The 143,152-nt window shown below is 49.0% G+C and overlaps 6 protein-coding genes and 1 pseudogene across 6 annotated transcripts; 4 read left to right on the top strand and 3 right to left on the bottom strand.

The window, feature by feature from the left end:
* Positions 1 to 20,336: 20,336 nt before the first annotated feature.
* LOC146021136 (cyclin-dependent kinase 5 activator 1-like) lies at positions 20,337 to 21,570 on the bottom strand. The gene has a single exon (XM_083154936.1). The coding sequence runs from the start codon at positions 21,568 to 21,570 to the stop codon at positions 20,590 to 20,592; it is 981 nt and encodes a 326-aa protein (XP_083011062.1). The 3' UTR covers positions 20,337 to 20,589.
* Positions 21,571 to 23,006: 1,436 nt separating this feature from the next.
* Positions 23,007 to 38,075, top strand: LOC146020002 (uncharacterized). Its single transcript, XM_083152737.1, has 2 exons — positions 23,007 to 37,588; positions 37,735 to 38,075. The coding sequence occupies exon 1, from the start codon at positions 28,974 to 28,976 to the stop codon at positions 32,316 to 32,318; it is 3,345 nt and encodes a 1,114-aa protein (XP_083008863.1). The 5' UTR covers positions 23,007 to 28,973; the 3' UTR covers positions 32,319 to 37,588; positions 37,735 to 38,075.
* Positions 38,076 to 50,420: 12,345 nt separating this feature from the next.
* LOC146020003 (WD repeat-containing protein 90-like) lies at positions 50,421 to 60,208 on the top strand. Its single transcript, XM_083152739.1, has 6 exons — positions 50,421 to 50,593; positions 50,859 to 51,450; positions 51,580 to 51,723; positions 51,948 to 52,067; positions 55,750 to 55,834; positions 58,744 to 60,208. Exons 2-6 carry the CDS (start codon positions 51,355 to 51,357, stop codon positions 58,899 to 58,901), a joined length of 603 nt encoding a protein of 200 aa, XP_083008865.1. The 5' UTR covers positions 50,421 to 50,593; positions 50,859 to 51,354; the 3' UTR covers positions 58,902 to 60,208.
* Positions 60,209 to 75,017: 14,809 nt separating this feature from the next.
* On the bottom strand, positions 75,018 to 75,998 carry LOC146021137 (cyclin-dependent kinase 5 activator 1-like). Its single transcript, XM_083154937.1, has one exon. It carries the CDS (start codon positions 75,996 to 75,998, stop codon positions 75,018 to 75,020), a length of 981 nt encoding a protein of 326 aa, XP_083011063.1.
* A 14,839-nt stretch (positions 75,999 to 90,837) lies between these two features.
* LOC146021138 (WD repeat-containing protein 90-like) lies at positions 90,838 to 92,239 on the top strand. Its single transcript, XM_083154938.1, has 4 exons — positions 90,838 to 91,448; positions 91,578 to 91,721; positions 91,951 to 92,070; positions 92,186 to 92,239. The coding sequence occupies exons 1-4, from the start codon at positions 91,353 to 91,355 to the stop codon at positions 92,237 to 92,239; spliced, it is 414 nt and encodes a 137-aa protein (XP_083011064.1). The 5' UTR covers positions 90,838 to 91,352.
* Positions 92,240 to 127,319: 35,080 nt separating this feature from the next.
* On the bottom strand, positions 127,320 to 128,553 carry LOC146021139 (cyclin-dependent kinase 5 activator 1-like). The gene has a single exon (XM_083154939.1). It carries the CDS (start codon positions 128,551 to 128,553, stop codon positions 127,573 to 127,575), a length of 981 nt encoding a protein of 326 aa, XP_083011065.1. The 3' UTR covers positions 127,320 to 127,572.
* A 1,568-nt stretch (positions 128,554 to 130,121) lies between these two features.
* LOC146021140 (WD repeat-containing protein 90-like) lies at positions 130,122 to 138,683 on the top strand (annotated as a pseudogene).
* Positions 138,684 to 143,152: the final 4,469 nt, after the last annotated feature.

The following is a 143,152-nucleotide window of genomic DNA, read 5'->3' on the forward strand; positions in this document are numbered from 1 at the left end:
AACATCTAAAGTAACAACATCCAAATCGTCGGAAGAAGAACCAGAAGGAAAAAAAGCTGAGACAACAATCTCCCGGATACTACTTTAGGAAGATAGTCCAAACGAGTACGGAGTACCGCCCGGTGTCTTAACTGAAAAGGTGTCTTAACTGATAAAGCACCTATGTCCGAAACCCTCCGAGCCGAAGCCATGGCCAGGAGAAAAACCGTCTTCCACGTTAACCAATGCAAAAGCGGCCTCCGCCAAAGGCTCAAACGGAGCCTTCTGTAAAGCCTCGAGACTAATAATCAAATCCAGGGGCGGGCTGGGCCGGGGGGCAGGGTGCCATATGCCCCCCAGGTCGCTCTACCAGTAGTCTTGCAGGCCGCCTGTTCCTCCTGATTACTGCCCATGACAGATGCTGTGTGGGGACGTCAGGACGCTGACGCCGCCCACCCAGGCATCTGTAGAGGATCTGGCGGATGGAGGACAGGCTGAGGTGTTCAGCCTGTGGCTGCGGCACAAGGAGGGAACAGAATCGGGAAGCTGCAAACATGGCCGCTGCTTCAGAAACATGGCGGCCGGCCTCCAGGGCTACGTGGAGGAGGGCCCGGCGGCCTGTTCCTCCTGATTACTGCCCATGACAGATGCTGTGTGGGGACGTCAGGACGCTGACGCCGCCCACCCAGGCATCTGTAGAGGATCTGGCGGATGGAGGACAGGCTGAGGTGTTCAGCCTGTGGCTGCGGCACAAGGAGGGAACAGAATCGGGAAGCTGCAAACATGGCCGCTGCTTCAGAAACATGGCGGCCGGCCTCCAGGGCTACGTGGAGGAGGGCCCGGCGGCCTGTTCCTCCTGATTACTGCCCATGACAGATGCTGTGTGGGGACGTCAGGACGCTGATGCCGCCCACCCAGGCGTCTGTAGAGGATCTGGCGAATGGAGGACAGGCTGAGGTGTTCAGCCTGTGGCTGCGGCACAAGGAGGGAACAGAATCGGGAAGCTGCAAACATGGCCGCTGCTTCAGAAACATGGCGGCCGGCCTCCAGGGCTACGTGGAGGAGGGCCCGGCGGCCTGTTCCTCCTGATTACTGCCCATGACAGATGCTGTGTGGGGACGTCAGGACGCTGACGCCGCCCACCCAGGCGTCTGTAGAGGATCTGGCGAATGGAGGACAGGCTGAGGTGTTCAGCCTGTGGCTGCGGCACATGGAAGGAAGAGAATCGGGGAGCCACAGCAGGAACGGGGGGAGAAACTTCAAAGGCAAAAGCAGCTTAAGCAGGTGAGCATCTAACTCAGGGCTGGGCAATTGCGGCCCTCCAGATGTTGTGGAACTACACATCCCAGGATGCTTTGCATTAGTTTTGCTATGTGGCCATGCTGAAACTGATGCAAGGCATGCTGGGATGTGTAGTTCCTCAACATCTGGAGGGCTGCAATTGCCCAGCCCTGATCTAACTAAAAAAAATGTATTTCTGCTGTCCTCCTGTTATTTTGCAGGGGGAGCAGCCTGTGGAGTCCTGATGTTGTTGTGCAGGGGAAGCAGCCTGTGGAGTCCTGATGTTGTTGTGCAGGGGGAGCAGCCTGTGGAGTCCTGATGTTGTTGTGCAGGGGGAGCAGCCTGTGGAGTCCTGATGTTGTTGTGCAGGGGGAGCATCCTGTGGAGTCCTGATGTTGTTGTGCAGGGGGAGCAGCCTGTGGAGTCCTGATGTTGTTGTGCAGGGGGAGCAGCCTGTGGAGTCCTGATGTTGTTGTGCAGGGGGAGCAGCCTGTGGAGTCCTGATGTTGTTGTTGTTGTGCCCTGTTATGATTATACAGGAGGAGCAGCCTGTCGTGTCCTGCTATTATTATACATGTGGAGCAGGGGTTTTTCCCAGCCCTCAGGAACCCACCCCCTCTCTAATGGAGTGTTTTAATTTTTTATTTTTTTGTCTGATTGTGGGTCGCAATCGTAGCTCCGCCCTCTTACGGAATTATTCACCCATTTGCGGCAATATTTCTCCCGGAATCGATGATGCGCTGTTAATTATGGGCCAGTGCTTATGGGCCAGTGCTCTGGACTTACCCCCCAGGCTAAAATTTGCCAGCCAGCCCCTGATCAAATCCCAAGGGTGAACTGGAGGAAACATAAGGAGGCTGCAAGTGTAAAACACCCTGCAGGAAAGTCTTAAGAAGTAAATAAGAAATAAAACAGACAAGGCGGATACCTGGACCTTTAAGGATGCCAGACGCAATCCTGTATTCAGTCCCTCTTGTAAAAAGTCAATAACCTTGACAAAAAATATTGCCTAGGCAAATGACGCGTTAAACACCACGCAAAATAAGTCCGCCACACCCTGTGGTAAACGCTAACTGTAGACGGTTTACGAGCAGAAATCATAGTATAAATAATTTGGTCTGAAAAACCTCTACCCTTTATGACCGACCGCTCAACCGCCATGCCATCAAATTCAGACGGGAAAGGTCTGGGTGAAGACAAAGGCCTTGCATGAGTAAGTCTGGCTGTAGAGGTAGACGCCACGGGGCTGCACTGGAGAGATCCTTGAGATCTGCGAACCACGCTCGCTTCGGCCAGTTGGGTGCAACCAGAATGGCTATTACCCTTTCCACCTGAATCTTTTGAAGAACCCACTGAAGCAGGGCAATCGGAGGAAAGAGATACACTGTTTGAAATGGCCACGGAACCGCCAGTGCGCCTATTAGAAATGCACCGGGTCTCTTGTGGATGCTCCGTAACAAAGAACCTTGTGGTTTTGCTGTGAGGCAAACAGGTCGATCTGAGGCCAAACCCACCGCACCACCAACTGGTGAAATACCTCTGAATGGAGGGAAGGCACATGCAAGGTGAATGGAGATGGTCCTTAGATATAGGAACATCCGCACTAAGTCCTGAACAGACTCTCTGTTGTCCTGGAGAGGAAAACCTGTTGCGACGAGGTATCCAGAAGGGTACCCAGGAGAATCATATGCTGGGAGGGAATCATGCTGGACTTACGCCAGTTGATGAACCATCCGTATCCCTGTAAAATTGTTACTGTCAGATTGACATGTTCCTGAAGACTGGCCTGAGAGTTTGCCATTGGAGAATATCGTCTAGTTACTGTACGTCAGGATTCAAATCCCTTGCAGTAGCAAGTGGGCTGTTATCACTGCCATCTCCCTTGTGATCACACAAATTGCAATGAAGTGACCAAAAAGGCAAGACTCGGAACTGGAAGAGATTTCTCTGAACAGTGCACCTGAGGAATTTGTCAATCCTGTGGCTGTGGACCTAGACATTGTCTATCTGTTATACCGTAGCCCTTGCTGTTGTCATAGTGGGAGGAGTTTCAGAGTCTCCCTGTGATTAGTGTCCACCAGCCTCTGCAGTGGCGCTCTCTCTGTAGCTGGATATATGGTCCTCTCACCCAGTCTTCTGAGGACGGTGACCATACCGCACTGTCACACTATCCAATTACAACTGTTGCCCTGTGCCAAAGGGATGTGGATTATAAATCGATGATGTATAGGTCGAATTGACAAAAGGTGGACGTGCACGCGGTCAACTTTGACAATTGTTTTCTAATTTTTCATACGTTTCCAACTACGTGGACTTGGAAAGGTAAAGAGTTCTGGACACTACTCTAATAAGGGGGGCCGCATGTTCACTTGACATTGGCCCCAAACAAACACAAACCTTTTCCACTTCGTTCTTTTTGTCAGATTTGACAGGAAGCAGGTAAGTTGTTACTTCGGTGATCATTAGCGTTTGTGTATTTCACACCTTGGCTTAAGTACAAATCTAAGCTGTTTGTGTTGGTGTAGGAGAATGGGTGTTACCGGTGCCTGAGGAAGGTAGACGTGTAGGAGAATAGGTGTTACCGGTGCCTGAGGAAGGTAGACGTGTAGGAGAATGGGTGTTACCGGTGCCTGAGGATGGTAGACTTGTAGGAGAATGGGTGTTACTGGTGCCTGAGGAAGGTAGACGTGTTGGAGAATGGGTGTTACCGGTGCCTGAGGAAGGTAGACGTGTAGGAGAATGGGTGTTACCGGGGCCTGAGGAAGGTAGACGTGTAGGAGAATGGGTGTTACCGGTGACTGAGGAAGGTAGACGTGTAGGAGAATGGGTGACACGGTGCCTGAGGAAGGTAGACATGTCGGAGAATGGGTGTTACCGGTGCCTGAGGAAGGTAGACGTGTTGGAGAATGGGTGTTACCGGTGCCTGAAGAAGGTAGACGTGTAGGAGAATGGGTGTTACCGGTGCCTGAGGAAGGTAGACGTGTAGGAGAATGGTTGTTACCATTGGCCGAGGAAGGTAGTCGTGTAGGAGACTGGGTGTTACCGGTGGCCGAGGAAGGTAGACGTGTAGGAGAATGGGTGTTACCGGTGCCTGAGGAAGGTAGATGTGTAGGAGAATGGGTGTTACCGGTGGCTGAGGAAGGTAGATGTTTAGGAGAATGGGTGTTACCGGTGCCTATGGAAGGTAGACGTGTAGGAGAATGGGTGTTACTGGTGCCTGAGGAAGGTAGACGTGTAGGAGAATGGGTGTTACCGGTTACCGAGAAAGGTAGACGTAAAGGATAATGGGTGTTACCGGTGCCTGAGGAAGGTAGACGTGTAGGAGAATGGGTGTTACCGGTGCCTAAGGAAGGTAGACGTGTAGGAGAATGGGTGTTACCGGTGCCTGAGGAAGGTAGATGTGTAGGGGAATCGATGCTACCGGTGCCTGAGGAAGGTAGACGTGTAGGAGAATGGGTGACACAGTGCCTGAGGAAGGTAGACGTGTAGGAGAATGGGTGTTACCGGTGGCTGAGGAAGGTAGATGTGTAGGAGAATGGGTGTTACCGGTGCCTGAGGAAGGTAGACGTGTAGGAGAATGGGTGTTACCGGTGCCTGAGGAAGGTAGATGTGTAGGAGAATGGGTGTTACAGGTGCCTGAGGAAGGTAGATGCGTAGGAGAATGGGTGTTACAGGTGCCTGAGGAAGGTAGATGTGTAGGAGAATGGGTGTAACCGGTGCCTGAGGAAGGTAGATGTGTAGGAGAATGGGTGTTACCGGTGCCTGAGGAAGGTAGATGTTTAGGAGAATGGGGGTTACCGGTGCCTGAGGAAGGTAGACGTGTAGGAGAATGGGTGTTACCGGTGCCTGAGGAAGGTAGACGTGTAGGAGAATGGGTGTTACTGGTGCCTGAGGAAGGTAGACGTGTAGGAGAATGGGTGTAACCGGTGCCTGAGGAAGGTAGATGTGTAGGAGAATGGGTGTTACCGGTGCCTGAGGAAGGTAGACGTGTAGGAGAATGGGTGTTACCGGTGCCTGAGGAAGGTAGACGTGTAGGAGAATGGGTGACACGGTGCCTGAGGAAGGTAGACATGTCGGAGAATGGGTGTTACCGGTGCCTGAGGAAGGTAGACGTGTCGGAGAATGGGTGTTACCGGTGCCTGAGGAAGGTAGACGTGTAGGAGAATGGGTGTTACCGGTGCCTGAGGAAGGTAGACGTGTAGGAGAATGGTTGTTACCATTGGCCGAGGAAGGTAGTCGTGTAGGAGACTGGGTGTTACCGGTGGCCGAGGAAGGTAGACGTGTAGGAGAATGGGTGTTACCGGTGCCTGAGGAAGGTAGATGTGTAGGAGAATGGGTGTTACCGGTGGCTGAGGAAGGTAGATGTTTAGGAGAATGGGTGTTACCGGTGCCTATGGAAGGTAGACGTGTAGGAGAATGGGTGTTACTGGTGCCTGAGGAAGGTAGACGTGTAGGAGAATGGGTGTTACCGGTTACCGAGAAAGGTAGACGTAAAGGATAATGGGTGTTACCGGTGCCTGAGGAAGGTAGACGTGTAGGAGAATGGGTGTTACCGGTGCCTAAGGAAGGTAGACGTGTAGGAGAATGGGTGTTACCGGTGCCTGAGGAAGGTAGATGTGTAGGGGAATCGATGCTACCGGTGCCTGAGGAAGGTAGACGTGTAGGAGAATGGGTGACACAGTGCCTGAGGAAGGTAGACGTGTAGGAGAATGGGTGTTACCGGTGGCTGAGGAAGGTAGATGTGTAGGAGAATGGGTGTTACCGGTGCCTGAGGAAGGTAGACGTGTAGGAGAATGGGTGTTACCGTTGCCTGAGGAAGGTAGATGTGTAGGAGAATGGGTGTTACAGGTGCCTGAGGAAGGTAGATGCGTAGGAGAATGGGTGTTACAGGTGCCTGAGGAAGGTAGATGTGTAGGAGAATGGGTGTAACCGGTGCCTGAGGAAGGTAGATGTGTAGGAGAATGGGTGTTACCGGTGCCTGAGGAAGGTAGATGTGTAGGGGAATCGATGCTACCGGTGCCTGAGGAAGGTAGACGTGTAGGAGAATGGGTGACACAGTGCCTGAGGAAGGTAGACGTGTAGGAGAATGGGTGTTACCGGTGGCTGAGGAAGGTAGATGTGTAGGAGAATGGGTGTTACCGGTGCCTGAGGAAGGTAGACGTGTAGGAGAATGGGTGTTACCGGTGCCTGAGGAAGGTAGATGTGTAGGAGAATGGGTGTTACAGGTGCCTGAGGAAGGTAGATGCGTAGGAGAATGGGTGTTACAGGTGCCTGAGGAAGGTAGATGTGTAGGAGAATGGGTGTAACCGGTGCCTGAGGAAGGTAGATGTGTAGGAGAATGGGTGTTACCGGTGCCTGAGGAAGGTAGATGTTTAGGAGAATGGGGGTTACCGGTGCCTGAGGAAGGTAGACGTGTAGGAGAATGGGTGTTACCGGTGCCTGAGGAAGGTAGACGTGTAGGAGAATGGGTGTTACTGGTGCCTGAGGAAGGTAGACGTGTAGGAGAATGGGTGTAACCGGTGCCTGAGGAAGGTAGATGTGTAGGAGAATGGGTGTTACCGGTGCCTGAGGAAGGTAGACGTGTAGGAGAATGGGTGTTACCGGTGCCTGAGGAAGGTAGACGTGTAGGAGAATGGGTGACACGGTGCCTGAGGAAGGTAGACATGTCGGAGAATGGGTGTTACCGGTGCCTGAGGAAGGTAGACGTGTTGGAGAATGGGTGTTACCGGTGCCTGAGGAAGGTAGACGTGTAGGAGAATGGGTGTTACCGGTGCCTGAGGAAGGTAGACGTGTAGGAGAATGGTTGTTACCATTGGCCGAGGAAGGTAGTCGTGTAGGAGACTGGGTGTTACCGGTGGCCGAGGAAGGTAGACGTGTAGGAGAATGGGTGTTACCGGTGCCTGAGGAAGGTAGATGTGTAGGAGAATGGGTGTTACCGGTGGCTGAGGAAGGTAGATGTTTAGGAGAATGGGTGTTACCGGTGCCTATGGAAGGTAGACGTGTAGGAGAATGGGTGTTACTGGTGCCTGAGGAAGGTAGACGTGTAGGAGAATGGGTGTTACCGGTTACCGAGAAAGGTAGACGTAAAGGATAATGGGTGTTACCGGTGCCTGAGGAAGGTAGACGTGTAGGAGAATGGGTGTTACCGGTGCCTAAGGAAGGTAGACGTGTAGGAGAATGGGTGTTACCGGTGCCTGAGGAAGGTAGATGTGTAGGGGAATCGATGCTACCGGTGCCTGAGGAAGGTAGACGTGTAGGAGAATGGGTGACACAGTGCCTGAGGAAGGTAGACGTGTAGGAGAATGGGTGTTACCGGTGGCTGAGGAAGGTAGATGTGTAGGAGAATGGGTGTTACCGGTGCCTGAGGAAGGTAGACGTGTAGGAGAATGGGTGTTACCGGTGCCTGAGGAAGGTAGATGTGTAGGAGAATGGGTGTTACAGGTGCCTGAGGAAGGTAGATGCGTAGGAGAATGGGTGTTACAGGTGCCTGAGGAAGGTAGATGTGTAGGAGAATGGGTGTAACCGGTGCCTGAGGAAGGTAGATGTGTAGGAGAATGGGTGTTACCGGTGCCTGAGGAAGGTAGATGTTTAGGAGAATGGGGGTTACCGGTGCCTGAGGAAGGTAGACGTGTAGGAGAATGGGTGTTACTGGTGCCTGAGGAAGGTAGACGTGTAGGAGAATGGGTGTAACCGGTGCCTGAGGAAGGTAGATGTGTAGGAGAATGGGTGTTACCGGTGCCTGAGGAAGGTAGACGTGTAGGAGAATGGGTGTTACCGGTGCCTGGGGAAGGTAGATGTGTAGGAGAATGGGTGTTACCGGTGCCTGAGGAAGGTAGACGTGTAGGAGAATGGGTGTAACCGGTGCCTGAGGAAGGTAGATGTGTAGGAGAATGGGTGTTACCGGTGCCTGAGGAAGGTAGACGTGTAGGAGAATGGGTGTAACCGGTGCCTGAGGAAGGTAGATGTGTAGGAGAATGGGTGTTACCGGTGCCTGAGGAAGGTAGACGTGTAGGAGAATGGGTGTAACCAATGCCTGAGGAAGGTAGATGTGTAGGAGAATTGGTGTTACCGGTGCCTGAGGAAGGTAGATGTGTAGGAGAATGGGTGTAACCGGTGCCTGAGGAAGGTAGACGTGTAGGAGAATGGGTGTTACCGGTGCCTGGGGAAGGCAGACGTGTAGGAGAATGGGTGTTACCGGTGCCTGAGGAAGGTAGACGTGTAGGAGAATGGGTGTAACCGGTGCCTGAGGAAGGTAGATGTGTAGGAGAATGGATGTTACCGGTGCCTGAGGAAGGTAGATATGTAGGAGAATGGGTGTTACCGGTGCCTGAGGAAAGTAGATGTGTAGGAGAATGGGTGTTACCGGTGGCTGAGCAAGGTAGATGTGTAGGAGAATGGGTGTTACCGGTGCCTGAGGAAGGTAGACGTGTAGGAGAATGGGTGTAACCGGTGCCTGAGGAAGGTAGATGTGTAGGAGAATGGGTGTTACTGGTGGCTGAGGAAGGTAGATATGTAGGAGAATGGGTGTTACTGGTGGCTGAGGAAGGTAGACCTGATAAGTGTGTAACAGTCTTTGCTCTTCCACTGCAGAACACGAGGGTCCGGTGAGCTGCGTGTGCATCAGTCCAGAAGGTCTGCGCGTCCTATCCTGCACTAGAAGCGGAGAGCTGGGGGTTCTGGATGTGCCCTCCCGGGGTTACCAGACTCTAATGCGCTCACATACAGACTCTCTTCTAGCCTTCTCCACCCACCCATCTCAGCCTCAGCTGGCCACTGTGTCCAAGGACAACACGATCCGAATCTGGGACCTGTGTTCTCTGCAGCAGGTAATGTGGCACCATGCACAGGTCTCTTATGTTGTGTCGCAGGCTTCTGTATAAACATTGACTCTTAGCAAGAAGTGTACCCGATCGCATAACAGGCCTGTGCAACAGTGATGCCAATCTCACCAACTTGTACCCTTGTGGTGAGGTTATATGTAACTTCTGAAGCTGACATCATTGCTGTGTAACGTGATCCCTGTGATCTCACAGCCAGCAGAGGTTCTCATTGCTGAGCTTCCCATGTGTAATAATGTGACATCCCTATAAATCAGCATCTAGTGTCCGTAACCTGCGTGACAATGGCTCACAACATTCAACCGTCTGCAGTATGATTCAGTGCTCATTGGTGGGTCCCATCCCACAGTCCAGCGGCAGCGGTGGGTGCACCCTTGCGTTCAGCAGCGCAGGCTGAGCAGTACCAGGCAGGAGCTGTCCTGTTCCCTATTGCAGGTGTTAGCAGGGCTCCTGGGCATAGGCAAATCTAGAAATATGGTAATGAGTGGTCCCAGATCTAGACCTATGAGAAAGTGGACCTTTGCGCGGCGTAGTGGCATAATGGGAAGGAGGCGTGGCCCCATGGGAAGGAGGTGTGGCATCACAAAAAGGGGTGTGGTATTACAGTTTAGACCATACACAGTAATGCCCATTACACATTTTAGCAAACTCTGTAATACCCATTACACATAAAGCCACACATCGTAATGCCAATTACACATAAGGCCACACACCATAATGCCCAGTACACATTGTGCCACACATCATGATGCCCATTACATACTATATAACAAACCGTAATACCCATTACATATTTGCCACATAAGTGCTGCTTACCTACGTGCTCATTGCTAGGGGGTTCTTGCTTGGTGGCACCATAGTACCCATTACACATGATGCAGCACACATAATGCCCCTTACACATGATGCTGCACACATAATGCCCCTTACACATGATGCTGCACACATAATGCCCCTTAAACATGATGCTGCACACCGTAATGCCCCTTACGCATTAAGCTGCACATTATGCGTAATGCCCCCATATACCGCCACTTGTAGCCCCCCCTAAGCAATGCCCACAAAAGTGCCACTTACTGTACATTTTTATCAGCGGTGTAGCTAGGTGCCATGGTGCCCGGAGCAAGGTCATATTTCGCGCCCCCCCCCCCCCCCCGGGTAATGAATTCGGGGTGTGGCTAACATGCGTTGGCATGTTACTTTTGAAATATATGACACTGTGGCAGAATCTGCTGTGCAATATAAGACGCTGTAACGGAATTTGCTGCGCCATATAAGACCCTGTAATAGAATCTGCTGCGCTATATAAGACCCTGTAACGGAATCTGCTGCGCTATATAAGACCCTGTAATGGAATCTGCTGCGCTATAGAAGACCCTGTAACGGAATCTGCTGCGCTATATAAGACCCTGTAACGGAATCTGCTGCGCTATATAAGACGCTGTAACGGAATCTGCTGTGCTATATAAGACACTGTAACGGAATCTGCTGCTATATAAGACGCTGTAACGGAATCTGCTGCGCTATATAAGATGCTGTAACGGAATCTGCTGCGCTATATAAGACGCTGTAACGGAATATGCTGCTCTATATAAGACGCTGTAACGGAATCTCCTGCGTTATATAAGACGCTGTAACAGAATCTGCTGCTATATAAGATGCTGTAACAGAATCTGCTGCTATATAAGACGCTGTAACGGAATCTGCTGCGCTATATAAGACGCTGTAACGGAATCTGCTGCGCTATATAAGACGCTGTAACGGAATATGCTGCTCTATATAAGACGCTGTAACGGAATCTCCTGCGCTATATAAGACGCTGTAACAGAATCTGCTGCTATATAAGACGCTGTAACGGAATCTGCTGCTCTATATAAGACGCTGTAACGGAATCTGCTGCGCTATATGAGACACTGTAACGGAATCTGCTGCGCTATATGAGACACTGTAACGGAATCTGCTGCGCTATATAAGACGCTGTAACGGAATCTGCTGCGCTATATAAGACGCTGTAACGGAATCTGCTGCGCTATTTAAGACACTAACGGAATCTGCTGCGCTATATAAGGCCCTGTAACGGAATCTGCTGCGCTATATAAGACACTGTAACGGAATCTGCTGCGCTATATATGTAGCTGTAATGGAATCTGCTGCTTATATAAGAACCTGTAACGGAATCTGCCGCGCTATATAAGACACTGTAACGGAATCTGCCACGCTATATAAGACACTGTAACGGAATCTGCTGCACTAGATAAGACACTGTAACGGAATCTGCTGCGCTATATAAGACGCTGTAACGGAATCTGCTGCGCTATATAAGACACTGTAACAGAATCTGCTGCGCTATATAAGACACTGTAACGGAATCTGCTGCGCTATATAAGACACTGTAACGGAATCTGCTGCGCTATTTAAGACACTGTAACGGAATCTGCTGCGCTATATAAGACGCTGTAACGGAATCTGCTGCGCTATATAAGACGCTGTAACGGAATCTGCTGCGCTATATAAGACGCTGTAACGGAATCTGCTGCGCTATATAAGACGCTGTAACGGAATCTGCTGCGCTATATAAGACACTGTAACGGAATCTGCTGCGCTATATAAGACCCTGTAACGGAATCTGCTGCGCTATATAAGACACTGTAACGGAATCTGTTGCGCTATATAAGACGCCGTAACGGAATCTGCTGCGCTATATAAGACGCTGTAACGGAATCTGCTGAGCTATATAAGACACTGTAACGGAATTTGCTGTGCTATATAAGACACTGTAACGGAATCTGCTGTGCTATATAAGACACTGTAACAGAGGCCTTTATTCAGATCTGATTGCAGTACAAATTTGTTCTCAAAATGGGCAAAACCATGTGCACTGCAGGTGGAGCAGATGTAACATGTGCAGAGAGAGTTACATTTGGGTGGGGTGTTTTGAAACTGAAATCTAAATTGCAGTGTAAAATTAATGCAGCCAGTATTTACCCTGCACAGAAACAAAATAACTCACACAAATCTAACTCTCTCTGCACATGTTAAATCTGCCCCACCTGTAGGGCACATGGTTTTGCCCATTTTGAGAACAAATTTGTACTGCGATTAGATCTGAATAAGGGCCAGAATCTGCTGTGCTATATAAGACACTGTAACGGAATCTGCTGCGCTATATAAGACCCTGTAACGGAATCTGCTGCGCTATATAAGACACTGTAACGGAATCTGCTGCGCTATATAAGACACTGTAACGGAATCTGCTGCGCTATATAAGACACTGTAACGGAATCTGCTGCGCTATATAAGACACTGTAACGGAATCTGCTGTGCTATATAAGACACTAACAGAATCTGCTGTGCTATATAAGACGCTGTAACGGAATCTGCTGTGCTATATAAGACGCTGTAACGGAATCTGCTGCGCTATATAAGACACTGTAACGGAATCTGCTGCGCTATATAAGACACTGTAACGGAATCTGCTGCGCTATATAAGACACTGTAACGGAATCTGCTGCGCTATATAAGACCCTGTAACGGAATCTGCTGCGCTATATAAGACCCTGTAACGGAATCTGCTGCGCTATATAAGACCCTGTAACGGAATCTGCTGCGCTATATAAGACACTGTAACAGAATCTGTTGCGCCATATAAGACACTGTAACGGAATCTGCTGCGCCATATAAGACACTGTAACGGAATCTGCTGTGTTATATAAGACACTGTAACGGAATCTGCTGCGCTATATAAGACGCTGTAACAGAATCTGCTGCGCTATATAAGACACTGTAACCAGGGGCGTAACTACACTAAGGCAGCCACCGCCACCGCTTGGGGGAGCGAGTGGCAGCGCTGTCTGTGTGGGCGCCGGCATCCAGCACGGAAAATCTTGCGCACCCACCGCCCGTCGAGTCAGCTGGTGGCTGGCTCAGCCCACCCATATCAATGCTGTGGCCGGCTCACGATGTGACGTGCTGGCGTCACACCATGCTCTCCCCCGCCCTGCGCTGTACTCCTCCTGAGTCAGTACAGCGCAGGGCGGGGGAGAGCGCGGTGTGACGCCAGCACGTCACATCCCGAGCCGGCAGAGTACAGGAGGCAGGAGAAGATGCAGCCGGGACACTACGAAAGTGAGTTGGGCATAAATACGGAGCAACTACTAGTTGCTAATGAAAGGCCCACCGGCGCCGCTCCCCTATCTGTCCCTGTCGCCGCACAGAGGTGATCTTCTCCTGTCCCCCAGCTCCGCAGCCGCATTGCACCAGAAGTAGGCGCCGTCTCCAGGCACCGCTGCCAGGTATAGCTCATAAGCAGCTGTTCCAGGGCCAGTGCAAGTTATGAATGCTTCTCACCAGTCCACTCCAGCAGCTTGTCAGCAGACAGGCAGCCCAGCACGGAGGTATTCTGTTTTGAAAGGGAGGGGGAATGCACATGCCCCAACACTATGTGTGCCCATGCAATATGTGTGTCAGTGTGCCCCTGCAATGTATATGTGTGTCAGTGTGCCCCTAGTGCCCAAGCAATGTGTCCTTGTGTGTCAATGTGCCCCTGGTGCCAATGCAATATGTGTGTCAGTGTGCCCCTGCAATGTATATGTGTGTCAATGTGCCCCTAGTGCCCAAGCAATGTGTCCTTGTGTGTCAATGTGCCCCTGGTGCCAATGCAATATGTGTGTCAGTGTGCCCCTGCAATGTATATCTGTGTCAGTGTGCCCCTAGTGCCCAAGCAATGTGTCCTTGTGTGTCAATGTGCCCCTGGTGCCCCATCTCTCTCGGCTGTCTTTATCTCTCTCTCGGCTGTCTTTATCTCTCTCTCTCTGCTGTCCTTATCTCTCTCTCTCTCTCTGCTGTCCTTATCTCTCTCTCTCTCTCTCTGCTGTCCTTATCTCTCTCTCTGCTGTCCTTATCTCTCTCTCTCTCTCTCTCCGCTCTTTCTGCTGTCCCGCTCTCCCATGTCTTTTCTGTTTCTGTTGTCCTTTTGTCTCTCTCCACTCTTAGTGAGTACATGCATCCTGGCAAAATATATATATATATATATATATATATATATATATATATATATATATATATATATATTTGTGTGTGGGAGGGGGGGGGGGGGGCGCCACAATTTTTTTAGCAGGGGGGAGCAAAATTTATAGTTACGCCACTGACTGTAATGGAATCTGCTGTGCTATATAAGACACTGTAACAGAATCTGCTGTGCTATATAAGACACATATAAGAAAGATTCACACCCCCCCCCCCACAAATCCCCCAAACCCCATGATTATCCCCATAATTATTTATCTTTAGTAAAAAACTAAAATCCACCTTGAGAAGAGCAGGGTGGCAGCAGAAACCAGAGAGATCCCCCCCTCCCCGGACCCCACCAAACCCCATGATTATTCCCTCAATTCTTAATTAAAAAAAAATAAATAAATAAATAAATCTACCTTGAGGAGCACAGCACAGACATTCTGTGTAGAGGCAGGGGAGGAGTCTTCCTTTTTTCTGCTGCTCAGCGCTGCCCGGGAGCCGGCCCGAGCAGCAGCAGCAGCTTGGATAGGGACTGGACTGGACTGGAGCAGTGAGTCACGTGACGTGACCTCATTGTTTTCGCGCTGGCAGGCCGGGACCAGGTGAGCAGGGCAGACGGGGGTAGGCGCCGGGCAGGGCAGCCACTGGCGCACACTGCCCTGCGTGTGTGAAATTAATTATTGCAGGGCAGCAGGACTTCACCTCATTTGCGGAGGGGGGGCAGCGTCCTGCGCCCCAACTGCGCCCGGAGCGTGTGCTACGCCTCTGATTTTTATATGAGCCTTCGCTGCTGCTGCAGGGAGAGATGGAGAGCGCAGCACAGAGCACAGCTCCCACTCGCCTCCTGGTGTCCCCTCTAGCCGAGTGGACATTTGAAATAAAATATTGTGCGTACTGTTGTTGTGCGTGACGTCGGGGGAGCACGCCGGGCGCCGGCACCACATGATTAAAGGGAGGGCGGGCTGAGGTGAAAGCAGGGAGAAGAATTGGAGCAGAAGCTGCAGGGGTGACAGTCATTGACAGCTGGGCAGAGAACAGGGGGCTGCCCGGCTGTATTCAGAGCACTGCAGGCAGTGGCGTAACTAGATACATGTGGGCCCCATAGCAAAAGTTTGTAAGGGCCCCTATTTATTACCTTATGCTGAAAAATGTATACAGCACATGATACTTTGACAGGCAAAGTGGGCCCCTCTCAGCTCTGGGCCCCATAGCAGCTGCACCCCATGCACCTATGGTAGTTACGCCCTTGACTGCAGGTCACGGCTATTTGAAATAATACCCCTTTCACAACAGAAAATGCAGGGATTTACCCGGGAATATGGTCCCAGGATCATTTAGGGACATTCCCAGGCTGACCCCTTATACACCAGCCTAGTCCCTGCATTTTCTGGTGTGAGGGGGAGAGACAACCACTCCCCTCTCCCTACCCCTTTTTAACCAACCAGCTATATCTTCGGAACCAACTGACCCATTTACATGAGACCAGTATCATATTGAAGAACTTTTGAGTTGGCTTTGAATGATTTTGGTCCCGTGAAACTGGGCTGTTTGGTTCCAGAGAAACAGTCATGAAATTACATTTAAGAAATGAAAAAAAAAAACGGTTTAACCTCAATATCCTTGGAACTAATTAACTCATATGGATCCAGCCTGGTATCAGATTGAAGGCCCAGCGATTTAGGTTCGACTAAGATCAACCTCGAGCTTCAGTGATGCCGAAGGGGGAACTGGCAGCCGTTGAACTGGGTGGGGGTCGGAATTAGCGGGTCCCATGTTATCCTAAAGGGAAAACATTCCAGATTTGCCTGGCAGTATCTCCGGTTCCCAAGGGGCTAGAGACATGGGGCTGGGCTCGTTGGAAAGCCCACTTCCTTAGCTACAAAATGGGTGCACCCCCGGACCACCCCCTAGATTCGCCTATGCTCCTGGGACAGAGCTGAGTAACTGTGCAGCAGCAGAGGGTGCGTTACAAAGCTCCATTGGAAGAGCAGGATCCCACTGTGAACCAGCAGGTGCCCCTCTAGGAGCCCGGAGGCAGGAGTCTCCATTCCCTCTGGGAGTTACACCCCTGGTGTGACTTCTGAAGCTTGGTTAATGGGCCAGGGATGTGGCTGGGCCTCAAGGCTGAGCTTACAGTAAATCTGTTTGGGACTCTGCTTCTGTAATATCTGGTTGCTAGATCTACAGTGTCTAGATAGACAGTCAATAGGTCTACCATAAAAGGTCGACATGAATTAAAAATCCCTGTCTGCATAGGAGGAGAATATTATAGCGAGCCCAGCGAGCATACGCATTACTCATGTCGATCTTTTTACGTGTCTACCTTTTTCATGTTGACCTATTGAATGTCGACCTTTTGAGGTCGACCTATTCTCTGTCTATCTAGACACTGTCTGTAGTGATCCCTGCAGGATTACAGGAGGGCACGGCGCTGGGGGATAGGGGGCCCCGGGCTGGGCCCAATGACATCACTAATGTGGGCAGGCCCTCCTGCTAACTTCTCTATTGGGGCATTCCTCGCCAACACAGCCTCACACTGCCAACACGGCCTCACCCTGCCAACACAGCCTCACCCTGCTAACACAGCCCCAACACAGCCTCACCCTGCCAACACAGCCTCACCCTGCCAACACCGCCTCACCCTGCCAACACAGCCTCACCCTGCCAACACAGCCTCACCCTGCCAACACAGCCTCACCCTGCCAACACCGCCTCACCCTGCCAACACCGCCTCACCCTGCTAACACAGCCCCAACACAGCCTCACCCTGCTAACACAGCCCCAACACAGCCTCACCCTCCAACACGGCCTCACCCTGCCAACACGGCCTCACCCTGCCAACACGGCCTCACCCTGCCAACACCGCCTCACCCTGCCAACACAGCCTCACCCTGCCAACACAGCCTCACCCTGCCAACACAGCCTCACCCTGCCAACACAGCCCCAACACGGCCTCACCCTGCCAACACAGCCTCACCCTGCTAACACAGCCCCAACACAGCCTAACCCTGCCAACACATCCTCACCCTGCTAACACCGCCTCACCCTATCCATCCTCCTAACCTCTTTTGATCCTCCTATCCTGCCTCCGTTCCCCTCCGTTCCTACTTATCCTATTGTATTTCGTTTGTCCACCCACCTATTTTTAGTATGTTAACTCTTATGAGTAGGGTCCTCCTGCCTCACGTACTCACCCTACCTCTTTACCTCACCTGTGCTTCTGTCCTGTTCTTCCCTTCCTCTACTTCATCTTCGGTCTCCTCGACAACTTTGACACCTACTTCTGAACTGATGCTGATTTTAGTTCTACCAGCTATACCCCTATTTATACCGTATTTTTCAACACACTCTCTACGTTACCTTGTAATTTGTTTTTTTGTTTGCTATGTACGGCGCAGCGGACACTTTGCGGCGCCTTATAAATAAACGTACTACTACTACCCTGCCAACACAGCCTCACCCTGCCAACACCGCCTCACCCTACCAACACCGCCTCACCCTGCCCACCCTGCCAACACAGCCTCACCCTGCTAACACAGCCTCACCCTACCAACACTACCTCACCCTGCCAACACGGCCTCACCCTGCCAACACGGCCTCACCCTGCCAACACGGCCTCACCCTGCCAACATCGCCTCAGCCTGTTAACACCGCCTCACCCTGCCAACTCGGCCTCACCCTGCCAACACAGCCTCACCCTGCCAACACAGCCTCACCCTGCCAACACAGCCTCACCCTGCTAACACAGCCTCACCCTGCCAACACCGCTTACCCAACCAACACAGCCTCACCCTGCCAACACCGCCTCACCCTGCCAACACCGCCTCACCCTGCCAACTCGGCCTCACCCTGCCAACACCGCCTCACCCTGCCCACCCTGCCAACACGGCCTCACCCTGCCAACACGGCCTCACCCTGCCAACACAGCCTCACCCTGCCAACACAGCCGAGATTGAACACTATTGCATACCCTTCCCCATAGTTGTGGTTCTAGCTATCCACTCATTTAATAATAGGCAAAACCGGTGTTAGTGGCTGCCAATCAGTGTGACCATAAATCATTTGTTTTGGTCATTGCCATGTGCCTGGAGGCACCCCAGGGTGCCTAGGAACAGATTGGGTACAACTGCACTAAGTGACACACCAAGCACAGGCATGCAATGGCTACGTATGGGGCAGGCAGGATAGGTACCGAGACCTGGGGTGGCGTGAATGTTTTTTTCCTGCAGAAACACTGTCTGGATGTTGTCAAATCCTGTTTTAGTGCATTGTTCAATGTTAGTGGAGATATGTGTCATTGTTTTGTTGTATGTAGAGACCTTGTGCTTGTAATAGAGGAGCGGATTATGGGCCTGATTCCGCTTCATTTGTACTTTTGGGACGCCCTCCCCACAATGCAATAGCAGAAATGTAGCAAATACATCGCTATAATGCGAGTGCTGTGCCAGGTAGCGAAGCGCTTGCATAATACCAGTAAATAGCGATTTAAAAATAAAATGTTTGCATATCTGCGCTCACTGCTGATCTAGGTCCTATATGAGAGGGCACAGCCACACTATTGGTTATATCATCCAGCCCTAATAAATAGGCAGAACTTTTACCTCCATCTATTTTACTTTCCTAAAGCTAGAATTGCAATCCCATTCCTGTTCTCCTGTGTGTAACTGGGCTTGTTGCATTGTCTGACTTCCCTTCTGCATCTCCGTTTGCCTGATCTCCTGCCCCACTGCTCAGCCATGAAGGTTGCAGTATGCAGCGGGCTACAGTACATTTCTTATAGAAGCCGTATTAGATCAGCTTGCACAATGCAGGGGAAAGTAGAATACGCTTTTCGTGTTGCTCTTTGAGTGTCGTGCACTTACCTTTAATTTTAGAGTTTCCCAATAAAGCGATCTTCTTCCCGCTAATTGTGTTTGTGTATTATATACCGGGACTCCCATCAATTACATGTAGGTAGAAGCCAGTTCGTAAAGTATGCGGTCATCAGTTTGTGGTGTTGTTGTTAACGACCCGCGTGTATTACTTGGTGTGTATGCTGCCTATTGTCTAGTGTGTACACACTATATTACTTGGTGTGTATGCTGCCTATTGTCTAGTGTGTACACACTATATTGTTAATGGTGCGCGCTCCCGCAGGTTGTTAGTGACCCCAATGTCCTCTATCCATGCAGCTCAATCCTGGCTCTATGGCAGGAATGGCCAAACTGTGGCCTCCAGCTGTTGTGAAACTACACATCCCAGCATGCCTTGCCATAGTTGTAGCGGTCCCTAATAGCAAAGCTATGGAGGGACTTGTAGTTTCACAACAGCTGGATGGCCATAGTTTGGACATGCCTGCTCTATGGTCAGTTACAGTATACTCCTGGATGTGGCCACTTAAGTTACCTTAGAAGATTTTATTTTTTGTTTCTCCAAGATATCGTTTGTCAGTGAGTTCATGGGAATCATGAGCGACACTATCGCTGGAATATTGTCTAGTGTGTACCCAGCATTAGACTTCTTAAAAAAATATTGCGTTGGTCCATGGTGGCTGTGCCACTACCAATTCTTACAGAACTGGTAACCCCATCGCCAAGGGGCCACGCCCGATAGCCATGCAATAACAGCCACGGGTGGGGAGGGGGAAAGGGGAAGGGGAAGGGGAGGGGTGTGGGTGTCTTTGTCTCAGGTTCCCAAGCCTGTATGTGGGTCTCTTTGTCTTCGGTTCCCAAGCCTGTATGTGGGTCTCTTTGTCTTCGGTTCCCAAGCCTGTATTTGGGTCTCTTTTTGGTTCCCAAGCCTGTATGTGGGTCTCTTTGTCTTTGGTTCCCAAGCCTGTATGTGGGTCTCTTTGTCTTTGGTTCCCAAGCCTGTGTGTGGGTCTCTTTGTCTTCGGTTCCCAAGCCTGTATGTGGGTCTCTTTGTCTTCGGTTCCCAAGCCTGTATGTGGGTCTCTTTGTCTTCGGTTCCCAAGCCTGTATGTGGGTCTCTTTGTCTTCGGTTCCCAAGCCTGTATTTGGGTCTCTTTGTCTTCGGTTCCCAAGCCTGTATGTGGGTCTCTTTTTGGTTCCCAAGCCTGTATGTGGGTCTCTTTGTCTTCGGTTCCCAAGCCTGTATGTGGGTCTCTTTTTGGTTCCCAAGCCATTATGTGGGTCTCCTTGTCTTTGGTTGCCAAGCCTGTATGTGGGTCTCTTTGTCTTCGGTTCCCAAGCCTGTAGGTGGGTCTCTTTGTCTTCGGTTCCCAAGCCTGTATGTGGGTCTCTTTTTGGTTCCCAAGCCTGTATGTGGGTCTCTTTGTCTTCGGTTCCCAAGCCTGTAGGTGGGTCTCTTTGTCTTTGGTTCCCAAGCCTGTATGTGGGTCTCTTTGTCTTTGGTTCCCAAGCCTGTACGTGGGTCTCTTTGTCTTCGGTTCCCAAGCCTGTATGTGGGTCTCTTTGTCTTCGGTTCCCAAGCCTGTATGTGGGTCTCTTTTTGGTTCCCAAGCCAGAGCTGTACTGTCTTAAACTGATTGTATGAGCAGCTCTCCACCTTCACCTTTAAGATCCTCCAAGATCTGGATGAAATATTTGGGATCCATATGGAAGCGAAGCATTTTTGCACTCATTAGGTTGAGAATAGAGAGGACACGGTTCCAGAAGGCTTCCCTCGAGCTGTCAATTATGAAATTGCTCATTGGGCAGTTTAGTTCACTGCCCATGTATGAATATGAGATGTACAGACAGGTTGACAGTGTTTCCATTAGTTCCCGCTTGGTGTCCAGCTCTGATGCAATCACTTCACGGCAGAGCATGTACAGAAACATTAAATTGGTCGGTGTGAGGAAGCCAAAGGGCTGCCAGGTTCCAGTGAGAGATTTGTCTACAGACACCATCCATTCAGCAATGCGTATTGGTGACACCCGCTGCTTGCACCTGCGACAGAGGAACACCGAAAGACAGGCCAGCAGCTCGCCGGTGGATGCTTGCACCTTCTTGCATTCTGGTGGTGATAACTCTTGCTTTTCTTCAGCAGGCTCACAGTCAGGCTTCTTGCATTCTGGTGGTGATAACTCTTGCTTTTCTTCAGCAGGCTCACAGTCAGGCTTCTTGCATTCCTGTGGTGATAACTCTTGCTTTTCTTCAGCAGGCTCACAGTCAGGCTTCTTGCATTCTGGTGGTGATAACTCTTGCTTTTCTTCTGCAGGCTCACAGACAGGCTTCTTGGCAATAGTATCTTGTGAGTCCTGTGTGTAGATTGATAAGTCAACACAGGAGATGGATTTCTTTAGGCTCTCATTGACAAGATGGGTAACATCAACCTGGCCATTTATGCGCGGCCTTCTTTTAGTCATAAATCGCCTCATTCGGCCGAAGAGCGACTGTCTCTTGGCAGATCTTCCTATCTCACTGTTCTCGATAGCCGTGGGCTTGGCCCCACTTGATGTGTCTTCACCAGGGGTGCTTGCCTTGTGGCAGCATGGGAATGTCAAGCAATTCCACATTCTTATTCAGTGTAATGTTCTTTATAGCACTGATTGTGGTCTGTGGTGGCTCTGATTGCTGAATATACTCCAATAATAAGGGTCTGTTTCCAGCACGTTGTATATGATGCTTCCTGGTTCAGTCCAAGGCAGCAAATGAGTCCAGCAGATTGTAGCCAGAGGTGTTCTCTGCTTACACTGGGCATTGTGACATCACAGGCTGATTGTGACATCACAGGCTGATTGTTATGTGTTATTTATGCCACTGATGATATCTAGGTAATTTCAAACAGTGATTAAAATTAGTGCAATATAGAATGTATTATCACCCTATTTAGAGCCCTATAAGGAAGATAATCCTTTTAAAAGATAGAAAATTAGATTGGACATTTGAATAATCTGAGATCTAATTAGTTGAAATTCACCAAATAAAAAAAACTATTTCCCGTCAGCATACCTTCCAACATGACCCATTTCAGGAGGGACAAAATGCTCTGTTCCTGGACTTCCTTGCCAGCTGCAGATGTGCAGCTGCAGCACGGTCCAAAATTCTATAGGGGAGCAAGATCAACTGTCACTCCAAACACTGACTACAGCCAGGGACTCACTGACAGTTGGTGTGCCACCCCTCTTGGCACTTTGGGCTGTGCTGTGGCTGCAACTGTCGCTGGCTAGGAAGTCCAGATACAGAGCATTTTGTACCTCCTGGAATGGGTCATTTTGGGAGGTATGAGTCAGTAATGAACCTAGCCTTCTCCTCCTATTTATTTAGAATTGTTTCCCCTTTTATTATGAGATAGCAGCAGATCATTCATGTCTGTGGATGAAACGCTGAGATAATAGCGACTCAATGGCTATTTCCACTGGCATTGTAGTAACAGAAACTGAAGGTGCACTGACTGAGTATTGGGTGTTTGGCGGACACATGTGTGCTTATGGACAGCGCCCGTGTGCTTATGGACAGCGCCTGTGTGCTTATGGGCCGCGCCCGTGTGCTTATGGGCAGCGCCCGTGTGCTTATGGACAGCGCCTGTGTGCTTATGGACAGCGCCTGTGTGCTTATGGACAGCGCCTGTGTGCTTATGGACCGCGCCCGTGTGCTTATGGACAGCGCCTGTGTGCTTATGGACAGCGCCTGTGTGCTTATGGACCGCGCCCGTGTGCTTATGGGCAGCGCCTGTGTGCTTATGGACAGCGCCTGTGTGCTTATGGACCGCGCCCGTGTGCTTATGGGCAGCGCCTGTGTGCTTATGGACCGCGCCCGTGTGCTTATGGGCAGCGCCCGTGTGCTTATGGGCAGCGCCCGTGGGCTTATGGGCAGCGCCCGTGTGCTTATGGGCAGCGCCCGTGGGCTTATGGGCAGCGCCTGTGTGCTTATGGGCAGCCCCCGTGTGCTTATGGGCAGCCCCCGTGTGCTTATGGGCCGTGCCCATGTGTTTATGGGCCGCGCCCGTGTGCTTATGGGCAGCGCCTGTTTTCTCATATAATATAGTATTAGTAATAACTGACTGTAGGTAATTGTACAGTGGGTCACATGACTGTATCTTTCTAATGCCAAATACACCAATTCGGTTGCTACAGTGCCTTGCAAAAGTGTTCACGCCCCTGGAATTTTTTAAAATATTTTTGTTGCTTCACAACCTGGAATTAAAATGGATTGTGTGACGGTTTGTATCATTGCGCTCACAGAACATGCCGGCAACTTTGTAGATGGTATTTGTGAAAAGCCCATGTGGTCCTAGACACTGTCGGTCTTATGCTTGTGTCAACCTTCCATCCATGACCTTTAGTGGTGGACCCAATGTATGTTGCCCTAATATTATGCTAGTAAAATGTGCTGTTACACTGAAAGAAAGCAGGTTCTCCACCCAAATAGCACAATCCTATTGGTTAAAGTGACAATGCCCTGGAGAAAGCGTTCTACCCCTTGGTCCATTGTCTCTGATAAAAGGTCTCTCTTATGTATCCGCAAAGTGTACAATTTATTCTCTGCTCTTGTGTGTGTTTGCAGCTGTATGACTTCACAGCCAATGAGGAGACTCCGTGCGCTGTGACCTTTCACCCTGCCCGGCAGGCCCTGGCCTGCGGCTTCAGCAGCGGGGTGGTGAGATACTTTGATGTGACGGCTACCACTATGCAGCAGGAACACAAGTAAGTGCGGCTTTCTCACTCCTGGTCGGGGTGTAGCTGTGCTGGATGGAAGAGACAACGGGGTGGATGTAAGAAGGCTCGTTATGGGGGGGACGCGGTATCCGCACCATTATGTGCACTGATACTGCTTCTACCCCATGTATGAAGAAGTGTGGCTCCTGGTACAATGGGCCCCATTAAGGTTGGCTTGGTAAGCTGCAAACTTGCGAGCTTGCATACAGCTCGGCGACTATGTAAGTCACCGAATCCATCCGCAAAGGGGGCGGCACATGCGCATAATAGACCAAGCACAAGCGCGGTCCCCAGAGCACCGGGACGGGGCCGAACTCGCACAATTGGGAGTAAACCAGAATCATCCCCAATATTTGTCCTATGTTTAATAGAAATGTACTTTCCCGAAAAGACCCCGTACTGTCACTGGTGCTCAGCGGGAGACCCTTCATTACATCCTGAGCAGATGACGGGCGGCTGTCAGTCACTCCCATCATGACAGTATTTTCTATTGATCTGTTTGTACACCAGGCAGCACCGAGGTGCCATTACTGGCCTTCTCTTCTCTCCTGATGGCGGGCTGATGTACAGTGCCTGCACTGCGGGATCTCTGGCTCTCTACAGCATCGGACACCAGGAACAGCATGTTCTGCGGGTGCTTGGTGAGTGATGACATAGAAACATAGAATTTGACGGCAGATAAGAACCATTTGGCCCATCTAGTCTGCCCCTTTTTTACCCTTCAGGTAAACTCAACCCTTTTTAATCCTTATTTCTTTGTAAGGATATTCATGTGCCTATCCCAAGCATGTTAAAATTGTTCTACTGTCTTAGCCTCTACCACCTCTGATGGGAGGCTATTCCACTTATCCACTACCCTTTCTGTGAAGTAATTCTTTCTAACATTTCCCCTGAACCTACCTCCCTCCAGTTTCAGTGCATGTCCTCGTGTTTTATTACTTGTTTTCCTTTGAAGAAAATTTCCCACCTGTACTATGTTAAAACCCTTGATATATTTGAAGATTTCTATCATGTCCCCCCTTTCCCTTCTCTGCTCCAAACTATACATGTTAAGATCTTTTAGTCTATCTAGGTAAGTTTTGTGATGTAGGCCATGAACTATTTTAGTTGCCCTTCTTTGTACACTCTCCAATGTATTTATATCCTTCTGAAGATATGGTCTCCAGAACTGGACACAATACTCTGGATGAGGTCGTACCAATGACCTATAAAGTGGCATTATTACGTCTTTTTTTCTGCTACTGATTCCTCTCACTATGCAACCAAGCATCTGACTAGCCTTCCTCATTGCTTTGTTACATTGCCTCCCTGCCTTTAAGTCACTTGAAATAGTGACTCCTAGATCTCTTTCCTCCTCAGTAGTTTCCATTATAGTACCCTTGATACTATATTAAGCCTTTGGGTTTTTGAGTCCCAAGTGCATAATTTTGCATTTTTTAGCATTAAACTGTAGTTGCCATTCTCTTGACCAATTCTCAAGTTTACTTAGATCATCAGTCATTTGATTTACCCCTCCTGGTGTGTCTACTCTGTTGCATATCTTTGTATCATCTGCAAAAAGACATACTTTCCCTTCAATACCATTTGCAATGTCACTAACAAAGATATTAAAGAGCACTGGTCCAAGTACAGATCCCTGGGGTACTCCACTGGTAACATGTCCCTCCATAGAATGCACTCCATTTACGACAACTTTTTCCTATCCTGCAACCAGGTTCTTATCCATTTAATTGTTTTATAATCCAATCCCACACTTTCAAGTTTATTTAGCAGCCTGCGATGTGGGACAGTGTCAAATGCCTTACTAAAGTCTAGATATGCCACATCTACAGCCCCCATTTCATCTAGTATTTTGGTCACGGAGTCAAAAAAGTCAATAAGACTTGTTTGGCACGATCTCCCTGCAGTAAAAACATGCTGTTTTGGATCCTGTAAATTGTTTAATTTAAGATATTCCACTATTCTTTCTTTTAATAGTGTTTCCATTATTTTCCCTACTACTGATGTAAGGCTCACTGGTCTGTAGTTACTTGCTTCTTCTTTGCTTCCGCTTTTGTGCAGTGGAACTACATTTGCTTTTCTCCAGTCCTCTGGAACTGCACCTGTATCTAGTTACTGGTTGAATAAATCTGTTAATGGCGCTACCAACACATCTTTTAGTTCTTTTAGTATCCTTGGATGCACTCCGTCTGGCCCCATTGATTTATCCACTTTCAGTCTTGAAAGTTCTGTTAGGACTTTCTCCCTAGTAAATGTACCTCCATCTACCTTATTTTTCTGAATGTCCTTGCAACTTAACTGTGGTCCCTTCCCTTCTCCTTCTATAGTGAATACAGAGCAAAAGTAATTATTTAGATGATCTGCAATTGCCTTGTCTCCCTCCACCAAATTCTCAGTGTCGGTCCGCAGTCTTATTATACCTCCATTTGATTTTCTCCTTTCACTTATATACTTAAAAAAAGTTTTGTTTCCTTTATCTACCGACTGAGCCATTTTCTCCTCAGCTTGTGCCTTGGCACGCCTGATCACTTTCTTAGCCTCTTTGCATCTGGCAAGATACACTTCTTTGTCATTATTATTTTGAGTCTGCTTGTATGTCCCAAAGGCCATCTTTTTTGCTTTTACACTAGTTGATACCTCTTTTGTAAACCACACTGGCTTCCTTTTCCTGGTACTTTTCTTAACCCTTTTGATACAAAGGTCCGTTGCCTTTAGTATTGCACTTTTTAATTTTTTCCACCTCTCCTGCACTCCTTTCACGTTCCTCCAATCTGCTAATGAGTCGCTTAAACATCTCCCCATTTTTGCAAAGTCAGCCTTCCTAAAATCCAACACCTTAGTTTTTGTGTGACTGGAGTTGGACCCTGCCTTGATACTAAACCATACTGCTTGATGATCACTGGATCCCAGGTTCTCACCCACATATATGTCTGATATCCTGTCACCATTTGTGAGTATTAAATCTAATATTGAGTCTTTGCGAGTAGGCTCCCTCACCAATTGCTTGAGAGAGGCTCCCTGTAGGGAATTTAGAAATTTGCCACTTGTAGATGATCTTGCAAAAGACTCCTCCCAATTCACATCAGGTAGATTAAAGTCTCCCATGATTATGACTTCTCCCTTTAAAGCCATTTTAGTGACATCAAGCAATAGGCTCCTGTCCAAATCCTGCCCCTGGCCTGGTGGCCTATAGATGACCCCAGTACGACTAATGTCCTTCTCCCCCATTTCTATGGTCACCCAAAGGGCCTCAGTTTTTTCTTCAATGTTTTGTATTAAAGTAGCATTTATGTTTTTCTTTACATACATTGCTACCCCTCCTCCGATTCTTCCCATTCTGTCCTTCCTAAATAAATTGTATCCTGGTATAGCTACGTCCCAGCCATTGTTCTCATTCCACCATGTCTCTGTGATAGCCACAATGTCTAGGTCATCCCTTGTCATTATTGCAATTAGATCAGGAATTTTGTCTCCTAGACTTCTAGCGTTTGTGTGACACCCCAGACCCTGTGTGTACTCTGGGGTGCTGCCCCAAGACATGGCCATGTAGTACCCCACAGAAGAGTTGCTAGGCAACCGTATCCCAGGCAGTCACATTACAGCAGGGCCTCACAGGGTTAATCCTGCAGCTGAAGCAGGGCGCGAAAGGAAGAGGGGAGGAGATGCCCCATGATTGGAGTAACCGGGAGCGAGAGGAGAGAGGGGTGTTCCTTGGCCCCAGCACGCAAAAAGAGCGAGGGAAGGAAGCACTGACCTGGGCAGCGTGCGTGCGGGAGCTGCCTAGAGAGAAGTCAGAGGGCAGCGTGTGAAGCGAGCAGAAGTCCGGCAGAGACGAGAGAGGCTGAGCCGGGCACGTGTGACGGACGGCGGGAGCCAGGAGGAGACCCGACGGCGCGAGAGACCAGCCGCAGCATCGAGCCGCGTCATCAAGGAGCCCCCGGCAGCAGCCAGAGAGAGAGGCGCACGATCCCCACAGCCGCCGCACAGTGACCTGAGGCCCGGCGGTGATGGACAGATTGCCCGGCGCCGACCCCACCGCAGCAACCGCAGTGACAAGCGGACCAGGGTCCCAGCAGCTGGCGGGACGCTCCGGGGCCCCGCACCGCAGCACTGATAGTGCAGGAGGCCCCAGGAGGAATCCCCTTGCACCCACACGAGCCCAGCAGTTATCCGGGATGGCAGGTGCCGCATCCAAACAGTAAGTGCCACGCATATGCACCCTGATCCTCCAAGGCCCGCGCAGGCAAGCACACCAGATACTGCCTCCCCATACTCTTGACCACAAGTCTTGGCTGCACCCCCTTCACAGGTCAGCACAGTGACTCACAGACCCAGATAGTATAGTGTGGGAGCGGAGGGACAGCGACAGAGATCCTCAGCCACTGAGAACCCCTTACAAGGACCTGACCCCTGTACTGTAAAAACCAGGCACCCCACTAAGCAGAGTACTGCCATTTTCTTAATAGAGACCCTACAGCGCCATCTTGTGGCTCAAATCAGGAACTTCCCTTGCCAATCCTCAAGCAGAGACTTAAGTGCTTTCTGGATTTAGGACATTTTTCCTTCCGTGTCACCTGTATCCAACCAGGGAGACTGTTTTAGGTTCTAACGGACTGCGCAGTAGCGGAATAGAGGCCTCTAACAGACTTCAACACTAGGCCTGTGCACAGGCCTGCCTCAGAGGCAGTGGTTAAAGACACACTCATTGGGTACCCAGTCACGTGACACTGTTGTGGGATTAATGTTGAAGTGATTTATATTGTCTGCAATATTTATGTGGTTTAATGTTAACGTGATTTAGATTGCAAGGTATATTGAAGTGCAATTGTGTTGAGTATTCTCGTGACTTTTAGCGAGAGAAGTGTTAGAGTATTCCTCAAGTTGTCTGGCTGATTCACATCCGAGCGTAGATTTGGGTTTGCCCACGTGAAATAGTACCTGTGCCGCTTGCACGTAACATAACAGCGCTAAGGCAAAACGAAGGCTGCATAAGCCAGAGTGCAGTTAAGAGCCCGGGGATTTAGGGGTTAAACGCAGATACACATGCAGCATCAGAGCTGTGTGTAATTCTTAGACAGGTTAGCATGGGGTGCTTATGGGCCAATCAGCACCCAGAGGGGAGGTAGCTTAAGGGGGGTATATAGGGTCCAGCTTGGGGGAGGAACTTCCTCTTGGAATCCGGATTTCACACAGTGCAGCACGCGAAGCTAAGTACCTTTTAACTTGTTTTTAGGCCTGTTTTCACTCGCGCAGCTGCAAGTATGTCCGGCCGCCCCAAGAGATCTGCCCCACCACCTAGGTGGTTGGCAGACGCAGCCCGCCCGCTGGTGACTGTACCAGCGCGCGGGGGAGGCAGGGGAGGCAGCAGGACGGCCGCAACCGCGTCATCGCGGGTGAGCGCGCCGTCTCCTGCGCGTTCTACCTCTGGGGGACAGGGGTCCCTACCGCAGGGAAGCGTCTCCCCAGCTCAGCAGGGCTCTGCTGGGAGCGGGGAGCGCGCTGCGCCAGCAGCACATGGTGAGCACCCAGCAGTGAGTAGCGCTGCTGGGGACAGCGCTCTGGCGCCATCTGCTGGCGTTTCAACGCCAGTGCGGGGTAGACAGACCCCTATGGGTACCCCGCGTGCCTCAGGCAGCGGGGTGAGCGCTGGGAGGGTGTCACTCAGCGGGGGAGATGGGGAGGTGCCCCTCAGGGCTAGCACCCCACTAGTGCAGGGTCCAGGGAGTCCTCTGCAGGTCATAACAGGGGGCCCCACATGGAGCCCCCTGCGGATGAATGCAAGTGGGCAGCGCAGTGCGGATCAGGGCCCTCTGGCTTCCCTGACAAACATACTGGCCACGGGGAGAGGCTCTCTCATCCCCCTGGGCTGGGACGGTGGCCGTGGGGACGCTTTCGTCGGCGGCCGGATGGATGGCGGTGCCCCCCCCTTCCAGGGTTGGCAGGCCCCGCAGCAGCAATGGCATCAAGGCCAGCAGCCTTTACCCGCGGCCTCTCAGGGCTTCGCCGGGGCCCCGGCGGGGCAGGGGGGACACCAGGGGTTTGGCCACGCGGGTTTTGGTGCGGGTCAACACGCATACATGCAGCCCCCCGTGCAGCAGCAACAGCAGTGGGCTTTTCCCGGTCCGAATACGGGGGGTTACCCGGGGTACCCCATGCCCAACCCACAATACGGGCCCTATACAGGGTCCCAGCAGCCCCCTTTCCCGTACTTTCCCCAAACAGCGGGGGCAGGTGGAGGGTTTCCCGGGGGGTATTTCGGGGGAGCATGGCAGGGTGCTGGTGCACCACAACAGCAGGGCCCCGGGGTGCCGCAGCAGGCTTTTCAGGGGGCGGCTTACACGCACCCAAACATGTATGCCCAGGCTCAACAGGTCAACCAGGTTTATGCGACTGGGGGCCTGGGGAGCTCTGGTACAGCAGCGGGAGGGTCTGTGAGGGTGACGGGCTCAGGATATGGTCCTAACACTGCACCTTTATCTCCCGAGGTATCCTCTGTCGGAGGCAGGAGTGGCATGTTCAGGGGATCGTCCCAGGAAGAGGACGCAGAAAGGTCCAGGAGGGCCCCGGAATCCAGACCGCCAACACCGGTGACGGCTCCAGCCATACCCAGGGTCCTGGCTCCGGCCCCCAGGTCGACCGAGACCCCTGCATCCACGTCAAGGGCAGAAGCATCCACTTCCGCAGGGACAGGGGCCACGGCACAGGCGGATCCCGTGGTCCAAGGCGAAGCTTCTGGAGATGGTGAGAATGACAATACTTCAGAGTGTGCATCCTCTTCCTCTCACTCCTCAGCCAGTAGTGACGAGTCTGGGTCCCCCAAGCGCCCGCGCAAGTTTGCTAAAATGGTTGCACGCGCGGTTGCGAAAAAAGTGGGTGGCACTAAGCGGGCTAGGAAAGAGGCGGATCCTGAAGTAGCTGCCGCAGCGGGCGATATGGTCCATTGCACCAACACCGCCATGGCCAGGGGCCTGCGTAAGGGTGTAAAGGACAAAATAAAAAGGGGAAAGTTTGTCGACTTCTTTACACTGACAGTCGACATGAAAAAAGACTTTGAGGCAGCCAAGAAAGCGGGAAGTGGTAGCGAGGCGGCCTTTAAAGGCTTCCACAATTGGCTGAAGGGCTTTTTAATATTCTCCTCTTGTTACCTGAGCACAAGGCCTGGGGAGCACGTGAACGTCTTACGCTACCTGTTCCTTGTGAACGAGACGTACACAGATTATAAGGGGCTGGCGTGGCGGAACTACGACGAGAAGTTCCGCCTCGCCCACGCCGGGTCAAGGGTCATGCCCATGGGCTGCAAGCACGTGGAGATATGGCTCGAGGTCATAGGCAAAGGGCAGCATAGCTCAGATACATCGGGTAGGAAGCCATTTCCTGCGGCCAAACCCGGGTCTAAAGCCGGCGGCAAAGGGAAGTGCTTTGCGTACAATGAGGGCAAATGTGACAGGGGCCAAAGTGCCGCTTCCGTCACGACTGCAGTAACTGCGGGGGGGCGGGGCACCCCTCCAAATCCTGCAGGTCAGCAGCCAAAGGTGGGGATCACGGGGACGCCGGCACTGGCGGAAAGTAGGGCCCCTTCCCCAATTGTGGTAGACGCCCTGGCCCGTAGGTTGATGGCGTACCCTAACAGGGCTGACGCTAGGTTTTTATTGGACGGGTTTAGTTTTGGTTTTCCCCTCCCCATCCCTGACGGAATCAGAGTTTCCTGCATTAGGAACCTCAAGTCGGCCAGGGATTTTCCAGAGGTGGTCCGCCAGAAGGTCCAGGCTGAAGTGGCCCTGGGCAGGATGGCGGGCCCCTTCCAAGGGAACCCCCTCCCTGATATGTGTTTTTCCCCTCTCGGGGTGGTCCCTAAGAAGACCCCGGGTAAATACAGGTTGATTCAGCACCTGTCACACCCCCACGGGGCGTCTATAAACGACGCCATCCCGGATGAGTTCTGTAGTGTGCAGTACCAGCTATTTGACGAGGTGCTGGGCATAGTCCGGGGTTTCGGCCAGGGAGCACTTATGGCCAAACTGGATATTGAATCCGCGTTTAGGCTCCTCCCGTTACACCCTAAGTCCTTCAGGTTCATGGGCTTTAGGCTAGATGGAGGCTGTTACATAGACAAGTGCTTACCGATGGGCTGTTCTGTCTCCTGCTCTTACTTCGAGAAATTCAGCACGTTCCTGCACTGGTGCATACAGAGCAGTACAGGCTGTGCGGGCGTAGCCCACTACCTGGATGACTTTCTCTTTGTGGGACCAGGAGACGACGGCACGTGCGCCCATATATTATCCCGGGCGGTTTCCCTGCTAGAGGAGCTGGGGGTCCCTATAGCTGCGGATAAGACGGAGGGACCCACCAGGGTCCTGTCTTACCTGGGCATAGAAATAGACTCGGCTGCGGGTTGCTGCCGCTTGCCCGAGGATAAGGTGACAAAGCTTCAAGGGTTAATAAGTGAGTGCTTGCAGAAGAAGAGGATACAGCTGAGACTATTACAGTCCCTGCTGGGGTCCTTTAATTTTGCTTGCCGCATCATTCCCATGGGGCGGGTATTCTGCCGCAAGCTCGAGAGGGCCACGGCGGGGGTTCGGGACCCCCACCACACGGTCAGGCTGTAACGGGAAATGCGAGACGACATGGAAGTGTGGTCCACATTCCTGGGGCAATTTAATAGGGAGCTTATATGGCCCACGGAGCCCGAATCCAGCAAGGAACTGCAGCTCTTCACAGATGCTGCTGGCTCCACGGGATTTGGGGCTTATTTCCAAGGGGAATGGTGCGTCTCACGGTGGCCACAGTCTTGGATTGACAGGGGTTTCACGGTCAATCTTTTGCTGCTGGAACTGTTCCCCATCATAGTATCAGTGCAGCTGTGGGCAGCGGAATTGGCAAATCGGAACATAGTGTTCTGGTGTGACAACTTGGGGGTGGTACACGCAATTAACAATCAGAGGGCGGCTTCCCCTGAGGCCCTCAGGTTGCTGCGTTACCTGGTGCTTCATTGTCTGAGGTACAATATACATTTTAGGGCTAGACATGTCCCAGGCATAGAAAACACTGTAGCTGACGCCCTGTCTAGGTTTCAGTTTACAAAGTTTCGGGAGCTTGCTCCTGAAGCGTCACCCCTGGGGCTTAGGTGTCCAAATCTTGTATGGCAGATCATAGAATCGGCATGAAGGGTTTGGCACTGCTGTCACTGGCGCCCTCAACCCGCAGGGCTTACGAGGCGGCCTGGAGGGATTGGGAAGATTTTCAGTCTGCGCCTGACAATAGCGGTAAGTCGGTCGAGGACCGGTTACTCGCATTCGTATGGGGCCATTATGTAAGAGGCAGATCAAAGTCGGCTATGACGGCGGCTTTGGCGGGTATAGCTTTCCACAGCAGGCTGAGAGGGGAGCAAGATCCCACAGCCTCTTTTGTATTAAGTAAGGCTTTGAGGGGCTGGGCTAAGCAGCGGCCAGTGCCTCCTGACACTCGGCGGCCTATAGACGAGCGCATGCTGGGGGAGCTAGTGGCAAATCTGGATAAGGTGGCTGATAACCCTTTCGAGGCTGCGCTCCTGAAGGTGGCCTTTACATTCGCCTTTTTCGGGGCATTCAGGATTGGGGAACTGGTAGCTGCGAGCAAGAAGGCCCAGTCTGGTCTCAGGTCGGAGGACGTGGTTCTCCATGAGGACCACGTCCTGTGCAGGATACAGAGATCCAAAACAGACCAGTTGGGAAAGGGTAGTTGGGCCACCCTGCGATCCAGTGTGAACCAAGCCATTTGTCCTGTAGCATCGTGCAGGGACTACATGTCTCTTAGGCCGGTTGGAGCCATACAGTTTTTGGTGCACACAGATGGTGTGCCCCTCACCCGTTTTCAGTTCGGGGCTGTGTTTAGACGGTGCTTGACCGGCATAGGCCTGAGGGCTCAGGATTATGGGACACACTCCTTTCGCATAGGGGCCGCAACATGCGCAGCGGCGGCGGGGCTTCCACCCTCTGCCATACAGAAGGTAGGGAGGTGGAAGTCATCGGCTTATAGGAAATATATAAGAGTAGATAAGTTAGATAAAGTAGATAAGTTAGATAAAGTAGATAAGTTGTAGAATGCGCCTGTTGCGCCAGCCCAAAAACGTAAGTTTACAATCGGTTCTGGAACGGCTAGCGTTCGGGAATCGACGGTGTGGAGTGAATTTTTTACTTTTTCCTCCGAGATAGAACTAATTCAATTCGGCTGTCACCAAAGTTCACCGGAGGTTTTTTAAGTTTTTCACCTTCACTTGGGCTGTTTACTGTATTCTGGTTGTGTTACAGTGTATAATATATGATGTTAACGTTAGGTTCTTTCTTTTTCAGCCTTTTCCCTTTCCTCATCACATCAGGGGAGAGTTTGGGTAGTGGGCCACTCATATATTTTTTGGGCGGCCAGGCATCCCATGGCCTCCAGAGCTTTAGGCTTGCTACGAGCTGACTCAGTGCAGTGGTTTGGGGTTAGGGGACTTCAGTGGGGTGGGCTTTTTAGCCTGCTGGTTTCCAAGGCCCGCAGTTCAGGTCCCCCCAACACATTGATTATACATCTAGGGGGCAACGACCTGGTTAAAAATACGGGGCTCTCACTCATGTGTAGCATAACGGCTGACCTGGAGCGCATTGCGGCCCTTTGGCCAGGAGTGCGGTTAGTGTGGTCTGATATCGTCCCCCGGCTTCAGTGGCGGGGCTGCAGGAATGCAGTTGCCATAGATAGGGCAAGGCGAAAGGTGAACCACGCGGTTTCCAGGAGGGTGAGCGCCATGGGGGGTAGGGCAGTGCGGCACCCCACGATAGTTAGGGAGTCGGCCCACCTTTATAGGTCAGACGGGGTCCACCTGTCTGACGCGGGCATGGAAATTTTCCTGGGCGACATCTTTTCTGGCGTGACTCGGCAATAGGAAGGCATTAGGTCTAGTTAAGGGGTGGCGGGCCTGGTCCCGGGCGACCTTGTTAGGTCTGGGGAGCCTTGGCAGTGGCGAGAAGGCGCTCTCGACCAGCAGTCGGGTGAGGTGTCAGGTGGTCACCGTGCGGTATTACCCCCCCCTTGCCAGGACGGTGGGCGAGTCCCGAAATGAGCGGGGACGGTGGGCACTTCCTTGAGGTGTCCGCGCCTTACCTTAGAGGGGGCGGGGAGCAGTCACGGTGCAGGCTGTACCTTACGTAAGGGGTGTGTTTGTTAGATTGGAGCGAAGCAGTCGCTGCCATTGACATACACCTCTGACTGGTGCTGGTCTCAAGTGCTGTCTTGGCCATCCCTTTGATAGACTAACAAGGGTCATACCACCTAAATAAATAACTTGACCATTTTAAACTTATGCCATGGTTGTCTGAGTCTTATTTTTAGATAAGGTGTCCGCGTGAATTATTTCTAGGAGAGTATTGTAAAGGTAACAACAAAGGGCAACCAATATAATCCCTTGGGCGCCTTAGGCAAAACGAAGGCTGCATAAGCCAGAGTGCAGTTAAGAGCCCGGGGATTTAGGGGTTAAACGCAGATACACATGCAGCATCAGAGCTGTGTGTAATTCTTAGACAGGTTAGCATGTGGTGCTTATGGGCCAATCAGCACCCAGAGGGGAGGTAGCTTAAGGGGGGTATATAGGGTCCAGCTTGGGGGAGGAACTTCCTCTTGGAATCCGGATTCCCACCCTCCCATCCCTTCTTTTCTTTCCTCTCTCTGGTGCTCATTGCCTTCGGGCTGTCCAAACAATTCGGTTAAATTTAATTTAGTTTAAAAAATCGGCGAGAAGGCGCTCTCGACCAGCAGTCGGGTGAGGTGTCAGGTGGTCACCGTGCGGTATTACCCCCCCCTTGCCAGGACGGTGGGCGAGTCCCGAAATGAGCGGGGACGGTGGGCACTTCCTTGAGGTGTCCGCGCCTTACCTTAGAGGGGGCGGGGAGCAGTCACGGTGCAGGCTGTACCTTACGTAAGGGGTGTGTTTGTTAGATTGGAGCGAAGCAGTCGCTGCCATTGACATACACCTCTGACTGGTGCTGGTCTCAAGTGCTGTCTTGGCCATCCCTTTGATAGACTAACAAGGGTCATACCACCTAAATAAATAACTTGACCATTTTAAACTTATGCCATGGTTGTCTGAGTCTTATTTTTAGATAAGGTGTCCGCGTGAATTATTTCTAGGAGAGTATTGTAAAGGTAACAACAAAGGGCAACCAATATAATCCCTTGGGCGCCTTATGTGGATCAGTCACGGCGAGAGGACCTTTAATTAAGTACCGGAGTCTAACCTAAGTATTGGAGTATAATTATACGGGTTTACCTAACTGTTAGCAAGTGCCCGGTTGCATACGCACTTTATTTGAGGCGATACTGACATTGTTAATGTTTGCCAAATATATGCTGTTACATTGTTGTGAGTGTTTTACCTGTGACAAGTAAGTTGGTTACCTACCTCAGACTACGGGTATTCCGGTTAATAAACACCCTTGAAGCATACCCTCAGCCTGTTTATTGTCTCAGCCGCCAAGAAGAAAGAAGACATCTGTCCAGCTCCAGTATCAAGGTAATACAGAGGGTTACTGGCCGACCTTTCCGGTGCACCACATTTGCACACATAGTTTTAAAAATTTTGCCTGTGCATCTGTTATTCCTAGCCATGTTCATACAGTACAAATTCGAAATCTAAAGTTGAAATTACCTGTTTGATGATGTTGTTCAATGTCTGTTTTTATTTTTTACTGTTCAGAAAAGCTGCAGGTCACTAATTCTAAGAATATATGAGTCTGTTCAGGTCAGGCTACACCTGAACACTAACGGCCAAATGGTCAAAGGAGATAATTTGCACTGTGTTTGAGTAGACATCAGGCAGAATGCAACACTAAACTATGCTTCACTGAACAACGTCCCCAAACAAGTAATAACAATTACAATCAATTCATTACATCAGAACTTTTCAAATCATACAAGAGTTTGCATAACACAGAAATAAAGAGAGCATATTGGAGATGAATTACATACTCTTGAGGTATCAATGCAGTCCATGTGTGTTTTTGTTGATTTGTAGTAGTTTGCCTTCAGTTTTCCTTCGGTGCAACGCAGGTATAACGCTCGTAGTTATGACTCTGTTTTCCCACTTTAAAACGGTCCCATTCAATACAGGGCCACAGCTAAACTATGGCCACAGCCGTATGCAATGAGAACTAAGATACTCTAACAATGCCTTCTTCCCAATTTCCAATAATTGGAATCTACACCCTCAGTCCCCACCCCCTGCTATACAGAGCAATAAAAGTGGCTTACAAAAACAGTTCTGGCATTCCAGGATACTATATCTCTTTTAGAATAAAAAATACATGCCTCACTACACACAGGCAAGGTACTGTTGTTATTTACATAGATCAGATATTTGGTTGAATGTACCTATAAGACAATCCCACACACAAGGGATGCAATGTTCTGCAGTGAAGACACTTGCTTGCAAATGTACCCAGTAGAGTTCAAAAGCATGTGGATGTTACAGCAGAGAGAGATAGTCTGCACGTATGCCTGTGACAAAGTTGAATTTACCTATAAGACAATCCCACACACAAGGGATGCTAGATGGACGCTCACATATTACACAGCGCAATACATGTGACCCGTCACATTGCCCCAGTGCTGTGAAGCCGGAATCCTTCTTGATCATCCAAATGCTTCTCTTCACCCCTCTCCTTGACGTACCCTATATCCTCTGTTCCCTTCTCTTCTGTCAGGCCGCAAAGGTCTAAACACTGTCTAATGCGCAGGTAACGTGGTGTACAAGAACTCCGAGCAGGGGCCCCAGTCTCTGTCGCTGAGCATGGACGGATGTCTCCTGGCGTTCGTCGGACCTATCGAGTACACCGTGACTGTCATGCACGGCCGGTCATTAGATGAGGTACCTCAAGAACATTGGCCTAAAGCCCAGTTTAGTGTCTGCCCTCTGACCCCAGTACACCTCGTCCTCCTCTTCTGTAGCAGGAGCTCTCTTGGAAGAGCCGGTTCTCTCTGCCTCCTCGTCACTTGTTGTTCTTGTTATTTCAGCTCCTGCGCATTGATGTCAGCATCCTGGATCTAGGCAGCACTAAGCTGGACTGTGCCCTGAGCCTCGCATTCAGCCCGCTTCGCCCCTATCACTTGCTGGTCTCCACTTCCGGCAACAAGATCTTGTGGCTGGATCCTAAGACCGGACGTCTCACCAGAGAGGTGAGGGTTCTAGACCATAAAACACCAGATTTAGCACTTTGGTCTACATAAACACTGCAGCAGGTTACGCGTTTTGCCAGGAGACCAACGGTAAATGATCGTAATAAATACACATTTACATTTTGGATATCTCAGAAGCAGCAGACTCAGGTGGTACATCTGTCTATCCGCATGTCAGTGTTGGGTAAATAAAGAACCAGATTTACAGGTGTTTGGTAAAACCGTTGTTGTTGTGGTGATGTCCCACATGTAGGTGACACCTCTGATCTTCCTCAGGTGACACAAGTACATAAACAGCACTGCTACACCCTGGCAGTGAGTGACGACAACTGCTGACTGCTGGGGACCGAATTATCAAAGTCTGGAACTATAGTCTGGCTGGAATCACCCGCCCACAGGTAACGTGACCAAATAACGCTGTCTGGTTTCTCCTCTTTGTGGTGTCATTCTGTGGTTGCTATGGTTTATCGTCCTCCCATGATGCATCTGTGCATTCACGTCCCTGTATCTTGGCTCCTCCCCCCTTTCAGGTGTTCATCGGACACTCGGAACCTGTGCAGCAAGCGGACTTCTCCCCAGATCAGCAGAGTGTGATCACTGCTGGGGACGCCATTTTTATTTTGGACTTCGAAGCGGCCCCCGATGTTCCAGTTAGAAGGTAATATTTTTTTATTTTTTTTATTTATGTGCTCCTTTTATTTTATATGTGTGTTTTTGGTAACTTTTAATTGTTATTAGCCTGCTAGTTTTTCTTTACTTATATACTAAAAGACAATTTTTATTTTATTTTCCTAGCTTCATCCCTGGTGGAGGTTCAACGTTTTCCCGCCAGTCGAGTGTAAATGGTCCTTTACCCTCTGCCATCCATTCCAGCACTGGTAAGTGGATCCGTAGAGTGGTCATTACTGGCTGCAGGTGATTTGGCCGCACCCCATGAACCTAATCTGGTTCTCCCGTAACAGGTCCCATAGATCAGAGGAGAGATTCCACATTCATCTCTAGCGGAGTGCCAAGGGGCACAGCTCCTCGTCCTTGTATCTCCTCCCCTCCGCGCCTGGATATCAGCCCAGTGCAGCATACAGGTTATGCAGGTGAGAGGAACTATCGCTGTAATATGGTATGGTGCGGTATAGAACACCCCTGTGAGATATCATCTTTGCACTCTTTCATTGCTGTCCTCCTATCTCGCTGCTTGCAGGGCTCCTTTCAGAGTCCGATGATGGGGACGCGGTGGCGGCCGGAGCTGCGCACGCAGAATCTGTGGTGGAAGAGGTGGAATTGCGAGATCCACTGGAAAGTGATGGGCAGTCATCTCTGATCATTATAGAGAGCCAGCCCAATAGGTCCAAGCTGCCCTGGGGTTCTAGGACCATCAGCAGCAGTCAGGGAGAAGGTAATGATGAACCCAACATTGTCAGACAGAATCACCGTAACCCAGGGGTTCCCAATCTTTTTTCATTCACGGCACCCTAGAGCATCAGAATTTTTTTCACGGCACCCTTAGGTCCCAAAAAAATTAACTAGATTGGGTTTATATTCGATTCTTAGCAGCAGTTATGTGGTAAAGGGCAGGATTTGCTTCTGTTTGTACACATTCTATGATTGGCAGCCACCAGCACTGGTTTTGCTCATAAATAATTAACCATTAATAATTTGAGTTGGTCCTAGACCACCAAGCCGCGGCACCCCTGCATGTGTCCCGAGGCACCCCAGGGAGCCACGGCACACAGTTTGGGAACCACTGCCGTAACCCAACGGTGCTGATGTGCAGAGCAATGCATGCTCCCTGTATGCGGAGATGAGTGCGCGCTAAGCACCTGTCAGAGACGGCTGATTGCTGAGCAGACTATGGACGTCCTTGTCCTCTATACTCCCCAGTTTGTGCGCACATTCAATATAATCTTATCTCCTGTGTTCCTTCATTAGATGTGAGGCAGGAGACGCCCCGTCCTGATGCTTACACTCATTTCAACCCTCGTTTCAAAGACCCCTGCTTGGCAAAGGTAAGAAGCTCACAGTGGGGCAGATGTATTACGCCTGGTGCAGGGATAAAGTGGAGACAGAGTAGGAGGTGGTAATGCACCAGCTAATCAGCTAAGTTTGAAAAATGACAGGCGTTGATTGGCTGGTGAATTGATGTCATTGCACCTTGTGTATTGTACAGGGAATGTGCCCACCTCCGCCCGGCCAGGAAATGTTGCAGCTGAAAGCAGTCATTGGGTACAATGGTAACGGCAGAGGGAACATGGCGTGGAACCCAGATACAGGTACATGATATATACATAGCCTCGGCTCCACATGTCTTATACTGTACGCTGCAGCCACTGTGTGACAGTGTATATGAAAGGCTGCGTTACTGGGATATACTGTATAATATGCATGCTTCCTGTTACTGCCCCATGGCAGAGAGACGTGCGCCACACTCACTGACTGACAGCTTGCTGGACTTGCAATGCAGAAATGCTCCATGGTTGCTCCATACACCTGGGCTGTGCTTCTCCAATCCAGTCCTCAGGACAAACTGACAGTACATGTTTTCCATATATCCATGTCGAGGCACAGGTGTATTCATTGCTGACTGACACATTTTATAAGATCCACAGGTGGTGCTGATTATTTTACTTGCGATTCTGTGAGACCTGGCCAACATGCACTGCTAGTGTGTCCCGAGGCTTTGCAAAGACACTCACTAGTTTAAGCATAGTGATGTCACAGTAGCTCAAATGACTGCAGTCTCCTCTTTTTTAAATTAAAATTTCTGCTTTCTTTCCACCGTGGCATGCTGAGCTTTGACATTTCATATGTAGAGGCAGCTTTGGGAATATTGCCATGGTCCTATGTCCCCCATGAGAGAGAAAATGGGATCCTTATATTGTATCCTTCTCCGAACCCATTGGGGAACACCGAGTGCCCATCCAGTTTTGCTCTAGTTAAAAGTACACTAACATTTTAACCCCTTTGAGTGAATTTGTCAACATCGTGGGAAATTTGCCAAGCGCACATTTGTATCCATCATAATGACCGGTAATGTTACCTTATACAGGAAATTTCAGGCCTTATTTTGGTTCACTCTTTCTGACAAAATCCTTCTTAGATGGACAAAACCATGTGCACTGCAGGGGGGCAGATGTAAAATGTGCAGAGAGAATTAGATTTGGGTGAGTTATTTTGTTTCCTTGCAGGGTAAATACTGACTGCTTTATTTTTACACTGCAATATAGATCTCACTTTGAAGTAAAACCCCACCCAAATCTAATTCTCTCTGCACAAGTAACATCTGCCCCACCTGCAGTGCATATGGTTTTGTCCATCTAAGAAGGATTTTGTCAGAGAGTGAACCAAAATAAGGCCCATAATCTTTTTTTACACCACATTTTTATTTGCATTTATATAACAAATGAGAGCGACGCTGGCATTATTAGCGGATATATTGCACATCTCTCACAGAGATAGAATCTGATTGGTTGCTACGGGCAACATTCCATCTTCAATAGAACTCCCATCTTAGTAAATTTACTACCCCTCCGTGTCCCATTCAGAGAAAAGGATATGATGCAAGAATAACATTTCCATTGTGATGCTGTCCTAAGAATATGGAGGGGTCCGACTGTCCGTAGGGGTGCGAGGGTGTGATCATTGTTAATGGCGGTGATAGGACGTGAATGGGATTGTCAGTGATTGCCGTGTACTGTGCAGGGTTCTTTGCGTACACGTGCGGCTGTGTGATTGTGGTGGAGGATCTGCATTCTGGGATGCAGCGACACTGGTTGGGACACCCCGAGGAGATCTCTACCCTGGCACTGACTCATGATGCCATGGTGAGTATGGCCCAACTGTTCCCTTCTTGTCATTTATGTGCATCAGTAAATCTCACAAGATTTCTTTCACACCATTATATTGCCTCACTCTTACTTCTATTGCCCCAACCAGCCCCGTTCTAGCCACATAACTCCCATTCTCTACTCCCTCCACTGACTTTACCTGGACAAATCATCTTCAAGATAAACCTACTGAGTTTCAAAGCCCAACATGAGCAAGGCCCGAGGTACCTGCAGCAGCTTCTGATCCCATACTGTCCCACCCGATTACTGCGATCTGTAGATGAAGGACTTTTAGCAGTATCTAGAATCTCCCATAATTCACCTGCTTTTCCTCTACCTCCCCCATGGCAGCCCTCACTCATGGGTTTCTCCCCTCTGGGTAGTGCCTTGGAAAGGAAGAAAAGACACCAGCCCCTATAGAAGGGCCCCTCCTCTTTCCTTCTGTGTCTTTTTTTCCTTTCCGGGTAAGTGCAAGTGAGGTGGCAGGTGGACACTGGCTTACCCTACATGGGGAAACGTCCCTGCCGCGGCCCAGGCCCCTTGCAGAGGATGTGGGATCCAGTCAAAGAGACCCGGTGGATCTGTTCATGAGGCCGCATGCGGACCCCCCTGGGGGCAGCTACAGGCGGTGGCGTCCGCAGGAGTGATTGCTATGGCGGCACGGGATAGCGACTGCCGCGTCACTACCTGGCCCGCGTGCGTCTGCACAGGGCGGACGTCGACGGCAGTGCGCGGCGCCGGCGAGTGACGCGCTTCCGCCGCGAGCGGAAGCGTACTTAGCCGGCGTCGGTATCTGAGCAGCGCTGTACTGGATAGTCAGCGTCTGGGGTCGCCAGCGTGTCTGAGGTCTTCAGTACAAGCCGGGTAAGGTGCCTATCGGGCAACTGGTTTTTGGCTCTTTTTTGCTGCGTTAACGCTGGAGGCTAATTAGTGTCGTGCATCAGGAGAGTTTTTTCTTGTTCTTAGCAGAGTATAGGTGCGCACTGCTGTCATGGAGGACGATGGTCGTGCTGTGAAAAAGTCAGGGTAAGCCACATTGTTTATGGGTGTCCACCTTAGCCTATACGCTTATATAAGTGATTATTATGGTTCTATTATAAATCAGAGACCAGACCTCATTTAGACAAATGTGCAGCCTGTGAGAAAGTGTTACCTGAGAAACACGTGGGCATCTTATGTGAAAGTTGTGAAGGTGGCCATACATCAGAAAGATATTGTACCCAATCATACAATCTCAATTGATTGTAAGATGGATTGTATGCAGATTGTGCGCACATCTTGTGTACACAAATCATACAATCAATCATCAGATGGATTGTATGACTGATTGTATAATGGATTGTATGCAGATTGTGTGCACATCTTGTATACACAATCATACAGCAGATGGATTGTATGACTGATTGTAAGATGGATTGTGTGTAGATTGTGTGTCCAAAAACCACCAAGGACTGCCGGGGATTTCAAGGGAAATTGTACACAATCATGAGCGCAATCGATCTTAAGATCGGTCTTTCTGATGTATGCCCAGCTTAAGGCCCCTCAACAGTTGCCGCCAGCACAAATGTCGAGTCTAGTGGAAATGCTGACAGCAGCGTTGGCAGAGAAATTTGTGGCCAAGGAGGATTTGGAGAAAAGGTCCACTAAAAGGAAACATGTCATCCTTAGTGAGGACTCAGATGATTCTGTCCATCAGTCAACTAGTGTGGTTATGCCGGAGTTTGACTTGGATCAGATAGAGGATATGCCCAGTCAGGATAAGTTAGAGACTGAGGTGAATCCGGATATGATTGATAATCTGCTGAACCTGATCTACAAATCTCTGAATATTGATGATCCACAGGAGGACTTGAGCCTCCAAGAAATGTTATTTAAGGATAAGAAACGTAAAGGTAAAGTGTTCCCTCTGTCCAATACTCTGAAAGAAGTAATTTCAGAAGAATGGAAACACCCAGACAAACGGGGGGTTATCTCAAACAGGATCAATAAGATGTATCCATTTGACAAAGAGCAGGTTTCCTCCTGGGAGGCAGCACTGAAAATAGATGCAGCAGTGGCAAGACTATCTAGAAAGACCACTTTGCCCCTAGAGGAGGCCAATATATTTAAAGACCCTATGGCAGGGGTTCCCAATCTTTTTTCATTCACGGCACCCTAGAGCATCAGAATTTTTTTCACGGCACCCTTAGGTCCCAAAAAAATTAACTAGATTGGGTTTATATTCGATTCTTAGCAGCAGTTATGTGGTAAAGGGCAGGATTTGCTTCTGTTTGTACACATTCTATGATTGGCAGCCACCAGCACTGGTTTTGCTCATAAATAATTAACCATTAATAATTTGAGTTGGTCCTAGACCACCAAGCCGCGGCACCCCTGCATGTGTCCCGAGGCACCCCAAGGAGCCACGGCACACAGTTTGGGAACCACTGCCCTATGGAGAGAAAAATCGAGTTGGGTCTTAGGAAGCTGCAGTTGGTGGCAGGTGCGGCGTTGAAACCAGCAGCGGCTATGGCTGTTACCTCCAGAGTACTGTGGGGCTGGTGCCAGCAGCTGGAGAGCGATTTACTGGATGGAATCAAAAGATCTGAGCTAGTCAGGATGGTGCAGGATGTGCAACTTGTGGTGGAGTTCGTGTGTGAGGCCTCATTGGACTCAGTGCGCCTAGCGGCGAGAGCTGGAGCAGCGGCAGCGGCCACTAGGAGAGCCTTCTGGCTAAAGCCTTGGGCAGCAGAAGTGCAGTCTAAAAACAGACTACTTTCCATGCCCTTTCAGGGTGATTACCTTTTTGGCAAACAATTGGATGACTTCGTTTCTAAAATTTCTGGAGGTAAATCCGTGTGGTTACCTCAGGATAATGTAGCTAAGAAGACTCCCCCGCCAAGGTTTAATAGATACCAGCAGCAAGAATTTAGGGAATCAAGGGCTTATAGGCCTGGGAGACCGTACAGAAGGGGATCATGGATTTCCAGGGCCAATTTTCGTGGCCAAGGGAACAAGGAGAGTAGATTCTCTTCTAAAAAAGACTCCCAATGACGCCAACCCACAAGGGGTAGGAGCCAGGCTGCTGAAGTTTCAAAGCGCTTGGCAGAGATCCACTTCAGACGAGTGGGTTCTAGAAGTGGTTCGTTCGGGCTACAAAATAGACTTTGTGAAAAAACCAGGGGAACTCCTGGTGAAGTCCCCTATTCCAGAAGACATGGAAGAAAGGGGAGCATTATTGTCCAGTCTAAAATAAATGCTAGATCAAAATGTGGTCAGCATAGTGACAAAGTCACAAGAGTTTCGGGGATGGTTTTCCCGATTCTTCGTGGTGAGGAAGGCCGCGGGCGGTTTTCGAACCATCTTAGATCTGCGCAGGTTTAACAAGTTTATAAGAATAAAATCTTTCAGGATGGAATCAATAAAGTCTATCATTGCGGACCTAAATCAAGACGACTTCATGTCCTCGATAGACCTCAAGGACGCTTATCTACATGTTCCAATTTTCGAAGGGCATCGGAAATTCCTGAGGTTCCGGGTCCAAGGGGTCACTTATCAGTTCAACGCGCTCCCTTTTGGCCTGGCAACTTTTCCCAGGACTTTTACAAAAATACTAGTGGTAGTAATCGCCTGGCTGAGACGAAGAGGAATAAGACTATATCCCTACCTGGACGACATCCTGATCGTGGCAGAATCAGAGGCTCAGCTGGTATTGCATACGGCAGAGGTAGTGGAATGCCTAAGGACAATGGATGGTTAATAAACGAGAAAAAGAGTCGTCTTGTTCCAACACGAGAAATACAGTATCTGGGCGTGATCATAAATACCCAGAACCTGAATGTGTCCTTAACAATAGCCAGAAGAGAGAAACTGCTCAAGAAAATAATATGGATGCTGAAGAGAACGATGGTATCCTCTCGAGACTGCATGGAAACTTTGGGCCTCATGTCGGCAGCGCTAGAAACGATCCCATGGTCTTGTTTTCACATGAGAAAGCTTCAAACATGCTTTTTAATGCAGTGGGACAAAAACAGCAGGGGACTAAATCATCGAATAACTGTCAAAAGCGGCGAAAAAAGATTTGGACTGGTGGTCAGACGCGGAACGTCTGGCAACAGGGAGAAGTTTTGCAATAGAAAAACAAATAGTAATTACTACAGACGCCAGTCAGTACGGCTGGGGGGCAACATGTGCCAGCCAGGTGGCTCAAGGACGTTGGTCAACAGAATGGCAAACAGCCCATTCCAATCTGAGAGAGATAGAAGCAGTATATCGGGCTTGCGTTCACTTCCAAAGCCTAATACGAGGCAGGGAATTGATTATAAGATTCGACAACCAGGCGGTGGTGTCTTTTATATAAACCACCAGGGGGGCACAAGGAGCAGGGCTCTGTTAGAAGAGACATCCAAGCTATTCGAGTGGGCAGAAGCTCGCGTGGTAAATATCTCAGCAGTGTTCCTCGCGGGGAAGGACAATGTGGTCGCGCATCAGCTAAGCAGAGAAGATTGTCTACCGGGAGAATGGTCTCTCAACAGTATAGTGTTCGACTTGTTGGTAAAGAAGTGGGGTGTACCTCAAGTAGACTTGATGGCGACAGAAAGAAACAGAGTACTTTTCAAGATTTCGGGACCCTCAGGCGGCTCAAGTAGATGCTCTGACAGCTGTGTGGAACATGGAAATGGCTTATGTGTTTCCTCCAATTCCCATAATCCCAAGACTACTGAAGAAGATCCAGAGAGAGAATGTGAAAGTCATAGCAGTGTTACCACATTGGCCAAGGAGGGCGTGGTTCAGTACAGTATGCAGGCTGGCAGTGGACAAACCATGGAGGTTGCCATCGACTCAGGATCTGCTGTCGCAGGGACGAGTGACAAGGGCGCAGCCCCCGTCCTGGAACCTGACGGCTTGGTTGCTGAGACCAAGGCGCTAACAGCAAAGGGGTTTGACAAGGAGGTCATTGTGACGCTACTTAAAGCCAGAAAAAGCTCCACAGTAAAGACATATTACAGAATATGGAAAAGATATGTGTATTGGTCAAAAAGTGAGCATAAGGATCCGAAGACTGTAGCCACGATATTGAGCTTCCTACAACAGGGTCTCCAGATGGGTCTCTCGGTGAGTACCTTGAAGGTACAAGTATCAGCGCTTGCTTCCATGTTAGACTGGGATGTGGCAAACAACAGAGACGTACGCAGGTTTATGCAAGCAGTAAAAAGGCTGAAACCAAGAATTAGAAGTCCATTACCACCCTGGGACTTAAATTTAGTACTAGGGGTGCTCATGGAAGCGCCATTTAAACCTATGCATGAAGTATCACTGAAATTGTTATCATGGAAAGTCCTATTTTTGGTAGCAATAACGTCGGCCCGTAGAGTTTCAGAGTTACAGGCATTGTGGGTAGATGAGCCCTATCTAAACTTCTACGAAGATAAGGTAACCTTAAGGACGAACCCGTTGTTTGTCCCAAAAGTAGCATCGGAATTCCACATAAACCAAGAAATTGTACTCCCGTCCTTCTGTTCCAATCCATCCAATAGTAAGGAGGAACGTTTGCATACATTGGATGTCGTCAGGGCCCTAACTATTTACAAACAAAGAACTGCAGAATTTCGCCAAGCCAAAAATCTGTTCATACTAACAGTAGGAAATAAAAGAGGACAAATGGCGTCCAAACAGACTTTGTCAAGATGGATCAGAGAGTGCATCCTGAAGGCATACCAAATAAGGCGGAAGGAGCCGCCAGAAGGGCTTAGGGCTCACTCCACAAGATCGGTGGCCGCATCCTGGGCGGAGAAGGAATCCGTCTCGGTCTTAGAATTGTGTAAGGCAGCAGGATGGTCATCGGTCCATACCTTCACGAGGCATTACAGAGTTGATGTATTGTCATCATCAGACGCCAAGTTTGGGAGAAGAATCCTTAGCACGGCAGTATTGTGGAAAAAAAAAAGAATATTTTCTTTTGTTGTTATAGCCGAGCTGGCTTATGTTTCTGTTTACGTGAGTATTACCCCCCTCTGGATTTATGTACTGCTTGGGTATGACCCATGAGTGAGGGCTGCCATGGGGGAGGTAGAGGAAACACCGGGTTATTACCTGGTAATGGGTTTTCCTCTACTCCACCATGGCAGCATATATTCCCGACCCTCACTCGTTTTTAATGTGTTGTGTACTAATCTGTTATGTTTTTAAGCTGGAGAATGCAAAGACACAGAAGGAAGGAGGAGGGGCCCTTTTATAGGGGCTGGTGTCTTTTCTTCCTTTCCAAGGCACTACCCAGAGGGGAGAAACCCATGAGTGAGGGCTGCCATGGTGGAGTAGAGGAAAACCCATTACCAGGTAATAACCCGGTGTTTAGCCATGTGGCTCTGACTCTATGGAACTCACTTCCCCGCACAGTTAGAGAGGCCCCCACTCTAGATCCTTTCACAAAACAGATTCAAGACTTTCCTGTTTACTCAAGCATTTACTTAATTCCCTTAAGAATCTCCATGCTCTCTAGAGTTTATGAAAATATTTTCTGAACTTTATTGTTCCTGTACTGTACTACATTCATTCGATCTGTTAAGTGCCTTGAGCCCCATTGGAGAAAGAGCTCTATATAAATAACATTATTATTATGTTCCGAGCACTGTAGCCTTGTGTATTATTTCTGCCTAGATTCTGGCGTCCTCATCGGGCTCGGGAGATGGGTGTTCTCTGTGCCAGATTAGAATCTGGGACACACAAGAAGGCGTCTGTAAGAAAATCCTGCAGTATCACCAGGCGGAGGTGCAGGCCATGAGCTTCTCCCGGGATGACCGGCTTCTCGTCACTGTCGGTCAGTATGCAGCTCATCGGAGATTAGTCATTGGTCATCCAGCTGTCACATGTTTCTTAATGGGTGCACACAAGGTGCGATTGCCTTGCTATTCGATCCCGATCCCATCTGGATCGACTCGCACAGCAAGGCAATCACATTGGATTTGGACTATATCGGACAGATCTGTACTATATAGGTTTGCCTGCACAGGTTATTTTTCTATTTGATATCGATGTCGCGGGGCCGCACATCGGAATCGCATGTGTTTTGATTTCCGTTCGATTACGATTCGGTTTTGCTTATATAAGCAGAATAAAATCGAAAAATAGACCACATGGAACCGTGTGTATGAGGCATTACGTTCTTACTGAACCATAAGTACTATATATATTGTTTAGACTCCCACCATTGTCAGCACTAAAACTGCGGAAGGGAAGATGGCGTTTATTCTCTGTGATCTGGATCCGCAGCATTTCCTGAAATCTACTATTGACCTCTGGGTTCCATATAAATGTGACAGGCCGGCATTACCGCCACATGGATGTTTTTGTTCAGCGTACTAGATTTATACGCCAAACACACTCGCAGTTCTGATTGACTTTTATTACCGAAGGGGGGGAGGAATCTTCCGATCAGGTGGCGCTGACCTGGTCACTAGGCTGTGAGGGAACCCAGCCTAGCGATCAGATTTGAATTAGGCCTTTAATGGTTGCTCTTTCGCCTTTTATTTGAAGTCCCTTCAAATAAACATACATGCAATAAAATAAAATGACTTTCCCTCCTTTGTTTCTGGCCGGTCCATCAATGGCGGTGGCGGTCTGGGCAGCATTTGTTGGCACTTGGTGGAGTTCTCCCGTAAATCAGTGTTTTTGTCTGGCAGGAGATTTCCGGGATGGGAAGCTTGCACTGTGGAGCACCAGGACCTACGAGCTGTTGGCCAGTAGTAAGATGATCCAGCCTGTGCACGCCGTCGCCTTTAACCCGACACATGCCAATTCTTTGGCTTGTGTGGGCACCGCTGCTGTAAATTTCTGTCGCCTAGAGGAAAATGGGACATCATCTCAGCTGAAGGTAAGCAAGCTTTCCCATTGGACAGCAAAAGCTACAGAATATGTGATTGGTGAAGTCCTGCTGTCTACTCTAGTAAGGGCCTCTGTAATGAACTCTCTTACTTGTGTCTGCTCACTGTGGAACTGGGAGATCGTGTCGGTCCCAAGTGTAGCCACAGACCCATTGATGCATCCATGTCCCCCTCCCTGTCTTATCTCAGTTATACAGAGCCGCGGTACCGGATGAGGTTGGTTCAGCAGAACTGACGTCCCTCACCTATAACCCCACCTCTCTGCTGTATACGGGCTGCAGCACAGGGCAGGTGTGCGTGTGGGATGCCCAGACTCACCGATGCTTTATGACGTGGGAAGCGGACCAGGGGGAGATCGGTGAGTGCCAGCTCCTTCAGCTGTCCGGCAAGAACTGAGTTCATTTCACAACAGGATAATTATTTTATTTCTATCTGCCCCAAGGTGTTCTGCTGTGCAGAGGCAACAGGCTGGTGACTGGTAGTAACACTCGCAGGATAAGGCTGTGGTCCGTGGCTGCCGTGCAGGAGCTGAGAGAGAAGGGGTCCGAGGCCAGGTACGGGAGTTAGGTTTATTGTGTGACTCCGACGCGCCACCAACCGCAGCGATGGAAGGCTTGGAGCATGCAGGACAGGGCAATGAACTGGATCTCTCTGTAGGAATTTACTGTGACTCTTAGGAGAGTAACTGCTGCCGCTATGTAATGGTGATGGGTGCACTTTGCACACCAGTGATCCCCCCCACGTGAATGGTACAATCTGCCGTGCTATACGCCTGGTTGCTTTGTGCGAGGAAATGTTTTTCATTATTTCTGGTTGGACTGTGATTTATTGCTTCTCCTCTGTAGCTCCTCGTCTGTCCTAATGGAACAAGAGATGACGCTAGATGGCGCCGTTGTCAGTGCGACCTTTGACGATGCCCTGGAGATGGGTATCGTGGGTACCACAGCTAGCACGTTATGGTACATCAACTGGGTGGAGAATAGCAGCATCCGACTCATCAGTGGTCATAGGAACAAGGTACAGACACATTATTCTGGGAGAGCAAATTCATCCATAGGGGCTCATTTATCAACCAGTGATCAGACTCATTGTGTTCCAGCCAATCAGCTCCTAACTGTTATGTGGTTGAAAAATTACATTTGTGAGCTGATTGGCTGGAGCCCCATTTATGATACGCACGGTGTTCTGTACACAGCGGGTTTTATCACTCGTTGATAAATGGCCCCATAGTTTGGTAACTACTTGGTCCCTTCTTAGAACAGAGAATTTTCTGTCTCTGTAGGTGACGGATTTGGTGGTGGGTCCGGGGGAGACGCACTGTGCGACATGCGGGGAAGATGGCAGCGTCCGGGTCTGGTCCCTCCATAGCTGCGAGCTGCTTCTTCAGTTCCAAGTCCTCAACCAGGTACCACCAGCCCCATTGTACATCTCCTGCTCGGGGATCTGCCGTGCCCGGTGTAAGGTTACTGCTATTACAGCATGGTATACTCCTTATGCCACAGAGCTGCTTGTGTCTGGACTGGAGCCGCCATGCCAGCACCGGGCAGAGGATCGCCGCCGGTTACAGCGATGGGACAATCCGTATCTTCAGTGTGTCTAAGACGGAGATGGAGATGAAGATTCATCCTCACCCTTGTGCCGTGACTGCCATTGCCTTCTCCCGGACTGGTTAGTGACTGCTGGGCCCATCCACGTGTCTCTGGCTATGGTTCTTGTGTCAGTGACAGCCATACTTTTATACAGGTGACGTACTGCTGTCCGGCGGGAAGGATGGACTGATGGCCATCAGCAGCCCGCGTACAGGAATGACTATCCGGATACTGAGTGACCACAAGGGTTCCCCCATCACCACCATCCAGTGCTCACCTAGAAAGGTACCAAGTGGGCTGTCAGACTGCAACCTGTACTGTGTTTGCACCCTTGTATTACCTGAAGCACATCTCAGATGTTACAGCTAGGGGGCGATGGAATATGACAGTTACTTATGTTTCTGTCTTTTAAAGCCGGATGAACTAGGCCTGCAGGGAGGAGAGATCTGGTTGGCAGCCAGTTTGGACAGGCGTGTAAGTGTCTGGGCCTCTGATTGGCTAAAAGACAAGTGCGAACTCTTGGATTGGTTGAGTTTCCCAGCTCCAGACAGTGAAAAGGTGAGTGGTGAGACTGCGGCTGGAGACCGCATTGCATGGTATATATACACCTGGTGCAGTTACACATGTACGATCAGGCTGCTGTATTATACACATGGCCTGTAGCGTTACGTGCTGATGTCACGCAAGTCGCCTGTACGTCTCATTATCTGATACATGTTACTGTTTGTAGTCCTGAGTCCTTACATCTGATGCAGTTTCCTAAAGTTTGTTTTGTCACACAGGAAGCGGAGACCCCCATTCCCACCCTGGCAGCGTTTTGCCCGTGGCAGCTGGGCACGGTGGTGTACACAGGATTTGGAATACAGAAGGAGGTTCTGTTCTATAGCCTGGCACAGAAGCAGGTACTGCTATACTGGGATGGCATCGGCTGTTTCTCGTAACTCTGCCTCCGTTCTCCCAGCTCCTGCCCTCCGCTACTCCTGTAGTCTCATGCTTTCATCCCTGTTCTTCCTCCAGGTGTTCCTGAAAACTTGTCATGCTGTATCTGTTCTTGTAGCCTTTGCCAGCTGACCAGTCAGCGATTTAGCCAGGGTATTAACTATGCCCGGGCCTAGACTGAAAAACCTAACTAGAAGTAATGAAAGGTGCTCTCATGCTGAGACTTGTAGTGCCACACACGGAAGCACATTACTAATTAGATATGTAATCATTTAGCAAGTCCCTGCATTTTCTGGTGTGTGAAGGAGGCGGGCAGGCGGCAAGTACTTGCCCTGGTTGCTGGTCCTTGGTGCAGGCCGGGGATCCACACAGGCGGCGGGCGCAGATGACGCAGCTGTCTGGCGGCAGTGAGGGTGCCAGAGAGCTGCATCATCCTCATCCGTCGCTGTCATGTCATTTGCGCCCGCCGCCAGTGTGGATCCCCGGCCTGACAGCACATAGAGGACCTGCAACGTGGGTAAGTACCCCCTAGCCCTTTTGCCGGGATTTTGGCTGGTGTGAAAGGGGTATAAGTGGGAGCAGTTACTGTGGTAGGTAAGGGAGTGTTAGATCAGTGGCAGCAGTTACTGTGGTAGGTTAGGGAGTGTTAGAGCAGTTGCTGTGGTAGGTTAGAGAGTGTCAGATCAGTGGCAGCTGTTACTGTGGTAGGTTAGGGAGTGTTAGATCAGTGGCAGCAGTTACTGTGGTAGGTTAGGGACGGTTAGATCAGTGGCAGCAGTTTCTGTGGTAGGTTAGGGAGTATTAGATAAGTGGGAGCAGTTACTGTGGTAGGTTAGGGAGTGTTAGATCAGTGGCAGCAGTTACTGTGGTAGGTTAGGGAGTGTTAGATCAGTGGCAGCAGTTACTGTGGTATGTTAGGGCGTGTTAGATCAGTGGCAGAAGTTACTGTGGCAGGTTAGGGAGTGCCAGATCAGTGGCAGCAGTTACTGTGGTAGGCTAGGGAGGGTTAGATCAGTGTCAGCAGTTACTGTGGTAGGTTAGGGAGTGTTAGATAAGTGGGAGCAGTTACTGTGGTAGGTTAGGGAGGGCTAGATCAGTGGCAGCAGTTACTGTGGTAGGTTAGGGAGTGTTAGATAAGTGGGAGCAGTTACTGTGGTAGGTTACGGAGGGCTAGATCAGTGGCAGCAGTTACTGTGGTAGGTTAGGTAGTGTTAGATCAGTGGCAGCAGTTACTGTGGTAGGTTAGGGAGTGTTAGATCAGTGGCAGCAGTTACTGTGGTAGGTTAGAGAGTGTTGTATCAGTGGCAGCAGTTACTGTGGTAGGTTAGGGAGTGTTAGATCAGTGGGAGCAGTTTCTGTGGTAGGTTAGGGAGTGTTAGATAAGTGGGAGCAGTTACTTTGGTAGGTTAGGGAGTGTTAGATCAGTGGAGGCAGTTACTGTGGTAGGTTAGGGAGTGTTAGATCAGTGGCAGCAGTTACTGTGGTAGGTTAGGGAGGGTTAGATCAGTGGCAGCAGTTACTGTGGTAGGTTAGGGAGGGTTAGATCAGTGGCAGCAGTTACTGTGGTAGGTTAGGGAGTGTTAGATCAGTGGGAGCAGTTACTGTGGTAGGTTAGGGATTGTTAGAACAGTGGGAGCAGTTTCTGTGGTAGGTTAGGGAGTGTTAGATAAGTGGGAGCAGTTACTGTGGTAGGTTAGGGAGGGTTAGATCAGTGACAGCAGTTACTGTGGTAGGTTTGGGAGGGTTAGATCAGTGGCAGCAGTTACTGTGGTAGGTTAGGGAGTGTTAGATAAGTGGCAGCAGTTACTGTGGTAGGTTAGGGAGTGTTAGATAAGTGGCAGCAGTTACTGTGGTAGGTTAGGGAGTGTTAGATAAGTGGGAGCAGTTACTGTGGTAGGTTAGGGAGGGTTAGATCAGTGGGAGCAGTTTCTGTGGTAGGTTAGGGAGTGTTAGATAAGTGGGAGCAGTTTCTGTGGTAGGTTAGGGAGGGTTAGATCAGTGGGAGCAGTTACTGTGGTAGGTTAGGGAGGGTTAGATCAGTGGGAGCAGTTCCTGTGGTAGGTTAGGGAGTGTTAGATCAGTGGCAGAAGTTACTGTGGTAGGTTAGGGAGTGTTAGATCAGTGTGAGCAGTTACTGTGGTGGGGGCTATAAAGTGCTACAATAAGTGTGTTACACTGTGATGCTCTGACCATTACAATTCTCATTAGATCTGTTGGGCGAGTGCACCTACTTTTCTTTCTATGGGTCTAGTTCCGACCTGATTGCAATGCTGCTTTCTTAGCAAATGGAGAAAACCATGCTGCACTGCAGGTGGGGCAGATGTAACATGCGCTTTTGTCTGTGCGGGTAAGACCATTAAGGTGTTGTGTGTCCTACTGTATATGGCCTCCTCTGCTGATCTCTCCGCATTGGCCAGGTGGGGGGGATTAACCAGTACACAGAGAAGCTGAGTGTGGGGTAGAACAGCGAGGGTGTCTCTGCCTGCTGTTAGATTACAAGGTACTCTTTACTTAGTTGGGCGCCCACGATCTCCATCGTGGGCGTCGTGGGTAAAGAAATCGCGGTGATCGCGGGCATCGCGGCCAGTACATTAACGGCCGCGACGCGATGCCCGCGATCACCGCGATTTCCCATAGGGTTCAATGTTAAATTTAGTGCTGCCCGCGATTTTACATTCAATGCTTCAATGGCCGCGATTTGGCCATAGGAATCAATGTTAAATGGGCTACAGAGCCCAAATAGGCACAATTAAAACTTAAATGTCCCCCCAAATTTGTTACGCCACCCCACGATCCACGCCAACCCGAAGCGTGGCGAGCGGCTGCGGTACGCGTCCTCCGACCTTTTCATACCCCCACTATCCACGTCGGCGTGGAGTTGAGAATAGAATAGTGTGGCGAGCGCAGCGAGCCACCGAGCCCGAAGCGTGGCGAGGGGACGCGGATACCTTCACAGGTAAACGTGGCCCTACGCGGGCTTCACAGGTATCCACGTCCCCTCGCGGGGCTCGCTGCGCTCGCCATGCTTCGGGCTCGGTGGCTCGCTGCGCTCGCCACACTATTCTATTCTCAACTCCACGCCGACGTGGATAGTGGGGGTATGAAAAGGTCGGAGGACGCGTCACGCCGCCCCTCGCGGGCTCGCTGCGCTCGTCACACTTCGGGTTGGCGTGGATCGTGGGGTGGCGTTACAAATTTGGGGGGACATTTAAGTGTTAATTGTGCCTATTTGGGCTCTGTAGCCCATTTAACATTGATTCCTATGGCCAAATCGCGGCCATTGAAGCATTGAATGTAAAATCGCGGGCAGCACTAAATTTAACATTGAACCCTATGGGAAATCGCGGTGATCGCGGGCATCGTGTCGCGGCCGTTAATGTACTGCCCGCGATGCCCGCGATCACCCCGATGGGCGCCCAACTAAGTAAAGAGTACCGATTACAAAAACAAATGGAGGAATAACCGAGCTACAACTGGGAGCGGAGGACATGTCAGGTTGCTGCACAGTTACCGCCTGGACTCTCTATGCCACTGACTCCTTTCCTGCTATTTTATACATATGTTTGTAATATTCACTACACAAAACAGCCAGTGGACATCCCCACCCTGACATTGCCTCTCTCTCTTCACATCTCTCTCCTACAGGTCCTGTTGAGTATCCCACTGTCGCATTTCGCCACATCTCTCTCCATGTCACCAGCAGCCTCACTCCTAGCCCTGGGCAGCAACGGTAAGTCCCCAGATATTAGTATTCAAGTTGGAATAAGCAGCCAAAATTACACCCCCCCCCCCTGTTGCTTCTGCCCGCCTCCCCATCACCTCCACTCTGTCAATCATGCGCCGGAGCTCCCCAGACCCCGGGGATTTTCGGGGGGACTCTGGAGCGCTCAGGAGTTCAGGCTCTCCAGCCGCCGCGAACATCCTCGAGTCTGCCGCCTGTGGTCACTGCTGTGACTGGCGGCGGTGGCAGGGGAGCTCATCCGGAGCGAAGGTGAGGCGGGGGCTCCTACGTTCTGTGGTAGGCTTTGCTGGGGCAGGACAAATTTGCCCTGGTAGGTTTGTCCTGCCCCAGCATAACCCACCACTCAAGGGGTTAATGTCTCTTCTAATGGATTCTAATGACAATGTAATTGCACAATAGATATCTTTTTGTCCCCATTAATTATTTGTCTAAAATAATTAATTAACACTGCTCCTCAGTGTTGTGTGCACCCGTGGCCACTAGATGGCGCCCAGCAGAACAAGTCCAGTGCTGCTCCGTTCGGTCATTTTGACGCGCGCCGATAACTATTTACTAGTTTATAATCAGATCAAATGTCGTCAGTGAGCAATTATTTTAGAAATCTCACAATATATTATAGTAAGGTCATTATAAGGGGGGTATTCCATGTGTAGGTCATGACCCTGTCCCGTCCTCGGTCAGCTCGACTGAGAACATGCAGGCGGGATTCAATGTCCCACCTGCCGGGGAGGGAGAAGGGGGCGTGGCCGGGAAGTGACGAGCTGCAGCCGACAGCTTGTGAGGTCGGGCTCGTTCTGCCGAGAAACCCTGCTCAATGCTGTCTGGAAAGACAGCATTGAATAGGGCCCGGCGACCATCTCCCCCATGGGCGATTGAAGACCCCCCTAAGACTTACTACAGGTTGTAGCAGGATGTTATCTGGACATTGAGGCTAATTCAGTCCTGATTGCACGGCTGTGAATTTGCAGAGGCCAGCGTTCAGTTACGCAGCTGCCCCTCTCGAGGGAAATCCCGACATGCAAATTAACCATGGAATGATTGTTACACTGGGAACCGAGGCTCAGAGTAACCAGGGACTTATTCAGCGGCTGCAATGGAGAAAGGGTTATCCGGCCTGGCGCTGGCGTCGCACACCCTCCCCTAGCCGGTTACCGCCCACAGACGCCTATTTCCTGTCAATCACCTTACGAACGGCTTGCGAATATATAAATGAGCAGGATTTGATTGCAGCGCGGCCGCGGGCATGCATACTACGGGCTGTACGTATGTGCAGTCTGTCACTGATTAGGTTCTTCAGGGGTTTATAAGCTGCTGTGTATTTGGGACGGGTGATGGGCGATACAGTCTGATGCTGCCCATAATTATACACGATTATCCTTATACGTCTAACATCAGCCAGCGCTATCACATAAGCCATTCAATGGATTACTTCCATTCTACACCTTTGGAGAGTGGTACCTTCATTTATAGTAAGGAAATTATCCAGGACATTCACCATCTACTAATAATTGCAAATTAGAATTGATTAATAAAGTGGCTCCAAAAAAGTGGCTCACCTTTCCCGTTTCAAGCTACTTCGTGCTCAAAATCCCCTAGTGTGTATGGGCGGACTATGAGCGGTGAGACTGGTAATCGCTGACAATCACCCTGGAAATCGCTGGGCCAGTGTGAAAATTGCCCAGTTTGTATGCACTAAGGCAAAGGTTCCCAAACTTTTTTGAATCACGGCACCCTAGAGTATCAGAATATTTTTCAGGGCAGCCCTAGGCCAAAGTTTGTCACCAAAAAAAAAAAAAAAAATTTAAATGAAATAAGTTGTGCTTAAATGCCATAATTAGGTCCAGTTATATGGTGAGGAACACGATTCACTTCTGTTTCACCACATATTTTATAATTGGAAGGCCCAAGCACTGATTTTGCCTGTTTCAGTGGCCATAAATAATTTGAATTGGTTCTGGGCCACCAACCTGGGGCACCCCTGCAAGTGCTCCGAGGCACCCCAGGGAGCCTAGGCGCACAGTTTGGGAACCACTGCACTAAGGGATTTATTGGCCAAAAACATTCATGGGCAAAAACGCTCAGTGTATGTACGCACCTTCAGGATGACATCACCCAGTGTGTGTACGCACCTTCAGGATGACATCACCCAGTGTGTGTGCGCGCACCTTCAGGATGACATCACCCAGTGTGTGTACGCACCTTCAGGATGACATCACCCAGTGTATGTACGCACCTTCAGGATGACATCACCCAGTGTGTGTACGCACCTTCAGGATGACATCACCCAGTGTGTGTGCGCACCTTCAGGATGACATCACCCAGTGTGTGTACGCACCTTCAGGATGACATCACCCAGTGTGTGTGCGCACCTTCAGGATGACATCACCCAGTGTGTGTGCGCACCTTCAGGATGACATCACCCAGTGTGTGTGTGCGCACCTTCAGGATGACATCACCCAGTGTGTGTGTGCGCACCTTCAGGATGACATCACCCAGTGTGTGTGTGCGCACCTTCAGGATGACATCACCCAGTGTGTGTGTGCGCACCTTCAGGATGACATCACCCAGTGTGTGTGCGCACCTTCAGGATGACATCACCCAGTGTGTGTACGCACCTTCAGGATGACCTATAAACACAATTTACTCCATTTAATATTTTATTTCTAAATTTCTCAATTACAAAATTTTGGGAACCACTGGATTAAAATGTGCATATAACCTAAATGTTGTATTGTGTCAATCCTAATCTCTAGCAAAAAAAATGATAAGAATCCATCTAATTAAAACTATTTATTAATGTACTATAGGAATAAGTTTTCTTAAATTTGTTTACACAATATTTCGCTTTTTATGCTCCTTGGTTTCCCGCCATGGTAACCTGCGTTACTTCTCCACAGAGCGACTCCTGCGCGTCATTGACTCGTCCACGGGCACACAACAAGACTTTTCAGCTCACGACGACTGCGTACATCTCTGCCGAGTATCTCCTTCAGGCAACCTTCTCTTCACCGCGTCCTATAACCAAGTGCTTGTCTGGGACATACAGAATTCATAATGCACCGTGTAACTCTGGGGGTCCTGTAGCTAATCCCACCACTGTCCGGACAGTCGCCCCAATTACTGCTCTCCAATACTAGGAGCTAGATAAGAAAGTGCCTTTTGTATATACACCTTGTAAATATTTGTCACCTTTGCCATAATGTAATGTTTTATTAGAATTTTTTAATTGAAATAAAAAAAACTAAAACGGTATAACGCAGGGGGGTTATGGGTCGGCATTGTGAAGGTCTACATACATTAAATCGACAATGGGAAGGTAGACCGTCAAACGGTCGACATTAGTTTTTTACAGTTTTTTTTTTTTTGTCCCGAATTTCAAAGAATATGGACATGACACCATATGAATGTGGAAAGGGTGTATTTGAGTCTCAGGTCCTGCGCTCCTTCTCAGGCAGCCTTCTTAGTTATCACTTGTTAGGTCTCCCTCAGACCTTGTATGGATACTTGGATGTGGGTAGGTGTGATAATTTTGACAGGCGCCCAGAATACAAGTAAAATTCAATTTATTGATAGGTAAATATTCAATGAAAAACAATCAATAAAAAACAATAAAATGTAGAAAAAAAAGGATATGGATGTTTATAATATAAAAAAAGGTAAAAATTCTTATTTCTTGTAGGAACAGATAAAGGTGAATTCTTACCCCTAGGGGTATTTGGAGCCAGCAAGGGATGGAATATGGCAGGGATGCAGTCCGGAAGTGCACCCTGCTGTGGCCCCAAATACCTAAGCACTGTGGTAGGTACACCTGGAATCCGTCAGTCCGTTAGTCACTTGTGCCGACGCGTTTCGAGCCTCTAGTGCTCTTCTTCCAAGGCAGTGTGACTACAATCTCCATAAGAAGGGTTTTTATGCCTGAAAAAGGCGGCAAAAATGTCCGTGACCGGAAGTGATCACCGCGACCGGAAGTGCGCGGCCGTGACTTCCGGTTTCGTATATGTATTTAGTTCCTATGAATTCTTATGAATGTACCGCGTCCCCTGGCATGAGTCACTGCCCTCGCCATGCTTCGGGCGCGGTGACTCGTTTCTCTGGGCACACTATTATATTCTCCCTCTACGCCCCAGTGGATGTAGGGTATGAAATAGCTCAAATAAACATGAAAAACCTCATGTTGACCTTTTCACTGCCGACCTTCCCATTGTTGACCTAATGCTTGTGTTGACCTTTAGTTGTTGATGTAATGTCGACCTAGCGATTGTATTCCCGCAGGAGCTACTGGAAGCTGCTTTTATGTTTTGTACATTTAAAAAAAAAAAAAATGTTGTTTAGTGATGTTTTTATTGCATTTTTGATAAATATTTGAACAGATGGATTTTTCACGTTTTTCTTCTCAGTAAGTTTTGGCGTTTGCGCGCTGTGCATTACTATTGTGTGTAAGACGCCGATCGCTACTGGCGTTCCAGGTTTGTGTGAAGGTTCCAGGTTTGTGTGAAGGGTCATATAGTGATAAAGGGGTTAGACAAATGCTTAGAAGAACAAGTATCCCGGGATATAACCATTAATTATAATGTACAGATGGAGCTCATCTCAGTATTTCTGGGAATCGCCGGCGGAGAGACGCTCAATCCGACAGGGATGCGTGGGCGTCTCACACGTACGCGCGTCCCCTGCATTTGGTGGTGGGCGGCAGAATCCCTGCCCGTCTCCGCTTCAGAGAGACAGGCAGGGTTAGGGGGAGCTGGGGGCAGCTGAAGTGGGCGTCGGAGGGCTCCGTCGGAATGGGGCACGAGAGTGTCGTCTCGTGCGCACGCCCCCCCCCCTTTCCGGTGGATGGCGGGGGCTGGCATTTGGCAATTCTATTGCCAGACCCCAGCTAAAAGAGAAGTGCTCTATCTGTTCTTATTCCTTTCTGGTCTAATATACAATTTTGGGTATCGGTAGATAGATAGTGAATTCATTTGGGTCTATTATAAAATTCTATTCAAAATTAAATCTAATCTGTGCAGAGCAGTAATTCAAGAATAGGTTGAATTTGATGGACTAATGTATTTTTTCAACCTCATCAACCATGTTTCTAGTCCAAAGGTGTCTTAATAATAATTAATAATAATTTCTGTACAGATGGAGCCACTCTCAGCCAGCCCACCATATTGTAGTTTCTCGCTCGCTCATCCCATTGCTATGTGGCGGGGTGTACCCCGGAGCAGGCTTCGTGTAGGATGCTGGTGCAGAGTGCTGGTAAATGGCCCGCTGAATGGTCGCGAAAGGTGCGCGCTCGCATGTCCTATACCTGGCGGACGGTGCACCTGGTGCATAGCAATTGTCACTCCAGGTTCGCGTCTAAACCTTTGTGAGTGCGAATCATCACGGTATTGGGCGCACTTTACGGCGGGCTGAATTTTTTTAAAAGCGCTCGCACCTCCATGGGGGTGCATGCAATTTTAAGAAAATTTGGCCCAGCGAAGGGTGCCAGATCGGCATAATTCGGGTGCCGTTTTCAGCGTTTAAACGGCACCTCGCACCCTTCGGACCTAATAGGATCGACCCCATAATCTTGTAGTGTGTATGAGCCTTTAGACGCCTTATCAGTCCATGTTTTCTGGATATGCATGCTTAAGCACAGGTGACTTCATTAGTACCCCAGTCAGTTTGATTATACCATCTGTGTACAAGCCTTAAGAATCAAGATTGGGAAACCCTGGTTAAAGAGGGTGTGGTATGTTTCACCGACAGTTGGGATCCCGACGGTCATTATCCCGGGATCCCGACTGGCCAGTCTCAGACAGCGGGCACGGCTATGCTCGCCACCTATTCTATTCTCTCTCTATTCTATTCTCTCTCTAAGAAAGGATCTGGCTTCCTCCGCATCACCACTTCTATGCCCATGCCCGTAGAACGCCCCCTCGCTGGATGTGGATCACTCCTTTAGATATACAGTACGTGTCCATGACACAAGCATTGCATTGGAAGTTTTGTTAATTCTTTTTAATGCACTTAAGAAGCCTTCAGTCTCCACCTTGTTTCAGAATGCTATACCAGTCCTGTCTATGGAAAACGCAGGCGTGCCCAGGCATTGGAAGGGAAAATGCAGGCGTGCCCAGGCATTGGAAGGGAAAACGCAGGCGTGCCCAGGCATTGGAAGGGAAAACGCAGGCGTGCCCAGGCATTGGAAGGGAAAATGCAGGCGTGCCCAGGCATTGGAAGGGAAAACGCAGGCGTGCCCAGGCATTGGAAGGGAAAACGCAGGCGTGCCCAGGCATTGGAAGGGAAAACGCAGGCGTGCCCAGGCATTGGAAGGGAAAACGCAGGCGTTCCCAGGCATTGGAAGGGAAGTCATGTGACATCAGCTCCGGCCCTGTTCAGCCTGATTCTATCGCAGTCACCAAGTAACTCCTGGGCTACACACAGAAAACAACAAATGAACACTGTGTCCTGGGAATAAATACAGATAAATCTGTAATTAATGCAAAATTTGGTACTTGTTTAGTGTCACGGCGGCCGATATATCAGATGCGATCCGATGCAATTTTTTTGCCTGTTCATAACTCCACTATCCACTATGCATGGAGTTGATTTTATATAGTGTGGCGAGCGCAGTAATCCGCAGGGCTCGGTGGCTTGCTGCGCTCGCCACACTATATAATATCAACTCCTTGCGTAGTGGATAACAGGAATTTTGGTCTTACCTGTTAATTCTGTTTTTCTGAAGCCATGGTGAATCACTGGTACCATGGGATATTGTAGGTCCTCCAGACCGGGCACCAAGGAGTTAAACTTCTGAGAGTGCAGCTGGGATGGTCTCCTTAATACCCTGCCCTGCCCCCAGGCTAATCAGTTTACTTACTACCAAAGCCCAAGGAACAGGAAAAGGCGAAGCCGACCCACACACACACCCCAATACCAGAGTCTTGAAGAAACAAGACAGAGATACACTCAAACACAGCAGATAAGAGCGAAGGGTGGGTGCCCATTTATCCACCATGGCTTCAGAAAAACAGAATTAACAGGTAAGACCAAAATTCCTGTTTTTTCCTTCAGCCTATGGTGGACCACTGGTACCATGGGACGTACTAAAGCAGTCCCTCAAGGGTGGGAACGCTCCCTAACTGCACTGAGGACTCCTCTACCAAATGCTGCATCAGCAGTGGCGAAGGAGTCAAACCTGTAAAAACGGATAAACGTATGTAGAGAAGACCAGGTAGCTGCACTGCAAATCTGCTCAGCAGAAGCACCCTGGCCCGCCGCCCAGGACGCTGCTACTGAGCGAGTAGAATGGGATCTAACGGAGACCGGAACTGGCTTACCCGAGAAAAGATAGGCTTGACGAATGGGCGTTCTGATCCATCGTGTAATGGACTGTTTAGAGGCTGGCCAGCCTCTCTTACGCCCATCATAAAGAATAAAGAATACGTTTTTCGGAGAGCCTTGGTTCTCCGAACATAAAGGCGTAATGCACACACAACATCTAAAGTAACAACATCCAAATCGTCGGAAGAAGAACCAGAAGGAAAAAAAGCCGAGACAACAATCTCCTGGATACTACTTTAGGAAGATAGTCCAAACGAGTACGGAGTACCGCCCGGTGTCTTAACTGAAAAGGTGTCTTAACTGATAAAGCACCTATGTCCGAAACCCTCCGAGCCGAAGCCATGGCCAGGAGAAAAACCGTCTTCCACGTCAACCAATGCAAAAGCGGCCTCCGCCAAAGGCTCAAACGGAGCCTTCTGTAAAGCCTCGAGAACAATAATCAAATCCAGGGGCGGGCTGGGCCGGGGGGCAGGGTGCCATATGCCCCCCAGGCCGCTCTACCAGTAGTCTTGCAGGCCGCCTGTTCCTCCTGATTACTGCCCATGACAGATGCTGTGTGGGGACGTCAGGACGCTGACGCCGCCCACCCAGGCATCTGTAGAGGATCTGGCGGATGGAGGACAGGCTGAGGTGTTCAGCCTGTGGCTGCGGCACAAGGAGGGAACAGAATTGGGAAGCTGCAAACATGGCCGCTGCTTCAGAAACATGGCGGCCGGCCTCCAGGGCTACGTGGAGGAGGGCCCGGCGGCCTGTTCCTCCTGATTACTGCCCATGACAGATGCTGTGTGGGGACGTCAGGACGCTGACGCCGCCCACCCAGGCGTCTGTAGAGGATCTGGCGAATGGAGGACAGGCTGAGGTGTTCAGCCTGTGGCTGCGGCACATGGAAGGAAGAGAATCGGGAAGCCACAGCAGGAACGGGGGGAGAAACTTCAAAGGCAAAAGCAGCTTAAGCAGGTGAGCATCTAACTCAGGGCTGGGCAATTGCGGCCCTCCAGATGTTGTGGAACTACACATCCCAGGATGCTTTGCATTAGTTTTGCTATGTGGCCATGCTGAAACTGATGCAAGGCATGCTGGGATGTGTAGTTCCTCAACATCTGGAGGGCTGCAATTGCCCAGCCCTGATCTAACTAAAAAAAATGTATTTCTGCTGTCCTCCTGTTATTTTGCAGGGGGAGCAGCCTGTGGAGTCCTGATGTTGTTGTGCAGGGGAAGCAGCCTGTGGAGTCCTGATGTTGTTGTGCAGGGGGAGCAGCCTGTGGAGTCCTGATGTTGTTGTGCAGGGGGAGCAGCCTGTGGAGTCCTGATGTTGTTGTGCAGGGGGAGCAGCCTGTGGAGTCCTGATGTTGTTGTGCAGGGGGAGCAGCCTGTGGAGTCCTGATGTTGTTGTGCAGGGGGAGCAGCCTGTGGAGTCCTGATGTTGTTGTGCAGGGGGAGCATCCTGTGGAGTCCTGATGTTGTTGTGCAGGGGGAGCAGCCTGTGGAGTCCTGATGTTGTTGTGCAGGGGAAGCAGCCTGTGGAGTCCTGATGTTGTTGTGCAGGGGGAGCATCCTGTGGAGTCCTGATGTTGTTGTGCAGGGGGAGCAGCCTGTGGAGTCCTGATGTTGTTGTGCAGGGGGAGCAGCCTGTGGAGTCCTGATGTTGTTGTGCATGGGGAGCATCCTGTGGAGTCCTGATGTTGTTGTGCAGGGGGAGCAGCCTGTGGAGTCCTGATGTTGTTGTGCAGGGGGAGCAGCCTGTGGAGTCCTGATGTTGTTGTGCAGGGGGAGCAGCCTGTGGAGTCCTGATGTTGTTGTTGTTGTTGTGCCCTGTTATGATTATACAGGAGGAGCAGCCTGTCGTGTCCTGCTATTATTATACATGTGGAGCAGGGGGTTTTCCCAGCCCTCAGGAACCCACCCCCTCTCTAATGGAGTGTTTTAATTTTTTATTTTTTTGTCTGATTGTGGGTCGCAATCGTAGCTCCGCCCTCTTACGGAATTATTCACCCATTTGCGGCAATATTTCTCCCGGAATCGATGATGCGCTGTTAATTATGGGCCAGTGCTTATGGGCCAGTGCTCTGGACTTGCCCCCCAGGCTAAAATTTGCCAGCCAGCCCCTGATCAAATCCCAAGGGTGAACTGGAGGAAACATAAGGAGGCTGCAAGTGTAAAACACCCTGCAGGAAAGTCTTAAGAAGACTGAGCAATCCTCTTTTGAAATAAAACAGACAAGGCGGATACCTGGACCTTTAAGGATGCCAGACGCAATCCTGTATTCAGTCCCTCTTGTAAAAAGTCAATAACCTTGACAAAAAATATTGCCTAGGCAAATGACGCGTTAAACACCACGCAAAATAAGTCCGCCACACCCTGTGGTAAACGCTAACTGTAGACGGTTTACGAGCAGAAATCATAGTATAAATAATTTGGTCTGAAAAACCTCTACCCTTTATGACCGACCGCTCAACCGCCATGCCATCAAATTCAGACGGGAAAGGTCTGGGTGAAGACAAAGGCCTTGCATGAGTAAGTCTGGCTGTAGAGGTAGACGCCACGGGGGTGCACTGTTGAGATCTGCGAACCACGCTCGCTTCGGCCAGTTGGGTGCAACCAGAATGGCTATTACCCTTTCCACCTGAATCTTTTGAAGAACCCACTGAAGCAGGGCAATCGGAGGAAAGGGATACACTGTTTGAAATGGCCACAGAACCGCCAGTGCGCCTATTAGAAATGCACCGGGTCTCTTGTGGATGCTCCGTAACAAAGAACCTTGTGGTTTTGCTGTGAGGCAAACAGGTCGATCTGAGGCCAAACCCACCGCACCACCAACTGGTGAAATACCTCTGAATGGAGGTAAGGCACATGCAAGGTGAATGGAGATGGTCCTTAGATATAGGAACATCCGCACTAAGTCCTGAACAGACTCTCTGTTGTCCTGGAGAGGAAAACCTGTTGCGACGAGGTATCCAGAAGGGTACCCAGGAGAATCATATGCTGGGAGGGAATCATGCTGGACTTACGCCAGTTGATGAACCATCCGTATCCCTGTAAAATTGTTACTGTCAGATTGACATGTTCCTGAAGACTGGCCTGAGAGTTTGCCATTGGAGAATATCGTCTAGTTACTGTACGTCAGGATTCAAATCCCTTGCAGTAGCAAGTGGGCTGTTATCACTGCCATCTCCCTTGTGATCACACAAATTGCAATGAAGTGACCAAAAAGGCAAGACTCGGAACTGGAAGAGATTTCTCTGAACAGTGCACCTGAGGAATTTGTCAATCCTGTGGCTGTGGACCTAGACATTGTCTATCTGTTATACCGTAGCCCTTGCTGTTGTCATAGTGGGAGGAGTTTCAGAGTCTCCCTGTGATTAGTGTCCACCAGCCTCTGCAGTGGCGCTCTCTCTGTAGCTGGATATATGGTCCTCTCACCCAGTCTTCTGAGGACGGTGACCATACGGCACTGTCACACTATCCAATTACAACTGTTGCCCTGTGCCAAAGGGATCTGGATTATAAATCGATGATGTATAGGTCGAATTGACAAAAGGTGGACGTGCACGCGGTCAACTTTGACAATTGTTTTCTAATTTTTCATACGTTTCCAACTACGTAGACTTGGAAAGGTAAAGAGTTCTGGACACTACTCTAATAAGGGGGGCCGCATGTTCACTTTACATTGGCCCCAAACAAACACAAACCTTTTCCACTTCGTTCTTTTTGTCAGATTTGACAGGAAGCAGGTAAGTTGTTACTTCGGTGATCATTAGCGTTTGTGTATTTCACACCTTGGCTTAAGTACAAATCTAAGCTGTTTGTGTTGGTGTAGGAGAATGGGTGTTACCGGTGCCTGAGGAAGGTAGACGTGTAGGAGAATAGGTGTTACCGGTGCCTGAGGAAGGTAGACGTGTAGGAGAATGGGTGTTACCGGTGCCTGAGGATGGTAGACTTGTAGGAGAATGGGTGTTACTGGTGCCTGAGGAAGGTAGACGTGTTGGAGAATGGGTGTTACCGGTGCCTGAGGAAGGTAGACGTGTAGGAGAATGGGTGTTACCGGTGCCTGAGGAAGGTAGACGTGTAGGAGAATGGTTGTTACCATTGGCCGAGGAAGGTAGTCGTGTAGGAGACTGGGTGTTACCGGTGGCCGAGGAAGGTAGACGTGTAGGAGAATGGGTGTTACCGGTGCCTGAGGAAGGTAGATGTGTAGGAGAATGGGTGTTACCGGTGGCTGAGGAAGGTAGATGTTTAGGAGAATGGGTGTTACCGGTGCCTATGGAAGGTAGACGTGTAGGAGAATGGGTGTTACTGGTGCCTGAGGAAGGTAGACGTGTAGGAGAATGGGTGTTACCGGTTACCGAGAAAGGTAGACGTAAAGGATAATGGGTGTTACCGGTGCCTGAGGAAGGTAGACGTATAGGAGAATGGGTGTTACCGGTGCCTAAGGAAGGTAGACGTGTAGGAGAATGGGTGTTACCGGTGCCTGAGGAAGGTAGATGTGTAGGGGAATCGATGCTACCGGTGCCTGAGGAAGGTTGACGTGTAGGAGAATGGGTGACACAGTGCCTGAGGAAGGTAGACGTGTAGGAGAATGGGTGTTACCGGTGGCTGAGGAAGGTAGATGTGTAGGAGAATGGGTGTTACCGGTGCCTGAGGAAGGTAGACGTGTAGGAGAATGGGTGTTAACGGTGCCTGAGGAAGGTAGATGTGTAGGAGAATGGGTGTTACAGGTGCCTGAGGAAGGTAGATGCGTAGGAGAATGGGTGTTACAGGTGCCTGAGGAAGGTAGATGTGTAGGAGAATGGGTGTAACCGGTGCCTGAGGAAGGTAGATGTGTAGGAGAATGGGTGTTACCGGTGCCTGAGGAAGGTAGATGTTTAGGAGAATGGGGGTTACCGGTGCCTGAGGAAGGTAGACGTGTAGGAGAATGGGTGTTACCGGTGCCTGAGGAAGGTAGACGTGTAGGAGAATGGGTGTTACTGGTGCCTGAGGAAGGTAGACGTGTAGGAGAATGGGTGTAACCGGTGCCTGAGGAAGGTAGATGTGTAGGAGAATGGGTGTTACCGGTGCCTGAGGAAGGTAGACGTGTAGGAGAATGGGTGTTACCGGTGCCTGGGGAAGGTAGATGTGTAGGAGAATGGGTGTTACCGGTGCCTGAGGAAGGTAGACGTGTAGGAGAATGGGTGTAACCGGTGCCTGAGGAAGGTAGATGTGTAGGAGAATGGGTGTTACCGGTGCCTGAGGAAGGTAGACGTGTAGGAGAATGGGTGTAACCGGTGCCTGAGGAAGGTAGATGTGTAGGAGAATGGGTGTTACCGGTGCCTGAGGAAGGTAGACGTGTAGGAGAATGGGTGTTAACGGTGCCTGAGGAAGGTAGATGTGTAGGAGAATGGGTGTTACAGGTGCCTGAGGAAGGTAGATGCGTAGGAGAATGGGTGTTACAGGTGCCTGAGGAAGGTAGATGTGTAGGAGAATGGGTGTAACCGGTGCCTGAGGAAGGTAGATGTGTAGGAGAATGGGTGTTACCGGTGCCTGAGGAAGGTAGATGTTTAGGAGAATGGGGGTTACCGGTGCCTGAGGAAGGTAGACGTGTAGGAGAATGGGTGTTACCGGTGCCTGAGGAAGGTAGACGTGTAGGAGAATGGGTGTTACTGGTGCCTGAGGAAGGTAGACGTGTAGGAGAATGGGTGTAACCGGTGCCTGGGGAAGGCAGACGTGTAGGAGAATGGGTGTTACCGGTGCCTGAGGAAGGTAGACGTGTAGGAGAATGGGTGTAACCGGTGCCTGAGGAAGGTAGATGTGTAGGAGAATGGATGTTACCGGTGCCTGAGGAAGGTAGATATGTAGGAGAATGGGTGTTACCGGTGCCTGAGGAAAGTAGATGTGTAGGAGAATGGGTGTTACCGGTGGCTGAGGAAGGTAGATGTGTAGGAGAATGGGTGTTACCGGTGCCTGAGGAAGGTAGACGTGTAGGAGAATGGGTGTAACCGGTGCCTGAGGAAGGTAGATGTGTAGGAGAATGGGTGTAACCGGTGCCTGAGGAAGGTAGATGTGTAGGAGAATGGGTGTAACCGGTGCCTGAGGAAGGCAGACGTGTAGGAGAATGGGTGTAACCGGTGCCTGAGGAAGGTAGATGTGTAGGAGAATGGGTGTAACCGGTGCCTGAGGAAGGTAGACGTGTAGGAGAATGGGTGTTACCGGTGCCTGGGGAAGGCAGACGTGTAGGAGAATGGGTGTTACCGGTGCCTGAGGAAGGTAGACGTGTAGGAGAATTGGTGTTACCGGTGCCTGAGGAAGGTAGATGTGTAGGAGAATGGGTGTTACCGGTGCCTGAGGAAGGTAGACGTGTAGGAGAATGGGTGTAACCGGTGCCTGAGGAAGGTAGATGTGTAGGAGAATGGGTGTAACCGGTGCCTGAGGAAGGTAGACGAGTAGGAGAATGGGTGTAACCGGTGCCTGAGGAAGGTAGATGTGTAGGAGAATGGGTGTTACTGGTGGCTGAGGAAGGTAGATGTGTAGGAGAATGGGTGTTACCGGTGCCTGAGGAAGGTAGACCTGATAAGTGTGTAACAGTCTTTGCTCTTCCACTGCAGAACACAAGGGTCCGGTGAGCTGCGTGTGCATCAGTCCAGAAGGTCTGCGCGTCCTATCCTGCACTAGAAGCGGAGAGCTGGGGGTTCTGGATGTGCCCTCCCGGGGTTACCAGACTCTAATGCGCTCACATACAGACTCTCTTCTAGCCTTCTCCACCCACCCATCTCAGCCTCAGCTGGCCACTGTGTCCAAGGACAACACGATCCGAATCTGGGACCTGTGTTCTCTGCAGCAGGTAATGTGGCACCATGCACAGGTCTCTTATGTTGTGTCGCAGGCTTCTGTATGAATATTGACTCTTAGCAAGAAGTGTACCCGATCGCATAACAGGCCTGTGCAACAGTGATGCCAATCTCACCAACTTGTACCCTTGTGGTGAGGTTATATGTAACTTCTGAAGCTGACATCATTGCTGTGTAACGTGATCCCTGTGATCTCACAGCCAGCAGAGGTTCTCATTGCTGAGCTCCCCATGTGTAATAATGTGACATCCCTATAAATCAGCATCTAGTGTCCGTAACCTGCGTGACAATGGCTCACAAGATTCAACCGTCTGCAGCATGATTTAGTGCTCATTGGTGGGTCCCATCCCACAGTCCAGCAGCAGCGGTGGGTGCACCCTTGCGTTCAGCAGCGCAGGCTGAGCAGTACCAGGCAGGAGCTGTCCTGTCCCCTATTGCAGGTGTTAGCAGGGCTCCTGGCCCTGGGACAGAGCTGAGTAACTGTGCAGCAGCAGAGGGTGCGTTACAAAGCTCCATTGGAAGAGCAGGATCCCACTGTGAACCAGCAGGTGCCCCTCTAGGAGCCCGGAGGCAGGAGTCTCCATTCCCTCTGGGAGTTACACCCCTGGTGTGACTTCTGAAGCTTGGTTAATGGGCCAGGGATGTGGCTGGGCCTCAAGGCTGAGCTTACAGTAAATCTGTTTGGGACTCTGCTTCTGTAATATCTGGTTGCTAGATCTACAGTGTCTAGATAGACAGTCAATAGGTCTACCATAAAAGGTCGACATGAATTAAAAATCCCTGTCTGCATAGGAGGAGAATATTATAGCGAGCCCAGCGAGCATACGCATTACACTACGTGGGGTCCATGCCGACATTCACAACAATTAAAAAAAACAACAACTCATGTCGATCTTTTTACGTGTCTACCTTTTTCATGTTGACCTATTGAATGTCGACCTTTTGAGGTCGACCTATTCTCTGTCTATCTAGACACTGTCTGTAGTGATCCCTGCAGGATTACAGGAGGGCACGGCGCTGGGGGATAGGGGGCCCCGGGCTGGGCCCAATGACATCACTAATGTGGGCAGGCCCTCCTGCTAACTTCTCTATTGGGGCATTCCTCGCCAACACAGCCTCACACTGCCAACACGGCCTCACCCTGCCAACACAGCCTCACCCTGCTAACACAGCCCCAACACAGCCTCACCCTGCCAACACAGCCTCACCCTGCCAACACCGCCTCACCCTGCCAACACCGCCTCACCCTGCCAACACCGCCTCACCCTGCCAACACAGCCTCACCCTGCCAACACAGCCTCACCCTGCCAACACAGCCTCACCCTGCCAACACAGCCTCACCCTGACAACACAGCCTCACCCTGCCAACACCGCCTCACCCTGCTAACACAGCCCCAACACAGCCTCACCCTGCTAACACAGCCCCAACACAGCCTCACCCTCCAACACGGCCTCACCCTGCCAACACGGCCTCACCCTGCCAACACCGCCTCACCCTGCCAACACAGCCTCACCCTGCCAACACAGCCTCACCCTGCCAACACAGCCTCACCCTGCCAACACAGCCCCAACACGGCCTCACCCTGCCAACACAGCCTCACCCTGCTAACACAGCCCCAACACAGCCTAACCCTGCCAACACATCCTCACCCTGCTAACACCGCCTCACCCTATCCATCCTCCTAACCTCTTTTGATCCTCCTATCCGGCCTCCGTTCCCCTCCGTTCCTACTTATCCTATTGTATTTCGTTTGTCCACCCACCTATTTTTAGTATGTTAACTCTTATGAGTAGGGTCCTCCTGCCTCACGTACTCACCCTACCTCTTTCCCTCACCTGTGCTTCTGTCCTGTTCTTCCCTTCCTCTACTTCATCTTCGGTCTCCTCGACAACTTTGACACCTACTTCTGAACTGATGCTGATTTTAGTTCTACCAGCTATACCCCTATTTATACCGTATTTTTCAACACACTCTCTACGTTACCTTGTAATTTGTTTTTTTGTTTGCTATGTACGGCGCAGCGGACGCTTTGCGGCGCCTTATAAATAAACGTACTACTACTACCCTGCCAACACAGCCTCACCCTGCCAACACCGCCTCACCCTACCAACACCGCCTCACCCTGCCCACCCTGCCAACACAGCCTCACCCTGCTAACACAGCCTCACCCTACCAACACCACCTCACCCTGCCAACACGGCCTCACCCTGCCAACACGGCCTCACCCTGCCAACATCGCCTCAGCCTGTTAACACCGCCTCACCCTGCCAACTCGGCCTCACCCTGCCAACACAGCTTCACCCTGCCAACACAGCCTCACCCTGCCAACACAGCCTCACCCTGCTAACACAGCCTCACCCTGCCAACACCGCTTACCCAACCAACACAGCCTCACCCTGCCAACACCGCCTCACCCTGCCAACACCGCCTCACCCTGCCAACTCGGCCTCACCCTGCCAACACGGCCTCACCCTGCCAACACGGCCTCACCCTGCCAACACGGCCTCACCCTGCCAACACAGCCTCACCCTGCCAACACAGCCGAGATTGAACACTATTGCATACCCTTCCCCATAGTTGTAGTTCTAGCTATCCACTCATTTAATAATAGGCAAAACCGGTGTTAGTGGCTGCCAATCAGTGTGACCATAAATCATTTGTTTTGGTCATTGCCATGTGCCTGGAGGCACCCCAGGGTGCCTAGGAACAGATTGGGTACAACTGCACTAAGTGACACACCAAGCACAAGCATGCAATGGCTACGTATGGGGCAGGCAGGATAGGTACCGAGACCTGGGGTGGCGTGAATGTTTTTTTCCTGCAGAAACACTGTCTGGATGTTGTCAAATCCTGTTTTAGTGCATTGTTCAATGTTAGTGGAGATATGTGTCATTGTTTTGTTGTATGTAGAGACCTTGTGCTTGTAATAGAGGAGCGGATTATGGGCCTGATTCCGCTTCATTTGTACTTTTGGGACGCCCTCCCCACAATGCAATAGCAGAAATGTAGCAAATACATCGCTATAATGCGAGTGCTGTGCCAGGTAGCGAAGCGCTTGCATAATACCAGTAGCCCCAAAATAGCGATTTAAAAATAAAATGTTTGCATATCTGCGCTCACTGCTGATCTAGGTCCTATATGAGAGGGCACAGCCACACTATTGGTTATATCATCCAGCCCTAATAAATAGGCAGAACTTTTACCTCCATCTATTTTACTTTCCTAAAGCTAGAATTGCAATCCCATTCCTGTTCTCCTGTGTGTAACTGGGCTTGTTGCATTGTCTGACTTCTCTTCTGCATCTCCGTTTGCCTGATCTCCTGCCCCACTGCTCAGCCATGAAGGTTGCAGTATGCAGCGGGCTACAGTACATTTCTTATAGAAGCCGTATTAGATCAGCTTGCACAATGCAGGGGAAAGTAGAATACGCTTTTCGTGTTGCTCTTTGAGTGTCGTGCACTTACCTTTAATTTTAGAGTTTCCCAATAAAGCGATCTTCTTCCCGCTAATTGTGTTTGTGTATTATATACCGGGACTCCCATCAATTACATGTAGGTAGAAGCCAGTTCGTAAAGTATGCGGTCATCAGTTTGTGGTGTTGTTGTTAACGACCCGCGTGTATTACTTGGTGTGTATGCTGCCTATTGTCTAGTGTGTACGCACTATATTGTTAATGGTGCGCGCTCCCACAGGTTGTTAGTGACCCCAATGTCCTCTATCCATGCAGCTCAATCCTGGCTCTATGGCAGGAATGGCCAAACTGTGGTCTCCAGCTGTTGTGAAACTACACATCCCAGCATGCCTTGCCATAGTTGTAGCGGTCCCTAATAGCAAAGCTATGGAGGGACTTGTAGTTTCACAACAGCTGGAGGGCCATAGTTTGGACATGCCTGCTCTATGGTCAGTTACAGTATACTCCTGGATGTGGCCACTTAAGTTACCTTAGAAGATTTTATTTTTTGTTTCTCCAAGATATCGTTTGTCAGTGAGTTCATGGGAATCATGAGCGACACTATCGCTGGAATATTGTCTAGTGTGTACCCAGCATTAGACTTCTTAAAAAAATATTGCGTTGGTCCATGGTGGCTGTGCCACTACCAATTCTTACAGAACTGGTAACCCCATCGCCAAGGGGCCACGCCCGATAGCCATGCAATAACAGCCACGGGTGGGGAGGGGGAAAGGGGAAGGGGAAGGGGAGGGGTGTGGGTGTCTTTGTCTCAGGTTCCCAAGCCTGTATGTGGGTCTCTTTGTCTTCGGTTCCCAAGCCTGTATGTGGGTCTCTTTGTCTTCGGTTCCCAAGCCTGTATTTGGGTCTCTTTTTGGTTCCCAAGCCTGTATGTGGGTCTCTTTGTCTTTGGTTCCCAAGCCTGTATGTGGGTCTCTTTGTCTTCGGTTCCCAAGCCTGTGTGTGGGTCTCTTTGTCTTCGGTTCCCAAGCCTGTATGTGGGTCTCTTTGTCTTCGGTTCCCAAGCCTGTATGTGGGTCTCTTTGTCTTCGGTTCCCAAGCCTGTATGTGGGTCTCTTTGTCTTCGGTTCCCAAGCCTGTATTTGGGTCTCTTTGTCTTCGGTTCCCAAGCCTGTATGTGGGTCTCTTTGTCTTCGGTTCCCAAGCCTGTATGTGGGTCTCTTTGTCTTCGGTTCCCAAGCCTGTATGTGGGTCTCTTTTTGGTTCCCAAGCCATTATGTGGGTCTCCTTGTCTTTGGTTGCCAAGCCTGTATGTGGGTCTCTTTGTCTTCGGTTCCCAAGCCTGTAGGTGGGTCTCTTTGTCTTCGGTTCCCAAGCCTGTATGTGGGTCTCTTTTTGGTTCCCAAGCCTGTATGTGGGTCTCTTTGTCTTTGGTTCCCAAGCCTGTAGGTGGGTCTCTTTGTCTTTGGTTCCCAAGCCTGTATGTGGGTCTCTTTGTCTTTGGTTCCCAAGCCTGTACGTGGGTCTCTTTGTCTTCGGTTCCCAAGCCTGTATGTGGGTCTCTTTGTCTTCGGTTCCCAAGCCTGTATGTGGGTCTCTTTTTGGTTCCCAAGCCAGAGCTGTACTGTCTTAAACTGATTGGATGAGCAGCTCTCCACCTTCACCTTTAAGATCCTCCAAGATCTGGATGAAATATTTGGGATCCATATGGAAGCGGAGCATTTTTGCACTCATTAGGTTGAGAATAGAGAGGACACGGTTCCAGAAGGCTTCCCTTGAGCTGTCAATTATGAAATTGCTCATTGGGCAGTTTAGTTCACTGCCCATGTATGAATATGAGATGTACAGACAGGTTGACAGTGTTTCCATTAGTTCCCGCTTGGTGTCCAGCTCTGATGCAATCACTTCACGGCAGAGCATGTACAGAAACATTAAATTGGTCGGTGTGAGGAAGCCAAAGGGCTGCCAGGTTCCAGTGAGAGATTTGTCTACAGACACCATCCATTCAGCAATGCGTATTGGTGACACCCGCTGCTTGCACCTGCGACAGAGGAACACCGAAAGACAGGCCAGCAGCTCGCCGGTGGATGCTTGCACCTTCTTGCATTCTGGTGGTGATAACTCTTGCTTTTCTTCAGCAGGCTCACAGTCAGGCTTCATGCATTCTGGTGGTGATAACTCTTGCTTTTCTTCAGCAGGCTCACAGTCAGGCTTCTTGCATTCTGGTGGTGATAACTCTTGCTTTTCTTCAGCAGGCTCACAGTCAGGCTTCTTGCATTCTGGTGGTGATAACTCTTGCTTTTCTTCTGCAGGCTCACAGACAGGCTTCTTGGCAATAGTATCTTGTGAGTCCTGTGTGTAGATTGATAAGTCAACACAGGAGATGGATTTCTTTAGGCTCTCATTGACAAGATGGGTAACATCAACCTGGCCATTTATGCGCGGCCTTCTTTTAGTCATACATCGCCTCATTCGGCCGAAGAGCGACTGTCTCTTGGCAGATCTTCCTATCTCACTGTTCTCGATAGCCGTGGGCTTGGCCCCACTTGATGTGTCTTCACCAGGGGTGCTTGCCTTGTGGCAGCATGGGAATGTCAAGCAATTCCACATTCTTATTCAGTGTAATGTTCTTTATAGCACTGATTGTGGTCTGTGGTGGCTCTGATTGCTGAATATACTCCAATAATAAGGGTCTGTTTCCAGCACGTTGTATATGATGCTTCCTGGTTCAGTCCACGGCAGCAAATGAGTCCAGCAGATTGTAGCCAGAGGTGTTCTCTGCTTACACTGGGCATTGTGACATCACAGGCTGATTGTGACATCACAGGCTGATTGTTATGTGTTATTTATGCCACTGATGATATCTAGGTAATTTCAAACAGTGATTAAAATTAGTGTAATATAGAATGTATTATTACCCTATTTAGAGCCCTATAAGGAAGATAATCCTTTTAAAAGATAGAAAATTAGATTGGACATTTGAATAATCTGAGATATAATTAGTTGAAATTCACCAAATAAAAAAAACTATTTCCCGTCAGCATACCTTCCAACATGACCCATTTCAGGAGGGACAAAATGCTCTGTTCCTGGACTTCCTTTCCAGCTGCAGATGTGCAGCTGCAGCACGGTCCAAAATTCTATAGGGGAGCAAGATCAACTGTCACTCCAAACACTGACTACAGCCAGGGACTCACTGACAGTTGGTGTGCCACCCCTCTTGGCACTTTGGGCTGTGCTGTGGCTGCAACTGTCGCTGGCTAGGAAGTCCAGATACAGAGCATTTTGTACCTCCTGGAATGGGTCATTTTGGGAGGTATGCGTCAGTAATGAACCCAGCCTTCTCCTCCTATTTATTTAGAATTGTTTCCCCTTTTATTATGAGATAGCAGCAGATCATTCATGTCTGTGGATGAAACGCTGAGATAATAGCGACTCAATGGCTATTTCCACTGGCATTGTAGTAACAGAAACTGAAGGTGCACTGACTGAGTATTGGGTGTTTGGCGGACACATGTGTGCTTATGGACAGCGCCTGTGTGCTTATGGACAGCGCCTGTGTGCTTATGGACAGCGCCTGTGTGCTTATGGGCAGCGCCCGTGTGCTTATGGGCCGCGCCCGTGTGCTTATGGACAGCGCCTGTGTGCTTATGGACAGCGCCTGTGTGCTTATGGACAGCGCCTGTGTGCTTATGGACCGCGCCCGTGTGCTTATGGACAGCGCCCGTGTGCTTATGGGCCGCGCCCGTGTGCTTATGGGCAGCGCCCGTGTGCTTATGGACAGCGCCCGTGTGCTTATGGGCAGCGCCCGTGTGCTTATGGGCAGCGCCTGTGTGCTTATGGGCAGCCCCCGTGTGCTTATGGGCAGCGCCTGTGTGCTTATGGGCCGTGCCCGTGTGCTTATGGGCCGCGCTTGTGTGCTTATGGGCAGCGCCTGTTTTCTCATATAATATAGTATTAGTAATAACTGACTGTAGGTAATTGTACAGTGGGTCACATGACTGTATCTTTCTAATGCCAAAAACACCAATTCAGTTGCTATAGTGCCTTGCAAAAGTGTTCACGCCCCTGGAATTTTTTTAAATATTTTTGTTGCTTCACAACCTGGAATTAAAATGGATTGTGTGACGGTTTGTATCATTGCGCTCACAGAACATGCCGGCAACTTTGTAGATGGTATTTGTGAAAAGCCCATGTGGTCCTAGACACTGTCGGTCTTATGCTTGTGTCAACCTTCCATCCATGACCTTTAGTGGTGGACCCAATGTATGTTGCCCTAATATTGTGGTGCTAGTAAAATGTGCTGTTACACTGAAAGAAAGCAGGTTCTCCACCCAAATAGCACAATCCTATTGGTTATAGTGACAATGCCCTGGAGAAAGCGTTCTACCCCTTGGTCTATTGTCTCTGATAAAAGGTCTCTTATGTATCCGCAAAGTGTACAATTTATTCTCTGCTCTTGTGTGTGTTTGCAGCTGTATGACTTCACAGCCAATGAGGAGACTCCGTGCGCTGTGACCTTTCACCCTGCCCGGCAGGCCCTGGCCTGCGGCTTCAGCAGCGGGGTGGTGAGATACTTTGATGTGACGGCTACCACTATGCAGCAGGAACACAAGTAAGTGCGGCTTTCTCACTCCTAGCCGGTTCTCTGGCCGGGGTGTATCTGTGCTGGATAGAAGAGACAACGGGGTGGATGTAAGAAGGCTCGTTATGGGGGGGATGCGGTATCCGCACCATTATGTGCACTGATACTGCTTCTACCCCATGTATGAAGAAGTGTGGCTCCTGGTACAATGGGCCCCATTAAGGTTGGCTTGGTAAGCTGCAAACTTGCGAGCTTGCATACAGCTCGGCGACTATGTAAGTCACAGAATCCATCCGCAAAGGGGGCGGCACATGCGCATAATAGACCATGCACAAGCACGGTCCCCAGAGCACCGGGACGGGGCCGAACTCGCACAATTGGGAGTAGACCAGAATCATCCCCAATATTTGTCCTATGTTTAATAGAAATGTACTTTCCCGAAAAGACCCCGTACTGTCACTGGTGCTCAGCGGGAGACCCTTCATTACATCCTGAGCAGATGACGGGCGGCTGTCAGTCACTCCCATCATGACAGTATTTTCTATTGATCTGTTTGTACACCAGGCAGCACCGAGGTGCCATTACTGGCCTTCTCTTCTCTCCTGATGGCGGGCTGATGTACAGTGCCTGCACTGCGGGATCTCTGGCTCTCTACAGCATCGGACACCAGGAACAGCATGTTCTGCGGGTGCTTGGTGAGTGATGACATAGAAGCATAGAATTTGACGGCAGATAAGAACCATTTGGCCCATCTAGTCTGCCCCTTTTTTACCCTTCAGGTAAACTCAACCCTTTTTAATCCTTATTTCTTTGTAAGGATATTCATGTGCCTATCCCAAGCATGTTTAAATTGTTCTACTGTCTTAGCCTCTACCACCTCTGATGGGAGGCTATTCCACTTATCCACTACCCTTTCTGTGAAGTAATTCTTTCTAACATTTCCCCTGAACCTACCTCCCTCCAGTTTCAGTGCATGTCCTCGTGTTTTATTACTTGTTTTCCTTTGAAGAAAATTTCCCACCTGTACTATGTTAAAACCCTTGATATATTTGAAGATTTCTATCATGTCCCCCCTTTCCCTTCTCTGCTCCAAACTATACATGTTAAGATCTTTTAGTCTATCCAGGTAAGTTTTGTGATGTAGGCCATGAACCATTTTAGTTGCCCTTCTTTGTACACTCTCCAATGTATTTATATCCTTCTGAAGATATGGTCTCCAGAACTGGACACAATACTCTGGATGAGGTCGTACCAATGACCTATAAAGTGGCATTATTACTTCTTTTTTTCTGCTACTGATTCCTCTCACTATGCAACCAAGCATCTGACTAGCCTTCCTCATTGCTTTGTTACATTGCCTCCCTGCCTTTAAGTCACTTGAAATAGTGACTCCTATATTAAGCCTTTGGGTTTTTGAGTCCCAAGTGCATAATTTTGCATTTTTTAGCATTAAACTGTAGTTGCCATTCTCTTGACCAATTCTCAAGTTTACTTAGATCATCAGTCATTTGATTTACCCCTCCTGGTGTGTCTACTCTGTTGCATATCTTTGTATCATCTGCAAAAAGGCATACTTTCCCTTCAATACCATTTGCAATGTCACTAACAAAGATATTAAAGAGCACTGGTCCAAGTACAGATCCCTGGGGTACTCCACTGGTAACATGTCCCTCCATAGAATGCACTCCATTTACGACAACTTTTTCCTATCCTGCAACCAGGTTCTTATCCATTTAATTGTTTTATAATCCAATCCCACACTTTCAAGTTTATTTAGCAGCCTGCGATGTGGGACAGTGTCAAATGCCTTACTAAAGTCTAGATATGCCACATCTACAGCCCCCATTTCATCTAGTATTTTGGTCACAGAGTCAAAAAAGTCAATAAGACTTGTTTGGCACGATCTCCCTGCAGTAAAACCATGCTGTTTTGGATCCTGTAAATTGTTTAATTTAAGATATTCCACTATTCTTTCTTTTAATAGTGTTTCCATTATTTTCCCTACTACTGATGTAAGGCTCACTGGTCTGTAGTTACTTGCTTCTTCTTTGCTTCCGCTTTTGTGCAGTGGAACTACATTTGCTTTTCTCCAGTCCTCTGGAACTGCACCTGTATCTAGTTACTGGTTGAATAAATCTGTTAATGGCGCTACCAACACATCTTTTAGTTCTTTTAGTATCCTTGGATGCACTCCGTCTGGCCCCATTGATTTATCCACTTTCAGTCTTGAAAGTTCTGTTAGGACTTTCTCCCTTATTTTTCTGAATGTCCTTGCAACTTAACTGTGGTCCCTTCCCTTCTCCTTCTATAGTGAATACAGAGCAAAAGTAATTATTTAGATGATCTGCAATTGCCTTGTCTCCCTCCACCAAATTCTCAGTGTCTGTCCGCAGTCTTATTATACCTCCATTTGATTTTCTCCTTTCACTTATATACTTAAAAAAAGTTTTGTTTCCTTTATCTACCGACTGAGCCATTTTCTCGTCAGCTTGTGCCTTGGCACGCCTGATCACTTTCTTAGCCTCTTTGCATCTGGCAAGATACACTTCTTTGTCATTATTATTTTGAGTCTGCTTGTATGTCCCAAAGGCCATCTTTTTTGCTTTTACACTAGTTGATACCTCTTTTGTAAACCACACTGGCTTCCTTTTCCTGGTACTTTTCTTAACCCTTTTGATACAAAGGTCCGTTGCCTTTAGTATTGCACTTTTTAATTTTTTCCACCTCTCCTGCACTCCTTTCACGTTCCTCCAATCTGCTAATGAGTCGCTTAAACATCTCCCCATTTTTGCAAAGTCAGCCTTCCTAAAATCCAATACCTTAGTTTTTGTGTGACTGGAGTTGGACCCTGCCTTGATACTAAACCATACTGCTTGATGATCACTGGATCCCAGGTTCTCACCCACATATATGTCTGATATCCTGTCACCATTTGTGAGTATTAAATCTAATATTGAGTCTTTGCGAGTAGGCTCCCTCACCAATTGCTTGAGAGAGGCTCCCTGTAGGGAATTTAGAAATTTGCCACTTGTAGATGATCTTGCAAAAGACTCCTCCCAATTCACATCAGGTAGATTAAAGTCTCCCATGATTATGACTTCTCCCTTTAAAGCCATTTTAGTGAAATCAAGCAATAGGCTCCTGTCCAAATCCTGCCCCTGGCCTGGTGGCCTATAGATGACCCCAGTACGAATAATGTCCTTCTCCCCCATTTCTATGGTCACCCAAAGGGCCTCAGTTTTTTCTTCAATGTTTTGTATTAAAGTAGCATTTATGTTTTTCTTTACATACATTGCTACCCCTCCTCCGATTCTTCCCATTCTGTCCTTCCTAAATAAATTGTATCCTGGTATAGCTACGTCCCAGCCATTGTTCTCATTCCACCATGTCTCTGTGATAGCCACAATGTCTAGGTCATCCCTTGTCATTATTGCAATTAGATCAGGAATTTTGTCTCCTAGACTTCTAGCGTTTGTGTGACACCCCAGACCCTGTGTGTACTCTGGGGTGCTGCCCCAAGACATGGCCATGTAGTACCCCACAGAAGAGTTGCTAGGCAACCGTATCCCAGGCAGTCACATTACAGCAGGGCCTCACAGGGTTAATCCTGCAGCTGAAGCAGGGCGCGAAAGGAAGAGGGGAGGAGATGCCCCATGATTGGAGGAACCGGGAGCGAGAGGAGAGAGGGGTGTTCCTTGGCCCCAGCACGCAAAAAGAGCGAGGGAAGGAAGCACTGACCTGGGCAGCGTGCGTGCGGGAGCTGCCTAGAGAGAAGTCGGAGGGCAGCGTGTGAAGCGAGCAGAAGTCCGGCAGAGACGAGAGAGGCTGAGCCGGGCACGTGTGACGGACGGCGGGAGCCAGGAGGAGACCCGGCGGCGCGAGAGACCAGCCGCAGCATCGAGCCGCGTCATCAAGGAGCCCCCGGCAGCAGCCAGAGAGAGAGGCGCACGATCCCCACAGCCGCCGCACAGTGACCTGAGGCCCGGCGGTGATGGACAGATTGCCCGGCGCCGACCCCACCGCAGCAACCGCAGTGACAAGCGGACCAGGGTCCCAGCAGCTGGCGGGACGCTCCGGGGCCCCGCACCGCAGCACTGATAGTGCAGAAGGCCCCAGGAGGAATCCCCTTGCACCCACACGAGCCCAGCAGTTATCCGGGATGGCAGGTGCCGCATCCAAACAGTAAGTGCCACGCATATGCACCCTGATCCTCCAAGGCCCGCGCAGGCAAGCACACCAGATACTGCCTCCCCATACTCTTGACCACAAGTCTTGGCTGCACCCCCTTCACAGGTCAGCACAGTGACTCACAGACCCAGATAGTATAGTGTGGGAGCGGAGGGACAGCGACAGAGATCCTCAGCCACTGAGAACCCCTTACAAGGACCTGACCCCTGTACTGTAAAAACCAGGCACCCCACTAAGCAGAGTACTGCCATTTTCTTAATAGAGACCCTACAGCGCCATCTTGTGGCTCAAATCAGGAACTTCCCTTGCCAATCCTCAAGCAGAGACTTAAGTGCTTTCTGGATTTAGGACATTTTTCCTTCCGTGTCATCTGTATCCAACCAGGGAGACTGTTTTAGGTTCTAACGGACTGCGCAGTAGCGGAATAGAGGCCTCTAACAGACTTCAACACTAGGCCTGTGCACAGGCCTGCCTCAGAGGCAGTGGTTAAAGACACACTCATTGGGTACCCAGTCACGTGACACTGTTGTGGGTTTAATGTTGAAGTGATTTATATTGTCTGCAATATTTATGTGGTTTAATGTTAACGTGATTTAGATTGCAAGGTATATTGAAGTGCAATTGTGTTGAGTATTCTCGTGACTTTTAGCGAGAGAAGTGTTAGAGTATTCCTCAAGTTGTCTGGCTGATTCACATCCGAGCGTAGATTTGGGTTTGCCCACGTGAAATAGTACCTGTGCCGCTTGCACGTAACATAACAGCGCTAATGTGGATCAGTCACGGCGAGAGGACCTTTAATTAAGTACCGGAGTCTAACCTAAGTATTGGAGTATAATTATACGGGTTTACCTAACTGTTAGCAAGTGCCCGGTTGCATACGCACTTTATTTGAGGCGATACTGACATTGTTAATGTTTGCCAAATATATGCTGTTACATTGTTGTGAGTGTTTTACCTGTGACAAGTAAGTTGGTTACCTACCTCAGACTACGGGTATTCCGGTTAATAAACACCCTTGAAGCATACCCTCAGCCTGTTTATTGTCTCAGCCGCCAAGAAGAAAGAAGACATCTGTCCAGCTCCAGTATCAAGGTAATACAGAGGGTTACTGGCCGACCTTTCCGGTGCACCACATTTGCACACATAGTTTTAAAAATTTTGCCTGTGCATCTGTTATTCCTAGCCATGTTCATACAGTACAAATTCGAAATCTAAAGTTGAAATTACCTGTTTGATGATGTTGTTCAATGTCTGTTTTTATTTTTTACTGTTCAGAAAAGCTGCAGGTCACTAATTCTAAGAATATAGTGAGTCTGTTCAGGTCAGGCTACACCTGAACACTAACGGCCAAATGGTCAAAGGAGATAATTTGCACTGTGTTTGAGTAGACATCAGGCAGAATGCAACACTAAACTATGCTTTACTGAACAACGTCCCCAAACAAGTAATAACAATTACAATCAATTCATTAAATCAGAACTTTTCAAATCATACAAGAGTTTGCATAACACAGAAATAAAGAGAGCATATTGGAGATGAATTACATACTCTTGAGGTATCAATGCAGTCCATGTGTGTTTTTGTTGATTTGTAGTAGTTTGCCTTCAGTTTTCCTTCGGTGCAACGCAGGTATAACGCTCGTAGTTATGACTCTGTTTTCCCACTTTAAAACGGTCCCATTCAATACAGGGCCACAGCTAAACTATGGCCACAGCCGTATGCAATGAGAACTAAGATACTCTAACAATGCCTTCTTCCCAATTTCCAATAATTGGAATCTACACCCTCAGTCCCCACCCCCTGCTATACAGAGCAATAAAAGTGGCTTACAAAAACAGTTCTGGCATTCCAGGATACTATATCTCTTTTAGAATAAAAAATACATGCCTCACTACACACAGGCAAGGTACTGTTGTTATTTACACAGATCAGATATTTGGTTGAATGTACCTATAAGACAATCCCACACACAAGGGATGCAATGTTCTGCAGTGAAGACACTTGCTTGCAAATGTACCCAGTAGAGTTCAAAAGCATGTGGATGTTACAGCAGAGAGAGATAGTCTGCACGTATGCCTGTGACAAAGTTGAATTTACCTATAAGACAATCCCACACACAAGGGATGCTAGATGGACGCTCACATATTACACAGCGCAATACATGTGACCCGTCACATTGCCCCAGTGCTGTGAAGCCGGAATCCTTCTTGATCATCCAAATGCTTCTCTTCACCCCTCTCCTTGACGTACCCTATATCCTCTGTTCCCTTCTCTTCTGTCAGGCCGCAAAGGTCTAAACACTGTCTAATGCGCAGGTAACGTGGTGTGCAAGAACTCCGAGCAGGGGCCCCAGTCTCTGTCGCTGAGCATGGACGGATGTCTCCTGGCGTTCGTCGGACCTATCGAGTACACCGTGACTGTCATGCACGGCCGGTCATTAGATGAGGTACCTCTAGAACATTGGCCTAAAGCCCAGTTTAGTGTCTGCCCTCTGACCCCAGTACACCTCGTCCTCCTCTTCTGTAGCAGGAGCTCTCTTGGAAGAGCCGGTTCTCTCTGCCTCCTCGTCACTTGTTGTTCTTGTTATTTCAGCTCCTGCGCATTGATGTCAGCATCCTGGATCTAGGCAGCACTAAGCTGGACTGTGCCCTGAGCCTCGCATTCAGCCCGCTTCGCCCCTATCACTTGCTGGTCTCCACTTCCGGCAACAAGATCTTGTGGCTGGATCCTAAGACCGGACGTCTCACCAGAGAGGTGAGGGTTCTAGACCATAAAACACCAGATTTAGCACTTTGGTCTACATAAACACTGCAGCAGGTTACGCGTTTTGCCAGGAGACCAACGGTAAATGATCGTAATAAATACACATTTACATTTTGGATATCTCAGAAGCAGCAGACTTAGGTGGTACATCTGTCTATCTGCATGTCAGTGTTGGGTAAATAAAGAACCAGATTTACAGGTGTTTGGTAAAACCGTTGTTGTTGTGGTGATGTCCCACATGTAGGTGACACCTCTGATCTTCCTCAGGTGACACAAGTACATAAACAGCACTGCTACACCCTGGCAGTGAGTGACGACAACTGCTGACTGCTGGGGACCGAATTATCAAAGTCTGGAACTATAGTCTGGCTGGAATCACCCGCCCACAGGTAACGTGACCAAATAACGCTGTCTGGTTTCTCCTCTTTGTGGTGTCATTCTGTGGTTGCTATGGTTTATCGTCCTCCCATGATGCATCTGTGCATTCACGTCCCTGTATCTTGGCTCCTCCCCCCTTTCAGGTGTTCATCGGACACTCGGAACCTGTGCAGCAAGCGGACTTCTCCCCAGATCAGCAGAGTGTGATCACTGCTGGGGACGCCATTTTTATTTTGGACTTCGAAGCGGCCCCCGATGTTCCAGTTAGAAGGTAATATTTTTTTATTTTTTTTATTTATGTGCTCCTTTTATTTTGTATGTGTGTTTTTGGTAACTTTTAATTGTTATTAGCCTGCTAGTTTTTCTTTACTTATATACTAAAAGACAATTTTTATTTTATTTTCCTAGCTTCATCCCTGGTGGAGGTTCAACGTTTTCCCGCCAGTCGAGTGTAAATGGTCCTTTACCCTCTGCCATCCATTCCAGCACTGGTAAGTGGATCCGTAGAGTGGTCATTACTGGCTGCAGGTGATTTGGCCGCACCCCATGAACCTAATCTGGTTCTCCTGTAACAGGTCCCATAGATCAGAGGAGAGATTCCACATTCATCTCTAGCGGAGTGCCAAGGGGCACAGCTCCTCGTCCTTGTATCTCCTCCCCTCCGCGCCTGGATATCAGCCCAGTGCAGCATACAGGTTATGCAGGTGAGAGGAACTATCGCTGTAATATGGTATGGTGCTGTATAGAACACCCCTGTGAGATATCATCTGTGCACTCTTTCATTGCTGTCCTCCTATCTCGCTGCTTGCAGGGCTCCTTTCAGAGTCCGATGATGGGGACGCGGTGGCGGCCGGAGCTGCGCACGCAGAATCTGTGGTGGAAGAGGTGGAATTGCGAGATCCACTGGAAAGTGATGGGCAGTCATCTCTGATCATTATAGAGAGCCAGCCCAATAGGTCCAAGCTGCCCTGGGGTTCTAGGACCATCAGCAGCAGTCAGGGAGAAGGTAATGATGAACCCAACATTGTCAGACAGAATCACCGTAACCCAACGGTGCTGATGTGCAGAGCAATGCATGTTCCCTGTATGCGGAGATGAGTGCGCGCTAAGCACCTGTCAGAGACGGCTGATTGCTGAGCGGACTATGGACGTCCTTGTCCTCCATACTCCCCAGTTTGTGCGCACATTCTATATAATCTTATCTCCTGTGTTCCTTCATTAGATGTGAGGCAGGAGACGCCCCGTCCTGATGCTTACACTCATTTCAACCCTCGTTTCAAAGACCCCTGCTTGGCAAAGGTAAGAAGCTCACAGTGGGGCAGATGTATTACGCTTGGTGCAGGGATAAAGTGGAGACAGAGTAGGAGGTGGTAATGCACCAGCCAATCAGCTACGTTTGAAAAATGACAGGCGTTGATTGGCTGGTGAATTGATGTCATTGCACCTTGTGTATTGTACAGGGAATGTGCCCACCTCCGCCCGGCCAGGAAATGTTGCAGCTGAAAGCAGTCATTGGGTACAATGGTAACGGCAGAGGGAACATGGCGTGGAACCCAGATACAGGTACATGATATATACATAGCCTCGGCTCCACATGTCTTATACTGTACACTGCAGCCACTGTGTGACAGTGTATATGAAAGGCTGCGTTACTGGGATATATAATATGCATGCTTCCTGTTACTGCCCCCTGGCAGAGAGACGTGCGCCACACTCACTGACTGACAGCTTGCTGGACTTGCACTGCAGAAATGCTCCATGGTTGCTCCATACACCTGGGCTGTGCTTCTCCAATCCAGTCCTCAGGACAAACTGACAGTACATGTTTTCCATATCTCCATGTCGAGGCACAGGTGTATTCATTGCTGACTGACACATTTTATAAGATCCACAGGTGGTGCTGATTATTTTACTTGCGATTCTGTGAGACCTGGCCAACATGCACTGCTAGTGTGTCCCGAGGCTTTGCAAAGACACTCACTAGTTTAAGCAGTGATGTCACAGTAGCTCAAATGACTGCAATCTCCTCTTTTTTAAATTTACCTTACACAGGAAATATAATCTTTCTTTACACAACATTTTTATTTGAATTTATATAACAAATGTGAGTGACGCTGGCGTATTTAGCGGATATTTTGCATATCTCTCACAGAGAGAGAATCTGATTTGTTGCTACGGGCAACATTTCATCTTCAATAGAACTCCCACCCTGAGGGTGTGATCATTGTTAATGGCGGTGATAGGACGTGAATGGGATTGTCAGTGATTGCCGTGTACTGTGCAGGGTTCTTTGCGTACACGTGCGGCTGTGTGATTGTGGTGGAGGATCTGCATTCTGGGATGCAGCGACACTGGTTGGGACACCCCGAGGAGATCTCTACCCTGGCACTGACTCATGATGCCATGGTGAGTATGGCCCAACTGTTCCCTTCTTGTCATTTATGTGCATCAATAAATCTCACAAGATTTCTTTCACACCATTATATTGCCTCACTCTTACTTCTATTGCCCCAACCAGCCCCGTTCTAGCCACATAGCTCCCATTCTCTACTCCCTCCACTGACTTTACCTGGACGAATCATCTTCAAGATAAACCTACTGAGTTTCAAAGCCCAACATGACCAAGGCCCGAGGTACCTGCAGCAGCTTCTGATTCCTGTCCCACCCGATTACTGCGATCTGTAGATGAAGGACTTTTAGCAGTATCTAGAATCTCCCATAATTCACCTGCTTTTAGCCATGTGGCTCTGACTCTATGGAACTCACTTCCCCGCACAGTTAGAGAGGCCCCCACTCTAGAATCCTTTCACAAAACAGATTCAAGACTTTCCTGTTTACTCAAGCATTTACTTAATTCCCTTAAGAATCTCCATGCTCTCTGGAGTTTATGAAAATATTTTCTGTACTTCATTGTTCCTGTATTGTACTACATTCATTCGATCTGTTAAGTGCCTTGAGTCCCATTGGAGAAAGAGCTCTGTATAAATAACATTATTATTATGTTCCGAGCACTGTAGCCTTGTGTATTATTTCTGCCTAGATTCTGGCGTCCTCATCGGGCTCGGGAGATGGGTGTTCTCTGTGCCAGATTAGAATCTGGGACACACAAGAAGGCGTCTGTAAGAAAATCCTGCAGTATCACCAGGCGGAGGTGCAGGCCATGAGCTTCTCCCGGGATGACCGGCTTCTCGTCACTGTCGGTCAGTATGCAGCTCATTGGAGATTAGTCATTGGTCATCCAGCTGTCACATGTTTCTTAATGGGTGCACACAAGGTGCGATTGCCTTGCTATTCGATCCCGATCCGATCTGGATCGACTCGCACATCAAGGCAATCACATTGGATTTGGACTATATCGGACAGATCTGTACTATATAGGTTTGCCTGCACAGGTTATTTTTCTATTTGATATCGATGTCGCGGGGCCGCACATCGGAATCGCATTTGTTTGATTTCCGTTCGATTTCGATTCGGTTTTGATTATATAAGCAGAATAAAATCGAAAAATAGACCACATGGAACCCTGTGTATGAGGCATTACGTACTTACTGAACCATAAGTACTATATATTGTTTAGACTCCCACCATTGTCAGCACTAAAACTGCGGAAGGGAAGGTGGCGTTTATTCTCTGTGATCTGGATCCGCAGCGTTTCCTGAAATCTACTATTAACCTCTGGGTTCCATATAAATGTGACAGGCCGGCGATTACCGCCACATGGATGTTTTTGTTCAGCGTACTAGATATATACACCAAACACACTCGCAGTTCTGACTGAGTTTTATTACCGATGGGGGGGAGGAATCTTCCGATCAGGCGGCGCTGACCTGGTCACTAGGCTATGAGGGAACCCAGCCTAGCGTACAGGTCTGAAGTAGGCCTTTTAATGCTTGGTCTCGCTAAACAAAATCTATTTCTCTTTCACCTTTTATTTGAAGTCCCTTCGGCAATGTTAAAATAAAATGACTTTCACCCCCCTATTTCTGGCCGGTCCATCAATGGCGGTGGCGGTCTGGGCAGCACTTGTTGGCACTCGGTGCAGTTCTCCCGTAAATCAGTGTTTATGTCTGGCAGGAGATTTCCGGGATGGGAAGCTTGCACTGTGGAGCACCAGGACCTACGAGCTGTTGGCCAGTAGTAAGATGATCCAGCCTGTGCACGCCATCGCCTTTAACCCGACACATGCCAATACTTTGGCTTGTGTGGGCACCGCTGCTGTAAATTTCTGTCGCCTAGAGGAAAATGGGACATCATCTCAGCTGAAGGTAAGCAAGCTTTCCCATTGGACAGCAAAAGCTACAGAATATGTGATTGGTGAAGTCCTGCTGTCTACTCTAGTAAGGGCCTCTGTAATGAACGCTCTTACTTGTGTCTGCTCACTGTGGAACTGCGAGATCGTGTCGGTCCCAAGTGTAGCCACAGACCCATTGATGCATCCATGTCCCCCTCCCTGTCTTATCCCAGTTATACAGAGCCGCGGTACCGGATGAGGTTGGCTCGGCAGAGCTGACGTCCCTCACCTATAACCCCACCTCTCTGCTGTATACGGGCTGCAGCACAGGGCAGGTGTGCGTGTGGGATGCCCAGACTCACCGATGCTTTATGACGTGGGAAGCGGACCAGGGGGAGATCGGTGAGTGCCAGCTCCTTCAGCTGTCCGGCAAGAACTGCGTTCATTTTACTAGAGGATAATTCTTTTATTTCTATCTGCCCCAAGGTGTTCTGCTGTGCAGAGGCAACAGGCTGGTGACTGGTAGTAACACTCGCAGGATAAGGCTGTGGTCTGTGGCTGCGGTGCAGGAGCTGAGAGAGAAGGGGTCCGAGGCCAGGTACGGGAGTTATTGTGTGACTGCGACGCGCCACCAACCGCAGCGATGGAAGGCTTGGCGCATGCAGGACAGGGCAATGAACTGGATCTCTCTGTAGGAATTTACTGTGACTCTTAGGAGAGTAACTGCTGCCGCTATGTAATGGTGATGGGTGCACTTTGCACACCAGTGATCCCCCCCACCACGTGAATGGTACAATCTGCCATGCTATACGCCTGGTTGCTTTGTGCAAGGAAATGTTTTCCATTATTTCTGGTTGGACTGTGATTTATTGCTTCTCCTCTGTAGCTCCTCGTCTGTCCTAATGGAACAAGAGATGACACTAGATGGCGCCGTTGTCAGTGCGACCTTTGACGATGCCCTGGAGATGGGTATCGTGGGTACCACAGCTAGCACGTTATGGTACATCAACTGGGTGGAGAATAGCAGCATCCGACTCATCAGTGGTCATAGGAACAAGGTACAGACACATTATTCTGGGAGAGCAAATTCATCCATAAGGGCTCATTTATCAACAAGTGATCAGACTCATTGTGTTCCAGCCAATCAGCTCCTAACTGTTATGTGGTTGAAAAATGACATTTGTGAGCTGATTGGCTGGAGCCCCATTTATCATACGCACGGTGTTCTGTACACAGCGGGTTTTATCACTCGTTGATAAATGGCCCCATAGTTTGGTAACTACTTGATCCCTTCTTAGAACAGAGAATTGTCTGTCTCTGTAGGTGACGGATTTGGTGGTGGGTCCGGGGGAGACGCACTGCGCGACATGCGGGGAAGATGGCAGCGTCCGGGTCTGGTCCCTCCATAGCTGCGAGCTGCTTCTTCAGTTCCAAGTCCTCAACCAGGTACCACCAGCCCCATTGTACATCTCCTGCTCGGGGATCTGCCGTGCCCGGTGTAAGGTTACTGCTATTACAGCATGGTATACTCCTTATGCCACAGAGCTGCTTGTGTCTGGACTGGAGCCGCCATGCCAGCACCGGGCAGAGGATCGCCGCCGGTTACAGCGATGGGACAATCCGTATCTTCAGTGTGTCTAAGACTGAGATGGAGATGAAGATTCATCCTCACCCTTGTGCCGTGACCGCCATTGCCTTCTCCCGGACTGGTTAGTGACTGCTGGGCCCATCCACGTGTCTCTGGCTATGGTTCTTGTGTCAGTGACGGCCATACTTTTATACAGGTGACGTACTGCTGTCCGGCGGGAAGGATGGACTGATGGCCATCAGCAGCCCGCGTACAGGAATGACTATCCGGATACTGAGTGACCACAAGGGTTCCCCCATCACCACCATCCAGTGCTCACCTAGAAAGGTACCAAATGGGCTGTCAGACTGCAACCTGTACTGTGTTTGCACCCTTGTATTACCTGGTGCACATCTCAGATGTTACAGCTAGGGGGCGATGGAATATGACAGTTACTTATGTTTCTATCTTTTAAAGCCTGAGGAACTAGGCCTGCAGGGAGGAGAGATCTGGTTGGCGGCCAGTTTGGACAGGCGTGTAAGTGTCTGGGCCTCTGATTGGCTAAAAGACAAGTGCGAACTCTTGGATTGGTTGAGTTTCCCAGCTCCAGACAGTGAAAAGGTGAGTGGTGAGACTGTGGCTGGAGACCGCATTGCATGGTATATATATACACCTGGTGCAGTTACACATGTACTATCAGGCTGCTGTATTATACACATGGCCTGTAGCGTTACATGCTGATGTCACGCGAGTCGCCTGTATGTCCCATTATCTGATACATGTTACCGTTGTTTGTAGTCCTGAGTCCTTACATCTGATGCAGGTGCCTAAAGTTTGTTTTGTCACACAGGAAGCGGAGACCCCCATTCCCACCCTGGCAGCGTTCTGCCCGTGGCAGCCGGGCACGGTGGTGTACACAGGATTTGGGATACAGAAGGAGGTTCTGTTCTATAGCCTGGCACAGAAGCAGGTACTGCTATACTTGGATGGCATTGGCTGTTTCTCGTAACTCTGCCTCCGTTCTCCCAGCTCCTGCCCTCCGCTACTCCTGTAGTCCCATGCTTTCATCCCTGTTCTTCCTCCAGGTGTTCCTGAAAACTTCCCATGCTGTATCTGTTCTTGTAGCCTTTGCCAGCTGACCAGTCAGCGATTTAGCCAGGGTATTAACTACGCCCTGGCCTAGACTGAAAAACCTAACTAGAAGTAATGAAAGGTGCTCTCATGCTGAGACTTGTAGTGCCACACACGGAAGCAAATTACTAATTAGATATGTAATCATTTAGCAATTTAACATCAAGTAAAAGTGAGGTTCTTTGTGTCATTTTGGCTAAAATTATAGGCCGACCCACCACATCCAGCTAACCTCATCTGGTAGGTCCCTAATATTCTAATCATTAGGTTCAGGGTGTGGGACACCCACCACACCACCCCAATGCATCACACATGTGAGAGATACACACTAGACGAGAAAGTAAGAGGGAGGTCCCTTATCACCATCACGTCCAGTGTGTGTACAGCTCCCGCACATCCATAATGACCCCCTCCCCCATAACCTCGTTAACCACGGACATGCTGCATGGCCTGCGCTCCCACCACCATCGTCCTCTTCCACTCCGGCATCAACAATTGTGTATGTACTTACCAATGCCGGGTCACCGTCGCAGACTGTATCACCAAGTACATACATTGGACCTTATTCTGGTCCTCGCGCTCCCCTGCAGGGGAACGAACACGCCCGCTTTCCGTACAGGATGCCAGCAGATCTACGACACCACAGAGGAGTCTTAGGTCTGCGAGCACTAGCAAAATCATTCGATGGTCGGCGACCATTGAATAATTTGTCCCTGCACGCAAGGCTGTGAGTGGATGTATATGCAAAACATCCATTTGCATGCGTGCGGGGGATCCCGGCGTGTGAGGGAGGGGGGGGGGGGGGGGGGGCGCTTGGTGTTTCAATACCTCTTTCACACCAGAAAATGCAGGGACCCACCCGGGAATATGGCCCAGGGATCATGCCGGGCCATTCCCGAGTTGGCCCCTTGCACACCAGAAAAGTCCCTGCATTTACTGGTGTGGTAAGGAGGCGCACAGGCGGCGAGTACTCACAGGGGTTGCTGGTCCTTGGTGCAGGCCGGGGATGCACACAGGCGGCGGGCGCAGATGACAGGTCAGATGGCGGGTGCAGATGACGCAGCGGCAGTGAGGGCGCCAGAGAGTTGCATCATCTTCATCCGTCGCTGTTCTGTCATTTGCGCCCGCCGCCTGTGTGGATCCCCGGCCTGACAGCACACAGAGGACCTGCAACGTGGGTAAGTACCTCCTAGCCCTTTTGCCGGGATTTTGGCTGGTGTGAAAGGGGTATAAGTGGCAGCAGTTACTGTGGTAGGTTAGGGAGGGTTAGATCAGTGGCAGCAGTTCCTGTGGTAGGTTAGGGAGTGTTAGATCAGTGGCAGCAGTTCCTGTGGTAGGTTAGGGAGTGTTAGATCAGTGGCAGCAGTTACTGTGGTAGGTAAGGGAGTGTTATATCAGTGGGAGCAGTTACTGTGGTAGGTTAGGGAGGCTTATATCAGTGGGAGCAGTTACTGTGGTAGGTTAGGGAGGGTTAGATCAGTGGGAGCAGTTACTGTGGTAGGTTAGGGAGGGTTAGATCAGTGGCAGCAGTTACTGTGGTAGGTTTGGGAGTGTTAGATTAGTGGGAGCAGTTACTGTGGTAGGTTAAGGAGTGTTAGATCAGTGGCAGCAGTTACTGTGGTAGGTTAGAGAGGGTTAGATCAGTGGCAGCAGTTACTGTGGTAGGTTAGGGAGGGTTAGATCAGTGGCATCAGTTACTGTGGTAGGTTATGGAAGGTTAGATCAGTGGCAGCAGTTACTGTGGAAGGTTAGATCAGTGGCAGCAGTTACTGTGGTAGGTTAGGGAGGGTTAGATAAGTGGGAGCAGTTACTGTGGTAGGTTAGGGAGGGTTAGATCAGTGGGAGCAGTTACTGTGGTAGGTTAGGGAGGGTTAGATCAGTGGGAGCAGTTACTGTGGTAGGTTAGGGAGGGTTAGGTAAGTGGGAGCAGTTACTGTGGTAGGTTAGGGAGGGTTAGATCAGTGGCAGAAGTTACTGTGGTAGGTTAGGGATTGTTAGTTCAGTGGGAGCAGTTACTGTGGTAGGTTAGGGATTGTTAGATCAGTGGGAGCAGTTACTGTGGTAGGTTAGGAAGTGTTAGATCAGGAGGAGCAGTTACTGTGGTAGGTTAAGGAGGGTTAGATCCGTGGCAGCAGTTTCTGTGGTAGGTTAGGGAGGGTTAGATCAGTGGGAACAGTTACTGTGGTAGGTTAAGGAGTGTTAGATCAGTGGAAGCAGTTACTGTGGTAGGTTAGGGAGGGTTAGATTAGTGGCAGCAGTTACTGTGGTAGGTTATGGAGGGTTAAATCAGTGGGAGCAGTTACTGTGGTAGGTTAGGGAGTGTTAGATCAGTGGCAGCAGTTACTGTGGTAGGTTAGGGAGGGTTAGATAAGTGGGAGCAGTTACTGTTGTAGGTTAGGGAGGGTTAGATCAGTGGGAGCAGTTACTGTGGTAGGTTAGGGAGGGTTAGATCAGTGGGAGCAGTTACTGTGGTAGGTTAGGGAGGGTAAGGTAAGTGTGAGCAGTTACTGTGGTAGGTAAGGGAAGGTTAGATCAGTGGCAGAAGTTACTGTGGTAGGTTAGGGATTGTTAGATTAGTGGGAGCAGTTACTGTGGTAGGTTAGGAAGTGTTAGATCAGGAGGAGCAGTTACTGTGGTAGGCTAGGGAGGGTTAGATCAGTGGCAGCAGTTACTGTGGTAGGTTAGGGAGTGTTAGATCAGTGGGAGCAGTTACTATGGTAGGTTAGGGATTGTTAGATCATTGGGAGCAGTTACTGTGGTAGGTTATGGAGGGTTAGATAAGTGGGAGCAGTTACTGTGGTAGGTTAGGGAGGGTTAGATCAGTGGGAGCAGTTACTGTGGTAGGTTAGGGAGGGTTAGATCAGTGGGAGCAGTTACTGTGGTAGGTTAGGGAGGGTTAGATCAGTGGCAGCAGTTACTGTGGTGGGTTAGATCAGTGGGAACAGTTACTGTGGTAGGTTAGGGAGTGTTAGATCAGTGGCAGCAGTTACTTGGTAGGTTAGGGAGTGTTAGATCAGTGGCAGAAGTTACTGTGGTAGGTTAGGGAGGGTTAGATCAGTGGCAGCAGTTACTGTGGTAGGTTAGGGAGGGTTAGATCAGTGGCAGCAGTTACTGTGGTAGGTTAGGGAGGGTTAGATCAGTGGCAGCAGTTACTGTGGTAGGTTAGGGAGGGTTAGATCAGTGGGAACAGTTACTGTGGTAGGTTAAGGAGTGTTAGATCAGTGGCAGCAGTTACTGTGGTAGGTTAGGGAGGGTTAGATCAGTGGGAGCAGTTACTGTGGTAGGTAAGGGAGTGTTAGATCAGTGGCAGCAGTTACTGTGGTAGGTTAGGGAGTGTTAGATCAGTGGTAGCAGTTTCTGTGGTAGGTTAGAGAGTGTTAGATCAGTGGTAGCAGTTTCTGTGGTAGGTTAGGGAGTGTTAGATAAGTGGGAGCAGTTACTGTGGTAGGTTAGGGAGGGTTAGATCAGTGGCAGCAGTTACTGTGGTAGGGGGCTATAAAGTGCTAAAAGAAGTGTGTTACACTGTGATGCTCTGACCATTACAATTCTCATTAGATCTGTTGGGCGAGTGCAACTATGGGTCTAGTTCAGACCTGATTGCAAAGCTGCTTATTTAGCAAATGGAGAAAACCATGCTGCACTGCAGGTGGGGCAGATGTAACATGTGCTTGTGTCTGTGTGGTGTTGTGTGTCCTACTGTATATGGCCTCTGCTGATCTCTCCGCATTGGCCAGGTGGGGGGGATTAACCAGTACACAGAGTAGCTGAGTGTGGGGTAGAACAGTGAGGGTGTCTCTGCCTGCTGTTAGATTACAAAAACAAATGGAGGAATAACCGAGCTACAACTGGGAGCGGAGGACATGTCAGGTTGCTGCACAGTTACCGCCTGGACTCTCTATGCCACTGACTCCTTTCCTGCTATTTTATACATATGTTTGTAATATTCACTACACAAAACACAGCCTGTGGACATCCCCTCCCTGACATTGCCTCTCTCTCTCTCTCTCTCTCTCTCTCTCTCTCTCTCTCTCTCTCTCTCTCTCTCTCTCTCTCTCTCTCTCTCTCTCTCTCTTCACATCTCTCTCCTACAGGTCCTGCTGAGTATCCCACTGTCGCATTTCGCCACATCTCTCTCCATGTCACCAGCAGCCTCACTCCTAGCCCTGGGCAGCATCGGTAAGTCCTCAGATATTAGTATTCAAGTTGGAATAAGCAGCCAAAAGGGGAGCTCATCCGGAGCGAAGGTGAGGCGGGGGCTCCTACGTTCTGTGGTAGGTTTTGCTGGGGCAGGACAAATTTGCCCTGGTAGGTTTGAACTGCCCCAGCATAACCCACCACTCAAGGGGCTAATGACTCTTCTAATGGATTCTTATGACAATGTAATTGCACAATAGATACGTTTTTTTGCCCGTTAATTATCTCATATAAAAAAGAGGTGAACACTGCTCCTCAGTGTTGTGTGCACCCGTGGCCACTAGATGGCGCCCAGCAGAACAAGTCCAGTGCTGCTCCGTTCGGTCATTTTGACGCGCGCCGATAACTATTTACTAGTTTATAATCAGATCAAATGTCGTCAGTGAGCAATTATTTTAGAAATCTCACAATATATTATAGTAAGGTCATTATAAGGGGGGTATTCCATGTGTAGGTCATGACCCTGTCCCGTTCTCGGTCAGCTCGACTGAGAACATGCAGGCGGGATTCAATGTCCCACCTGCCGGGGAGGGAGAAGGGGGCGTGGCCGGGAAGTGACGAGCTGCAGCCGACAGCTTGTGACATCAGGCTCGTTCTGCCGAGAAACCCTGCTCAATGCTGTCTGGAAAGACAGCATTGAATAGGGCCCGGCGACCATCTCCCCCATGGGCGATTGAAGACCCCCCTAAGACTTAATACAGGTTGTAGCAGGATGTTACCTGGACATTGAGGCTAATTCAGTCCTGATCGCACGATAGTGAATTTGCAGAGGCCAGCGTTCAGTTACGCAGCTGCCCCTCTCGATGGAAATCCCGACATGCAAATTAACCATGGAATTATTGTTACACTGGGAACCGAGGCTCAGAGTAACCAGGGACTTATTCAGCGGCTGCAATGGAGAAAGGGATATTCGGCCTGGCACTAGTGTCGCACACCCTCCCCTAGCCGGTTACCGCCCACAGACACATATTTCCTGTCAATCACCTTATGAACGGCTTGCCTATATATAAATGAGCAGGATTTGATTGCAGCGCGGCCGCGGGCATGCGTACTACGGGCTGTACGTATGTGCAGTCTGTCACTGATTAGGTTTTTCAGGGGTTTATAAGCTGCTGTGTATTTGGGACGGGTGATGGGCGATACAGTCTGATGCTGCCCATAATTATACACGATTATCCTTATACGTCCAACATCAGCCAGCGCTATCACATAAGCCATTCAATGGATTACTTCCATTCTACACCTTTGGAGAGTGGTACCTTCATTTATAGTAAGGAAATTATCCAGGACATTCACCATCTACTAATAATTGCAAATTACAATTGATTAATAAAGTGGCTCCAAAAAAGTGGCTCACCTTTCCCGTTTCAAGCTACTTCGTGCTCAAAATCCCCTAGTGTGTATGGGCGGACTATGAGCGGTGAGACTGATAATCGCTGACAATCACCCTGGAAATCTCTGGGCCAGTGTGAAAATTTCTCAGTTTGTATGCACTAAGTCAGGGGTGGCCAACCAATCGGAGGCAATGAGCCAAAAATAATATATCGTAAGACAAAGAGCCGGAATCATACAAAAATGGGAGTGGCCTAGTTCCCTCAAAGCCACGCCCCATTTAGGGTGCCGGAATAATCTATTCTTATTCCCACGTTATTTATTAGCCCACCACCACTTTAAATGCAAATACTTATTCAATACAGAAGCAAAGCAGCAGAAGAGATGGCATCATATATGAAAAGTTTAATCATAGGCAGCACACACACATTTTATATATATATATATATATATATATACACACAGGATCGGCACTCAAATATGACAACTCTAATCAGCATGCCTGGGTGTCTACTAAAATAGACAAGAAAGACAAGAAAGCAGCAGAGGCACTCCTGGGACTTGTAGTACAAAAAAATGATGACAGACACTGGCAGACAGTGTACAGGAGTGCCTCTGCTGCTTTCTTATTTTATATATATATATAATGACAACGTTTAACTGCCTTGATTGACCGACGCTTACCAGGGACTAGGCACGCAGGCAGGAGGGCTCAGGAGAAGGAATTGGCTGCAGGAGCAGCATATTGGTGCTGGAGACCTTGTGTCAGCGTCCTCCAATCACGACGGCACATGCGCCGCCCACCGGAAAGAGCCTGGACTCCTTTGACGCTGCTTGCGTACAAGCAGGTCCCACTGTACGGGACTTGCTTGGATGCTATCTGTGGCTCCAGCCTGTGGGCACATTCCCGGCGGCGCTACTGCTACGGGGGAGTGAGCTTGGGAGCCGCAGCTCGTTGAGAGAAGAGCCGCATGCGGCTCGCGAGCCGCGGGTTGGCCTCCCCTGCACTAAGTGATTTATTGGCCAAAAACATTCATGGGCAAAAACGCTCAGTGTATGTACGCACCTTCAGGATGACATCACCCAGTGTATGTACGCACCTTCAGGATGACATCACCCAGTGTGTGTACGCACCTTCAGGATGACATCACCCAGTGTGTGTATGCACCTTCAGGATGACATCACCCAGTGTATGTACGCACCTTCAGGATGACATCACCCAGTGTGTGAACGCACCTTCAGGATGACATCACCCAGTGTGTGTGCGCACCTTCAGGATGACATCACCCAGTGTGTGTACGCACCTTCAGGATGACATCACCCAGTGTGTGTACGCACCTTCAGGATGACATCACCAAGTGTGTGTGCGACCCTTCAGGATGACATCACCCAGTGTGTGCGCACCTTCAGGATGACATCACCCAGTGTGTGTACGCACCTTCAGGATGACATCACCCAGTGTGTGTGCGTACCTTCAGGATGACATCACCCAGTGTGTGTACGCACCTTCAGGATGACATCACCCAGCGTGTGTGCGCACCTTCAGGATGACTTATAAACACAATTTACTCCATTTAATATTTTGTTTCTAAATTTCTCAATTACAAAATTTTGGGAACCACTGGATTAAAATGTGCATATAACCTAAATGTTGTATTGTGTCAATCCTAATTTCTAGCAAAAAAAAAAAATGATAAGAATCCATCTAATTAAAACTATTTATTAATGTACTATAGGAATAAGTTTTCTTAAATTTGTTTACACAATATTTGGCTTTTTATGCTCCTTGGTTTCCCCGCCATGGTAACCTGCGTTACTTCTCCACAGAGCGACTCCTGCGCGTCATTGACTCGTCCACGGGCACACAACAAGACTTTTCAGCTCACGACGACTGCGTACATCTCTGCCGAGTATCTCCTTCAGGCAACCTTCTCTTCACCGCGTCCTATAACCAAGTGCTTGTCTGGGACATACAGAATTCATAATGCACCGTGTAACTCTGGGGGTCCTGTAGCTAATCCCACCACTGTCCGGACAGTCGCCCCAATTACTGCTCTCCAATACTAGAAGCTAGATAAGAAAGTGCCTTTTGTATATACACCGTGTAAATATTTGTTACCTTTGCCATAATGTAATGTTTTATTAGAATTTTTTAATTTAAATAAAAAAACTAAAACGGTATAACGCAGGGGGGTTATGGGTCGACATTGTGAAGGTCTACATACATTAAATCGACAATGGGAAAGTAGACAAAGAATATCGACATGACACCATATCAATGTACCGCGTCCCCTGGCATGAGTCACTGCCCTCGCCATGCTTCGGGTGCGGTGACTCGTTTCTCTGGGCACACTGTTATATTCTCCCTCTACGCCCCAGTGGATGTAGGGTATGAAATAGCTCAAATAAACATGAAAAACCTCATGTTGACCTTTTGACTGCCGACCTTCCCATTGTTACCTAATGCTTGTGTTGACCTTTAGTTGTCGACATAATGTATGTCGACCTAGCGATTGTATTCCCGCAGGAGCTACTGGAAGCTGCTTTTATGTTTTGTACATTTTTTTATTTTTATTATTTGTTTAGTGATGTTTTTATTGCATTTTTGATAAATATTTGAACAGATGGATTTTTCACGTTTTTCTTCTCAGTAAGTTTTGGCGTTTGCGCGCTGTGCGTTACTATTGTGTGTAAGACGCCGATCGCTACTGGCGTTCCAGGTTTGTGTGAAGGTTCCAGGTTTGTGTGAAGGTTCATATAGTGATAAAGGGGTTAGACAAATGCTTAGAAGAACAAGTATCCAGGGATATAACCATTAATTATAATGTACAGATGGAGCTCATCTCAGTTTTTCTGGGAATCGCCGGTGGAGAGACGCTCAATCCGACAGGGACGCGTGGGCGTCTCACACGTACGCGCGTCCCCTGCATTTGGTGGTGGGCGGCAGAATCCCTGCCCGTCTCCGCTTCAGAGAGACAGGCAGGGTTAGGGGGAGCTGGGGGCAGCTGAAGTGGGCGTCGGAGGACTCCGTCGGAATGGGGTACGAGAGTGTCGTCTCGTGCACACGCCCCTCCCCCTTTCCGGTGGATTGCGGGGGCTGGCAGTTGGCAATTCTATTGCCAGACCCCAGCTAAAAGAGAGGTGCTCTATCTGTTCTTATTCCTTTCTGGTCTAATATACAATTTTGGGTATCGGTAGATAGATAGTGAATTCATTTGGGTCTATTTTAAAATTCTATTCAACATTAAATCTAATCTGTGCACAGCAGTAATTCATGAATAGGTTGAATTTGATGGACTAATGTATTTTTTCAACCTCATCAACCATGTTTCTAGTCCAAAGGTGTCTTAATAATAATTAACCCCTTCCTGACACAGCCAGTTTTTGCCTTCCTGACAGAGCCCTTTTTTTCAAATCTGACATGTATCACTTAAGTGGGGATAACTTTTTTTTTTGCTTTTACTTATCCCAGTGATTTTGAGATTGTTTTCTCGTGACACATTGTACTTCAAATTAGTGGTAAATTTGGGTCGATACAGTCTGTTTTTTTGTGAAAAATACCAAAATGTCGTAAAAAAATGGAAAATTTAGCAATTTGCAAAATGTTAAATTTTCTGCTTGTGAGACAAATAATCATACCACTCAAAATAGTTAATAACTAACATAGACCATATGTCTACTTTATGTTTCCATCATTATTTCAACTTCCTTTTAATTTTTTTGGACACTAGGAGGCTTACAATATGAATAGCAAATTCTCAAGAAAATTTCAAACACTGATTTTTTTAGGGACCAGTTCAGTTCTGATGTGACTTTGAGGGACTTGTATGTGAGACACCCCCATAAATGATGCCATTTCAAAAACTGCACCCCTCACAGTATTCAAAACAGCATTTTGGAAGTTTGTTAACCCTTTAGGTGTTTCACAGGAATTAAAACAAAGTGTAGGTGAAATTTCAAAATTTCATTTTTTTTGCAGATTTGCAATTTTAATACATTTTTCTAAGGAACACAGTAGATTTTACTAGAGAAATGTGACTAAAAATTGATTCCCCCAATTCTTTTGTTTTCATAAATATCCTATATGTGGCCCTAGTGTGCACGTTGACCAAACCACAGGCTTCATAATAGAAGGAGCACCTACTTGATTTTGGAGCCTCCTTTTTATGAGATTATTTTTTAGGCACCATGTAGGTTTCTAGGCACCATAAGATGCTAAAATTTAGGAACCCCCCCACAAGTGACCCCATTTTGCAAACTACACCCCTCAGGGAATTCATCTAGGGGTATAGTGTACATTTCAAACCCCCAGGGGTTTCACCAATTTTGATACAACTGGGCAGTGAAAATGAAAAATTAAATTTTTTTACACAAAAATGCAGTTCTGGCTCAAAAATTTTCATTTTCAGAAGGTATGAAGGAGAAAAAGCACCCCAAAATCTGTGCCCCAATTTCTCCCGAGTACGGCAATGCCTCACATGTGACCAAAAAATACCATTTGGGTGCATGGCAGGACTCAGAAGGGAAGGAGTGATTTTTGGATTTTGCAGCTCAGATTCTGGTGGAATGTTGGTGGGTGCTATGTCGCATTAGCAAGACCCCCCAAGCACCAATACAGTGGAACCCCCCCCCACAAGTGACCCCATTTTGCAAACTACACCCCTCAGGGAATTCATCTAGGGGTATTGTGTACATTTCAAACCCCCAGGGGTTTCACCAATTTTGATACAACTGGGCAGTGAAAATGAAAAATTACAAATTTTTTTACACAAAAATGCAGTTCTGGCTCAAAATTTTTCATTTTCAGAAGGTATGAAGGAGAAAAAGCACCCCAAAATCTGTGCCCCAATTTCTCCCGAGTACGGCAATGCCTCATGTGTGACCAAAAAGTGGCAGGACTCAGAAGGGAAGGAGTGATATTTGGATTTTGCAGCACAGATTCTGGTGGAATGTTGGTGGGTGCTATGTCGCATTAGCAAGACCCCCAAAGCACCAATACAGTGGAACCCCCCCACAAGTGACCCCATTTTGCAAACTACACCCCTCAGGGAATTCATCTAGGGGTATAGTGTACATTTCAAACCCCTAGGGGTTTCACCAATTTTGATACAACTGGGCAGTGAAAATGAAAAATTACATTTTTTTACACAAAAATGCAGTTCTGGCTCAAAATTTTTCATTTTCAGAAGGTATGAAGGAGAAAAAGCACCCCAAAATCTGTGCCCCAAATTCTCCCGAGTATGGCAATGCCTCATATGTGACCAAAAAATACCAGTTGGGTGCATGGCAGGACTCAGAAGGGAAGGAGTGATTTTTGGATTTTGCAGCTCAGATTCTGGTGGAATGTTGGTGGGTGCTATGTCGCATTAGCAAGACCCCCGAAGCACGGTGAAATGATGAACCTAATAATCCATAGATGTGTGGTATATTTTAAAACACTCCTTTATACATAGGCCGGGTTTGTCGGGGCAAGTTTCACAGTGGAAAATAGTTTCCTTTCTTATTCCCTTTTTATAGCAAACTTTGCACCTTTTTTGTGTCCTGCCCTTTCTTGCAGTGGAGGGGATTTCGTTAGGAAAATGCTGCCCTGGTACAATACGGGGGCCAGTACTAGAAGTACTGGGGCCCTCTGCCTGCTGGTTCCCAAATATTAGGCCCTTTATGACTTCCTCTTGAAAGTGCATAAATGTCCCCCTCTGGCTGGTAGAACGGAATAGCACGTAAGCGTTATACAGTGCCATCTGGATGATATACACGGCCAGCTTCTTGTACCAGATTTTTGATTTCCGCAGGGCACTGTACGGCTTCAGTACCTGATCTGAAAGATCCACTCCGCCCATGTACCTATTGTAATCTAGGATACAATTAGGTTTTGAGGTGTGGGTACTGGTACCTCGTACAGGGATGGAGGTGGTACTGTCTCCATGAATTGTTGTCAGTATAAGGACATCCCTCTTGTCCTTATATTTGACCAACAACATATTTTCGGTGCATATTCCCCTGCTTTCACCCCTTCTCATTACTTGGGCAATGTGCGTTTTTGGGAGGCCTCTTTGGTTCTTACGCACAGTACCGCAAGCTGCTGTACCTCTTGAACCAAGGGCCTTAAACAGGGGGATGCTAGTGTAAAAGTTATCCACATAGAGGTGATAACCTTTATCCAGGAAGGGGTGCACTAAATCCCAGACAATTTTTCCACTAACACCTACGAGGGAGGGGGGGCATTCTGGCGGTTCAATTCTTGAATCCTTCCCTTCATATACCCTAAACCTGTGGGTGTACCCTGAGGTGCTTTCACACAGCTTATAAATTTTTATGCCATACCTTGCCCTCTTACTGGGAAGGTACTGGCGGAATTTAACCCTTCCTTTAAAATGTATAAGGGACTCGTCAATACAAATAAATTTTTCAGGGATGTACATCTCTGCAAATTTGGCACTGAAATGATCAATGACCGGCCTGACTTTGAATAGCCGGTCAAAGGTGGGATCATCTCTGGGTGGGCACAGTGTATTATCGGTGTAATGTAAAAATTTAAGGATTATCTCAAAACGAGCCCGAGTCATGGCCATACGGTAAAATGGGGTGCTGTACAGAACATCTGTACTCCAATATTGCCTAATTTCTGGCTTTTTTACTATGCCCATATGTAACACCAGACCCCAAAACGTCATCATCTCTACTGCATCTACAGGGGTCCACCTAGCAAATGATGACGTGGGGTTTTGAGCAATAAACTGCTGGGCATATAAATTACTTTGGTCCACCATTAAATTTATAAAATCATCAGAGAAAAATAATTTGAAAAAGTCAGTTTCTCTGAGACCTGCTGAATCAAATTGGATTCCTGGGATGGCCAAAAACTCAGGAACCTGGGGCTCAAAATTGTCTGGCGGTGGGCTCCATACGGGATCAATCATTTGGGGGGGGGTCTCAGCTGCTCTACGGGGGCGTCTTTGAGGGGGTCCCTCATCAGCAGAGGAGGAAGAGGAGCTTAAGGCGAATCCTTCAAATTCCCCGCTTGCATCACTGGCTGTGTCAGAGTCAGAGGCAAGCATGGCATATGCCTCCTCCGCTGAATACATTCTTCTGGATGACATTTGGGATGACATTTGGGATGCCATTTTTATTTTTGTGTTTCTGTAAGTGTAATGTTTCAACACGTGTATAGTGTAGGGGGGGTACAAACTTTATTTCAACACGGGGGGTATGTAGTGTGTAGTGTGTATGTAGTGCAGAAAAAAAAAAATACTTTATACAGGAATTTGATCCCAATAAAAAAAAAAAAAATTGAAGGGGTTAAAAAAAAAAAAAAAGGTCCTGCGCCAAAAATTGAGCACAGATGTTGGTCAGTAACGTCCGTCACTGAACAGCGCTCAAAGGCAACAGGACACCCACAAAAACAACGTGGGTGTAAAAACAAAAAAAAAAAAATTTAAAAAAAACTGCAGAAAAAAAATATCAACCTGTGCCAAAAATGCTGTTCAGTGATTTTACGTCACTGATCAGCGGCCACAGGACACCCACAAAAGCAACGTGGGTGTAAAAACAATTTAAAAAAAATTTCCACAGCACTCTCCAAAAAAAAAAAACAATTTAAAAAAACTGCAGAAAAAAAATTGATATCAACCCTGTGCCAAAAATGCTGTTCAGTGATTGTACGTCACTGATCAGCGCTCAGCGGCCACAGGACACCCACACAAGCAACGTGGGTGTAAAAACAAAACCCCACTGCACTCTCCAAAAAAAAAAAAAACTGCAGATCAGTGATGCAGTGATGCACCACTGATTAGCAGTGAGGGGCAGCAGACACACAACCTTTTATATATATACAAAGGGTATATATATAAAAAAAAAACCCTGGACCCCCAAAAAGTTGCTGATTAATAAATTTAAACTGACCAGCACAAAAGGGGGGGCAGCAGTCAGTTGCACACGCAGCACAACCTTTGGTGCAACTGACAGGTATATATATATATATAAAAAAAAAAAACCTGGACCCCCAAAAAGTTGCTGATCAGTTAATTAATCAGCACAATCAGCACAAAAGGGGGGCAGCAGGGGGGGGGGGGGGGCAGCAGTCAGTTGCACAGGCAGCACAACCTTTGCTGCAACTGACAGGTATATATATATAAAAAAAAAACCTCTGCACCCCCAAAAAGTTGCTGATCACCTCAGATATAGTGATCAGTGTGAGGTTAGCAAACTGACCGTAAGACTGTAATTATGATATTTTATTAGGTGTAGTAATTAATGTACTATTTTAGTCCGTCTGTACCCTCTTTATGTCTATATTCCCCCTATATGTGTGTGTAGTTCCAGATCATATATTATTAGGCTGTATAATCCCACCAGAAATGTAATGTCTGTATTTCCCAGGACTTTATTCATGTAAGCATTATACCATTGATACCATTGGCAATCTCCACAGGGGGTGATCCAATTACCCTGCTATTGTGCTGCTATTTACAGGAAAGAGATAGCAGAGGAACCATCTCCACAGGGGGGTTTACAATTCTTTGTAAACCTCTGGGCTCTACCAGACTTAGTGGAACCCGGCACCACAGGGGGTGATCAAATTCCCCTGCTATCAACAGGAAGGTTGTCCACAGGGGGTGACCACCACACAACGTAATCAGCTGGTTATTGTTCGTTGTATTGACACTGCTTTGCATATCTTGGCCACTTCCAGACTTTCTGGAACCGACCCCAGCAGGGGGCAGCAGCAGATGGGCAGCTGTATATTACCTGGGGGGATGTGTCTGACTCTTGGGTCCACCAATCCGAACCAAGTACCGGCCCCCTGGCAGTTTAAGCCCCGTGGGAAATTGGAAGTTTTTAAAATGACTTGTACACAAGCCAGCTCAGTATGTTAGTCGCAATCCTGGCTAGAGGTGATACTCTGCCACTGGACCTTGTGAGCGCATCGTTTGCCTGGGGGGGGGGCATCCTACATAAGCTCTGGTGTGGAGCGTCCAGTGTTTTGTGGACTTATACAGTTTTCTGCTATCACAGCTGTGTGGATAAGTGATAGTTTGCCCCGTGGAACTGATCTGGGACTGTGACTATACAAGGACTGTCTGTTTGGGCCTGCTACCTGAATATCTTTCTACTCTGCAATTTACCTTTGCCACTGTTTATTGTCTATTTGTGCGTGCTGTGGAAAATAAACCGTTCTTCTGGTTTCATCTGCTCGGTGTCTGAGTGATTGAAGAACCTGTATCTTCACATTTGGCGGCAGCGACAGTGGGATCATTCAGACACCAACCATCGAGCACAGAAAGCACAGAGGACAGAGGATCAGACCATATGTAAGGAAACGGAAAATGCAATAAGGTGATGTTCAGCAAGTGAGCAGGTGTCATTCCTGTGGAAAGGGAAAATGTTTCCAAGGAAAGAAAATCGATGCCTCAAGACCCCTGGAGCGAAGGAGCTCAGGGACGGAGGTTCTTCAGTGTATCGGCAGGCTGGGAAGCCGAATCTGTTATTTATTGTCAGTAAAATGCAGTATATCTGGAAGTACTGGGAAGAAGCTCAGCAGATGATCAGCGGGTGGAGAGTATCCAGCATTCAGGACAAGTTGTGTTACCTGGGGGATGCATTCCTGCACTGTAAAGGTGAGGCCACTTCTTGGAATCTGCTGGGGGAGCCAGAGTTTGTAGAATTTACAGAAGAAGTGATTGCTACAGTTACCCAGATGCTCCAAAGAGGACAATATTCTGAGGCTGAAGGACAAGTCCAGAATAAATTGATGCCCCAGATAGAACCAGAGGAAAGGTCTAGAAGGGGGCTACTGCAATCTGGGCAGACAACCGAGGGGTCTGCCACAGAATTAATTGTTACTGCAAGAGAAGGGTCGTTGTCAGGGGGGCCCCTAACTGCCCTTGAAGAAATGAGTATGGAGGAGCTGATGGCAGAATGTCAGCTGCGAGGTATACCCATCCAAGCCTGCACTCGCGGGGAAATCCTTCAGCAGATCCTTCACGATCAGGGAGATCCTACTAATGCATTTGCTGATTATCGGGCATGTATGCTCCATTTCGGTGCACAGTTGAGTGTGTGGGAACAATTGCAGTGTCTGGAGGAGTGCTTCGTGGTGGCAGAGGAAGAGGCGATTGATCGGGGGCTCCTGGATACCCCAGCATGGCAAGATCAGTGTCGCAGGGGGCGTGATGAAAGGCACCGTTTGCAACTGCTTCTCCCCCATCCTAGGGAGGAAGCTGCTCTGTGTTCTATACAGGGGGAGGTTATCCCCAAAGTGAAGGAGGTTATTCAGGAGGAGCTGCACTACAGCTTCCCTTTTGCTGAGATGGAAGATGAAGAGCTATTATCCTGCTGCCAGGGGATCTATGAGGACTGCGTCCAAGAAGAGATCGCCGTGGTTAGAGGAGTGTTTGACAACATCCAGGCCACAAGCATACCAGTCGCAGATGATGTCGTGCTTCAGGCTGCCCAGCATATTCAGCTGGGGAAGGAGGTTATCCTGGAGACTGAGGACTGCGCAGAGGAAGCGGCAGGTGAGACCCAGGCTTTTGAGGGGGTAGGACTGGCCTTGGACCAGCCTGCCCTGCAGCCACCAGCGGAATTGTTCCTGATGGAGGGTCCCTTCTCAGCCCTGGGCCTTGAGACCAAATGCTGTAGTGAAATTTGCCATGCCCCTAGTTTGGGTTTGAGGGAGGAAGGATGTGACAGAGTGGCGGAAGTGCCAGGGCCAGAGTCCCTATATTGGCCAGCTGTTGGGCAGCTGTTCCTTGTGCAAGAGGGGGAGGTGGAAAGTGCTCCCTGCCCCATTGTGCCCGAGGCAAAAGTATTAGTAGGTTACAATGTTGCAGAGGGGGGGTACCCAGAATCCGAAGAAGAGGAATCGCTACATCCCTTGTTAGTTCCAATGTATGACTTAGACTGTAATCATGCCCTTGCTGGTTCTGCAAACCAGCCGCCTTTTACAAGATGGGTTTGGTATGATGTCACCCTGTGGGACTCAGGTGGTAGATCCAAACCTCAGATTCTCTGCTCTGCCTCCCACTACAGGTTGTTATTGGTCCCAGAACAACTTGGTACAGGAACTAAAATAGTAGGGGAAGGAATGTGAGGTTAGCAAACTGACCGTAAGACTGTAATTATGATATTTTATTAGGTGTAGTAATTAATGTACTATTTTAGTCCGTCTGTACCCTCTTTATGTCTATATTCCCCCTATATGTGTGTGTAGTTCCAGATCATATATTATTAGGCTGTATAATCCCACCAGAAATGTAATGTCTGTATTTCCCAGGACTTTATTCATGTAAGCATTATACCATTGATACCATTGGCAATCTCCACAGGGGGTGATCCAATTACCCTGCTATTGTGCTGCTATTTACAGGAAAGAGATAGCAGAGGAACCATCTCCACAGGGGGGTTTACAATTCTTTGTAAACCTCTGGGCTCTACCAGACTTAGTGGAACCCGGCACCACAGGGGGTGATCAAATTCCCCTGCTATCAACAGGAAGGTTGTCCACAGGGGGTGACCACCACACAACGTAATCAGCTGGTTATTGTTCGTTGTATTGACACTGCTTTGCATATCTTGGCCACTTCCAGACTTTCTGGAACCGACCCCAGCAGGGGGCAGCAGCAGATGGGCAGCTGTATATTACCTGGGGGGATGTGTCTGACTCTTGGGTCCACCAATCCGAACCAAGTACCGGCCCCCTGGCAGTTTAAGCCCCGTGGGAAATTGGAAGTTTTTAAAATGACTTGTACACAAGCCAGCTCAGTATGTTAGTCGCAATCCTGGCTAGAGGTGATACTCTGCCACTGGACCTTGTGAGCGCATCGTTTGCCTGGGGGGGGGCATCCTACATAAGCTCTGGTGTGGAGCGTCCAGTGTTTTGTGGACTTATACAGTTTTCTGCTATCACAGCTGTGTGGATAAGTGATAGTTTGCCCCGTGGAACTGATCTGGGACTGTGACTATACAAGGACTGTCTGTTTGGGCCTGCTACCTGAATATCTTTCTACTCTGCAATTTACCTTTGCCACTGTTTATTGTCTATTTGTGCGTGCTGTGGAAAATAAACCGTTCTTCTGGTTTCATCTGCTCGGTGTCTGAGTGATTGAAGAACTCGTATCCTCACAATCAGCACAAAAGGGGGTGCAGCAGACACAAAATATAGCACTCTCTATCACTCTCTATCACTCTCTGTCACTATCTGTCCCTATCTCTCACGATCTGTGACTCTATGACACTGCTGCAGCAGCACACACAGAAGTCACAAGATCCAGGAAGTATCCAGCTGCTGGCAGGACGCTACCAGCGGTGATCAGGTAAGTTTCAGGCAAGGATCAGGTATGTATCACGACAGATTGGCACGGTGACCGCTCTGCACGCAATTCCAGACCGGAATGGCGTCTGCAGTGCAGTCACCGTTAGTTTAAATCACGCGCCTTGGCTGTGATTGGTCCGTGGGTCCCACGGACCAATCACAGCCTTGGGGGCAGGTGGGGTGAGGTGTCGTCGTCACCGATGACCCCCTCATGCCCCCTGACGCCTGGCGGTGATTGACACCTGTGTTACCGAGCGTCTGATTCGCCGGTAACACAGGAAAACGCTGTGAATGGCTGTTCACACTGAAAAGCCAATCACAGCGATCGCCGACGGGGGGGCGGCATCGCAGCCCCCCCTGGGCATGCAGGGACATGTCTGCTGTCAGGGACAGCAGACATCGTCCCTCTGTCCCCGCGTCTATAGACGCGGGGACAGTTTAAAGTCATGACGTATATATACGTCATGTGTCGGGAAGTACATCCCGGCCATGACGTATATATACGTCAAATGTCGGGAAGGGGTTAATAATAATTTCTGTACAGATGGAGCCACTCTCAGCCAGCCCACCATATTGTAGTTTCTCGCTCGCTCATCCCATTGCTATGTGGCGGGGTGTACCCCGGAGCAGGCTTCGTGTAGGATGCTGGTGCAGAGCGCTGGAAAATGGCCCGCTGAATGGTCGCGAAAGGTGCGCGCTCGCATGTCCTATACCTGGCGGACGGTGCACCTGGTGCATAGCAATTGTCACTCCAGGTTCACGTCTAAACCTTCGTGAGTGCGAATCATCACTGTATTGGGCGCACTTTACGGCGGCCTGAATTTTTTTAAAAGCGCTCGCACCTCCATGGGGGTGCATGCAATTTTAAGAAAATTTGGCCCAGCGAAGGGTGCCAGATCGGCATAATTCGGGTGCCGTTTTCAGCGTTTAAACGGCACCTCACACCCTTCGGACCTAATAGGATCGACCCCATAATCTTGTAGTGTGTATGAGCCTTTAGACGCCTTATCAGTCCATGTTTTCAGGATATGCATGCTTAAGCACAGGTGACTTCATTAGTACCCCAGTCAGTTTGATTATACCATCTGTGTACAAGCCTTAAGAATCAAGATTGGGAAACCCTGGTTAAAGAGGGTGTGGTATGTTTCACCGACAGTTGGGATCCCGACAGTCATTATCCCGGGATCCCGACTGGCCGGTCTCAGACAGCGGGCACGGGCTATGCTCGCCACCTATTCTATTCTCTCTCTATTCTATTCTCTCTCTAAGAAAGGATCTGGCTTCCTCCGCATCACCACTTCTATGCCCATGCCCGTAGAACGCCCCCTCGCTGGATGTGGATCACTCCTTTAGATATACAGTACGTGTCCATGACACAAGCATTGCATTGGAAGTTTTGTTAATTCTTTTTAATGCACTTAAGAAGCCTTCAGTCTCCACCTTGTTTCAGAATGCTATACCAGTCCTGTCTATGGAAAACGCAGGCGTGCCCAGGCATTGGAAGGGAAAATGCAGGCGTGCCCAGGCATTGGAAGGGAAAACGCAGGCATGCCCAGGCATTGGAAGGGAAAATGCAGGCGTGCCCAGGCATTGGAAGGGAAAACGCAGGCGTGCCCAGGCATTGGAAGGGAAAACGCAGGCGTGCCCAGGCATTGGAAGGGAAAACTCAGGCGTTCCCAGGCATTGGAAGGGAAGTCATGTGACATCAGCTCCGGCCCTGTTCAGCCTGATTCTATCGCAGTCACCAAGTAACTCCTGGGCTACACACAGAAAACAACAAATGAACACTGCGTCCTGGGAATAAATACAGATAAATCTGTAATTAATGCAAAATTTGGTACTTGTTTAGTGTCACGGCGGCCGATATATCAGATGCGATCCGATGCAATTTTTTTGCCTGTTCATAACTCCACTATCCACTATGCATGGAGTTGATTTTATATAGTGTGGCGAGCGCAGTAATCCGCAGGGCTCGGTGGCTTGCTGCGCTCGCCACACTATATAATATCAACTCCTTGCGTAGTGGATAACCGGAATTTTGGTCTTACCTGTTAATTCTGTTTTTCTGAAGCCATGGTGAATCACTGGTACCATGGGATATTGTAGGTCCTCCAGACCGGGCACCAAGGAGTTAAACTTCTGAGAGTGCAGCTGGGATGGTCTCCTTAATACCCTGCCCTGCCCCCAGGCTAATCAGTTTACTTACTACCAAAGCCCAAGGAACAGGAAAAGGCGAAGTCGACCCACACACACACCCCAATACCAGAGTCTTGAAGAAACAAGACAGAGATACACTCAAACACAGCAGATAAGAGCGAAGGGTGGGTGCCCATTTATCCACTATGGCTTCAGAAAAACAGAATTAACAGGTAAGACCAAAATTCCTGTTTTTTCCTTAAGCCTATGGTGGACCACTGGTACCATGGGACGTACTAAAGCAGTCCCTCAAGGGTGGGAACGCTCCCTAACTGCACTGAGGACTCCTCTACCAAATGCTGCATCAGCAGTGGTGAAGGAGTCAAACCTGTAAAAACGGATAAACGTATGTAGAGAAGACCAGGTAGCTGCACTGCAAATCTGCTCAGCAGAAGCACCCTGGCCCGCCGCCCAGGACGCTGCTACTGAGCGAGTAGAATGGGATCTAACGGAGACCGGAACTGGCTTACCCGAGAAAAGATAGGCTTGACGAATGGGCGTTCTGATCCATCGTGGAATGGACTGTTTAGAGGCTGGCCAGCCTCTCTTACGCCCATCATAAAGAATAAACAAAGAATACGTTTTTCGGAGAGCCTTGGTTCTCCGAACATAAAGGCGTAATGCACACACAACATCTAAAGTAACAACATCCAAATCGTCGGAAGAAGAACCAGAAGGAAAAAAAGCAGAGATAACAATCTCCTGGATACTACTTTAGGAAGATAGTCCAAACGAGTACGGAGTACCGCCCGGTCTTCGTGGAAAACTACAAAAGGTGTCTTAACTGATAAAGCACCTATGTCCGAAACCCTCCGAGCCGAAGCCATGGCCAGGAGAAAAACCGTCTTCCACGTCAATCAATGCAAAAGCGGCCTCCGCCAAAGGCTCAAACGGAGCCTTCTGTAAAGCCTCGAGAACAATAATCAAATCCAGGGGCGGGCTGGGCCGGGGGGCAGGGTGCCATATGCCCCCCAGGCCGCTCTACCAGTAGTCTTGCAGGCCGCCTGTTCCTCCTGATTACTGCCCATGACAGATGCTGTGTGGGGACGTCAGGACGCTGACGCCGCCCACCCAGGCGTCTGTAGAGGATCTGGCGAATGGAGGACAGGCTGAGGTGTTCAGCCTGTGGCTGCGGCACATGGAAGGAAGAGAATCGGGGAGCCACAGCAGGAACGGGGGGAGAAACTTCGGTACTCTTTACCTAGCACGGCGCCCATCGTGGGGATCGCGGGCAGTACATTAACGGCCGCGACGCGATGCCCGCGATCCCCACGATTTCCCATAGGGTTCAATGTTAAATTTAGTGCTGGCCGCGATTTTACATTCAATGCTTCAATGGCCGCGATTTGGCCATAGGAATTAATGTTAAATGGGCCACAGAGCCCAAATAGGCACAATTAACACTTAAATGTCCCCCCAAATTTGTAACGCCACCCCACGATCCACGCCAACCCGAAGCGTGGCGAGCGCAGCGAGCCCGCGAGGGGCGGCGGTACGCGTCCTCCGACCTTTTCATACCCCCATTATCCACGTCGGCGTGGAGTTGAGAATAGAATAGTGTGGCGAGCGCAGCGAGCCACCGAGCCCGAAGCGTGGCGAGCGGACGCGGATACCTGTGAAGCCCGCGTAGGGCCACGTTTACCTGTGAAGGTATCCGCGTCCCCTCGCGGGGCTCGCTGCGCTCGCCACGCTTCGGGCTCGGTGGCTCGCTGCGCTCGCCACACTATTCTATTCTCAACTCCACGCCGACGTGGATAGTGGGGGTATGAAAAGGTCGGAGGACGCGCACCGCCGCCCCTCGCGGGCTCGTTGCGCTCGCCACGCTTCGGGTTGGCGTGGATCGTGGGGTGGCGTTACAAATTTGGGGGGACATTTAAGTGTTAATTGTGCCTATTTGGGCTCTGTGGCCCATTTAACATTGATTCCTATGGCCAAATCGCGGCCATTGAAGCATTGAATCTAAAATCGCGGGCAGCACTAAATTTAACATTGAACCCTATGGGAAATCGTGGGGATCGCAGGCATTGCGTCGCGGCCGTTAATGTACTGACCGCGATGCCCTCGATCCCCACGATTTCTTTACCCACGACGCCCGCGATGGAGATCGTGGGCGCCGTGCTAGGTAAAGACTACCGAAACTTCAAAGGCAAAAGCAGCTTAAGCAGGTGAGCATCTAACTCAGGGCTGGGCAATTGCGGCCCTCCAGATGTTGTGGAACTACACATCCCAGGATGCTTTGCATTAGTTTTGCTATGTGGCCATGCTGAAACTGATGCAAGGCATGCTGGGATGTGTAGTTCCTCAACATCTGGAGGGCCGCAATTGCCCAGCCCTGATCTAACTAAAAAAAATGTATTTCTGCTGTCCTCCTGTTATTTTGCAGGGGGAGCAGCCTGTGGAGTCCTGATGTTGTTGTGCAGGGAAGCAGCCTGTGGAGTCCTGATGTTGTTGTGCAGGGGAAGCAGCCTATGGAGTCCTGATGTTGTTGTGCAGGGGGAGCAGCCTGTGGAGTCCTGATGTTGTTGTGCAGGGGGAGCAGCCTGTGGAGTCCTGATGTTGTTGTGCAGGGGGAGCATCCTGTGGAGTCCTGATGTTGTTGTTGTTGTGCCCTGTTATGATTATACAGGAGGAGCAGCCTGTCGTGTCCTGCTGTTATTATACATGTGGAGCAGGGGGTTTTCCCAGCCCTCAGGAACCCACCCCCTCTCTAATGGAGTGTTTTAATTTTTTATTTTTTTGTCTGATTGCGGGTCGCAATCGTAGCTCCGCCCTCTTACGGAATTATTCACCCATTTGCGGCAATATTTCTCCCGGAATCGATGATGCGCTGTTAATTATGGGCCAGTGCTTATGGGCCAGTGCTCTGGGCTTGCCCCCCAGGCTAAAATTTGCCAGCCAGCCCCTGATCAAATCCCAAGGGTGAACTGGAGGAAACATAAGGAGGCTGCAAGTGTAAAACACCCTGCAGGAAAGTCTTAAGAAGACTGAGCAATCCTCTTTTGAAATAAAACAGACAAGGCGGATACCTGGACCTTTAAGGATGCCAGACGCAATCCTGTATTCAGTCCCTCTTGTAAAAAGTCAATAACCTTGACAAAAAATATTGCCTAGGCAAATGACGCGTTAAACACCACGCAAAATAAGTCCGCCACACCCTGTGGTAAACGCTAACTGTAGACGGTTTACGAGCAGAAATCATAGTATAAATAATTTGGTCTGAAAAACCTCTACCCTTTATGACCGACCGCTCAACCGCCATGCCATCAAATTCAGACGGGAAAGGTCTGGGTGAAGACAAAGGCCTTGCATGAGTAAGTCTGGCTGTAGAGGTAGACGCCACGGGGGTGCACTGGAGAGATCCTTGAGATCTGCGAACCACGCTCGCTTCGGCCAGTTGGGTGCAACCAGAATGGCTATTACCCTTTCCACCTGAATCTTTTGAAGAACCCACTGAAGCAGGGCAATCGGAGGAAAGAGATACACTGTTTAAAATGGCCACAGAACCGCCAGTGCGCCTATTAGAAATGCACCGGGTCTCTTGTGGATGCTCCGTAACAAAGAACCTTGTGGTTTTGCTGTGAGGCAAACAGGTCGATCTGAGGCCAAACCCACCGCACCACCAACTGGTGAAATACCTCTGAATGGAGGGAAGGCACATGCAAGGTGAATGGAGATGGTCCTTAGATATAGGAACATCCGCACTAAGTCCTGAACAGACTCTCTGTTGTCCTGGAGAGGAAAACCTGTTGCGACGAGGTATCCAGAAGGGTACCCAGGAGAATCATATGCTGGGAGGGAATCATGCTGGACTTACGCCAGTTGATGAACCATCCGTATCCCTGTAAAATTGTTACTGTCAGATTGACATGTTCCTGAAGACTGGCCTGAGAGTTTGCCATTGGAGAATATCGTCTAGTTACTGTACGTCAGGATTCAAATCCCTTGCAGTAGCAAGTGGGCTGTTATCACTGCCATCTCCCTTGTGATCACACAAATTGCAATGAAGTGACCAAAAAGGCAAGACTCGGAACTGGAAGAGATTTCTCTGAACAGTGCACCTGAGGAATTTGTCAATCCTGTGGCTGTGGACCTAGACATTGTCTATCTGTTATACCGTAGCCCTTGCTGTTGTCATAGTGGGAGGAGTTTCAGAGTCTCCCTGTGATTAGTGTCCACCAGCCTCTGCAGTGGCGCTCTCTCTGTAGCTGGATATATGGTCCTCTCACCCAGTCTTCTAAGGACGGTCACCATACGGCACTGTCACACTATCCAATTACAACTGTTGCCCTGTGCCAAAGGGATCTGGATTATAAATCGATGATGTATAGGTCGAATTGACAAAAGGTGGACGTGCACGCGGTCAACTTTGACAATTGTTTTCTAATTTTTCATACGTTTCCAACTACGTGGACTTTGAAAAAGGTAAAGAGTTCTGGACACTACTCTAATAAGGGGGGCCGCATGTTCACTTGACATTGGCCCCAAACAAACACAAACCTTTTCCACTTCGTTCTTTTTGTCAGATTTGACAGGAAGCAGGTAAGTTGTTACTTCGGTGATCATTAGCGTTTGTGTATTTCACACCTTGGCTTAAGTACAAATCTAAGCTGTTTGTGTTGGTGTAGGAGAATGGGTGTTACCGGTGCCTGAGGAAGGTAGACGTGTAGGAGAATAGGTGTTACCGGTGCCTGAGGAAGGTAGACGTGTAGGAGAATGGGTGTTACCGGTGCCTGAGGATGGTAGACTTGTAGGAGAATGGGTGTTACTGGTGCCTGAGGAAGGTAGACGTGTTGGAGAATGGGTGTTACCGGTGCCTGAGGATGGTAGACTTGTAGGAGAATGGGTGTTACTGGTGCCTGAGGAAGGTAGACGTGTTGGAGAATGGGTGTTACCGGTGCCTGAGGAAGGTAGACGTGTAGGAGAATGGGTGTTACCGGGGCCTGAGGAAGGTAGACGTGTAGGAGAATGGGTGTTACCGGGGCCTGAGGAAGGTAGACGTGTAGGAGAATGGGTGTTACCGGTGACTGAGGAAGGTAGACGTGTAGGAGAATGGGTGACACGGTGCCTGAGGAAGGTAGACATGTCGGAGAATGGGTGTTACCGGTGCCTGAGGAAGGTAGACGTGTTGGAGAATGGGTGTTACCGGTGCCTGAGGAAGGTAGACGTGTAGGAGAATGGGTGTTACCGGTGCCTGAGGAAGGTAGACGTGTAGGAGAATGGTTGTTACCATTGGCCGAGGAAGGTAGTCGTGTAGGAGACTGGGTGTTACCGGTGGCCGAGGAAGGTAGACGTGTAGGAGAATGGGTGTTACCGGTGCCTGAGGAAGGTAGATGTGTAGGAGAATGGGTGTTACCGGTGGCTGAGGAAGGTAGATGTTTAGGAGAATGGGTGTTACCGGTGCCTATGGAAGGTAGACGTGTAGGAGAATGGGTGTTACTGGTGCCTGAGGAAGGTAGACGTGTAGGAGAATGGGTGTTACCGGTTACCGAGAAAGGTAGACGTAAAGGATAATGGGTGTTACCGGTGCCTGAGGAAGGTAGACGTATAGGAGAATGGGTGTTACCGGTGCCTAAGGAAGGTAGACGTGTAGGAGAATGGGTGTTACCGGTGCCTGAGGAAGGTAGATGTGTAGGGAAATCGATGCTACCGGTGCCTGAGGAAGGTAGACGTGTAGGAGAATGGGTGACACAGTGCCTGAGGAAGGTAGACGTGTAGGAGAATGGGTGTTACCGGTGGCTGAGGAAGGTAGATGTGTAGGAGAATGGGTGTTACCAGTGCCTGAGGAAGGTAGACGTGTAGGAGAATGGGTGTTAACGGTGCCTGAGGAAGGTAGATGTGTAGGAGAATGGGTGTTACAGGTGCCTGAGGAAGGTAGATGCGTAGGAGAATGGGTGTTACAGGTGCCTGAGGAAGGTAGATGTGTAGGAGAATGGGTGTAACCGGTGCCTGAGGAAGGTAGATGTGTAGGAGAATGGGTGTTACCGGTGCCTGAGGAAGGTAGATGTTTAGGAGAATGGGGGTTACCGGTGCCTGAGGAAGGTAGACGTGTAGGAGAATGGGTGTTACCGGTGCCTGAGGAAGGTAGACGTGTAGGAGAATGGGTGTTACTGGTGCCTGAGGAAGGTAGACGTGTAGGAGAATGGGTGTAACCGGTGCCTGAGGAAGGTAGATGTGTAGGAGAATGGGTGTTACCGGTGCCTGAGGAAGGTAGACGTGTAGGAGAATGGGTGTTACCGGTGCCTGGGGAAGGTAGATGTGTAGAAGAATGGGTGTTACCGGTGCCTGAGGAAGGTAGACGTGTAGGAGAATGGGTGTAACCGGTGCCTGAGGAAGGTAGATGTGTAGGAGAATGGGTGTTACCGGTGCCTGAGGAAGGTAGACGTGTAGGAGAATGGGTGTAACCGGTGCCTGAGGAAGGTAGACGTGTAGGAGAATGGGTGTTACCGGTGCCTGAGGAAGGTAGACGTGTAGGAGAATGGGTGTAACCGGTGCCTGAGGAAGGTAGATGTGTAGGAGAATGGATGTTACCGGTGCCTGAGGAAGGTAGATATGTAGGAGAATGGGTGTTACCGGTGCCTGAGGAAGGTAGACGTGTAGGAGAATGGGTGTTACCGGTGCCTGGGGAAGGCAGACGTGTAGGAGAATGGGTGTTACCGGTGCCTGAGGAAGGTAGACGTGTAGGAGAATGGGTGTAACCGGTGCCTGAGGAAGGTAGATGTGTAGGAGAATGGGTGTTACTGGTGGCTGAGGAAGGTAGATATGTAGGAGAATGGGTGCTACTGGTGGCTGAGGAAGGTAGACCTGATAAGTGTGTAACAGTCTTTGCTCTTCCACTGCAGAACACGAGGGTCCGGTGAGCTGCGTGTGCATCAGTCCAGAAGGTCTGCGCGTCCTATCCTGCACTAGAAGCGGAGAGCTGGGGGTTCTGGATGTGCCCTCCCGGGGTTACCAGACTCTAATGCGCTCACATACAGACTCTCTTCTAGCCTTCTCCACCCACCCATCTCAGCCTCAGCTGGCCACTGTGTCCAAGGACAACACGATCCGAATCTGGGACCTGTGTTCTCTGCAGCAGGTAATGTGGCACCATGCACAGGTCTCTTATGTTGTGTCGCAGGCTTCTGTATAAACATTGACTCTTAGCAAGAAGTGTACCCGATCGCATAACAGGCCTGTGCAACAGTGATGCCAATCTCACCAACTTGTACCCTTGTGGTGAGGTTATATGTAACTTCTGAAGCTGACATCATTGCTGTGTAACGTGATCCCTGTGATCTCACAGCCAGCAGAGGTTCTCATTGCTGAGCTCCCCATGTGTAATAATGTGACATCCCTATAAATCAGCATCTATTGTCCGTAACCTGCGTGACAATGGCTCACAAGATTCAACCGTCTGCAGTATGATTCAGTGCTCATTGGTGGGTCCCATCCCACAGTCCAGCAGCAGAGGTGGGTGCACCCTTGCGTTCAGCAGCGCAGGCTGAGCAGTACCAGGCAGGAGCTGTCCTGTTCCCTATTGCAGGTGTTAGCAGGGCTCCTGGGCATAGGCGAATCTAGAAATATGGTAATGGGTGGTCCCAGATCTAGACCTATGAGAAGGTGGACCTTTGCGCGGCGTAGTGGCATAATGGGAAGGAGGCGTGGCATCACAAAAAGGGGTGTGGTATTACAGTTTAGACCATACACAGTAATGCCCATTACACATTTTAGCAAACTCTGTAATACCCATTACACATAAAGCCACACATCGTAATGCCAATTACACATAAGGCCACACACCATAATGCCCAGTACACATTGTGCCACACATCATGATGCCCATTACATACTATATAACAAACCGTAATACCCATTACATATTTGCCACATAAGTGCTGCTTACCTACGTGCTCATTGCTAGGGGGTTCTTGCTTGGTGGCACCATAGTACCCATTACACATGATGCAGCACACATAATGCCCCTTACACATGATGCTGCACACATAATGCCCCTTACACATGATGCTGCACACATAATGCCCCTTAAACATGATGCTGCACACCGTAATGCCCCTTACACATTAAGCTGCACATTATGCGTAATGCCCCCATATACCGCCACTTGTAGCCCCCCCTAAGCAATGCCCACAAAAGTGCCACTTACTGTACATTTTTATCAGCGGTGTAGCTAGGTGCCATGGTGCCCGGAGCAAGGTCATATTTCGCGCCCCCCCCCCCGGTAATGAATTGGGGGTGTGGCTAACATGCGTTGGCATGTTACTTTTGAAATATATGACACTGTGGCAGAATCTGCTGTGCAATATAAGACGCTGTAACGGAATTTGCTGCGCCATATAAGACCCTGTAATAGAATCTGCTGCGCTATATAAGACGCTGTATCGGAATCTGCTGCGCTATATAAGACCCTGTAACGGAATCTGCTGCGCTATATAAGACCCTGTAATGGAATCTGCTGCGCTATAGAAGACCCTGTAACGGAATCTGCTGCGCTATGTAAGACGCTGTATCGGAATCTGCTGCGCTATATAAGACCCTGTAACGGAATCTGCTGCGCTATATAAGACCCTGTAATGGAATCTGCTGCGCTATAGAAGACCCTGTAACGGAATCTGCTGCGCTATATAAGACCCTGTAACGGAATCTGCTGCGCTATATAAGACGCTGTAACGGAATCTGCTGTGCTATGTAAGACGCTGTATCGGAATCTGCTGCGCTATATAAGACCCTGTAACGGAATCTGCTGCGCTATATAAGACGCTGTAACGGAATCTGCTGCGCTATGTAAGACGCTGTATCGGAATCTGCTGCGCTATATAAGACCCTGTAACGGAATCTGCTGCGCTATATAAGACCCTGTAATGGAATCTGCTGCGCTATAGAAGACCCTGTAACGGAATCTGCTGCGCTATATAAGACCCTGTAACGGAATCTGCTGCGCTATATAAGACGCTGTAACGGAATCTGCTGTGCTATATAAGACACTGTAACGGAATCTGCTGCTATATAAGACGCTGTAACGGAATCTGCTGCGCTATATAAGACACTGTAACAGAATCTGCTGTGCTATATAAGACACATATAAGAAAGATTCACACCCCCCCCCCCACAAATCCCCCAAACCCCATGATTATCCCCATAATTATTTATCTTTAGTAAAAAACTAAAATCCACCTTGAGAAGAGCAGGGTGGCAGCAGAAACCAGAGAGATCCCCCCCTCCCCGGACCCCACCAAACCCCATGATTATTCCCTCAATTCTTTATTAAAAAAAAATAAAAATAAAATAAATCTACCTTGAGGAGCACAGCACAGACATTCTGTGTAGAGGCAGGGGAGGAGTCTTCCTTTTTTCTGCTGCTCAGCGCTGCCCGGGAGCCGGCCCGAGCAGCAGCAGCAGCTTGGATAGGGACTGGACTGGACTGGAGCAGTGAGTCACGTGACGTGACCTCATTGTTTTCGCGCTGGCAGGCCGGGACCAGGTGAGCAGGGCAGACGGGGGTAGGCGCCGGGCAGGGCAGCCACTGGCGCACACTGCCCTGCGTGTGTGAAATTAATTATTGCAGGGCAGCAGGACTTCACCTCATTTGCGGAGGGGGGGCAGCGTCCTGCGCCCCAACTGCGCCCGGAGCGTGTACTACGCCTCTGATTTTTATATGAGCCTTCGCTGCTGCTGCAGGGAGAGATGGAGAGCGCAGCACAGAGCACAGCTCCCACTCCCCTCCTGGTGTCCCCTCTAGCCGAGTGGACATTTGAAATAAAATATTGTGCGTACTGTTGTTGTGCGTGACGTCGGGGGAGCACGCCGGGCGCCGGCACCACATGATTAAAGGGAGGGCGGGCTGAGGTGAAAGCAGGGAGAAGAATTGGAGCAGAAGCTGCAGGGGTGATAGTCATTGACAGCTGGGCAGAGAACAGGGGGCTGCCCGGCTGTATTCAGAGCACTGCAGGCAGTGGCGTAACTAGATACATGTGGGCCCCATAGCAAAAGTTTGTAAGGGCCCCTATTTATTACCTTATGCTGAAAAATGTATACAGCACATGATACTTTGACAGGCAAAGTGGGCCCCTCTCAGCTCTGGGCCCCATAGCAGCTGCACCCCATGCACCTATGGTAGTTACGCCCTTGACTGCAGGTCACGGCTATTTGAAATAATACCCCTTTCACAACAGAAAATGCAGGGATTTACCCGGGAATATGGTCCCAGGATCATTTAGGGACATTCCCAGGCTGACCCCTTATACACCAGCCTAGTCCCTGCATTTTCTGGTGTGAGGGGGAGAGACAACCACTCCCCTCTCCCTACCCCCCTTTAACCAACCAGCTATATCTTCGGAACCAACTGACCCATTTACATGAGACCAGTATCATATTGAAGAACTTTTGAGTTGGCTTCGAATGATTTTGGTCCCGTGAAACTGGGCTGTTTGGTTCCAGAGAAACAGTCATGAAATTACATTTAAGAAATGAAAAAAAAAACAACGGTTTAACCTCAATATCCCTGGAACTAATTAACTCATATGGATCCAGCCTGGTATCAGATTGAAGGCCCAGCGATTTAGGTTCGACTAAGATCAACCTCGAGCTTCAGTGATGCCGAAGGGGGAACTGGCAGCCGTTGAACTGGGTGGGGGTCGGAATTAGCGGGTCCCATGTTATCCTATAGGGAAAACATTCCAGATTTGCCTGGCAGTATCTCCGGTTCCCAAGGGGCTAGAGACATGGGGCTGGGCTCGTTGGAAAGCCCAATCCCTCAGCTACAAAATGGGTGGTCCTGTGCACCCCCGGACCACCCCCTAGATTTGCCTATGCTCCTGGGACAGAGCTGAGTAACTGTGCAGCAGCAGAGGGTGCGTTACAAAGCTCCATTGGAAGAGCAGGATCCCACTGTGAAGCAGCAGGTGCCCCTCTAGGAGCCCGGAGGCAGGAGTCTCCATTCCCTCTGGGAGTTACACCCCTGGTGTGACTTCTGAAGCTTGGTTAATGGGCCAGGGATGTGGCTGGGCCTCAAGGCTGAGCTTACAGTAAATCTGTTTGGGACTCTGCTTCTGTAATATCTGGTTGCTAGATCTACAGTGTCTAGATAGACAGTCAATAGGTCTACCATAAAAGGTCGACATGAATTAAAAATCCCTGTCTGCATAGGAGGAGAATATTATAGCGAGCCCAGCGAGCATACGCATTACACTACGTGGGGTCCATGCCGACATTCACAACAATTAAAAAAAACAACAACTCATGTCGATCTTTTTACGTGTCTACCTTTTTCATGTTGACCTATTGAATGTCGACCTTTTGAGGTCGACCTATTCTCTGTCTATCTAGACACTGTCTGTAGTGATTCCTGCAGGATTACAGGAGGGCACGGCGCTGGGGGATAGGGGGCCCCGGGCTGGGCCCAATGACATCACTAATGTGGGCAGGCCCTCCTGCTAACTTCTCTATTGGGGCATTCCTCGCCAACACAGCCTCACACTGCCAACACGGCCTCACCCTGCCAACACAGCCTCACCCTGCTAACACAGCCCCAACACAGCCTCACCCTGCCAACACAGCCTCACCCTGCCAACACCGCCTCACCCTGCCAACACCGCCTCACCCTGCTAACACAGCCTCACCCTGCCAACACAGCCTCACCCTGCCAACACAGCCTCACCCTGCCAACACAGCCTCACCCTGCCAACACCGCCTCACCCTGCCAACACCGCCTCACCCTGCTAACACAGCCCCAACACAGCCTCACCCTGCTAACACAGCCCCAACACAGCCTCACCCTCCAACACGGCCTCACCCTGCCAACACGGCCTCACCCTGCCAACACGGCCTCACCCTGCCAACACGGCCTCACCCTGCCAACACCGCCTCACCCTGCCAACACAGCCTCACCCTGCCAACACAGCCTCACCCTGCCAACACAGCCCCAACACGGCCTCACCCTGCCAACACAGCCTCACCCTGCTAACACAGCCCCAACACAGCCTAACCCTGCCAACACATCCTCACCCTGCTAACACCGCCTCACCCTATCCATCCTCCTAACCTCTTTTGATCCTCCTATCCTGCCTCCGTTCCCCTCCGTTCCTACTTATCCTATTGTATTTTGTTTGTCCACCCACCTATTTTTAGTATGTTAACTCTTATGAGTAGGGTCCTCCTGCCTCACGTACTCACCCTACCTCTTTACCTCACCTGTGCTTCTGTCCTGTTCTTCCCTTCCTCTACTTCATCTTCGGTCTCCTCGACAACTTTGACACCTACTTCTGAACTGATGCTTATTTTAGTTCTACCAGCTATACCCCTATTTATACCGTATTTTTCAACACACTCTCTACGTTACCTTGTAATTTGTTTTTTTGTTTGCTATGTACGGCGCAGCGGACACTTTGCGGCGCCTTATAAATAAACGTACTACTACTACCCTGCCAACACAGCCTCACCCTGCCAACACCGCCTCACCCTACCAACACCGCCTCACCCTGCCCACCCTGCCAACACAGCCTCACCCTGCTAACACAGCCTCACCCTACCAACACCACCTCACCCTGCCAACACGGCCTCACCCTGCCAACACGGCCTCACCCTGCCAACATCGCCTCAGCCTGTTAACACCGCCTCACCCTGCCAACTGGGCCTCACCCTGCCAACACAGCCTCACCCTGCCAACACAGCCTCACCCTGCTAACACAGCCTCACCCTGCCAACACCGCTTACCCAACCAACACAGCCTCACCCTGCCAACTCGGCCTCACCCTGCCAACACCGCCTCACCCTGCCCACCCTGCCAACACGGCCTCACCCTGCCAACACGGCCTCACCCTGCCAACACAGCCTCACGCTGCCAACACAGCCGAGATTGAACACTATTGCATACCCTTCCCCATAGTTGTGGTTCTAGCTATCCACTCATTTAATAATAGGCAAAACCGGTGTTAGTGGCTGCCAATCAGTGTGACCATAAATCATTTGTTTTGGTCATTGCCATGTGCCTGGAGGCACCCCAGGGTGCCTAGGAACAGATTGGGTACAACTGCACTAAGTGACACACCAAGCACAGGCATGCAATGGCTACGTTTGGGGCAGGCAGGATAGGTACCGAGACCTGGGGTGGCGTGAATGTTTTTTTCCTGCAGAAACACTGTCTGGATGTTGTCAAATCCTGTTTTAGTGCATTGTTCAATGTTAGTGGAGATATGTGTCATTGTTTTGTTGTATGTAGAGACCTTGTGCTTGTAATAGAGGAGCGGATTATGGGCCTGATTCCGCTTCATTTGTACTTTTGGGACGCCCTCCCCACAATGCAATAGCAGAAATGTAGCAAATACATTGCTATAATGCGAGTGCTGTGCCAGGTAGCGAAGCGCTTGCATAATACCAGTAGCCCCAAAATAGCGATTTAGAAATAAAATGTTTGCATATCTGCGCTCACTGCTGATCTAGGTCCTATATGAGAGGGCACAGCCACACTATTGGTTATATCATCCAGCCCTAATAAATAGGCAGAACTTTTACCTCCATCTATTTTACTTTCCTAAAGCTAGAATTGCAATCCCATTCCTGTTCTCCTGTGTGTAACTGGGCTTGTTACATTGTCTGACTTCCCTTCTGCATCTCCGTTTGCCTGATCTCCTGCCCCACTGCTCAGCCATGAAGGTTGCAGTATGCAGCGGGCTACAGTACATTTCTTATAGAAGCCGTATTAGATCAGCTTGCACAATGCAGGGGAAAGTAGAATACGCTTTTCGTGTTGCTCTTTGAGTGTCGTGCACTTACCTTTAATTTTAGAGTTTCCCAATAAAGCGATCTTCTTCCCGCTAATTGTGTTTGTGTATTATATACCGGGACTCCCATCAATTACATGTAGGTAGAAGCCAGTTCGTAAAGTATGCGGTCATCAGTTTGTGGTGTTGTTGTTAACGACCCGCGTGTATTACTTGGTGTGTATGCTGCCTATTGTCTAGTGTGTACGCACTATATTGTTAATGGTGCGCGCTCCCGCAGGTTGTTAGTGACCCCAATGTCCTCTATCCATGCAGCTCAATCCTGGCTCTATGGCAGGAATGGCCAAACTGTGGCCTCCAGCTGTTGTGAAACTACACATCCCAGCATGCCTTGCCATAGTTGTAGCGGTCCCTAATAGCAAAGCTATGGAGGGACTTGTAGTTTCACAACAGCTGGAGGGCCATAGTTTGGACATGCCTGCTCTATGGTCAGTTACAGTATACTCCTGGATGTGGCCACTTATGTTACCTTAGAAGATTTTATTTTTTGTTTCCCCAAGATATCGTTTGTCAGTGAGTTCATGGGAATCATGAGCGACACTATCGCTGGAATATTGTCTAGTGTGTACCCAGCATTAGACTTCTTAAAAAAATATTGCGTTGGTCCATGGTGGCTGTGCCACTACCAATTCTTACAGAACTGGTAACCCCATCGCCAAGGGGCCACGCCCGATAGCCATGCAATAACAGCCACGAGTGGGGAGGGGGAAAGGGGAAGGGGAAGGGGAGGGGTGTGGGTGTCTTTGTCTCAGGTTCCCAAGCCTGTATGTGGGTCTCTTTGTCTTCGGTTCCCAAGCCTGTATGTGGGTCTCTTTGTCTTCGGTTCCCAAGCCTGTATTTGGGTCTCTTTTTGGTTCCCAAGCCTGTATGTGGGTCTCTTTGTCTTTGGTTCCCAAGCCTGTATGTGGGTCTCTTTGTCTTCGGTTCCCAAGCCTGTGTGTGGGTCTCTTTGTCTTCGGTTCCCAAGCCTGTATGTGGGTCTCTTTGTCTTCGGTTCCCAAGCCTGTATGTGGGTCTCTTTGTCTTCGGTTCCCAAGCCTGTATTTGGGTCTCTTTGTCTTCGGTTCCCAAGCCTGTATGTGGGTCTCTTTGTCTTCGGTTCCCAAGCCTGTATGTGGGTCTCTTTGTCTTCGGTTCCCAAGCCTGTATGTGGGTCTCTTTTTGGTTCCCAAGCCATTATGTGGGTCTCCTTGTCTTTGGTTGCCAAGCCTGTATGTGGGTCTCTTTGTCTTCGGTTCCCAAGCCTGTAGGTGGGTCTCTTTGTCTTCGGTTCCCAAGCCTGTATGTGGGTCTCTTTTTGGTTCCCAAGCCTGTATGTGGGTCTCTTTGTCTTCGGTTCCCAAGCCTGTAGGTGGGTCTCTTTGTCTTTGGTTCCCAAGCCTGTATGTGGGTCTCTTTGTCTTTGGTTCCCAAGCCTGTACGTGGGTCTCTTTGTCTTCGGTTCCCAAGCCTGTATGTGGGTCTCTTTGTCTTCGGTTCCCAAGCCTGTATGTGGGTCTCTTTTTGGTTCCCAAGCCAGAGCTGTACTGTCTTAAACTGATTGTATGAGCAGCTCTCCACCTTCACCTTTAAGATCCTCCAAGATCTGGATGAAATATTTGGGATCCATATGGAAGCGGAGCATTTTTGCACTCATTAGGTTGAGAATAGAGAGGACACGGTTCCAGAAGGCTTCCCTCGAGCTGTCAATTATGAAATTGCTCATTGGGCAGTTTAGTTCACTGCCCATGTATGAATATGAGATGTACAGACAGGTTGACAGTGTTTCCATTAGTTCCCGCTTGGTGTCCAGCTCTGATGCAATCACTTCACGGCAGAGCATGTACAGAAACATTAAATTGGTCGGTGTGAGGAAGCCAAAGGGCTGCCAGGTTCCAGTGAGAGATTTGTCTACAGACACCATCCATTCAGCAATGCGTATTGGTGACACCCGCTGCTTGCACCTGCGACAGAGGAACACCGAAAGACAGGCCAGCAGCTCGCCGGTGGATGCTTGCACCTTCTTGCATTCTGGTGGTGATAACTCTTGCTTTTCTTCAGCAGGCTCACAGTCAGGCTTCTTGCATTCTGGTGGTGATAACTCTTGCTTTTCTTCAGCAGGCTCACAGTCAGGCTTCTTGCATTCTGGTGGTGATAACTCTTGCTTTTCTTCAGCAGGCTCACAGTCAGGCTTCTTGCATTCTGGTGGTGATAACTCTTGCTTTTCTTCTGCAGGCTCACAGACAGGCTTCTTGGCAATAGTATCTTGTGAGTCCTGTGTGTAGATTGATAAGTCAACACAGGAGATGGATTTCTTTAGGCTCTCATTGACAAGATGGGTAACATCAACCTGGCCATTTATGCGCGGCCTTCTTTTAGTCATACATCGCCTCATTCGGCCGAAGAGCGACTGTCTCTTGGCAGATCTTCCTATCTCACTGTTCTCGATAGCCGTGGGCTTGGCCCCACTTGATGTGTCTTCACCAGGGGTGCTTGCCTTGTGGCAGCATGGGAATGTCAAGCAATTCCACATTCTTATTCAGTGTAATGTTCTTTATAGCACTGATTGTGGTCTGTGGTGGCTCTGATTGCTGAATATACTCCAATAATAAGGGTCTGTTTCCAGCACGTTGTATATGATGCTTCCTGGTTCAGTCCAAGGCAGCAAATGAGTCCAGCAGATTGTAGCCAGAGGTGTTCTCTGCTTACACTGGGCATTGTGACATCACATGCTGATTGTGACATCACAGGCTGATTGTTATGTGTTATTTATGCCACTGATGATATCTAGGTAATTTCAAACAGTGATTAAAATTAGTGCAATATAGAATGTATTATCACCCTATTTAGAGCCCTATAAGGAAGATAATCCTTTTAAAAGATAGAAAATTAGATTGGACATTTGAATAATCTGAGATATAATTAGTTGAAATTCACCAAATAAAAAAAACTATTTCCCGTCAGCATACCTTCCAACATGACCCATTTCAGGAGGGACAAAATGCTCTGTTCCTGGACTTCCTTTCCAGCTGCAGATGTGCAGCTGCAGCACGGTCCAAAATTCTATAGGGGAGCTAGATCAACTGTCACTCCAAACACTGACTACAGCCAGGGACTCACTGACAGTTGGTGTGCCACCCCTCTTGGCACTTTGGGCTGTGCTGTGGCTGCAACTGTCGCTGGCTAGGAAGTCCAGATACAGAGCATTTTGTACCTCCTGGAATGGGTCATTTTGGGAGGTATGCGTCCGTAATGAACCTAGCCTTCTCCTCCTATTTATTTAGAATTGTTTCCCCTTTTATTATGAGATAGCAGCAGATCATTCATGTCTGTGGATGAAACGCTGAGATAATAGCGACTCAATGGCTATTTCCACTGGCATTGTAGTAACAGAAACTGAAGGTGCACTGACTGAGTATTGGGTGTTTGGCGGACACATGTGTGCTTATGGACCGCGCCTGTGTGCTTATGGACCGCGCCTGTGTGCTTATGGACCGCGCCTGTGTGCTTATGCACCGCGCCTGTGTGTTTATGGGCCGCGCCTGTGTGCTTATGGACAGCGCCTGTGTGCTTATGGGCCGCGCCTGTGTGCTTATGGACAGCGCCCGTGTGCTTATGGGCAGCGCCCGTGTGCTTATGGACAGCGCCCGTGTGCTTATGGGCAGCGCCCGTGTGCTTATGGGCAGCGCCCGTATGCTTATGGGCAGCGCCCGTGTGCTTATGGGCAGCGCCCGTGTGCTTATGGGCAGCGCCCGTGTGCTTATGGGCAGCGCCCGTGTGCTTATGGGCAGCGCCCGTGTGCTTATGGGCAGCGCCCGTGTGCTTATGGGCAGCGCCTGTGTGCTTATGGGCAGCCCCCGTGTGCTTATGGGCAGCGCCTGTGTGCTTATGGGCCGTGCCCGTGTGCTTATGGACAGCGCCTGTTTTCTCATATAATATAGTATTAGTAATAACTGACTGTAGGTAATTGTACAGTGGGTCACATGACTGTATCTTTCTAATGCCAAAAACACCAATTCAGTTGCTACAGTGCCTTGCAAAAGTGTTCACGCCCCTGGAATTTTTTTAAATATTTTTGTTGCTTCACAACCTGGAATTAAAATGGATTGTGTGACGGTTTGTATCATTGCGCTCACAGAACATGCCGGCAACTTTGTAGATGGTATTTGTGAAAAGCCCATGTGGTCCTAGACACTGTCGGTCTTATGCTTGTGTCAACCTTCCATCCATGACCTTTAGTGGTGGACCCAATGTATGTTGCCCTAATATTGTGGTGCTAGTAAAATGTGCTGTTACACTGAAAGAAAGCAGGTTCTCCACCCAAATAGCACAATCCTATTGGTTATAGTGACAATGCCCTGGAGAAAGCGTTCTACCCCTTGGTCCATTGTCTCTGATAAAAGGTCTCTCTTATGTATCCGCAAAGTGTACAATTTATTCTCTGCTCTTGTGTGTGTTTGCAGCTGTATTACTTCACAGCCAATGAGGAGACTCCGTGCACTGTGACCTTTCACCCTGCCTGGCAGGCCCTGGCATGCGGCTTCAGCAGCGGGGTGGTGAGATACTTTGATGTGACGGCTACCACTATGCAGCAGGAACACAAGTAAGTGCGGCTTTCTCACTCCTAGCCGGTTCTCTGGCCGGGGTGTAGCTGTGCTGGATGGAAGAGACAACGGGGTGGATGTAAGAAGGCTCGTTATGGGGGGACGCGGTATCCGCACCATTATGTGCACTGATACTGCTTCTGCCCCATGTATGAAGAAGTGTGGCTCCTGGTACAATGGGCCCCATTCAGGTTGGCTTGGTAAGCTGCAAACTTGCGAGCTTGCATACAGCTCGGCGACTATGTAAGTCACCGAATCCATCCGCAAAGGGGGCGGCACATGCGCATAATAGACCATGCACAAGCGCGGTCCCCAGAGCACCGGGACGGGGCCGAACTCGCACAATTGGGAGTAGACCAGAATCATCCCCAATATTTGTCCTATGTTTAATAGAAATGTACTTTCCCGAAAAGACCCCGTACTGTCACTGGTGCTCAGCGGGAGACCCTTCATTACATCCTGAGCAGATGACGGGCGGCTGTCAGTCACTCCCATCATGACAGTATTTTCTATTGATCTGTTTGTACACCAGGCAGCACCGAGGTGCCATTACTGGCCCTCTCTTCTCTCCTGATGGCGGGCTGATGTACAGTGCCTGCACTGCGGGATCTCTGGCTCTCTACAGCATCGGACACCAGGAACAGCATGTTCTGCGGGTGCTTGGTGAGTGATGACATAGAAACATAGAATTTGACGGCAGATAAGAACCATTTGGCCCATCTAGTCTGCCCCTTTTTTACCCTTCAGGTAAACTCAACCCTTTTTAATCCTTATTTCTTTGTAAGGATATTCATGTGCCTATCCCAAGCATGTTTAAATTGTTCTACTGTCTTAGCCTCTACCACCTCTGATGGGAGGCTATTCCACTTATCCACTACCCTTTCTGTGAAGTAATTCTTTCTAACATTTCCCCTGAACCTACCTCCCTCCAGTTTCAGTGCATGTCCTCGTGTTTTATTACTTGTTTTCCTTTGAAGAAAATTTCCCACCTGTACTATGTTAAAACCCTTGATATATTTGAAGATTTCTATCATGTCCCCCCTTTCCCTTCTCTGCTCCAAACTATACATGTTAAGATCTTTTAGTCTATCCAGGTAAGTTTTGTGATGTAGGCCATGAACCATTTTAGTTGCCCTTCTTTGTACACTCTCCAATGTATTTATATCCTTCTGAAGATATGGCCTCCAGAACTGGACACAATACTCTGGATGAGGTCGTACCAATGACCTATAAAGTGGCATTATTACGTCTTTTTTTCTGCTACTGATTCCTCTCACTATGCAACCAAGCATCTGACTAGCCTTCCTCATTGCTTTGTTACATTGCCTCCCTGCCTTTAAGTCACTTGAAATAGTGACTCCTAGATCTCTTTCCTCCTCAGTAGTTTCCATTATAGTACCCTTGATACTATATTAAGCCTTTGGGTTTTTGAGTCCCAAGTGCATAATTTTGAATTTTTTAGCATTAAACTGTAGTTGCCATTCTCTTGACCAATTCTCAAGTTTACTTAGATCATCAGTCATTTGATTTACCCCTCCTGGTGTGTCTACTCTGTTGCATATCTTTGTATCAACTGCAAAAAGGCATACTTTCCCTTCAATACCATTTGCAATGTCACTAACAAAGATATTAAAGAGCACTGGTCCAAGTACAGATCCCTGGGGTACTCCACTGGTAACATGTCCCTCCATAGAATGCACTCCATTTACGACAACTTTTTCCTATCCTGCAACCAGGTTCTTATCCATTTAATTGTTTTATAATCCAATCCCACACTTTCAAGTTTATTTAGCAGCCTGCGATGTGGGACAGTGTCAAATGCCTTACTAAAGTCTAGATATGCCACATCTACAGCCCCCATTTCATCTAGTATTTTGGTCACGGAGTCAAAAAAGTCAATAAGACTTGTTTGGCACGATCTCCCTGCAGTAAAACCATGCTGTTTTGGATCCTGTAAATTGTTTAATTTAAGATATTCCACTATTCTTTCTTTTAATAGTGTTTCCATTATTTTCCCTACTACTGATGTAAGGCTCACTGGTCTGTAGTTACTTGCTTCTTCTTTGCTTCCGCTTTTGTGCAGTGGAACTACATTTGCTTTTCTCCAGTCCTCTGGAACTGCACCTGTATCTAGTTACTGGTTGAATAAATCTGTTAATGGCGCTACCAACACATCTTTTAGTTCTTTTAGTATCCTTGGATGCACTCCGTCTGGCCCCATTGATTTATCCACTTTCAGTCTTGAAAGTTCTGTTAGGACTTTCTCCCTAGTAAATGTACCTCCATCTACCTTATTTTTCTGAATGTCCTTGCAACTTAACTGTGGTCCCTTCCCTTCTCCTTCTATAGTGAATACAGAGCAAAAGTAATTATTTAGATGATCTGCAATTGCCTTGTCTCCCTCCACCAAATTCTCAGTGTCTGTCCGCAGTCTTATTATACCTCCATTTGATTTTCTCCTTTCACTTATATACTTAAAAAAAGTTTTGTTTCCTTTATCTACCGACTGAGCCATTTTCTCCTCAGCTTGTGCCTTGGCACGCCTGATCACTTTCTTAGCCTCTTTGCATCTGGCAAGATACACTTCTTTGTCATTATTATTTTGAGTCTGCTTGTATGTCCCAAAGGCCATCTTTTTTGCTTTTACACTAGTTGATACCTCTTTTGTAAACCACACTGGCTTCCTTTTCCTGGTACTTTTCTTAACCCTTTTGATACAAAGGTCCGTTGCCTTTAGTATTGCACTTTTTAATTTTTTCCACCTCTCCTGCACTCCTTTCACGTTCCTCCAATCTGCTAATGAGTCGCTTAAACATCTCCCCATTTTTGCAAAGTCAGCCTTCCTAAAATCCAACACCTTAGTTTTTGTGTGACTGGAGTTGGACCCTGCCTTGATACTAAACCATACTGCTTGATGATCACTGGATCCCAGGTTCTCACCCACATATATGTCTGATATCCTGTCACCATTTGTGAGTATTAAATCTAATATTGAGTCTTTGCGAGTAGGCTCCCTCACCAATTGCTTGAGAGAGGCTCCCTGTAGGGAATTTAGAAATTTGCCACTTGTAGATGATCTTGCAAAAGACTCCTCCCAATTCACATCAGGTAGATTAAAGTCTCCCATGATTATGACTTCTCCCTTTAAAGCCATTTTAGTGACATCAAGCAATAGGCTCCTGTCCAAATCCTGCCCCTGGCCTGGTGGCCTATAGATGACCCCAGTACGAATAATGTCCTTCTCCCCCATTTCTATGGTCACCCAAAGGGCCTCAGTTTTTTCTTCAATGTTTTGTATTAAAGTAGCATTTATGTTTTTCTTTACATACATTGCTACCCCTCCTCCGATTCTTCCCATTCTGTCCTTCCTAAATAAATTGTATCCTGGTATAGCTACGTCCCAGCCATTGTTCTCATTCCACCATGTCTCTGTGATAGCCACAATGTCTAGGTCATCCCTTGTCATTATTGCAATTAGATCAGGAATTTTGTCTCCTAGACTTCTAGCGTTTTTGTGACACCCCAGACCCTGTGTGTACTCTGGGGTGCTGCCCCAAGACATGGCCATGTAGTACCCCACAGAAGAGTTGCTAGGCAACCGTATCCCAGGCAGTCACATTACAGCAGGGCCTCACAGGGTTAATCCTGCAGCTGAAGCAGGGCGCGAAAGGAAGAGGGGAGGAGATGCCCCATGATTGGAGGAACCGGGAGCGAGAGGAGAGAGGGGTGTTCCTTGGCCCCAGCACGCAAAAAGAGCGAGGGAAGGAAGCACTGACCTGGGCAGCGTGCGTGCGGGAGCTGCCTAGAGAGAAGTCGGAGGGCAGCGTGTGAAGCGAGCAGAAGTCCGGCAGAGACGAGAGAGGCTGAGCCGGGCACGTGTGACGGACGGCGGGAGCCAGGAGGAGACCCGGCGGCGCGAGAGACCAGCCGCAGCATCGAGCCGTGTCATCAAGGAGCCCCCGGCAGCAGCCAGAGAGAGAGGCGCACGATCCCCACAGCCGCCGCACAGTGACCTGAGGCCCGGCGGTGATGGACAGATTGCCCGGCGCCGACCCCACCGCAGCAACCGCAGTGACAAGCGGACCAGGGTCCCAGCAGCTGGCGGGACGCTCCGGGGCCCCGCACCGCAGCACTGATAGTGCAGAAGGCCCCAGGAGGAATCCCCTTGCACCCACACGAGCCCAGCAGTTATCCGGGATGGCAGGTGCCGCATCCAAACAGTAAGTGCCACGCATATGCATCCTGATCCTCCAAGGCCCGCGCAGGCAAGCACACCAGATACTGCCTCCCCATACTCTTGACCACAAGTCTTGGCTGCACCCCCTTCACAGGTCAGCACAGTGACTCACAGACCCAGATAGTATAGTGTGGAAGCGGAGGGACAGCGACAGAGATCCTCAGCCACTGAGAACCCCTTACAAGGACCTGACCCCTGTACTGTAAAAACCAGGCACCCCACTAAGCAGAGTACTGCCATTTTCTTAATAGAGACCCTACAGCGCCATCTTGTGGCTCAAATCAGGAACTTCCCTTGCCAATCCTCAAGCAGAGACTTAAGTGCTTTCTGGATTTAGGACATTTTTCCTTCCGTGTCATCTGTATCCAACCAGGGAGACTGTTTTAGGTTCTAACGGACTGCGCAGTAGCGGAATAGAGGCCTCTAACAGACTTCAACACTAGGCCTGTGCACAGGCCTGCCTCAGAGGCAGTGGTTAAAGACACACTCATTGGGTACCCAGTCACGTGACACTGTTGTGGGTTTAATGTTGAAGTGATTTATATTGTCTGCAATATTTATGTGGTTTAATGTTAACGTGATTTAGATTGCAAGGTATATTGAAGTGCAATTGTGTTGAGTATTCTCGTGACTTTTAGCGAGAGAAGTGTTAGAGTATTCCTCAAGTTGTCTGGCTGATTCACATCCGAGCGTAGATTTGGGTTTGCCCACGTGAAATAGTACCTGTGCCGCTTGCACGTAACATAACAGAGCTAATGTGGATCAGTCACGGCGAGAGGACCTTTAATTAAGTAACGGAGTCTAACCTAAGTATTGGAGTATAATTATACGGGTTTACCTAACTGTTAGCAAGTGCCCGGTTGCATACGCACTTTATTTGAGGCGATACTGACATTGTTAATGTTTGCCAAATATATGCTGTTACATTGTTGTGAGTGTTTTACCTGTGACAAGTAAGTTGGTTACCTACCTCAGACTACGGGTATTCCGGTTAATAAACACCCTTGAAGCATACCCTCAGCCTGTTTATTGTCTCAGCCGCCAAGAAGAAAGAAGACATCTGTCCAGCTCCAGTATCAAGGTAATACAGAGGGTTACTGGCCGACCTTTCCGGTGCACCACATTTGCACACATAGTTTTAAAAATTTTGCCTGTGCATCTGTTATTCCTAGCCATGTTCATACAGTACAAATTCGAAATCTAAAGTTGAAATTACCTGTTTGATGATGTTGTTCAATGTCTGTTTTTATTTTTTACTGTTCAGAAAAGCTACAGGTCACTAATTCTAAAGGTGCCCATACACGTTACAATTATTGTATACAATATTGTATACAATATCGCATCTCATCCGATCTCAGTTTTGCGATGACATCAGATGAGATGAGATCTAGTACAAAAAGTATGTGCAGCACGTACTTTTTGTACTAGATCTTATCTCATCTGATGTCATCGCAAAACCGAGATCGGATGAGATGCGATATTGTATACAATATTGTATACAATAATTGTAACGTGTATGGGCACCTTAAGAATATAGTGAGTCTGTTCAGGTCAGGCTACACCTGAACACTAACGGCCAAATGGTCAAAGGAGATAATTTGCACTGTGTTTGAGTAGACATCAGGCAGAATGCAACACTAAACTATGCTTCACTGAACAACGTCCCCAAACAAGTAATAACAATTACAATCAATTCATTACATCAGAACTTTTCAAATCATACAAGAGTTTGCATAACACAGAAATAAAGAGAGCATATTGGAGATGAATTACATACTCTTGAGGTATCAATGCAGTCCATGTGTGTTTTTGTTGATTTGTAGTAGTTTGCCTTCAGTTTTCCTTCGGTGCAACGCAGGTATAACGCTCGTAGTTATGACTCTGTTTTCCCACTTTAAAACGGTCCCATTCAATACAGGGCCACAGCTAAACTATGGCCACAGCCGTATGCAATGAGAACTAAGATACTCTAACAATGCCTTCTTCCCAATTTCCAATAATTGGAATCTACACCCTCAGTCCCCACCCCCTGCTATACAGAGCAATAAAAGTGGCTTACAAAAACAGTTCTGGCATTCCAGGATACTATATCTCTTTTAGAATAAAAAATACATGCCTCACTACACACAGGCAAGGTACTGTTGTTATTTACACAGATCAGATATTTGGTTGAATGTACCTATAAGACAATCCCACACACAAGGGATGCAATGTTCTGCAGTGAAGACACTTGCTTGCAAATGTACCCAGTAGAGTTCAAAAGCATGTGGATGTTACAGCAGAGAGAGATAGTCTGCACGTATGCCTGTGACAAAGTTGAATTTACCTATAAGACAATCCCACACACAAGGGATGCTAGATGGACGCTCACATATTACACAGCGCAATACATGTGACCCGTCACATTGCCCCAGTGCTGTGAAGCCGGAATCCTTCTTGATCATCCAAATGCTTCTCTTCACCCCTCTCCTTGACGTACCCTATATCCTCTGTTCCCTTCTCTTCTGTCAGGCCGCAAAGGTCTAAACACTGTCTAATGCGCAGGTAACGTGGTGTGCAAGAACTCCGAGCAGGGGCCCCAGTCTCTGTCGCTGAGCATGGACGGATGTCTCCTGGCGTTCGTCGGACCTATCGAGTACACCGTGACTGTCATGCACGGCCGGTCATTAGATGAGGTACCTCAAGAACATTGGCCTAAAGCCCAGTTCAGTGTCTGCCCTCTGACCCCAGTACACCTCGTCCTCCTCTTCTGTAGCAGGAGCTCTCTTGGAAGAGCCGATTCTCTCTGCCTCCTCGTCACTTGTTGTTCTTGTTCCTTCAGCTCCTGCGCATTGATGTCAGCATCCTGGATCTAGGCAGCACTAAGCTGGACTGTGCCCTGAGCCTCGCATTCAGCCCACTTCGCCCCTATCACTTGCTGGTCTCCACTTCCGGCAACAAGATCTTGTGGCTGGATCCTAAGACCGGACGTCTCACCAGAGAGGTGAGGGTTCTAGACCATAAAACACCAGATTTAGCACTTTGGTCTACATAAACACTGCAGCAGGTTACGCGTTTTGCCAGGAGACCAACGGTAAATGATCGTAATAAATACACATTTACATTTTGGATATCTCAGAAGCAGCAGACTCAGGTGGTACATCTGTCTATCCGCATGTCAGTGTTTGGTAAATAAAAAACCAGATTTACAGGTGTTTGGTAAAACCGTTGTTGTTGTGGTGATGTCCCACATGTAGGTGACACCTCTGATCTTCCTCAGGTGACACAAGTACATAAACAGCACTGCTACACCCTGGCAGTGAGTGATGACAACCTCTTCCTGCTGACTGCTGGGGACCGAATGATCAAAGTCTGGAACTATATGGAATCGCCCGCCCACAGGTAACGTGACCAAATAACGCTGTCTGGTTTCTCCTCTTTGTGGCGTCATTCTGTGGTTGCTATAGTTTATAGTCCTCTCTCGCTGCATCTGTGCATTCACGTCCCTGCATCTTGGCTCCTCCCCCCTTTCAGGTGTTCATCGGACACTCGGAACCTGTGCAGCAAGCAGACTTCTCCCCAGATCAGCAGAGTGTGATCACTGCTGGGGACGCCATTTTTATTTGGGACTTCGAAGCGGCCCCGATGTTCCAGTTAGAAGGTAATATTTTTTTATTTGATTTTTATATTTATGTGCTCCTTATATTTTGTATGTGTGTTTTTGGTAACTTTTAATTCTTATTAGCCTGCTAGTTTTTCTTTACTTATATACTAAAAGACAATTTTTATTTTATTTTACTAGCTTCATCCCTGGTGGAGGTTCAACGTTTGCCCGCCAGTTGAGTGTAAATGGCCCTTTACCCTCTGCCATCCATTCCAGCACTGGTAAGTGGATCAGTACAGTGGTGATTACTGGCTGCAGGTGATTTGGCCGCACCCCATGAACCTAATCTGGTTCTCCCGTAACAGGTCCCGTAGATATTCATCTCTAGCGGAGTGCCAAGGGGCACAGCTCCTCGTCCTTGTATCTCCTCCCCTCCGCGCCTGGATATCAGCCCAGTGCAGCATACAGGTTATGCAGGTGAGAGGAACTATCGCTGTAATATGGTATGGTGCGGTATAGAACACCCCTGTGAGATATCATCTTTGCACTCTTTCATTGCTGTCCTCCCATCTCGCTGCTTGCAGGGCTCCTTTCAGAGTCCGATGATGGGGACGCGGTGGCGGCCGGAGCTGCGCACGCAGAATCTGTGGTGGAAGAGGTGGAATTGCGAGATCCACTGGAAAGTGATAGGCAGTCATCTCTGATCATTATAGAGAGCCAGCCCAATAGGTCCAAGCTGCCCTGGGGTTCCAGGACCATCAGCAGCAGTCAGGGAGAAGGTAATGATGAACCCAACATTGTCAGACAGAATCACCGTAACCCAACGATGCTGATGTGTAGAGCAATGCATGTTCCCTGTATGCGGAGATGAGTGCGCGCTAAGCACCTGTCAGAGACGGCTGATTGCTGAGCGGACTATGGACGTCCATGTCAGTGTTGGGTAAATAAAGAACCAGATTTACAGGTGTTTGGTAAAACCGTTGTTGTTGTGGTGATGTCCCACATGTAGGTGACACCTCTGATCTTCCTCAGGTGACACAAGTACATAAACAGCACTGCTACACCCTGGCAGTGAGTGACGACAACTGCTGACTGCTGGGGACCCAATTATCAAAGTCTGGAACTATAGTCTGGCTGGAATCACCCGCCCACAGGTAACGTGACCAAATAACGCTGTCTGGTTTCTCCTCTTTGTGGTGTCATTCTGTGGTTGCTATGGTTTATCGTCCTCCCATGATGCATCTGTGCATTCACGTCCCTGTATCTTGGCTCCTCCCCCCTTTCAGGTGTTCATCGGACACTCGGAACCTGTGCAGCAAGCGGACTTCTCCCCAGATCAGCAGAGTGTGATCACTGCTGGGGACGCCATTTTTATTTTGGACTTCGAAGCGGCCCCCGATGTTCCAGTTAGAAGGTAATATTTTTTTATTTTTTTTATTTATGTGCTCCTTTTATTTTGTATGTGTGTTTTTGGTAACTTTTAATTCTTATTAGCCTGCTAGTTTTTCTTTACTTATATACTAAAAGACAATTTTTATTTTATTTTCCTAGCTTCATCCCTGGTGGAGGTTCAACGTTTTCCCGCCAGTCGAGTGTAAATGGTCCTTTACCCTCTGCCATCCATTCCAGCACTGGTAAGTGGATCCGTAGAGTGGTCATTACTGGCTGCAGGTGATTTGGCCACACCCCATGAACCTAATCTGGTTCTCCCGTAACAGGTCCCATAGATCAGAGGAGAGATTCCACATTCATCTCTAGCGGAGTGCCAAGGGGCACAGCTCCTCGTCCTTGTATCTCCTCCCCTCCGCGCCTGGATATCAGCCCAGTGCAGCATACAGGTTATGCAGGTGAGAGGAACTATCGCTGTAATATGGTATGGTGCGGTATAGAACACCCCTGTGAGATATCATCTGTGCACTCTTTCATTGCTGTCCTCCTATCTCGCTGCTTGCAGGGCTCCTTTCAGAGTCCGATGATGGGGACGCGGTGGCGGCCGGAGCTGCGCACGCAGAATCTGTGGTGGAAGAGGTGGAATTGCGAGATCCACTGGAAAGTGATGGGCAGTCATCTCTGATCATTATAGAGAGCCAGCCCAATAGGTCCAAGCTGCCCTGGGGTTCTAGGACCATCAGCAGCAGTCAGGGAGAAGGTAATGATGAACCCAACATTGTCAGACAGAATCACCGTAACCCAACGGTGCTGATGTGCAGAGCAATGCATGTTCCCTGTATGCGGAGATGAGTGCGCGCTAAGCACCTGTCAGAGACGGCTGATTGCTGAGCGGACTATGGACGTCCTTGTCCTCCATACTCCCCAGTTTGTGCGCACATTCTATATAATCTTATCTCCTGTGTTCCTTCATTAGATGTGAGGCAGGAGACGCCCCGTCCTGATGCTTACACTCATTTCAACCCTCGTTTCAAAGACCCCTGCTTGGCAAAGGTAAGAAGCTCACAGTGGGGCAGATGTATTACTCCTGGTGCAGGGATAAAGTGGAGACAGAGTAGGAGGTGGTAATGCACCAGCCAATCAGCTACGTTTGAAAAATGACAGGCGTTGATTGGCTGGTGAATTGATGTCATTGCACCTTGTGTATTGTACAGGGAATGTGCCCACCTCCGTCCGGCCAGGAAATGTTGCAGCTGAAAGCAGTCATTGGGTACAATGGTAACGGCAGAGGGAACATGGCGTGGAACCCAGATACAGGTACATGATATATACATAGCCTCGGCTCCACATGTCTTATACTGTACGCTGCAGCCACTGTGTGACAGTGTATATGAAAGGCTGCGTTACTGGGATATACTGTATAATATGCATGCTTCCTGTTACTGCCCCATGGCAGAGAGACGTGCGCCACACTCACTGACTGACCCCTTGCTGGACTTGCACTGCAGAAATGCTCCATGGTTGCTCCATACACCTGGGCTGTGCTTCTCCAATCCAGTCCTCAGGACAAACTGACAGTACATGTTTTCCATATATCCATGTCGAGGCACAGGTGTATTCATTGCTGACTGACACATTTTATAAGATCCACAGGTGGTGCTGATTATTTTACTTGGGATTCTGTGAGACCTGGCCAACATGCACTGCTAGTGTGTCCCGAGGCTTTGCAAAGACACTCACTAGTTTAAACACAGTGATGTCACAGTAGCTCAAATGACTGCAGTCTCCTCTTTTTGAAATTGAAATTTCTGCTTTCTTTCCACCGTGGCATGCTGAGCTTTGACATTTCATATGTAGAGGCAGCTTTGGGAATATTGCCATGGTCCTATGTCCCCCATGAGAGAGAAAATGGGATCCTTATATTGTATCCTTCTCCGAACCCATTGGGGAACACCGAGTGCCCATCCGGTTTTGCTCTAGTTAAAAGTACACTAACATTTTAACCCCTTTGAGTGAATTTGTCAACATCGTGGGAAATTTGCCAAGCGCACATTTGTATCCATCATAATGACCGGTAATGTTACCTTATACAGGAAATTTCAGGCCTTATTTTGGTTCACTCTTTCTGACAAAATCCTTCTTAGATGGACAAAACCATGTGCACTGCAGGGGGGCAGATGTAAAATGTGCAGAGAGAATTAGATTTGGGTGAGTTATTTTGTTTCCTTGCAGGGTAAATACTGACTGCTTTATTTTTACACTGCAATATAGATCTCACTTTGAAGTAAAACCCCACCCAAATCTAATTCTCTCTGCACAAGTAACATCTGCCCCACCTGCAGTGCATATGGTTTTGTCCATCTAAGAAGGATTTTGTCAGAAAGAGTGAACCAAAATAAGGCCCATAATCTTTTTTTACACCACATTTTTATTTGCATTTATATAACAAATGAGAGCGACGCTGGCATTATTAGCGGATATATTGCACATCTCTCACAGAGATAGAATCTGATTGGTTGCTACGGGCAACATTCCATCTTCAATAGAACTCCCATCTTAGTAAATTTACTACCCCTCCGTGTCCCATTCAGAGAAAAGGATATGATGCAAGAATAACATTTCCATTGTGATGCTGTCCTAAGAATATGGAGGGGTCCGACTGTCCGTAGGGGTGCGAGGGTGTGATCATTGTTAATGGCGGTGATAGGACGTGAATGGGATTGTCAGTGATTGCCGTGTACTGTGCAGGGTTCTTTGCGTACACGTGCGGCTGTGTGATTGTGGTGGAGGATCTGCATTCTGGGATGCAGCGACACTGGTTGGGACACCCCGAGGAGATCTCTACCCTGGCACTGACTCATGATGCCATGGTGAGTATGGCCCAACTGTTCCCTTCTTCTCATTTATGTGCATCAGTAAATCTCACAAGATTTCTTTCACACCATTATATTGCCTCACTCTTACTTCTATTGCCCCAACCAGCCCCGTTCTAGCCACATAGCTCCCATTCTCTACTCCCTCCACTGACTTTACCTGGACAAATCATCTTCAAGATAAACCTACTGAGTTTCAAAACCCAACATGAGCAAGGCCCGAGGTACCTGCAGCAGCTTCTGATCCCATACTGTCCCACCCGATTACTGCGATCTGTAGATGAAGGACTTTTAGCAGTATCTAGAATCTCCCATAATTCACCTGCTTTTAGCCATGTGGCTCTGACTCTATGGAACTCACTTCCCTGCACAGTTAGAGAGGCCCCCACTCTAGAATCCTTTCACAAAACAGATTCAAGACTTTCCTGTTTACTCAAGCATTTACT

The sequence above is a fragment of the Crinia signifera genome, chromosome 7, assembly GCF_055691185.1.
Source record: "Crinia signifera chromosome 7, ASM5569118v1, whole genome shotgun sequence".
NCBI lineage: Eukaryota > Metazoa > Chordata > Amphibia > Anura > Myobatrachidae > Crinia > Crinia signifera.

What these genes read in the sequence shown, in the direction of transcription:
- LOC146021136 (XM_083154936.1), bottom strand. Translation starts at nt 21,570, where the DNA reads ATGTGGAATTGCTTGACATTCCCATGCTGCCACAAGGCAAGCACCCCT.
- LOC146020002 (XM_083152737.1), top strand. Translation starts at nt 28,974, where the DNA reads ATGTCCGGCCGCCCCAAGAGATCTGCCCCACCACCTAGGTGGTTGGCA.
- LOC146020003 (XM_083152739.1), top strand. Translation starts at nt 51,355, where the DNA reads ATGGCCATCAGCAGCCCGCGTACAGGAATGACTATCCGGATACTGAGT. An exon ending in TCCAGTGCTCACCTAGAAAG is followed by an intron (nt 51,451 to 51,579) that starts GTACCAAGTGGG and finishes TGTCTTTTAAAG; the next exon opens with CCGGATGAACTAGGCCTGCA. An exon ending in ATAGCCTGGCACAGAAGCAG is followed by an intron (nt 52,068 to 55,749) that starts GTACTGCTATAC and finishes TCTCTCCTACAG; the next exon opens with GTCCTGTTGAGTATCCCACT.
- LOC146021137 (XM_083154937.1), bottom strand. Translation starts at nt 75,998, where the DNA reads ATGTGGAATTGCTTGACATTCCCATGCTGCCACAAGGCAAGCACCCCT.
- LOC146021138 (XM_083154938.1), top strand. Translation starts at nt 91,353, where the DNA reads ATGGCCATCAGCAGCCCGCGTACAGGAATGACTATCCGGATACTGAGT. An exon ending in TCCAGTGCTCACCTAGAAAG is followed by an intron (nt 91,449 to 91,577) that starts GTACCAAATGGG and finishes TATCTTTTAAAG; the next exon opens with CCTGAGGAACTAGGCCTGCA. An exon ending in ATAGCCTGGCACAGAAGCAG is followed by an intron (nt 92,071 to 92,185) that starts GTACTGCTATAC and finishes TTCTTCCTCCAG; the next exon opens with GTGTTCCTGAAAACTTCCCA.
- LOC146021139 (XM_083154939.1), bottom strand. Translation starts at nt 128,553, where the DNA reads ATGTGGAATTGCTTGACATTCCCATGCTGCCACAAGGCAAGCACCCCT.